The 139,539-nt window shown below is 56.2% G+C and overlaps 2 protein-coding genes across 54 annotated transcripts in view; one reads left to right on the top strand and one right to left on the bottom strand.

The window, feature by feature from the left end:
• The window catches only part of ALPL (alkaline phosphatase, biomineralization associated), a 65,192-nt gene extending 12,784 nt beyond the window's left edge, over positions 1-52,408 (top strand). The window contains exons 1-13 of one of the 4 annotated variants that reach the window (XM_069579118.1): positions 22,607-22,678; positions 23,709-24,121; positions 31,308-31,471; positions 36,784-36,903; positions 37,183-37,298; positions 38,721-38,895; positions 39,873-40,048; positions 43,562-43,705; positions 45,307-45,376; positions 47,411-47,545; positions 49,804-49,995; positions 50,453-50,572; positions 51,412-52,408. In XM_069579118.1, coding sequence (XP_069435219.1) covers positions 31,411-31,471; positions 36,784-36,903; positions 37,183-37,298; positions 38,721-38,895; positions 39,873-40,048; positions 43,562-43,705; positions 45,307-45,376; positions 47,411-47,545; positions 49,804-49,995; positions 50,453-50,572; positions 51,412-51,677 — 1,575 coding nt within the window. In that variant the 5' untranslated portion in view covers positions 22,607-22,678; positions 23,709-24,121; positions 31,308-31,410 and the 3' untranslated portion in view covers positions 51,678-52,408. Of the gene's footprint in view, positions 1-21,973; positions 22,204-22,606; positions 22,679-23,708; positions 24,122-27,466; positions 27,725-31,307; positions 31,472-36,783; positions 36,904-37,182; positions 37,299-38,720; positions 38,896-39,872; positions 40,049-43,561; positions 43,706-45,306; positions 45,377-47,410; positions 47,546-49,803; positions 49,996-50,452; positions 50,573-51,411 lie in introns of those variants that run through there. The other 3 variants (XM_069579116.1, XM_069579117.1, XM_069579115.1) reach the window with 3 other exon arrangements.
• Positions 52,409-67,231: 14,823 nt separating this feature from the next.
• RAP1GAP (RAP1 GTPase activating protein) lies at positions 67,232-137,684 on the bottom strand. 50 transcript variants are annotated; one of them, XR_011254105.1, is made up of 27 exons: positions 119,343-119,425; positions 117,671-117,706; positions 98,766-98,859; positions 91,975-92,010; positions 90,935-90,982; positions 89,814-89,917; positions 89,652-89,690; positions 88,898-89,083; positions 85,377-85,480; positions 85,024-85,102; positions 84,599-84,652; positions 82,829-82,912; positions 82,534-82,634; positions 82,269-82,398; positions 81,084-81,239; positions 80,558-80,629; positions 79,874-79,960; positions 79,313-79,450; positions 77,148-77,279; positions 75,241-75,318; positions 74,197-74,306; positions 72,982-73,095; positions 70,778-70,901; positions 69,407-69,509; positions 68,937-69,071; positions 68,615-68,656; positions 67,232-68,223 (listed from the first exon to the last, which is right to left on the bottom strand). XR_011254105.1 is itself a non-coding variant. In XM_069575052.1 (26 exons), exons 4-25 carry the CDS (start codon positions 90,957-90,959, stop codon positions 68,648-68,650), a joined length of 2,133 nt encoding a protein of 710 aa, XP_069431153.1. In that variant the 5' UTR covers positions 90,960-90,982; positions 91,975-92,010; positions 98,766-98,859; positions 137,646-137,673; the 3' UTR covers positions 67,232-68,223; positions 68,615-68,647. The 50 variants fall into 50 exon arrangements, 29 of the variants coding, with proteins under 29 accessions (XP_069431153.1, XP_069431155.1, XP_069431148.1 ...); XR_011254104.1 differs by having other exon boundaries at positions 119,230-119,407; XR_011254107.1 differs by lacking the exons at positions 89,814-89,917; positions 119,343-119,425 and adding an exon at positions 136,616-136,737.
• Between the last annotated feature and the right edge of the window lie 1,855 nt (positions 137,685-139,539).

Here is a 139,539-nt window from a genome sequence, read left to right as displayed (position 1 = left end):
CGACACCCAAGTCCCTGGGCTGGTCTGCCTGCCCCAGTTTGTGCTTTTGGAGGAAGCAGATCGTTTCCTCTTGAGTGGCTACATGATTTGAATAATCAAGTATTTCCCCACTGGCCCATGGCCAGACAGAGCTCAGTGTGCAAGGCCTCCCGTTCGGGCTCCGGAGCAGGCCTGCCAGCCTCCTGGTCCCACGGCTTGCTCTCCTTCGCGCGGCTGAGATGGACAGGAGACCCTCGTCTCTCTGGCTTTGCTGGGCAGGCCCCAGATGGTTCCTGTGACAGAGGCAGGGCTGGTCTCGCTCTTTGTCACCTCGCTGTCCGGAGTGGCTCCTCTTGGAGGAAGGGGGGACTGTCCTCCTTCAGGAAATTCACACTGGAGTGGCCTTTCTTGTCAGCTGGGTGTGACCTCTTGGCGCCTGTCGGTCTAGAAAGGAGGAAGCAGAGTCAGGAAGCGGGAAGATGGGTGCAGAACATTCGTTCATTCATTCAGTGAACATTTCCTCAGCCCAGCTGCCTGCTCGGCCCAAGACCGGGTGCTGGAATTCACAGATGAGCCTGGTCTAGTATTTCCTTCAAAGATCATCCAGTGTGTGAGGAGATGGTTATGTAAACAGAGTCCCAGTGGCACGGGATGAAGGAAAGTTTAAGAGCTGTGGGACCAGGGGAGTCCACCTAACCAATCCCTGGGCGGGATGACCACCAATTCCGCAGGAGACGGCATCATTCTTTTTTGTTTTTTAGCACCTTCTGTAGGCATGCAGAGTTCTAGGCGGAGATACAGGAGTGGACCACACTCTCCTCCCTCCTGGAGCTCCTTTGTAATGCAAAAGCCAGGCCATAAAGTAAAGCTAGGTTTTATAGACAGCAGTGTGTATAGGTCAACCCCAGCCTCCCAATTTATCCCTCACCCCCCTTACCCTCTGGTAATCATAAATTTGTTCTACTTCTGTGACTTCATTTCTGTTTCATGAAGAAGTTCATCTGTGCCCTTTTTTTAGACTTCACATATACATGAATGATATATGATATTTATCTTTCTTTGACTTCACTCAGTATGACAATCTCTAGGTCCATCCATGTACACACTGCTGCTGCTAAGTCGCTTCAGTTGTGTCCAACTCTGTGCGACCCCATAGACGGCAGCCCACCAGGCTCCCCCGTCCCACACACTACTATATATAAAGTAGATGACTAATAAAAACCTACTATATAGTACAGGAAACTATTCAATATTCTGTAATGACCTATGTGGGAAAAGAATCTAAAAAAGATCTATGCAAGAAAAGAATCTAAAAAGAGTAGATATATGTGTCTGTATAACCGACATGTGTATGTATAATCAGAGTCGGACATGACTTAGCGATTGAGCACACACACACATCGGAGAAGGCAATGGCAGCCCACTCCAGTGCTCTTGCCTGGAAAATCCCATGGACGGAGGAGCCTGGTGGGCTGCAGTCCATGGGGTCACTAAGAGTCGGACACGACTGCGTGACTTCACTTTCACTTTTCACTTTCATGCATTGGAGAAGGTAATGGCACCCCACTCCAGTACTCCTGCCTGGAAAATCCCATGTATGGAGGAGCCTGGTGGGCTGCAGTCCATAGAGTCACTAAGAGTCGGACACCACTGCGCGACTTCACTTTCACTTTTCACTTTCCTGCATTGGAGAAGGAAATGGCAACCCACTCCAGTGTTCTTGCCTGGAGAATCCCAGGGATGGGGGAGCCTGGTGGGCTGCCGTCTATGGAGTCGCACAGAGTCGGACACGACTGAAGCGACTTAGCAGCAGCAGCAGCACACACACAGACATAAGTGATTCACAATGTTGTGTTGCTGTACACCTGAAACTAACACAGCATTGTGAATCACCTATGTGTGTGTGCGCTCAATCGCTAAGTCACATCCGACTCTATGACTGTGCCATGGACTGTAGCCCTCCAGGGTCCTCTGTCCAGGGGATCTCCTAGGTAAGAATACTGGAATGGATTGCCATTTCCTTCTCCAGGGGATCTTCCTGAGCCAGGGATTAAACCCACCTCTCCTGCATTGGCAGGCAGATTCTTTAGCACTTAGCCACCTGGGATTCTGTACTCTAATAAAAATTTAAATGAAATGAAAATTCAAAAATAAATAATAAATAAAAATTAGGTTAATTTCAGCCAATGATGAGCACTGTGAAGAGAAGAAACGGGATTGTGAAATAGGGACTGGGGTGTAGTGAGAGACTGGGTTCAGAGGTGGTGACCTTTGACCTGAAGAAGGAGGCATGAGCCAGGCAAAGACCTGGGTTGGGGGTGATGAGTGATCCAGACAGGGGGAACAGGAGGTGCAAAATCCCTGGGGGGAGACAGCAGAGCACAGAAGGTCAGAGTGGCCAGGGGAGGGGGCCAGGAGATGACCTCAGAAGCTGGGCTTAGACAGAGCTTGCAGACCTCTGACTCTTCTCTGGGAGAACCAGCAGCACCTGCCAGAGTGTGTAGGTGGTGGGTGACCTGTTTGTTGGATGGCCCCTTGAAAACTTTTAAAGCAGGAACCTTTGGTGTTCACCGTACCGGTCCTCTCCAGGCACAGAGCGGGGAGCTGAGGCCCAGAGGGAGAGGGAAGGGGACCCTTCCAGATCTCAGAGGGAGATTATGGACTCTAATCTGGGTCCCCTAGCCTCCCACTGGTTCCTCTCCAACATGCCCATGCAACCCCTCTAAATTAAGGCAAACACTTATTAAACACTTCCTCTTTGCCAAGGAAGTTGTCTATCTTGCCTCCTTTGACAGGAGGAAGGTGAGGCTCAGGGAGGTGACCAGGGTTCCATGTGATTGACCCTGGGCAAGTGACTGAACCTCAGTTTACTCATAAAATGGGAACAGTAATGATCTCCCACTCACAAAACTGTTGAGCAGTCAGTGAGGTGTGACAGGCGTTCAGCTCTTTCTGTTCAGTCTGTGCCTGACTCTTTGCGACCCCATGAACTGCAGCACGCCAGGCCTCCCTGTCCATCACCAACTCCCGGAGTCCACCCAAACCCATGTCCATCGAGTCAGTGATGCCATCCAACCATCTCATCCTCTGTCGTCCCCTTCTCCTCCTGCCTCTTTCCCAGCATCAGGGTCTTTTCAAATGAGTCAGTTCTTCACATCAGGTGGCCAAAGTATTGGAGTTTCAGCTTCAGCATCAGTCCTTCCAATGAACACCCAGGACTGATTTCCTGTAGGATGGACTGGTTGGATCTCCTTACAGTCCAAGGGACTCTCAAGAGTCTTCTCCAACACCACAGTTCAAAAGCATCAATTCTTCAGTGCTCAGCCTTCTTCACAGTCCAACTCTCACATCCATACATGACCACTGGAAAAACCATAGCCTTGACTAGACGGACCTTAGTCGGCAAAGTAATGTCTCTGCTTTTGAATATGCTATCTAGGTTGGTCATAACTTTTCTTCCAAGGAGCAAGTGTCTTTTAATTTCCTGGCTGCTGTCACCATCTGCAGTGATTTTGGAGCCCAGAAAAATAAAATCAGTGACTGTTTCCGTTGTTTCCCCATCTATTTCCCATGAAGTGATGGGACCGGATGTCATGATCTTTGTTTTCTGAATGTTGAGTGGTAAGCCAACGTTTTCACTCTCCTCTTTCGCTTTCATCAAGAGGCTCTTTAGTTCTTTCTGTAGTACTTGTCAAAATGTGAATATTTACCTAGCATTTTTATTTTAAGTTATTTTACGGACTCTGGGATCTTTCAGTGAAGTCCTCATGACCCTTGTTCAAGCACATGTGTCACTGGTTCATAGTGGCTCTCTTGTCTGTTTTTAAAAATTAATTTATTTACTTTTGGCTGTGCTGGGTCTTTGTTGCTGCTCATGGTCTTTATTTGGTTGCAGCGATCAGGGGCTGCTCTTTGTTGAAGTACATGGCCTTCTCATTTCGGTGGCTTCTCTTGTTGCAAAGCGCGGGCTCTAGGGTGTGTGGGCTCAATAGCTGTGATTTGGGGGCTCATTTGGGCTCCCGAGGTGGTTCACTGGTAAAGATCTGCCTGCCAATGAGTGCAGGAGACACAGGAGACTTGGGGATTGACCCCTGGGTGGGGAACATCCCTTGGAGAAGGAAATGGCCACCCACTCCAGTATTCTTGCCTGGAGAATCCCATGGACAGAGGAGCCTGGAGGGCTACAGTCCATGGGGTCACAGAGTCGGACATGAATAAGTGCGTGCATGGGACACACACACACACACACACACACACACACACACACACACACGGGCTCCGTTGCCTAGTGGCATGTGGAATCTTCCCAGACCAGGAATCAAACCCATGCCCCCTGCCTTGGCAGGCAGATTATCAACTACTGAACCACCAGGTATGTCCCCTCTTGTCTATTTTATTATTAAAAATAAATTTAAAATGGCTTTCAGCCATCATCCAATACCTTACATCTTCCTCTGGGCTCCTCCATCCTTCCCCCACCCACCTTTCTTCAAGTGGGATAACCACTATCCTGAGTCTGGGCTTTCTCATTCTTTTGCTTTTTAAAAGTATTATTTTAAAATTTTGATTAATACTTCATTAGTAATTTTATTAGTATTGTCACATTTAGATCATGTATCATATATAAAGTTGCTCATTCTCTTTGACTTTTTTGAGTAGTATTTAAAATCATACATGTGTATGTTATATATATCATATTAAAAATATATATATTTTTTACTTTATGAAAGTGTATGGAGAAGGAAATGGCAACCCACTCCAGTGTTTTTGCCTGGAGAATCCCAGGGACGGGGGAGCCTGGTGGGCTGCCGTCCATGGGGTCGCACAGAGACAGACACGACTGAAGCGTCTTAGCAGCAGCAGCAGCATGCTTTACATAATCTCCTGAGACTTGCTTTCTCACACAATCTTATTGCCAAGGTTGATCCAGTGTTGCATATAGCTATATTTCTTTTTTTTTTAACTATTATGTAACATTCTACTGGGTAACTATTCCACAATTTTTAAAAAGTTTTTATTTTATTGTTGGCTCCACCTCACTGCTTGCAGATTTAGTTCCTTGACTAGGGATTGAACCCAGGGCCTTGGCAGAAAAAAGTGCCAAGTCCTAACCACTGGATTGCCTGGGAATTCCTGCCACAATTTTTTTTAGTCAATTTCTTGTTGATCACATTTGGGTCGTTTTCAGGTTTTGCTAGTGTAGAAGCAGCACCTATGAGTGTTCCTATACCTGCTTTCTTTTTATGTGTTTATTATAGGCGGGGTCTCCATTGCTCCGCACCGTGGACCACGGGCTCTATGTGCAGGCGCTTCAGTCGCTGCAGCCCTTGGGCTCAGCATTTGCGGCTTGAGGGCTCCAGAGCCGGGGCTCTGTAGTTGCTCTCTGATGTGTGGGATCTTCCAGGGCCAGGGGCACTGCAAGGCAGATTCCCTTTTTATATTTTGTAAATCAAACTAATGCATATTTACTTATTTTTCCAACACTTTATGCTATAAATTTTCAAACAAACACAGCAGTTTAGAGAACTCCATAAAGAAAGCCCTGGCCCCTGAGGGCCTTCACTCTGCTGAGCTGGGTTCTGTTCTCCACGGAGCTGTGTGTCTCTCATACTGGTGCTTGTACAAAATGTCGGAAGTCATTGGGCAAACAGGAAAGGGCGTATAAGAGCTTGTAGCTGCTATAGTTACTCACATCTCTGCTTTGAAGCCTTAACTTTTATCTTCCTGCTGTGTTATGTGGTGATATGTGTCACTCTGCAGCAAGGCATATGCTTAACCACTGGACCACCAGGGAAACCCTGCTGTTTCTATTTTTAAATGTAGTCTTCTTATTTCATCTTGAGTCAGTTTTGGTATGTTATAAATATATGGACTTCTTTGGTGGCTTAGACGGTAAAGAATCTGCCTACAATGTGGGAGACCTGTGTTTAATCCCTGGGTTAGGAAGATCCCCTGGAGGAGGGCATGGCAACCCACTCCAGTATTCTTGCCTGGAGGATCCCATAGACAGAGGAGCCTGGCAGGCTACAGTCCATGGGGTTGCATATATTTATATTTTTAGAAATGTATGCATTTAATCTACATTTTTATACTTATTGGCAAAGATTGCTTATAGCATTTTCTTATTATATTTCTCTTTTCCGTAATAACTGTGTATTATCTCTTTCTCCCTCTCTTTATTTTTAAAAAGCAATCTTGCCTCATTTATCATCTTTTTTAAAGGACCAAGTAGTCGCTTTGATCTTCTCAACTTAATCTCTTTTTTTCTGTTTTGTTGATTTTGCTGTTTATAATCTCTTTTCATTTTGTTTGAGTTTCTGTTCTAATTTCCTTAATTGGAAACTTAGTTTGTTAATTTTTAGCCTTTCTTTGCTGCATTGCACAATTTTTGATTTATCATGTTTTATCATCAGTTGGTGCTAAGTAGTGTTTAATTTCTAAACTCCAGCATTTCTCTGATGTATGAGTTATTTAGGAATCTTTTAAAAAATCTCCAAGTATATGGGGGAATTGTTTGTTCTTTTAAAAACTGACTTCTAAGTTAATGGTCAGAGAATGTGTAAAGACCTGCTATTTGAAATGTGAGATTTGTTTTGTGGCCTGGTATGGGATGAATTTTTTGTTTGCATGTTCCTGAAAAGAATGTGTGGGTACTTTGTCTCTCCTACCCTACTTTTTCATTATAACTTATCTTGTTTTTCTTTTAATAGTTTATTACTTTAAAAAATTATCAGCTGTAGCTTTGCCTTCAAAGACAAGATGAGCATTTTCTCCTATCCCTTGGTCTCTATCTTCCCTTTCAGCCCTTAAGCTCTTCAATGACTGGCCTTTGAGCCCCCATGACAGCACGTTAAAGTTGTCTAGATTTTTCAGTTCTGAGGTGTGTGTGTGTGTGCGTGTGTGTGTGTCTGTGCACACGCTAAGTCACTTCAGTCATGTCTGACTCTGTGATCCTATGGACTGTAGCTATATATATATGTATATTTATCTTACTCTTTTCTTTGATCTGGGAATTTTTTTTTAAACACCAAACTTTACTAAGTTATTTGCTCAGCTTTCATATATCTTTATTATCATCTGAGGAATTTGTTTCTATTATTGAAGTATTAATAATTACTTCAAAAAATCTGGGGGGTTGTATAAACATTTAACATTTGAATGGCAATTTAGCTGGATATAAAATTCTCCGTTCAGATTCTTTTCCTTTGGTACTTTAGTCGATTCAATTTGACACTTACTCCTTTAAGTGATCTGTTTTTCTCTGGATTTTGAGAATGTTTTTTTATTCTGATAGTCACTCTAATATTTCTCAGTGTGCATTTTTTCATTATTCATCCTGTTTGGTGTATTTGGGGCCCTTTCAAATTGAGATCTATCATCTTTCTCCAGTTCCAAAGTTATCTTCATTATTTCTTCCAATATCTCCTCCTTTGATTTATTTTCCTCTCCTGGAACGCTTAATATCTAGATGTTGGCAATTATATTTCATTTCTCTTTTTTTGTTGTTGATATATAATTTCATTCAATAAAATGTACAGATCTTAAGCGTTCAGTGTTGTGGGGTTTTTTACCTTTGTATTTTGTAGTGCAGTATAGCATAGCATAATAACTATAAAACTCACAGAATCAGACATGACTAAGTGACTGAACTGAACTGATGGCCAAATAACAATGTTGTGATCATTTCAGGTGAGCAGTAAAGAGACTCAGCCATATGTATGCATGTATCCGTTGTTATAAGTTGCTCAGTTATGTCCAATTCTTTGCAACCCCAAGGACAGCACCATGCCAACATTTCCTGTCCTTCACCATCTCCCAGAGTTTGCTCAAACTCATGTCCACTGAGTCAGTGATGCCATTCAACCATCTCATCCTCTGTCGTCCCCTTCTCCTCCTGCCTTCAATCTTTCCCAGCAACAGGGTCTTTTCCAATGAGTTGGCTCTTCTCCTCTGGTGGCCAAAGTATTGGAGCTTCAGCTTCAGCATCAGTCCTTCTAATTTTAGTACATGTGCTGCCAAAGTGAGCACATGCATCAGTCCTTCTAATGACTGGTCTCCTTTAGGATGAACTGATTGGATCTTCTTGCAAACCAAGGGACTCTCGAGAGTCTTCTCCAGCACCACAGTTGGAAAGATCAACTCTTCGGCACTCAGCTTTCTTAATGGTCCAACTCTCACATCCGTATATGACTACTGGAAAAACCATAGCTTTGACTATATGGACCTTTGTTGGCAAAGTAATGTCTCTGTATTTTAATATACTGTCTATGTTTGTTATTGCTTTTCTTCCAAGGAGCAAGCATCTTTTAATTTCATGGCTGCAATTACCATCTGCAGTGATTTTGGAGCCAAGAAAATAAGGTCTGTTACTGTTTCCATTGTTTCCCCATCTATTTGCCATGAAGTGATGGGACAGGATGCTGAGTTTTAAGCCAGCTTTTTCACTCTCTTTCACCTTCATCAAGAGGCTCTTTAGTTCCTCTCTGCTTTCTGCCATAAGGGTAGTGTCATCTGCATATCTGAGGTTACTGATAATTCTCCCCGAAATTTTGATTTCAGTTTGTGCTTTATCCAGCCTGGCATTTTGCATGGTGTACTCTGCATATAAGTTAAATAAGCAGGGTGACAATATGTAGCCTTGACGAACTCCTTTCCCAGTTTAGAACCAATCCGTTGTTCTGTGTCCGGTTCTAAACGGTTGCTTCTTGACCTGCATGGAGATTTCACAGAAGACAGGTAAGGTGGTCTGGTATTCCCATCTCTTGAAGAATTTTCCACAATTTGTTGTGGTCTACACAGTCAAAGGCTGTAGCATAGTCAGTGAAGCAGAAGTAGATGTTTTTCCAGAATTCTCTAGCTTTTCCTATGATCAATGGATGTTGGCGATTTGATCTCTGGTTCCTCTGCCTTTTTCTAAACCCAGCTTGTACACCTGGAAGTTCTTGGTTCAAATACTGTTGAAGCCCAGCTTGAAGGATTTTGAGCATTACTTTGCTAGCATGTGAAATAAGTGCAATAGTGTGTGGTAGTCTGAACATTCTTTGGCATTGCCCTTCTTTGGGATTGGAATGAAAACTGACCTTTCCCACCCTCCACCCCAGTCAATGTAGCATTTTGACCAATCACATTACCTTATAAACAGAACCCCAAAATAAGATTTTAAAAAATTTTCTATCAAGTTTCCTCATACCCCTTTCTGGTCTATTTTTCCTCCCAAATTGCAATCATTGTTCCCAGTCCTTTTACCATAGATTAGATTGGGCCTCTTCTATAGTTTCACATAAATGAAATCATACAGCAGGTACTCTTCTATGTCTAGCTTCTTTCACTTAGCATAATGCTTTTGATATTTATCTGCGTTTGTTGCCTCAGTAGCTCTCTTTTTTTTTCGCCAAGTGGTTTTCCATTGTATTGATATACCATACCACCATTGTTCATTCATTCTTCAGTTACTGAATATTTGAACTATTTCCAGTTTCAGGATATCATGAATAAAGTTCCTTTGAATACTTTGTAATCTTTGAGTGTAAATACTTAGAAGTGAAATTGCTGGATCGTGTCATAAGTACGTGTTTGCTTGACAAACTTTTTCAAAGGATTATTACACAAGCATGAGTTTCTCTATATTTTCGTCATGTTGACTTGGTTTTAGTCATCCTGGTGGATGTTTTAATTTTTATTTGCCTGATAACGATGTGGAGTACCTAGAGCTCTTGGTCATTTCTGTGTCTTCTTTTTTTTGAAATGGTTAAGTCTCTTGCTCTTTGTGTGGGCTGGGGAGGAAGAGTTAACCATTTTCTTGTGAACTTCCTGTGTGCACGCTCATTCATGTCTGACTCTTGGCCACTCCATGGACTGTGTAGCCCACTAGGTTCCTCTGTCCATGGGATTCTCCAGGCAAGAATACTGGAGTGGGCTGCCATTTCCTCCTGCAGAGAATCTTCCTGATCCAGGGATCGAACCTGCATCTCCTGCATTGGGAAGTGGATTCTTTACCACTGAGCCACCTGGGAAGCATTGTCGGCTTCAGGAGTTCTGTATTTCCTGGATACGAGTCTTTTGTAAGCTATGTGTATTGTGCGTATTCTTTTTCAGAATATGTCTATCTATTCAGTTTCTTAATGCTGTCTGTTTATGTTAAAGGTTAATTTATTTATGTTTGGCCATGATGGGCCTTTGCTGCTGCACCCTGGGGCATTCTTTGTTATGGAGCATAGGCTCTAGGCATGGAGGCTTCACTAGCTATGGCTTGTGGGCTTAGTTGCTCTGTGGCGTGTGGGATCTTCCTGAACCGGGGATGAAACCAGTGTCCCTTACATTGCAAGGTGGATTCTTAATCACCGGACTACCAGGGAAACCCAATGCTATCTTTTGATGAGCAGAAATTTTAAATGTTGGATGAAGTCCAACTTATCAATTTTTTAAATGAAGTTAAGACTCCTTGTCTTACCCAGAGTCACAAAGATATCTGCTTATGTTAGCTTCTAGAAGCTTTATGCTTCTGGCTTTTTATTTATTTTTAATTGAAGGATAATGCTTTATAGGTCTGACTTTTATAATTAGGCTTATGATCCATTTCAAATTTATAGAGTAAGATTGAGGTTGGTGTTTAACTTTTAACCAGTCTTTTACCATTTCTTTCAGATTTTCTATTTCTTCATCCCTCCTGGCTTCTTCCTAGAGATATTCCTCCATCTGACATCCCAGTTCCCTATTTCATTGCTCAGATGCTGTATCTGTTCTATAATCCATTCTACCTATTATATTTGTTATTTCAACTGGTTTTTCATATAGAATACTTCCACCTGGGTCCTTTAACAATTTCTTATTCTCTTTTATTTCACTAATACCGTATTTCTTTCACGTGTTTCTAATGCTTGTTTTAGAATTCTTGTTTAAAATCCATCTGTTGGACCTGGCCAGTTCCAGTGCTATCTCTACTCAGTTTGTTTTTCTTTGGAAGCCGATGTGCTCCCCAGATTCCCTGTGCTTTAACCCGTGATCTCATTCCTCAGGGGAAGGGGACGTTCAGCTAAGCCTGTCTGGTGCTGCATATTGGGGTAAAAATCCAAGCCTGACCCTGGTCTCTGTCAGCATCGGGGTGAGCCCAAGGAGAGGCCAGTCTCAGAGTGGAGACCCCCAGGTGCCAGAATTGCATAGCTCCTCCCCGGGTTTAGCATCACAACTCCCCCGACCCCCACCAAGTAACGAACTCTGCAGGACTGAGCCTCACTGTCTTTTCTTTAACTTTGTTTAATTTGGGCAGTGCTGAGTCTTCATTCGGAGAAGGCGATGGCAGCCCACTCCAGTACGCTTGTCTGTTGCTGTGCCAGGTGTTTTCTAGTTGTGGCAGCCGGGGACCAGCTGTGGCACATGGGGGCTCGGTAGTTGTGGCACATGGGTTTAGTTGCCCCGTGGCATGTGGAATCTTCCCACACCAGGGACCGAACTCACGTCCCTTGCATTGGCAGGCGGATTTTTACCCACTGGATTTCCAGGGAAGTCCTGAGCCTCACTTTCTGAGTGCTAGGAAGAATCAGCCAGGGGAGGGGGCTGTCTGCCTAGGTCAGAATCCTCCAACCTCCAGGTCTGGAAGAGAAGGGCTGGTGGAGTGACTGTGAGTTCGCTCTTGATTTCTGCAGTTCCTCAGTGCCTGCTCCGTGGCCCTGATTTTATTCCCGCAGACACTTGGGCCGTCTGCCTGGTCCCTACCTGTTCCAGTGAGAACGCTGGCTTTCATTTCTGAAGGGCAAGTGGGCATGTTTTGGGGGCGGGGGCCGGGAGAGGGGATGGAGGGGTTGTGTTGGGGAAGTCTTGATGCAAAAAGGCAAGAGCAGAGCTCAAATTCTGTTATCTGTTCTACGGTGTTCTCCACGCCCGCTCCAGGCCCTACCCCTTCTCTTGGCTGCTGCGTCCCCACCCCCTCCCCCTGCACACACCGATTTAACCACCCGCTTCCATCTCCCCAGGAGATTCCGCTTCCCTCCTCAAGCTCCTAGGCTTAGTGACGTTTTGCTCTATTGTTACTCTGGTGTTGATTTGTGGGAAAGGGGCCCAGAGCCATGTGTCTTCCTTCACTGTTTCAAGGGAAAGTACGTGCAGCACCCCAACCACATCGCCAGCCAGAGCACAAAACTTCAAAAGAAAAACAGCAAACTGACTCAGGATAGCACTGGCGTCAGCGACATTGGGACAGAAAGACCCAGGACTTTTAATTACCATTAGAAACATACAAAATAGATAAGGGAAGATATTGGCAACGTAAAACAGTGTCAGAAACTGTATTAGAAAAGCGTTACACAATAGAAGGACCATGTGCAAATATGAATTTTGGTTCGGTATGAAAACTCAGCTTTATTGTCTGTTCCTGCCCAAAACTTTGCATGCAACTAGCAGCTCACTGTTCCCTAAAAGAAGGACTTTTGCCTCCAGGCCGTCACATGTGCTGCTGTTCACTCTCATTAGTCTATCTTCCCTGCACTTCTGCTGGAAAAATTCTGGTACGTCCTCAAGATTCTTTCCCTGAAGACCTCTCGTGGGCAATGTGACACTCACTGATAGCATGGGGTTCTAGAGTTAGGAAACCAGGTGCCCGTCCTGTTCTTCAACTGACTGTGTGACTTTGGGAAAGTCTCACTATCTCTCTGGACCTTTAGGCTCCTGCTGGGAAAAAATGAGCATATTGAGTTAGATTATTTTAGAGCCCCTTTTAGCTCTGACAAGCTGGTACAGTTGTTTCAGGAAGTGGGGGACCCCATTCAGGGTCCGGAAGTGGGCTCTTGTCTAACACTCGGAAATGAATTGTCGGAGGAGACAGACAAGGCAAGAGACTTTGCTGGGAACCCAGGAGGGCTTCTCCGCTGCGTGGCTTGCAGTCTTGGGTTTTATGGGCTTGGAATTCGTTTCCAGGTTATCTCTGGCCAACCATTTTGACTCAGAGTCCTTCCTGATGGTCCTCGCATTGCTCAAGCCGTGATGGATTCCAACAAGGAGGACTCTGGAGGGTTAGTAGGACACGTGACATCTCGTTTTGACCTTTCCCAAATTCTTCCAGTTGGTAGTGGCTTGTTAGTTCCATGTTCCTTACCAGGACCTCCTGTCATAAAGTAACTTATGCAGATGATTACTATGGTGCCTGGCCAGGGTGGGCAGCTTTTGTGTTTCCCCTAACAACTCCCTGCTGAGAGACTTCAGTTCCTACTCAAGGTACTTCTTGGGAACTGGAGCAGTGATCTCTTTCTTCTGTAACTGCTTCCAGCTGAGATGGCTGTAGTCCTGCCTCGTAGCCAGAAGTCTCTCTCCACGTGATCTGCATGTAGGCATTCTGTGCCCAAAGCCGACACTCACCCTCGTGGTAACAATTTAGCCTGAAACTATTTGACCCTGTCGGAGAGGAAGCAGAGATCGAAACAGGAGGCCCAGCAGGATGGTCATCACCAGGCCCCAGAGAAGGAAGGCAGAATTGGGTTGGGGGCTTCAGGGTGTGATTTTCTTCTGATCCGTTGATGGTGAGGTAATAGGGCAGTGCTCCAGGTGTCCAACAGTCAGCCTGAAGTCACCATCCTCCACCTGGGTGGGGGCCCCAGTTCTCAAAGATATTGCTATGCATGTTTGTTGAGTGGACACCAGGCTCTTGCCCAGGACTCCACCACCGCTTGGCTACACTTCCCCTGTTTCTGTACTCCCTCCCTTCCCTTATCAGCAGCTGTTTGAATCTGAGTTCCAGAGAACTCAGGAAAGGTCAGGGAGGCCAAATGAAGCCTATACCCTACAAGGATATAGAGAAATAGAGGACACAGAAGGGATTTGTATTCCAAAGGCCCACAGGGTCCTGCTCAGTTTTAATTCAGGGAACTGGGCCACTATGGCTCGGGCAACTTCCTGTCAAAATGTGGCACGATGCTGCCTCAATTTGAAGAATAGACTCTGAACTGTAAGGTTTTCTGAGTTGCAAGTCCTGGATCTGAGTCTTATATGATTAAAACCTCAATCCCTTGGTCTGCCATGTTGGTGTGACCGACCCAATTAAAGGTAGTTGGAGGAGTGACAACTGGAATTTTAATAGAGTGAATCTCATTTCTTTTCAGGGAGAGTAAGCCTGAAACCCAGTCTGGACCAGGTATTTTGGGGAAAGTCATCTAAGTAGGTTTTAACTTTAAATGTAATATTAACATATAGATGAAAGGTGCTATTGGTCATCATAGATGTCTCTTTTTGTTAGTGTATGATCTAAAGCAATTTCCTTGTCTAAAAATGTAACAGTTACAAGAGGTGACCTTTAAAAAGGAAGGTAGTAGTTACTAGCTGCCAGCAGACATTGTTCTGAGAACATCTCGTGGCATCCAAGTCTGACACAGCTCAGAAAGCAATTTCTTAGCAATACAAGGACTAGCCTTAAATTACATAGTGTCATCTAGTTATTTCTTTGGATGTCTGAATCATAGTTACTCCATCTTTACTTTTAATTGTAATATTCTCCTTAATAGCCAAAGCAGATGTCACCATTAACGATGTTAGTATTTCTCTAGATGTGAGAAAATGCTAGAATTGGAACTCATAAAGTCTTCTCCTGGAAATATCTAACTATTTGAAGGCCTCTTCCAGTTTTTCCCAGAGCACCAAGGGCCTCATTCCTGATCTCTACCCTGAGCTACTTTCAAGAGGGTGTTGAAGGTCAGCAGCTGCAGTAACTTAACCCTTGTAGAGGCAGATGACAAGTGCCAGTTTCCAGTCAGTGGATTCCCTTCTTGGTCATAAATTTGACCATAGTTTAGGGAGGGGGCATTTCATGACCATTTTGTCCCATGGGGCCGGGAATGCTTATTCCCAGGTCTGGCAAAGATTTTGTTGACAGGCCACTCAATGTGCTATTGGACTAGGCCTCATTAACAGTGCCAAAAAGCTCCAGACCACCTGTCTTTACTAGCCTCTTATGATACAGGAAAATATTCCCTCTTGTTGCTTCTCCCCATATCTAGATTAGACACTGTTATAACTATTGATCTCATATGGATCTACATGTCATCATTTTTTCAGAGGCTCAGTCAAACATTTGGTTATGTAGGAAATAGCAATTTTATAAAACAGATAAAATACAAATAACATAGCTAGCAGTGTTAGTAAAGTCATAAGAATTAAGCCAAAACTTTCATTAGGTGTAGCCCAATATATTCCAGGTCATCTAATTTAGTCTATTCTATACCAGTCCTTATCTTTCAAGGAAATTAGGTATTAGCATTGCCCATAAAGAAGATCCCCTGGCGGGAGGCATAGGAACCCACTCTAGTGTTCTTGCCTGGAGGAGCCTCATGGACAGAGGAGCCTGGTGGGCTACAGCCCATAGGGACGCAAAGAATTGGACACACCTGAAACAACTGGGCGTGCATTGTCCAATCCTAGTGGGACTAGACCGATTATCCTTAGTATGATTTAATTGTTCCCAACATGGAGGAAACTTTAAACTTAAATTGCTATAGCCTGGTGTTTTCTACATAAATCCATCCCATAATTATGGGAGATTTTATTGCTTGGCTGAAACTTTGCTTGTTGGTCTGATTGAGCTTGATTCACAGAAGAAAACTCATATTTATGGCCAGAGTCAGAGTAAGCGTTATGAACTGACCAGATGAGGGGATTCTACCTAGTAATATCAATAGTGACCTGAACATGACTGGTGGGGCACGCGTTGGTCAGCCAAAATGGATTCCAACGAGAAGGATTCTGAGAGGTTGGTAGGACACGTGGCGTCTCCTTTGGACCTTTCCCGAATTCTTGTGGCTGGTGGTGACTTGTTAGTTCCGTGTTCCTTACCAGGATGTGTCGTAAAATAACTCACAATAGTGGTTACCGGCCGGGGTGAGCAGCTTCGGTCAGTGATTCCTCTAATACAGTGGTTAAGAATAAAGGTTCTGGACTTAATCTCTGTGTTTCAGTGAGTAGCTAGTTCAGCTCGTGAAAGCTCATTTACTAACCTAGGATAATGGTTAAGAGCTTACGCTTCCGGCTTGGACAAGTGGGGTTCATAATCCCAACTCTGCCGCTTGTCTGCCACGTGACCATAGGCAAGCTGCTTAGTCTCTGTGCTTTTCCCCCAACTTCTGTCTGATAAAGTTGGTCCTAAGGGAGCGTACCTCAGGGTGCAGGAGCCGAATGAAGGCAGCTGTCGCTGTGCTGATGATGGTGGTTCGCACAGACCTTTCTTCATTCCAGTCCATAAAATCTTGATGTTTGCCTGCCAGGCTCTATCTAAATTTTTAAAAATTCTACCCAATATTGCCTAACAGATACTGTCCATTGCATTGCATCTTTAAAACAGCCTTGCAAAATCAGGATGTTTTAAAATAACCTTGGGAAATAAGAATCTGTAACCCTGTCTTACAGATAAGGAAACTGCAGCCTCAGACATAAAATGACTTTCAAAGCCGTACCGCCAGGACTTAACCTTGTATCCAGCTTCTCCAAGGCCAAGGCCTTTCCAGTCTGCCTCATATTCAGAAAGATTAGTCTGGGGTTTGGGAGCTTATTGAACAAATCCAGATGGGAAAGCTTGGTGAGAATGCCCCCTCCCCCTTCCACACATATGCCAGCTGTCTGCCTGCCCTAGGCTTTCCACAAGGTGTCTTTTGTAGGTTTCATGCAAATGCAGGTTTTGTGATGGGCCAGAAGTTAATTGAGGAGACAGAATGAGTGAGGGTTGGACAATTAGCAGCTCAAGTGACCTGAGATAGGGAGCCAGAGGGGCTCTGGGAAGGAGAGCAGTAGTCTTGGAGGACACGGAGTCTGCAGAGAAGAGAACTGAGATTCAACCAGCCCGGAGCTGATGCTGGAGAGCGAGGCCTGCGGAAACAGTTGTAGGTCATCCTAAGAGGCGGTTCCAGACTGTGGCACTGGGGCTGACCCCAGCCCTGTCGTTTACTCTTGCAGGTTTGAACATGTGGCTTTACCTCTCAGAGGCTGCAAGAGGGCTGCTAGTAACCTTTGGTAAGGGAGAAGTATCAGTGCACCAGAATCTCAGCTCCACGGCTGGTTAGATTGCCGTTGCGTGGACTTTAGTCCTGAAGTCTCGGTTTCCTTGTTTGCAGTTCTCAGCTGTGTGGGATTATTGCAAGGCTCCGGTGAGATGATTTTCTGGTGAGACTTTTTCTATCTCCCTATTTAAAACTGCAAAAAAAAAAAAAAAAAAAAAACCAACCCAAACAACAACAAAAACTCCCCTGCAAATACCGCCTCTCCTCCCTGCCTTCTATTTCTCCATCTCATTTACCATTATCTACTGATTTCACTGATTTTCCTGCATTATCCTACTGATTGTACTTGTTTTCTTGTTGTCTGCTCACCCCACCAGCAGCGATGTGCCCCTGGTATATAGTAGGTGCTCAGTAAGCAGTGGTCAAGTAAAGACTGGTTGATAACGTATAGAGAAGGCCCGAGGGTATATAGGGGATGTTGAGGCCGTGTCAGTTGGATCTTAAAGATGCTGGGCAGAGGCAGCAGGCTCTCGCTTGGAGCCTGGATTTTCGGGTGGTGTCTGGACCCGCTCTGGCCACAGCCTGCAGGAAGTGAGCCCTGTAGGAGAGCCCTGCAAAGCCGGATGGGCCTGAGTACTGGGGCTTCTCACGGAGCCAAGACCCTCTGGGCAAACAGGAAGCCCACGATGCTAGGCTTCCCTGCTTTCTTTAGCTTTTTAAACCGCTCTGATTGCCCTGTGCAGGCATGCTCAGTTGCTCAGTCGTGGCCTCCTCTTTGTGGCCCCATGGACTACAGCTTGCCAGTCACTCTGTCCATGGAATTTTCTAGGCAACAATACTGGAGTGGGTTGCCATTGCCTCCTCCAGGGGATCCTCAGCTCAGGGATCAAGCCTGCATCTCCTGTGTCTTTACCACTGGGCCATCTGTGAAGCCCTCTGATTGCCCCTAAGTGGAGCAAACTACCTCCAAGAAAGGCCAGTCCCAACACAGTCCTCACCATCCAAGGCACAGGGATTGGAGTCACACAGACCCAGGGGCATGGCCCTAGAGCATGCCCCTCTGTAGCGGTTGGGAGAGCCACTACACTCCTCTAAGTCTCCATTTCCTTCTCTGTGAAATGGGTGCAGCAGTTTCCCCCTTGTAGGCCAGCCTCCTAGGGCTTTGTGTAAATTATAGTGAAAATGTGTTTGGTGACCTAGCGTCATTAGACCAAAGGGTCTAGAAGCCTGATTGGACCTGTGGCCCTCAGCACAGGACCAGGCACGTAGTAGACACTTGGAACCAGGTGGTCAAAGAGTTGTTAAACTCAACTGACAACAACCTGTTGGAAGCGGAGGGTCTGAGTCATGCATGTAGAAGAGTTTTTAGGCAAATCCTTTCCGTGGACTTTCTACAATTCTACTAGTTAACAGATTCCATGAAGACCTAACTTGTATTGGTTGGCCTCATTTTATCATCCCCTTGAAACTTACTGATCCATCTTTAACTTGTTTGCAAGATTTTTTCCTTTGATAGTGACAACTAGCTGAGTGACATGATGTGGTTGTTTACAATGTAAGTAGCTGAGGAAAATGGGCTACACTGGAGGTCTGAGCTCAGGCTCTATGCTCCAAGTAACAGAAAATCCAAAGTAAGCAATACGGGGAGGTAATTAGCTCATATAACTTGGATGTTCAGAGGTAGGCTTCAGGCATGGCTGTATCCAGGGGCTCAAGCAATGTCATCAAAGATTCAGATTCTCTGCATCTCTCTATTCTACCTTCTGAGAGCTTGCTTTATCATCAGGCTCCACACAGTGCACCTCCCCAATGCCCCACACCCTCATATCACACCACCCAGGTGGGGAGAGTCTTCCAACTTCAGCCATCAGGACCCACCTGCAGCTGCTGGAGGTAGGACTGACTCAGGCCACTTGGCTGAAAAAGGGAGAGTCGCTTCCCGAGGGAACTCAGCAATATCATTAGGAAGGGAGAATGGATTCTGTCTGGGTGGCCAAAAATGACAGCAAATGTCCACCACAGTCCTCAGAAGGGGAAGCAGCAGAAAGCAATAGAAATATCTGATAGCACTTGACAGTTTGCAAAGTTCCTTCCCTCTCAAGAAGCTGTTTCTGGAAGTGGAATGGCATTTATTGTCCCAGCTTTTCAGATGAGAGAACAGCCCTCGAGTGACCAGCCACAACTCTGACTGGTAACTCTGAGCTGTCACCATGCATCTCAGCCCCTTTGTGTAAACTTATAAACCCAAAGGGGCTGACCCGGGAGGGAGGGGGCCAGGGTGACTGAAACCCCTCCCTTAAGTGCCTGTTCCAGATAGGAGAGGTCCTGAGGAGGCTGCAGTCAGGTGGAGGCCCAGGAGGAGCCGGTCTGGGGGCAGAGGCAACAGCCTGACGTGAGGACCGGTCACGGGGCTGGACGCACGCACAATGGGAGCCCTGCTTTGCTCACTGCCAGGGCTCTGCTGCATGTGTGTGTGTGTGTGTGTGTGCGCGTGTGCACACACACACACACACATACACACGTCACATGGCACACTCACGCCGGGCTCCCTGTACTGGGGGTGGCGGAGGCATCGGCATCTGCTGTCCGTGATGGTGCCTCTGATGGAAGTTGTCCTGCATGTGACTGGGCTGGGGCTGCCAGTGCCCTGGATATGGAGCCAGACATGCCTGGCCTGCATCCCAGCTCTCCCATGTGGTTGCAGTGTGACCCTGCACCCCCCGCCCCCTCTCTGAGCCTCAAGTTTTCTCTTCTGACCCGAACTGGTAATTCCCACCTGGCTGGGTTCTTGGAAGGTTGAACAAAAAGCTCCCGGTGTGTAGTAGGTGCTTCAGTCATTGGGCTTCTCCCCTTCCCTCTTCACAGTGGTCCTCCTGTTGACAGCTGTGTGACCCTGGCTGAGTTACTTAACTTCTCTGTGCAGTGGGAGCAGCGATTGCCCATACTGTGTGCTGTGAGGATTAGACGAGGGAAGGCCTGGAAAGCGCTTAGTGCCTGGCACCCTTGTTATCACTTCTCCTACTAGCTAACATTTACTTTGGGTGTTTAATATGGGCCAAGCCCTGGGTCTTTGTCTTACTGTTTGTTGTGAAATTCGTTCTGATGATAGCCCAGTGATACAGGTATGCACTGTGATGGTTGCCGTTGGACCCGTGAGAAAACTGAGGCCCAAAAATGGCAAGTGACGTGCCCAAGGTCACAAAGCCAGCAAGCGATGGGGGCTCTGCTCAGCTGCGCACCCCTTGGTTGGGACCCTCACCTCTGCAGGCCCATATTTTCTGCCCGAGGTGCAGGGTGCATTCCCGCCCTCCCAGAGTCAGCAGGGATATCAAATGCAGGAGTGCAAGGAGCCTCCATCCGCTGGAAGGTTCCCTGGGAATGTGAGGAGCGCTGTTATTGTGGGCCTGGGGCAGTGAGACCTGTCGCTGGGAATATCCATGCCCTTCCTGTTCCGACGGGAGCAAGGCATTCGAGAAACCAGACACACGCCACCGGGGATACTGCTTGTGTTGGCTGCCACCCAGAAGGTTACTAGTTCATGGCCCATTTCTCTGAAGTCCAGAGCCACCTCAGCCCCCCCAGCTTGCAGGGCCTGTGTGGGCCGTCTGTGGAATGGAGGTTTCTTCTCCTCAGGGAAGGCTGCCAGGGCACGTGGCGCAGTGGGGGCAGGCGGGGAGGGCAGCCACGGTGGTCCAGGGTCCTGCAAGAGGGCCAGCCAAAGTGGGGGATGGTGGGGGAGGAGGGGTGTGTCCAGGGCTGGAGACGGGCCTCCAACCGAGGTCCGCCCCTCCCCCCAACCCCGCACACCCTGGGTGGTCCCCTCTGCCAGACAGGCCTCCTGGGATCAAAGACTTGGACTCAGCCACTCTTGGTGTGACCTGGGGCAAGTCATCTCACCTGTCTTTGATGAAGTCGGGGGTAAGAAGCCCTCCCGCAGGGGCTGAGGTGCACATTCAGGAAGAGTGTATCGTGAGTGTGAGTCGTGTGAGTCAAATGGTAGCTGTGTCTATTCCATTAATCCACACACACATCACGTACACATTGCAGGTAGGAAAGATGTGGTTTGTTTCTAGCCTTACTGATTGCTCTAGGAGTTTACACTTGGCCCCGGGAGACAGGAACATCCACATGCAATGTTGAATTCTTGACTTGGTCGCTTTCTGGCTGTGTGATCTTGGATAAGGTGCTTAACCTCTCTGTGCTTATGTTTTGTTATCTGGAAGTGGGGTGTATGGCATCACTGACTCAATGCACATGAGTTTGAGCAAGCTCTGGGAGTTGGTGATGGACAGGGAGGCCTGGTGTGCTGCAGTCCACGGGGTCGCAAAGAGTCAGACACGACTGAGTGACTGAACTGAACCGAAGTTGGGTGTAATCATAGTGCCTACCTAGTAAGCTGTTGTGGAGACTGAATGAATTAATATAGGTAATGCTTAGAACAATGTCTGGCACACAGCAAGAGCTATGAAAAGATATGCTATTTTTATCACAGGTGTAATGACCAAGTATGTAAAATAAGGATTTTTCTAGAATAGGCTCAATTTGAAATGTTCTTTTCAGTTGACAGGGACCACTAACGTTTGGAATTCCAAGACACTGGCATCCATGCTGTGCCTCACAGACTGCCCCGTGCTCCCCATGACAGTGCCGGAAGTCTTAGCTGGTGGCCTGTTCCTTCTGTTGACAGCTGTGTGGCCCTGGGGAGGTTGCACACCCTCTCTGTGCCTTTTGTTTCTTGTCCGCTGTGAGAGTAAGCATGGGACAGCTCGTCTCCTGGCACCAGAGAGGCTCCCGCTGCAAGAGTGCTGAGTAGGATGCAAACACCTCGGATGTAAAACACTTCCCCCTTCCCCACGCCTCTCAGCTCCCGGGCTTGGCCCCAAACAAGGTGGCTTGGGAACATGTCCTTCCCATGGGAGGGGGGAGCCTGTGTGGGAGCATCCCGGACCCTCCTCTGCCCAGGCGCCCGGGCACGGCGTCTCTGAGCCCTGCCCTCTCCCTCCCCCACTTCCCTGCTGCCAGCTCTCCTCTCTCCGGGTGAACCTTGACTGGCTTCAGTCCTTTGCCCGCGGAGCCAGTGTGTGGCACCTAGACTGGGCCAGGCGCCCCAGAGAGCCGCAGAAAAACCTCCAGCTCTAGAACTCAGACCCTTGAGGCTTTTGGTTCCGGCTCTGCTGTGTGGCCTTGGGCGAGCGGCAGACCATCTGAGCTTCAGAGTCCTCATCTGTGAAAGGTCAACAGGAGGCATGTAAATCAGGTGGGGCCTGTCGAGCGCCTGCTCTTGACTCTGCTGACCTCAGGGAGCAAAGCCCTCTGTGTGGTCTGTCCTGGCTGACTTTGTCCTCTGTCACCAACGGACTTCTATATGCCACATTGCTGCCTCCTTGCCTTTGCGTTTTTGGGTTCCCCTGTACGGAGCGCTCGCTCTCTCTATTCGTTTTAACCCCACCATCCATCCAGCCTGGCTCTTCTCCTCCCCACTCCATGGAAGCTTCCCCACTGACCCAAGGTGGTCTGCTTCTTCCTTCTTCAGGAGGAAAAGGAAGTGGCAGGCCACCAGCTGGGTGCTTTGTCTGTGAGAGAGAGACAGACAGACGGATGACTCTAGGAACCGGAACCTCCATATCTTAACTAACTCCTCCCCCGGCTGGAGGTGCCCAGTAGCCAGGCAGGCTTTTCAGTTTCTGGAGTCTTGGAGCGAGAAAGACCTCCTGGACCTCCCAGGCAGGCAGGTCTGTGGTGTGCCCAGGGGGAATGACCTCCGGCTGAGTGGGCAGGGAAGGGTCTGTCCGTTCTCGGTGCCAGCCTCTCGCCGGCCCACTCGCCTCCAGGTCCGTCCCTGCGCTGCCCAGCGGCCGCGGCTGCCGGTGATTCTCACTGCCCGCTTGCCACATCCCGGGCTCTATTTTAAGCTTTCCTGTGTACTAACTCATACAATCCTTACAATGACCCTATGGCTTCTGTTGTCTCCCACTTTGCCGACGAGACTCCTGAGGCTCCAGGGGTGGGCTCACTGGCCCTGAGTGCCCCCAACCCTGGCTTGAGAGGAGGGATCTGAAACTGGAGCCCTGGCTCCAGGGCTCGCTTCCTGCTGCCGAGCCGCCTCCTCCATCATTCAGCATTGACCTGCCACCCTCCCACCCACCTACCCACATTCCTGCCTGGCCGGCCAGCTGTGCGCTGGGCTCTGCCAGCCACAGGGCGGCCGCCATCCACAGAACAAGATCCCTGCTCGCTAGGAGCTCACCCCGTGGTGAGGAGCGACCACCCATGGGCCTCTAAGACTCTGATATATGTGCTCCAGGTCTTGAGCACCCGGCTTCTAGGGCAGGAGCTGTAACTGCCTCCAGGTCCTGGGCGGGGTGCTGGGCAGCCCAGCAGAGCTGAGGTCGAGGGGGTAAGGGTGATGGGAGGACTTCATTGGGTGGACAGCAGGGAACATTCGAGACCTATTCCAGACCAGGGAACGCAGTGTGCAGAGGGGCTGAGGCTGGAGGTGCCTGGATTGGGGCGGGTGGAGGTGGTGGTGGAGAGACAGCTGGCATCTTATTACAGCTCTGAGGGTGCCACGGCTTGGCAGCAGGCAAGACTGACACCAAGCCTCCCCAGGCACTCCCGTGTCTGTTTTCTGCCAAGATGGGGTGCTGTCAGCAGCGGCTAGAGGTCTCACTCTATCCCAGCACCTGGCCTGCCACCCTCCCAGGGAAGTCTGTCCTTGGGTCTGACCTGCAGCCCACTCTGACCACCACACATTCCTTCCAGAGCCCTTCACCCGGAGGCTGCTTCATGGCAACAACCGTAAATAACTTCCGTCCTGAATGAATAAACTCCCAGCCAGCAAGGCTTGCCAGAGATGCTGGGCTTGGCTGCAAGAGCGATTCTGCGTCCCCTCTCTCTGACCCTGCAGCTGAAATGTTCCTAGGCTTATCTTCGGTGGCTCCCTCTCTCCAGGCAGCTGCTGCAGCCCCGTCTGGTGGTGCCAGACCCCCTCCAGCTCCCATCCCATTCCCCACACCGCCCCTGCCCCGCCCCCGGAAGCACCGGGAACATTTAGGCCTTCTCTTCGGCCACAGTTCCTTGAAAAAGCCAAGGCCCAGCTGATAGCCCAGAGGCACTGGCTGGTTCTGACTGATCTCGGTGCATGTCTATGGGGAGGAGGAGCTGGGAGACCCAGGGTAAGTCTTTTATCTTCTTTAGGCCTTAGTCTTCCCATCTGGGCAATGGGATCATCTCTAAGGCAATGTTTCTCAAACTAATCAGCTCGTGGGATGACTTGCCAGGCTCTGCCCTGGGAGATTCTGAGTAGGTTTGAGGTGGGGGTGGGGGCTAAGAATTAATTAGGTGGGGGGGGGGGTGTCATGTCTCTTTAATTTCTTTAAAAATGTGAATGCAGCCACCCCCAGGATGCCTTTTCTTTCCCAGTGTTTCCTTAACTCACATATCGGCAGATCTTTCTCACCTAACAGTTCAGGCAAGGTGGGGGCTATTGCCCCTGGATGAATTTTTACGTGTTTATACACTTTACCCCCCAGAATACTGTAAAGAATACTTCCATCACCCCATAAAGTTCCCTCATACACTTGCCAGGCTATGCACCTCCCTGGGTACCATTTGGAAACAGGACTTTTCCTGCAGTCACCCAGAGTGATTTTTGTGGTCGGGGACACTTGGGAAGATCTGGTCAAAGAACCCTTCCCAGCCCAGACATTGTTGAACTGTGACCTCTAGACTGGGGGCTCCCAAGGACAAATAACTGCCCGCACCAAGCACTGCTAGGGAGCGCACAGTGACACTCCTGAGGCCTCATATTGATTTATTAGGCTGGTGAATAGGGGAGCTATAAAGGGTATCTCGGGCTTTGGAGCTCAGTGGGGGTGGGGAGCGCTCCTGGGTGAGCTGCGGTGGGAAGAGTCTGGAACAGGGGTGACCCCTGGGTAGGGCCCACGTGGAGCCCTGTGAAGGCCTGGCTCTGCACCTCCCATCAGTGTAACCCTGGATCCTCTTCACCACGGCCCCTGGGCCTTTTTCCCTCACCTGGAAAGGGGGATGATTGTATCTAGCTCTCAGTTAATAAGGATTAAAGTAAGATCAAGTATGGGCTTCCCAGGCGGTGCAGGGGTAAAGAATCCTCCTGCCAATGCAGGAGATGTGGGAGGGGCGGGTCCATCCCCTGGGTTGGGAAGATGCGGGAGGTGCGGGTCCATCCCCTGGGTTGGGAAGATGGGAGAGATGCGGGTCCATCCCCTGGGTTGGGAAGATGCGAGAGGGGCGGGTCCATCCCCTGGGTTGGGAAGATGCGGGAGGTGCGGGTCCATCCCCTGGGTTGGGAAGCTAACCTGGACTAGGAGGTGACAACCTATTCCAGTACTGCTGGCTTCCCTCCTGGCTCAGACTGTGAAGAATCTGCCTGCTGTCTGAGAGACCCAGGTTCGATTCCTGGGCTGGAAAGATCCCCTGGAGAAGGGAATGGCAGCCCACTCCAGTACTCTTGCCTGGAGAATCCCATGGACAGGGGAGCCTGGCGGGCCACAGTTCATGGGGTCGCAGAGAGCCGGACACGACTGAGTGCGCACGGGCGGGACGAGGTGCGCCACATTTCAGCACCTGGCCTGCCTCTGGGGTCTCCTAAATGGGAGAGAGACGTTGGGAGGAGAAGGCAGCAGCTCTCTGATGCGGGAGCTGACCAGCATTGGGCAGCTGGGCGGTGATGGAGCTGGGACTTGAACCGGACTTGCTGGCTGGTGACAGCTCAGAACGGCTTTCCTGATAAGCCTCATTTTCCCACATCTACCCTGCCTATATCATTAGGGTGTGGTGAGGATCTGATGCAAAGTGAGAAAGAAAAATATTTAAGGGAGTAATGCGATGGGTTTCCTGTTTTCATAGTGAGCCCAGTGGGCTTTCTGTCGCCAGGAGAAGGGTCTCTCCCTTGGCACCAAGAGGGTAAAAGCATCTCCCCCCACCAACCTTGGGTGCTTTGCTCCGTGGGATCTGAGGTGTCCCAGGAGGCTGGACGTATAATCGGAAAAGGCCTGGTCTCTCAGGCACCCAGGCCCCGTGGGTGTGCAGCGCCTTCACCTCTCTGGACCTCAGCTTCTGAATCTATAAGCTGGGAACTATAATCACCATCCTGACTTGAGAGGTTGTCGGAAGCCAAAGAAAAATGAAGGGCTTCCCTTGTAGCTTAGTTGGTAAAGAATCTGCCTACAATGCAGGAGACCCGGGTTTGATTCCTGGGTTGAGAAGATCCCCTGGAGAAGGAATTGGCAACCCACCCCTATTCTTGCTTGAAGAATCCCATGAACTGTAGCCTGCCAGCCTCCTCTGTCCATGGGATCGCAAGAGTCGGACACAACTTAGCAACCAAACCACCACCACCAAAGAAAAATGAAAAGGGAGTTGGGGACACTTGGGAAGCAGGAAAGGCCCCTCTAGGCAGGTGGCGGTTTAGCGCCCTCCAGCCTGTGTTGCTGCCTCTCTGGTGATGGCTGGGTTTGCACCCCTGGCTGAGGCTTGACTGAAGCCTTCTTGCCGCCCTGCAGGGCTGGTACAATCTCAGACCTGAAGCAGTGCTGGGGTTGGGGTTACAGCTGTGATGGCCAGTAGATCCGGGTTCAAATTCCAACTCCATCATTACACCTCTGAGCATCTGTTTTTCCTTCATCTGGAAGTGCTCAGTAAGAACAGTTGCTCTCATTCTGGACATGGGTTCACCTCTCTGGCTGATTCAGAGCAGACACAGGTTCCTGGCCGTGGAAATGGGTTGGAGCGGCAGCTAGTGCTGGGAAAAAACGATTGTGCAATTTGTCCCTCCCTCGTGGCCTTTTCCCCTTTGGCACCAGTGGGTTTGCCTTCTGGGTCTATGAGTCTGTTTCTGTCTTGTGGGTGGGTTCGTTGGTACCGTTGTTTTGAATTCCACTTGTAGGCAGTGTTGGATGGTGTTTGTCTGTATCTGACTTGCTTTGCTTGGTATGATGGTCCCTGGGTCCATCTGCGTTGCTGTGAATGGCACGGTTTCATTTTTTTATGGCTGAGTAATATTCCTGTGTGTGTGTGTGTGTGTGTGTGTGTACCACATTTTCTTTATCCATTCATCTGTTGATGGACATTTGGGTTGCTACCATGTCTTGGCTATATATTTCTTTTTAAGTTTTTAGGAATTCTCTTTTGGCAAAGCAGAATCATCCAATACATTAGTGTTTAAAAAAAAGAAAAAAAGATCATGACCCCAGGTAGGGGTTCCTTTCCTTCTGTGCTTTTATCCCACAAGGTGCCCAGCACAATGACGGACACATAGTAGGTGCTTTTCCTACCCTAGCTGGTCAAGAATCTCCAGGAAAACAGAAGGTGTCTGTCCTGTTCCCCACTGAGTCCTTAGTACCTTGAATAGAGCCGGGTACCCAGCAGATGCTCAGTAATGTTTGGGCGTGAAGGAGGAAGGGCCAGGCCTCAAGTGGGGGTGGACTAGCCTGCGGGAGGAGAGCCTCAGGGATTGCCCCTCCTCCCGTTTCACCCCTCCCGGGCTAATCCGCAAAGATTAACCCCAAGGAGCAAAGCCAGGTCAGGGCCACTGACCCAGGGCTTTGGAGCAGGTGTCCAGGGCTCGTGTGACTGAGTGTTCCGGGTTGTGGTGGCTGCTCCGTGGGGCCCTCTTGGCTCAAGATGGCCCTGCTGTCCCCCACCCTGGACCTGGTCCTCACAGCGGTCCTCAGCCTCCTCCTCCTGGTGCTGACCTTGGCTTTGGTGTGCTTCTTCACCCGTCTGGCCCGGCCCCTCAGGTAGGGCTCGCCCCAGGCTGACTCCCACCCTGCCAGAGATCCTGCCCTAGATTCGTGTGGCTTCTGTTTGCTCTTGTGGTGGGGAAGGGTAGGCACTGGTCGCTCTCCCTCTCCGTGGTGGGGAAACCGAGGCCCCAGGAGGTTGAGTCCGCTGGAGATTGAATTGTGCTTGGCCATGGACTAGCTGAGAGCCTTTGCTCAGGTTCCTGAACCGTAAAACGGGATCTAACAGCACTTGTTAAGTGGAAACACAGATATACACTGTTGTTAGCACAGGGCTGGATCCGAGTGCCCAAGAAGCGCTAGTGATTTGTATCAGTCCTGTTACTCTGTCGTTTGTCCTGGACCTTCTGAGGCCTGATCCAGGGCTGGCTTTCTGCCCAGCTTCAAGGGGCTCCAGGGCCCTCTGTCCCAGGATGCTGAGTCAGTCCTCAGGGCCAAAGCCCAGCCTCCGCTTCCTCCCCTAACCTACCAAGTAGCTGCTCCTCCTGCAGGGCCGAGCCCAGCCAGGGCTTCTGCACGCTTGTTGTGCATAATCAGGGCACATAGCTGGGAGCCTGGCAGAGATGGTCTGGCTGGGAGGTGGGGGGCGGGGGTGGGGGGGGGCTGGCACACATCCCGAGGCTCCATTCTGAACTGGTAGAGCGCTGGCAGAGGGTGGTGGGCAGCCGGGGTCCCTGCAGCCCCAGACGGAGCCCCACGGAGCCCATCGCCCAGGGCCACCCACCCGGAAGCAGACTTGGAGCCTCTGAGTCCGGGTGGGGGCCGAGAAGAGGAGCCAACAAGGGCGACTGGCCCTGGGGTTTCCTAGGAGACCCTGGTTTCCTAGATTCTTGCCTCCTCTCCTTCCCAGGCTGAGGCAATGGGGAAAAGGCACCTGTTTGTCTTCAGAACAGACCTTTCTCAAAGCCACAGCCCTGGGGCCAAAATTCAGAGCATTCCATCCTGAATCATGGGACTTTGCATCTTAGCGTTTACAGAGCCAGTTCTGTGTGCACGGGGTTGGGAGTCAGCAATGGGGAAGAGGTGGGTCTTCACTCTCACAGAGCATCAGGCCAGCAGAGGAAAGAGGCAAGAAGGGCCAGGCAGGGCCGGCTGAGCCTTGGAGAGCTCCTGGGGCCTCCTTCACTTTCTTTTCTCCTCATTGATGTGTGTGCTGTGGACCTGTGGTGCAGACGGTTGAGTAAGTCCTATTCCTCAATGTATGGGCTTCTATCATGAGCTCAGGTTTTGTTTTATTTCTTCATATTCCCTTCATCCCTGCTCCCCAGTACCAGTCCCAACCGTTCTCCAAATGTCTTCATGCCAGTATGCTTTAAACTTCAGAGTTGGACATGGCTTATCGACTAAACACCAACAACCATCATTAAGAGTCACGATATATACTCCCGGGTCGGCTTCCGTCACTGAACCTCACCTTCACAGGAGGCATCCCTGTTGATGTATATTCTTCTCAATTATTCGTTCTCATTGTTGTGTAGATTTCCTCCTCGTGAACCCATACGACGCATCTATCCGTCTCACCAAAGATGGACAGAGTTTTGAGGCCGTTATGAACAGGGCTGATGTGAATGTTCTTACATACATCTTTTGATGAACACACGTGCATTTTTGTTGAGGCTCAATGGGCCGGAGGGCATATGTATGGTGTCCCCTTGATGGATGCCGTCGGTTTACCACAGCGGTTGTACCAATCTATGCCTACCAGCAGTGAACAGATACTCTGGTAATCCCAATCCCTTGCCAACACTTGGACTTTTCCGCACACAAAAAGGGAGGATTTGGGGGTGATTCCTCCCTACCTCCAGCTCTTAGACCACTGAGTTTCGACTGATGTAAATGGATACTGTACCAAGTACTGGAGTAGAAACAAATAAGGCACGGTCCCCGCTCTTAGAAGCGCTCCGTGTGGTGGGTGACAAGGACCAGGAAGGAATTACTTTCAAAATAGAAGGTACAAGTAACACAGCATTGTAAAGCAACTATACGCCTATAAAAACCAAAAGCAAAACAGAAAAAAGCAGAGAAGCACAGGCTATGATTGTCTTGATATTGTATATCAATTTAACTACTTGTTTTTTCTGATGTTAGAATAGACTCTAGTAATGTTTGGAAACTAAAGTAGACTTCAAGCATTAACAGTCATCTGAAATCCCACCACGCAGAGTTAAGTGCTGTTAGATGGAGGACACTTCCTTTCAGTCCCGGAGCTTCCCTTCCTGCGCTGCCTCCCCCTGCTCTGCCCCAGCACAGGCTATCCGGCTAGATGACATGTCTGAGGCACGCTGGGTGCTCTGTGGGATGGAGAGCTGGTGAGCCCTGTCTGTGGGCGCCGGAATGCCCCAGGCACCTTTTACTGATTCATTTAGTTTGGCCGCACTGAGGGGCATGTGGGATCGAGATCAAACCCATGTCCCCTGTAGTGGGAGCGCAGAGTCCTGACCACCGGACTGCCGGGGAATTGCCCCCATGCGCCTTTTTAGGCTTGAATCAAGAATCAAGATCCCTTTTCCAGGAGTAGGGTGGTTTCTTATGTCGCATGCCACTGTTGTGGTAGAATGTTATGCTGTTTCCCATAACAAATGAAATAATCATTTTTATCTTGGTTTTGGTGAAAATAGTAACATTATTTTCCAGTGCAACTCTTGCCGTTTAAAATTTCTCATCTTCCAGTAACATGTATACGCAACAGGGTTAGTACATTTCTCAACAGAGTTAGTACCCTGCTCAGAAATAGTCATTTACAATCTTACTACCCGTAGAAAACCACAGTGAACATTCCGGTGTGTCTCCTTTCAGTCCTTTTTAAAAAATAACATTTTAAAAAAATTATAAAGGTAACATCTCAACACAGAAGGAAAATTTGGAAAAACAACAGTGAAAAAATAATCAGTCATCTAAAATGTCACTGTCCAAAATTATCGCACTTGTAAGCCAATCTTGTCCTGTATGTCGCTTGTATAGTTTTTATATCTCTTGCCATAAGTGACAAGCTGTAGAAGAGATCATTGCAAATATCGTTGTCCTATAAGAGCAAACGTAGGTGTCCCTATGAGAACAGGTGGACTCTCTGTTTTATCTCTGATGTACTTGGGACATGGGTAATCCAAGGCTGAAGACGGATGTTCCAGAACAGAGCTTCTCACAGAAGGGTCCGTGAGTCAGCAGCTGCAGCAGCATCCGGGAGCTTGTTAGAAATGCAATCGGGGTCTCCGGGCCAGGGTTGGGGGTACTGGAATCTGTTTCAACAAGCCCTCTGGAAAATTCTGATGCATCCTGCAGCTTGAGAAGCACTATGCAGAAAAGCTAAACTCTGATGGCTTCTGGGCTTCAGATGGGCTGAAAGTGAGCCTTCACTTGAGGAATGAGAAGGGATCAGCTGGCAGCACAGAATTCATTTATGCCTCTCTAGAGCTTTTTGTGTGGTTAAGCTTCCTGAGGGAGGGACCACTCCAATTTGGCATCCTAATGCCTAGCCTCCTGTAATAAGTGGGAAATGAATAAGTCAACAAACAAATAAGTGAATGAACAAATGACCTCTGGAGCTGTGACTTTCATGCCTTTCTTTTTTTTTAATTTCTAGGATTGGAACATCAATTAACTGCTGACCACTGGCAGCCCACCTTTCCCACCCACATCCATCACACCTCTGGGCTCCAGAGAGAAAGCAGGTCTTGGAGTACGCCATGATTTCACCATTCTTAGTGCTGGCTATTGGTACCTGTCTTGCCAGCTCCTTAGTGCCAGGTAGGACTGGGGGCAAGGGTGGATGGAGTGGGAGGCCTAGTATTGCTGGGATAGGATGAGGGCAGTGTCTGTGGTCAGGGTCGTAGAGTCACCCGCAGTATTTAAGAGCTGGAAACAAATGTTCAAAGCAGGAAATCCCAGCTACTACATGTGCTTGTGTTGGAAAATCAGCCTTCTTCCTTTTATATTATTCTTTAATTGCTGTTTCTAGTCTCTCTTATCTCTAGGAATCTGAAATAGAACTTTTACTCTATAAAGTCTTCTATAAACCCCTGATAGAACATTTCTTTATATTTTGTAATTCTTGCTTTAAAACTCACCTTCAAGGAGTTTTATTCATTTTTTTTGTTTTTGCAGTTTATGTTTCCTATTGGAAACTCACATGAAAGTGTTTCTACAGTGTGGTATTCTGTTTGATTCTTCAGTCAATCCTGTAAGAGTGTTTATGTTAATTTCTCAGTTTGGGGCTCTTGCACTTAAAATTCAGGCTCAGATTTGGAGTATTTTGTGATTTGATTTATTTTTTACTATACTGGGTCTTCGTTGCTTTGCACGGGAATTCTCTAGTAGTAGAGGGTGGGCTTGGAGTCGTGGCGCACTGGCTGAGTTGCCTCACAGCATGTAGAGTCTTCCCGGACCAGGATTCGAACCTGCGTCCCCTGCACTGCCAGATGGATTCTTCACTGTGGCACCAGGAAAGTCCTTCAGATTTGGAACTGAGTTCACATTTCATGACTGGCTTTCTCTCTCCAACTCTTCCATATCTCCCAGGCAAAACATGTACCTGAAAACAGTCTCAACTGTTTCGTGTCTGCTCGGGGACTCCAAGGGTCCCTCAATATCAGCTTAATTTCTGCCTCCTGGGAATTTCCCTTCTGCTCCCCTTTTCTGCCTTCTGCCTTCCTTTTTCAAGCTGTACACTATGCTCAGTTGTTTTTTCCTTCAGCATTTCAGTGTCTGTGGTAGAAGGGGAGTCCTCCTTGGCTCACTCCATCATGTGACTGGGAGTCCCCCAACTTGCCTTCCCTGAGCCTTGATTTCTCCATCTGCTCGGTGGAGATTCTGATCTCTCCTCCTTAGGGCTGCTGTGGGAATTAAAGGGGACAGCCACAGTGTCAAGCAGGGAGCAGGGGCTCATGGGCAGAATATATTTCAACGGAAGAGGAGGTTGGGGTGCAGAGAAGGGACTGGCCCTCCCAGGTCACACAGCACGTCCACAGCAGGCCTGGGGACTGAACCTGAGCTGCCAGGCTCCCAGGCCGTTGCTCCTGCTGTGATCGCATGATGCCTTTCAGTGTGGCTGCTGGGGGCCCAACATCACTCTGGGACTGAGTTCTTGCTTTCTCAGCACTCACAGCCCTCTTGGGTGAAAGACAAGTAGGTGGATGAAACGTGAGAAGATGAAAAAGTGACAACATGAAAAATCTTCAAATATTCAGCTCTTTAATTTTTCATGTCTGCTTCATTTTAGCCATTCTGATGGGTGTGTAATAGTGTTACATCATGGCCTTTTCCTTTTTAAAAAAAAATTAGGGGACTTCCCTGGCAGGCCAGTGGTTAAAACTTTACCTTCCAATGCAAGGGGTGTGAGTTTGACCCCTGGTCAGGGAGCAAGCTAAGCTTAGCTTAGCTAAGCTTGACCAGCTAAGATGGGCAAAAACTCCAAGGCTGTAAAACAAGTGATAAATTGTAACAAATTCAATAAGGACTTTAAAAATGGTCCACATCAAAAAACCAATCTTTAAAAAAGTAATTAGGTGTAACTTACAGCAAAGTGCACTGGAGAAGGAAATGGCAGCCCACTCCAGTGTTCTTGCCTGGAGAATCCCAGGGACGGGGGAGCCTGGTGGGCTGCCGTCTATGGGGTCGCACAGAGTCGGGCACGACTGAAGTGACTTAGCAGCAGCAGCAGCACAAATCTTAAATATACAGCTTGATGAGTTTTGACATAATTTGGTACCCATGTAACCATCACCCAGATCAACAAAGGACGTTTCCAGTCATGGGACGCCAAGGGCTTTCCTGTGCCACCCCCCCCCCCACCCCGCCCCAAGCAGGGAAGAGGAAATGACTAGGCTTCCTCTTGCTACCTTAGACAAGTTTCGCCTGTTTTGGGGCTTCGTGTAAATGGACTCCTATAGTACGTACTGATAAGAACTCTTCATGTAGCATTTGTTACAGCGCAAGGATTTCCGAGTGTCCTTTAATGGTCTCCGAAAACAATAACCTCCTGATGCTCAGTTGTCCAAAGCCACCGTCGCTTAAACCATCCTCAGACCATGAAGTCAGTCTGACGTCCACCAAACCCTTCTTGGACCCTGGCATAGCGCTGGTGAGAAAGACAAGGGCTGTGCCTTCGCCAGACTCCCAGTGCCCCGGGGAGCAAGCGGAGCAGGGAACTGGCAAACAGGTAGAGGGCTCACCTGGAGAAGAAGCAACGGCAATAGGGAGGCTGAGGGCAGCCTGGCTCCAGGGCGTGTGCCAGGTGCCGGGGGGAGGGCAGGAGAGGCAGAAGTTCATCACCACCCAGATGGCACCCAAATGGCCAAAGAAGCTCCTTGACCAAAGCCTTGGCACTGTGGTCATATGTGGGAGGAAGGCAGGAGGGAGATTGAAACCCGCCCACAGCTAGTAGATGCCTGATCAAAACCAGTAGCCCACGGAGTTGGGGGTTAGCAGATGCAGACTCTTGCATATAAAATGGATAAACAGCAAGGTCCTACTGTGTGGCACAGGGAACTGTATTCAATATCCTGGAATAAACCGTGATGGAGAAGAATATGGAAAGAAAAAAGACATGTCAATAACTGAGGTTCATTCCAGTAGTCATGTATGGATGTGAGAGCTGGACTATAAAGAAAGCTGAACACCGAAGAATTGATGCTTTTGAACTATGGTATCGGAGAAGACTCTTGAGAGTCCCTTGGACTGCAAAGAGATCCAACCAGTTCATCCTAAAGGAGATCAGTCCTGAATATTCATTGGAAGGACTGATGCTGAAGCTGAAGCTCCAATAGTTTGGCCACCTGATATGAAGAGCTGACTCATTTGAAAAGCCCCTGATGCTGGGAAAGATGGAAGGCAGGAGGAGAAGGGGACGACAGAGGATGAGATGGTTGGATGGTATCACCGACTCGATGGGCATGAGTCTGAGTAAGCTCTGGCAACTTGTGATGGACACAGAGGCCTGGCGTGCTGCGGTCCGTGGCGTCACAAAGAGTCGGACACGACTGAGCACCTGAACTGAATGAAATGAGTCATTTTGGTGTGCAGCAGAAAAGAACACAATGTGGTGAATCAGCTATACTTCAATTGAGAAAAAACAACAACTTCTATTTGAAAATCCAAGTTAAAAAACAAAACAAAACCACTGGCCAAGGGCACTTGCCCAGGCTTTACGTCTTTCAGTCCTAGAACTGCCTGTGAGTAGCTCTGTCCTCTAGTTTTCCTGGAACAGAAATTCAAGTGACAGGAACTTGCATAAACGCACTCAGCTGGATGGAAGGACCATGGTCTCTGTGCTCCAGCAGGAGCCTCCAGCTGGGAGGTCTGAAAGAGAGGGTTGGTGCTGGGGGCTGCCGGCGTGAAGGTGGTAGGCTAAAGGATCGGGGTGAGGATGGGGCCGCTGGAGGGGAGTGGGACACGGGCAGCTCCCAGGCTTTAGGTGAGAACGGCTTCCTCCCGTGTCCCTGCCCCACGCAAGAGCACTGCCACACAGCGTGGGTTCCCGGCTCCTCTGCGGCTCAAATCTCACGATGTTCAGTTTCCCCACTCCGTAATGTGGAGGAGGTAATGGTAGCCTCTCCGTCAGGCTGCTGGGGAGGGGGAGGCACTTGGCACGAGCCTGGGCGCCGTGCGTAAGAAGGAAGCGATGTGGGGGCGTCCCTGGTGGTCCAGTGGTTGAGAACCCTGCCAGCGCGGGGTTCATGGGTTCAGTCCCGGGGGTCGTGGGTTCAGGACCATGCAGGAAGATTCCACACGTGGGTTTCTTCCAACGAGAAGCACTCTGCAACTAGAGGAAGCCCACGTGCAGCAACAAAGATCCAGCACAACCATAAAAAAAGGAAAGCTGTGCTCTTCACCCGCGCTACGAGCCTGGGCCTGAGCTGGGCCACAGGCTGAGGCCTGTGTCTTCAGCCGTGAATGTGTAACATGACCTTGGACATGACCCTCCCACCTCTCATGGCCTCGGCCTTCCTTCCGGGCAATGGAGGCCGCTGAAAGAGAATCCCTGAGGAGCGCCCTTCTCGAGGCTTCTGTGCCTGGATGGGCAGATTTGGTGGGGCCCTAGCACAGAGGAGAAACCAACAGGAGGTGGGAGGGCCCTGATCCCAGTGGACAGGGATCTGGGGCCTCTGCTTGGAAGGAAAGGGGAGTGCGGAACTGGCGTGGAGTTGTTGGGAGCGGGGTGTTGATCCTCTCCTGTAGGTCCGTGTGTTGCCTTATCTAATCCTGTCCTCATGAGACCCTGAGGGTGCAAACACCCGCATCTGACGGGGAGGAGACTGAGGACCAGGGAGCTCGGCTTCTCCGCGCAGCAACTGTTCTGCGAGGGCTGTCAGGCACTGGGGTGTTCTTTCCACTGGAAAATTGATGACTCAACCCATGGACGTGGGGGGGGGGGGCGGGTGGGGAGAGACGGAGAGAGAAAAGAAGGCATTCCTGGTTTTCCCAGGAATGAGGGACCCAGAGCATCTTCTTGGCCAGTTTATGCTAAGAAGAGTGAGGCTGTACCTGGCTCCTTTTAGTTTGTTACGGTAAACAGAAAGGCAAGCCTTGCTTTCCAGCCCTGCTAAATAGCTGTTGCTGAGTCAGGCTCCTGCCGAGCCTACTTTAATGAATAAGCCAAGCAGAGTTTATAATTGATAGCTGGGATACATCTGAGAGTTCCTGCCATTGGAAGTAGCTTGTTCTCTTGAATAGGTTAAACATTACCCTCCTGATTGTGCGCGCACTGTTCATTTGCTGCCTGAGAACAATGTCTCTCCACTGGGTAGAAGGAAAGAGTGTGGGCTTTGGAGGGAAGCCCAGCTCTGCCAGTGTCTGCCAGAGCTGTGTGGCCTTGGGCGAGTCGCTTGGCATCTCTGAGCCTTGCTTCCTCCACTCTCGGGTGTGGGGAGAAGACCCAGAGTCCTCAGGCTTGTTTGGCCTGGCAGAGGCTGGCAGACCTCAGGATGGCTGTCTGGGATGGGGCAGCAGCTGCTTGCTGCAGACTGCAGGCAGCCCGCCATCACCAGGAGAAGGTGGGGTCTGTAATGGCTGGGGGAGCTGCCCCGCTCCTGCTGAGTAACTCTGCCTCTCTGTCTCCGCAGAGAAAGAGAAAGATCCCAAGTACTGGCGAGACCAAGCTCAGCAGACCCTGAAAAATGCCCTGAGGCTTCAGACTCTCAACACCAACGTGGCTAAGAATGTCATCATGTTTCTGGGAGATGGTGAGGTCTGGGGGTGGGGGCGGCCGGGGGGCCAGGCAGAGGTGAAGGGGGCTGTGTTGTAGAGGCTCGGGCTCTGGGGGCATGTTGCAGAGGATGGCGGGGGGCAGGCTATGGGCCCTGAAGGTCTAAGGAGGGAAGGAGGAAGGTCAGGCTCTGGTGGCCCCTGCCCAACCTGCCTCAGCCCCAGGCTAGGGGGTTGTTGGGGGCCTGAGAGACCTGATTGAAGAGGCTGGGAGCCCGAAAACCTGAGCTCCCCCAACCCCCTGACCTCCACCACAGGCATGGGCGTCTCCACCGTGACAGCTGCCCGCATCCTCAAAGGTCAGCTCCACCACAACCCTGGAGAGGAGACCAAGCTGGAGATGGACAAGTTTCCCTACGTGGCCCTCTCCAAGGTGAGCTCCAGCCCCAAGCCTCCCACCTTCCAGGAGGAAGTGAAGGGAAGTTGCTGTCGACTCTTTGCAACCCCGTGGACTGTAGCCCACCAGGCTCCTCCATCCATGGGATTCTCCAGGCAAGAGTACTGGAGTGGGTTGCCATTTCCTTCTCCAGGGGCATCTTCCCGATCCAGAAATTGAACAGAGGTCTCCTGCATTGCAGGCAGATGCTTTATCCTCTGAGCCACCAGGGAGTAAAGGGCAGGGGCATGGCTCCTGCTGGACCCCTCAAGCCCACTGACAAGGTGGTCAGCCCTCCCGGGGACTCCGTGGCCCCGCCATGAAGAAAGGACAGCGGTAGCTGCTTCCTAAGGCTTTGAGGATTTCAACTCCCTGGTTTTAAGATCTATTGATGCACAACAAGTGTAGAGAGAAGGGCACACGTGTGCAGGGTGACTTTTCCACCAACTTTCCACATGTCTGCGTGACTAGCATTGGGGTTGAGAAGCTGAACGTGGCGGTAGCCGGGACTCCTGCCCGCCAGTCCCCTCCAGTTCTTGCTTCCTGACTTTTGATGCCATACATTAGCTGTTCCTGCTGTTGTGCTTGATGAGAATGGAATCATGCAGCGAGTACTCTTTGCACGGGGCTCTGTGACGTTCATTTCTCCCAGGGCGGCTCAGATGGAAGCTGGTAGCTCTGTCACGGGGGTTGTCGTTGGCAGTGCTGGGGGTCCTCTAGACGCTGTGGGCAGATAGTTTCAGGGTCCCCATCGGTGGTCTGAATAAAAGGAAAGGAAAGTGACGTCGCTCTTGCAGCCCCATGGACTGTAGCCTACCAGGCTCCTCTGTCCATGGGATTTTCCAGGCAAGAGTACTGGAGTGGGTTGCCATTTCCTTCTCCAGGAGATCTTCCTGACCCTGGGATTGAACCTGGGTCTCCCACATTGTAGGCAGACGCTTTACTGTCTGAGCCCCCAGGGAAGTCTGAATAAGGGGGTCCCCATTTCCTCCTCCTAGATCCTGCCTCCCCCTCACTTTCCCTCCCCTTCCCCAGCCTCCCTCCCTCCTTCAAGAACCTTCTCCCTTCTCCACACTCACCTGCCTCCTCCACCCCTTGCTGGCTCCCAGAGCCCCAGACCCAGGGAGAGCTGACCCAGGTCTCACCCTCTGCCCAGCGAGCCTCCGTGTGCTAGAACGCTGCGTTCCTGCCGATTCCTATTACCCTGGCTGCCAGGGTGTGGCGGGGAGGCAGGAGGCAGGCCACTAGGGGATCTGCTGGCTCTAGGGGTGGGGGGACCTCAGTGGGCAGCAGGGTTCAGCCAAGACTGCAGGAGGCCACTGTCTCCCTCGTGTCCAGGCCCCGTGCTGTGGGTGGGGTCGGGGGCAGCAGGGTGGACCGAGGCCGGGCCGTCTCCTGACCCTCCTTTTCCACCTGCAGACGTACAACACCAACGCCCAGGTCCCCGATAGCGCAGGCACCGCCACCGCCTACTTGTGCGGGGTGAAGGCCAATGAGGGCACCGTGGGGGTGAGCGCAGCGACCCAGCGCTCCCAGTGCAACACCACTCAGGGCAATGAGGTCACCTCCATCCTGCGCTGGGCCAAGGACGCAGGTGAGTAGGGTGAGCCGTGCGTAACAGGGCCCAGCTCTGTGACCTGTCTGGGCCTCAGTCTTTCCAACTGTACAGTGGGGAGAGAGCAGAAAAAGAGGCTCGCCAGGGCCCTCCCGGCTCTGATGTTCCGGGACTCCGCAAACTCTTCAGGGACTCTTCCATGACAGCGAAGTCTCGCGGCTTAGGGGGTTACTCAGTGTGGGTTTGCTCCCAGCTCATTTCCCTGAGTCTATTTGTTTGACTCTAAAATGTGCTTGAAAACATAGCCCCTCGTAGGTTCAGCGTGAGGAAGGTGAGGGGTCTAGCCCAGCTCTGGTCTCATGAGAGTCCAGCAGCTGTCTACCCCCGTTCCTTTCCTCCTTGGAACTGGGAGGCACCAGGATGCCCCCGACACCGGAGTCGTGGTGTGAGCCCGGCTGATGCAGGTGGCAGAGTCACACTCCATCTGAGAGCCCTCCGGAGGGGCCCCTGAGTTCTTGCAGGGCAGCCAGGGGGCTTCCTGCAGGGGTGGGACTTGGGGGGGTCCTTGGTGGAGGGGAGGCTCCCGCCTAGGTGCTCATGCTTCAAGGGCCCTTGGGAGTGGGGAGGGTCACAGAGGCAGAGGGTCTGAGCTGTCTGGCTATTTGGAAGCCACCCACCCTGCCATCCCAGTTAGCTCAGCGCAGAACATGCAGGAGACTTGGGTTTTATTCCTGGGTCAGGAAGATCCCCTGGAGGAGGACGTGGCAACCCGCTCCAGCATTCTTCCCTGGGAAACCCCATGGACAGAGGGGCCTGGCAGGCTACAGTCCATGCGGTCAAAAAGAGTTGAGTGGCTGAGCACACGCATAAGCCTGCCTTTAGTACCGGTGGGGAGCCTGGGGCCCAGGCCGGCAGCGGAACTGGCCCGTCTTCAGCGAGTTGAGGGAAAGAGGAGACAGCTGGCTTGGACAGCACTATGTCCTGATGAGCCCGACCCCTCCTCCCCCACTCCTCAGGGAAATCCGTGGGCATCGTGACCACCACGCGCGTGAACCACGCCACCCCCAGCGCCTCCTACGCCCACTCCGCTGACCGGGACTGGTACTCGGACAACGAGATGCCCCCGGAGGCCCTGAGCCAGGGCTGCAAAGACATCGCCTACCAGCTCATGCACAACGTTAAGGACATTGAGGCAAGCGCGGGGCGGGGGTAGCCGGGGCGGGGCGGGGCGGGGCGGGGCGGGGCGGGGCGGGGCGGGGCGGGGCGGGGGGTGGGCGGGGCGGGGGGTGGGCGGGGCGGGGCTGGGTAGCGGGGGCGGGAGTCGGGGGGGTTAGCCGGGCAGGGCTGGTGAGGCGGGGCCCCGGTGGGCCTGAGGCCTCAGGCCCAGACTGGCCCAGGAGAAGCGGCTTGGCCTGGCTCTGCCCTCACCTGGGAGGGCTCCCAGCCCATTAGGGGATTTGCGGTTGGGGCAGGGAGGCACTGTGGGATTTCACCACGGTGGGACTGAGGGATGAACCCTGAGGTGGCCACCACCACGCCCCAAGAGTCAGGCGCCCAGGGATTATTCTGTCCATTGGGAACTGGCACTGCCCTGGAGCGTGGGGGTGACACGGTACCATCTGAGGGGAGTACCCGCCCCATACGTTCCCGCATGCGTGGACAGGAGTGAGTCCCCTGCACCCAGGCACTGTGCCCAGAGAAAAGGTGATGTGCAAGCCGTGGTTGGAGCACGCTCTTACTTTAAAAGTCGGGGTCACCTCCTTGGCCTGCTGTTCGCTGGCTGTGTGACCTTGGGTCAATTACTTAACCTCTCTGAGCCTTCCCTTCTACAGCCCTTTTGTGAAATGTACCTACGTTATAAGCCCATTGCAAGATCTAGATAAAATAATCCCTGTAAGAGTTTAGCGCCGGGCCTGAAGCCTCATGAGTGTTCAGAAGGTGGTAGCATTTATGCAGGAGTGGCCGTGTGTCCCTGCCCTGAAACACGAGCTGACGTATGGAGCAGGCTTAGTGCATGCCCCAGTATCATCCACCTGACACTCAGATGGGCCCCCAGCCTCTGTTTCTTAAATGAGACCCTCTAGTTGGTTTCCTTTTCAAGGTTTTGTTACCTACCTTGTTGGGGGGCGTGCTAGTGAGGAGGGGAGGGGACCTCAGCCCCTGAGCTTAGAATGGGGGTTCAGGGGGGCTCAGAGAGAGAGCCCCCAGGCCCCTCCCGCTCCGTCTGCTTCTGCCCCCCCAGACTAACTCTCTGGCTCCCCCCCACGCCATCCCCCCCAATTTCTAAGTGCCACCTGCCCCTCTTCCAACCTCTCGTTTCTCTTTTCTGAGCTGTGGATTGAGCTGCCCTTCTCAGGGTGTGTAGTCCTGGTGACCAGCTCCTAGCGAGTGAGCATCTCAGGCAAAGCGCCCTTCTGACTTTGCGGGTACCTGACGGGTCGCTTCCCTCCCCCGAGCCTGTGTTCCCACCTGTGTAGCAAGAGCAGAGCGCGCCCCCCCTTCCCCGCCTCGCCTCCTGGGGCTGCTGGAGGCCGAGATGAGGTCATGGATGTGAGAACATTTGTTGTACAAGTGCAGGGTGTAATTACGGGACTGCTCTTGAGAGAGATTTGGCGGCAACCGCCTGAGAAGGGGACAGGAGCTTAAAGGAAGGCTTTGCTGGCAGAGGATGCAGGGGCGGGGGTTGCACCCTAGCCTGAGTGAGGGGGTGCGGCCGCTGGGAGGCCCACCCCGTCCCCCGTCTCCTCCCTCAGCACCCCCCCCGTCCTTCTCTGCTTCTCCATCGCCACCCCACCACAGAGCCCCCCACCCAGCACCCCCAGGCTGCACACGAAACAAAAATGCTGGTGTCCGCCCTGAAAATAAATATCTTTTACTAAAAAAAAAAAAGAAAGAAAGAAAAAGAAAAATGAAAGACACAAACCTAAACCCCAAAGCCAAACAGCAAGTCTGTTATTTGGGAGTTTAATGAGTGTGTGAAGTCCCTGCCGGGGCTGGAAATGACGAGGCTCCCGGCAAGAAGATTGGGGCCTTCATTTTCCATTCTGAAAATGCCAAGGGGTCAGGTTCTGTGGGAACAGTTTCGGGGGGCAGGGAGCCAGTGACCCGGGGTCCCCTTCTCCTTTCTCTCAGAAGCCTGCCCCGCCCCACAGAGCACCCGGCCGGAGCTGGCCGTGAGAAGCTTGCCTTCACGGAGCCACCCGGAGCTCCACTACTGCTGGCCGTGAGAATGCCTTGCAGGGGAAGCCAGCCCCGGCGAGGGGCGGGGGGCGCAGCTGGGACTGGACTGCTCGCCACTGCGTTTCATCCTGGGCCAGTCCTGGTCATGCGCTGTCCATTCCACTTAATAGAGGGACACATGGAGCCAGAGAGCTTAAGCGCCCGGACCTTGGTCAAGATACAGCAGAGCCAGGATTCCAACTCCAGTCTGACTTCAGAGGCCTTTCTGGTTCCCCGGGACCTAGGATGGCCTTGTATCCACCACCTGCACCCCAGCCTGGACTCCTGGCTCCCTGTCCCCCCGGTGGAGCCTGGGTTCTGAGGAGGGTGCCTGTGAAATGCCAGCCCCGGGGACGCCGGGTCTAAGGTCGGCCTTCACTGGACTCTGCACTCCTGAGGTGTCAGCCAGGGGCAGCGGCCTGGGCTGCCGCCTGCGGTAACAGGAGGACACTGGTATGGTGGTCACCACGGGCGGCGGCTGTTATGCCCTTGGCCCCCGTTTTAAAAATAGTCAGGACTTCAAACATGGACTCCCAAGGAAAACAAACAGCCCCGCGTCCGTCTGCCCGCGTGGGTCAGCGCAGTGGGTAAAATTAGCCTGGCGGTGACTACACAGACGTGGGCGCTGGCCCACTGTTTGCCAGGCTCCCAGCTGGGCTGCCCCAAGACCTCCCTGGCAGAGGCCTCTCGCCTCCCGGGTGGGGACGAGGAGGCAGCTCTCGGTCGGAGTCCCCATCCTCAGCTCCATGGACACAGCAGGAGCTGGAGGGGCCTTGGGTTCACTTCCTGGCTCTGTCCTCTGCAGAGGAGGCTGTGTGGCCTTAGGGGAAAGAAATCATATTTCTGCACCCATTTATTTGGAAAGGAGGTGGCGTGGGTAGCCTTGCAGCCTTGTGTGATGCTGAACAAGATCAGGTATCTTAAGCCCTTCAGGGCTTCCCAGGCAGCTCAGGGGTAAAGAACCCGCCTGCCGACGCAGCAGACTTGGGTTCGATCCCTGGGTCGGGAAGATCCCCTGGAGAAGGAAACGGGCAGCCCACTGCAGTATTCTTGCCTGGAGAATCCCATGGACGGAGGAGCCTGGCGGGCCGCAGTCCCTGGGGTCACACATGTGGGGCAGGACTTAGCGGCTAAACATGGCAGCAGTCTCAAGTCCTCAGTGCCTGACACATACGCTGTAAGATGCTGTTGCTCTCACGCCAGCCTAAGTTGGTATTGGGCTTCTGGAAAGCCAGGTAAGGGAGGTTGGTGCCAGTATTGCACTCTGAAGCCCAAACCACAATCCCAGTAGACTCGTGACTTCATTCCCGGCCCAGCCAGAGGCGCAGAGGCTCGGGGAGAGGGGCGCACACGGAGCCAGGATTCACCACCCCAGAGAAGCGTCCACTCCGCCCGTCCCCTGGGGAGCCCAGTTCTCCAGGCGGGCCTCTGGGAACCTCCAGATGGCATGGCACCCCCGGGGTACTGATGGCTGTGTCCCCTTTAGGTGATCATGGGGGGCGGCCGGAAGTACATGTTCCCCAAGAACAGAACCGATGTGGAGTATGAGCTGGATGAGAAGGCCAGAGGCACGAGGCTGGACGGCCTGAACCTCGTCGACATTTGGAAGAGCTTCAAACCGAAGCACAAGGTAGCCTGTCCAGGGGGCCCGACGACTGGGTGGGGAGGTGTCCTCTGCATCTGTTCATTTCTGTAGAATGGGCTTGTGATTCTTAGCTCAGGCCCAAAGGACCTTACAGGTGTCTGAATGGCACACAGTAGGTGCCCATTGATTCCTTCCTTCAGGCAGTGAGGAAGAGGGTGGGTCAAGCAATGACCTGCGTGGACATGCAGCCCACCTGCACCCCTACTGAGTGCGGGGCCTCTGGCTAGGCCTGAGGTGCAAAGGATGAATCAGATGGCCAAGGAAACGTGGAACACTGTGCTTGGATGGCGAGGTGCCCAGGACCTACGGGAACCCAGAGGGGACAGACCACAAGCGAGGGGCTGAGAAACCCCGAAACGGGGGTGGGAGGAGGAGGCCACGGTGGGGGGAATCTCGCAGGCCGCGGTGGCAGGCAGGGGCCAGAGTCAGGGCACGTGCTGGCTAGAGAAGGGAGGCCAGAGCGTGGGAAGACCTGGGCACTCGCTCCTGGGAGCAGCTCCGGCCCGTGAAATCCATCTGCCGGCCACAGGGCCTGGGGCAGCTGGGGTCTGGAAATGACTGTGGTCGGAGCTGAAGACAGTGGGGAGCAGCCTGGCAGCCGCTTTGATGTCACTCTGGGGTTGGGTTTCGGAGGCTTCCAGGCCTGGCCCCTGGGGAGGCCTTGTGGGATGGGGCCGGGCCAAGACTGAGGTGGGGGTAGGGACGGGGGAATGGTCCCCTGGGGTGGGTGGGGGAACGACCCAGCCGCTTTGAACTCTTCCCGTGCCTTCTGAGTCAGCTCTGGCTAGACCAGAGCCCCTCCCCGGCCCAAGCCTGAGAGACACTGCCATCCCCAGCCGCTGTCTGTCTACCTGCCCCCCGGGCATGAAGTGAGGGACGGCGGGGGAGCCCCACTTTCTTAGCCTTCCTACCTTCCTTCCCAGAGCAGCCCCGGAGGTTTGAAAAACCTCGGATCCCGATGCCATCACCCAGAGAAGGCGAGGATCTCGCCTAAGGGCACACAGCTGATTCCTGGTAGTTCAGGACCCCAGCCCCCCCCCCCCCGCCACCCCCGTCCAGGCCTGAATGGCACCCTCTCCAGGCAAGCTGGCCAGTCCCTTCCCGTGGCCTCTGTGCCCTGGGGAAGCTGTACTTCCTTCACTACCCCCTTAGCGGGGGTCCCCAGGCAGAGCTAGGGCCCTGCTCCCTTCCCGGCTCTGAGAACACGCACAGCCCACACCTCTCAGTGAGTGCTCAAGGCCCCTGGTGACCTGTGCCTTCCTCTTCTTTGCTCCACACTCCTTCCCTGCTTGGAACACTGTTCCCTGACTCCAGGTTGTTCAGGTCTTACTTGTCCTCCAAGTCCCCATTAGGACCACCAGGGAGCCCTCCCTGATCTTGTCTCTAGGTTCACAGTGCCCCTGGTCTCAGAATTCTCATCACCTTGCATTAAAATTACCTGTTTATTTGCCATTTCTTGAAGGCAGGGCTGGTAGGTCCTCAGAGAGGGACTGTTAAATGACTGAAGGACACACATGGTGCCCCAGACTCTGAGCCCAGCTGACTCCCCCAGTCCCAGCCTGCCTGACGCTGGCCCTTCCTTCTAGCACTCTCACTATGTCTGGAACCGCACTGATCTCCTGGCCCTTGACCCCCACACCGTGGACTACCTCTTGGGTAAGTGGAGGGGGTGGAGTGGACATCCAGCTGGGTGCCCTGGGGCCAGGGCTGTGTGAGCCAGCACTGTGGGATGAGGCCCGAGCCACCACCACCCCCCCAATCCTTAGGGACCTTTGTCCCAGGCTCTAGGACCTGGGAGGGTTGATGGAGGGGTTTTGGTTCATAGAACTAGATCTGAAATTTGCTGGCTGTGCAGGGCGAACAGCTCCATTGAGCACAAAGGGAAACAGAGCTCAGAGAAGGGCCCTGCTCTGGCAGGCCGCACAGCCCAGGTGAATCTGAACTGTAGCTGGCGCTGGGACTTAAATCCTTGGCTGTGGAGCCAGGGGACCCAGAGCCAGCCCTGCGGAACTGCCAGGGCAGAAGCCAGCTAGACTGTCTCCGCTGATCTTGACTGAGGGGGGCGGTTTGCCCCCACCTCCTCAGGGACTGGGTAACAGCTGTGGGACCCGAGGCGGCTCCAGGTGAGGTGGGATGAGACCCTGAGTACCACCATGCCGACGTCTGGGTCCCCATTCCCTCCTGGCTATTGGGCCAAGCAGGTGGTGGCAAAGCCCCCTGCAAGCCTTTCTCAGGGAACACGGCCCCTGGGCCCTGGGCGTGTCCTCGGAGATTCTGGGCTTAGAGCAGGGCACCCGGAGGATCGCTCCGACACACCAAGCTCTCTGCCCACCTGGGCCCCACAGCCCACGCTGCCTGTAGAGGATTATGCCTCTACCCGCGGAGCATAAAAATTCCATGTATGGCTGAAGAGCCAGGTTGCTGGGTTCAAATCCAGCTCCTAGCACTCACGAGCTGTGCAACCCTGAGCAAGTGATTTCTCCCCTCTGTGCTTCGGTTTTCTATAAAATGAGAATAACGAATCCTCTGTACAGTGGGTACAGTGATCGGGCCTGCCTCAGCGTTGTCATGAGGATTAAATGAGCTCATGTATAAGTTATCTCTGTGGCTGCATAACAGAGTATCCCAAAGCTTTACAGTTTAAAACGAGAGCAAACATTTACTCCGTCATGGCTTCTTTGGGTCGGGAGTTTGGGAGTGGTTTAGCTAGGTCTCTCAGGAGGTTGCCGTCCCCGGAGGCTTGACTGGGTCTGGGGCTTCCAGGGTGGTTCACTCACATGGCTAATAGTCAGTGTGGGCCGTTGGCAGGAGGCCTCAGTTTCTCACTGCGTGAATCTCTCCACTGAGCTGCTTGAGTGTCCTCACGACATGGTGACTGGCTTTCCCCAGAAGGTAGGAGTTTGCAAGGCAGAAGCCACAGTGTCTTACGCTCAGGCCTGGAAGTCATATGCCGTTGTCTGGACAGTATTCTGTTGGATACACAGGCCAGCCCGAGTCAGTGAGGGAGGGCACGTGAGCGTGAATTCCAGGAGGAAGGGTTATTGGGCGACATCTCGGAGGCTGGTGCCCAGGTGCTTCCAAAGCACACAGGGTGACGTGTGGTCCAGAGTAAGCACTCTGCTCACTGGAGCGCCTGTTGGGCTCCGTGCACGCAGGGAAGGGCAAGGTGTTCTAGAAACACATCCAGGCCTGGAAAACAGCAATCCAGTACACGTGGAATCCTGTGATATGAGCGAGGAAGGGACCTCTCTCCTTGTTTCACGAGGGGAAAGACACCACACTCAGGGAACAGCGGAGACAGTGACCCCAAACCTTCTTCTGTTTCACTACATAAGCACTGAGCCCTTCAAACCTGGCATGGAAACACACACCCAGGCTGTCTTGTTGAAGTCGGGACACAGTCCTCTGCCATGCCCAGGGCCCTCCAAGGCTCGGATGGGCTGATGGAGTGGAATCCCAGGTCTCCCATTAGCAGCTGAACGTAGTGAGTTACGGAACACCTGAGCCTCAGTCTCCTCCTCTGTGAAATGGACAGTGACCCCTCACCATGGCGAGGCTGAGAAGACGAACGGAGGCAGCCCTCCCAAAGCCGCCCAGAACTGCTTCCACCCCCACCTCCCTTTACCCCCAAGTCATGTGTGAGAAGCCTCTGCTCCCTGAGACACCCACACCCTTCTGGCTCCTCCTCAGGTCTCTTTGAGCCCGGGGACATGCAGTATGAACTCAACAGGAACAACATGACTGACCCTTCACTCTCCGAGATGGTAGAGATGGCCATCAGGATCCTGAACAAGAACCCCAAAGGCTTCTTCCTGCTGGTGGAAGGTAGGGGGCCCAGACCTGGCTGCGGGGCTGCTTCCCTGGGAGCATCCAGGCGGGTTCAGGGGTTGGGTGGTTAGCTCTCAGAGAGCACTGTCCCATTTGGGGATGAGCAGGGAGATTCCTTTGGGGAGGATAGGTCATGAACGAGAGAGGTGGAGCGAAGGGGTGATGCTGAAGCTTCCAGCCCAACAAGCTCTTCTTCTTTGAGCGTGGAGATGGCACATCTGGCTTACCAGTCCAGGAAGGCTTCCTGAGAGAGGAGGCAGGTTTCTTCCTTTTGGAAATTCCTCCCCAGAGCCTGTCTCTGGAGGGGTGTGCAGAGCCCCTGTAGTCAGAGGTGCCCTGGGCAGCTGCCTGGCTGGGCCCAAGGACACTGGCCGAGGGCCGACCAGATGCCCATTGGTCTGTGGATGCCCTCGCAGCTGGACAGTGGACCTCTGTTGTGACTAGGCCCACGTGGGGCCAAGGTCAGAAGGAGAAGGCCCAGGGCAGCCCCCGGGTGTGTCCTGGGGGCCCCAGGGTTGGGAGAGCCAGACCCTCGGGAGGCAGCAGTGCTGTCTGCCGACACTGCTGGGGTTTCAGTGCTGCCTTAAGGCCCTGGACTCGCTGTCTGAGTGCTGCCACCCACTGGCTTTTGTGACTGTTACCTGGGCATTGCTGTAACTTCTCCAAGAAGGACTATTAGCATCCATTGCGTCCAGAGACGTAATGTACTTGGAAGGGGGCCCAGCAGAGAATAAATCCTCAATGCTCCTATTCTTATCATTATTATGATTGCCCAATAGCTAAGGCGATCACAATAGAAAGTGAGAGGAAATGATAAAGTCTCTGGAATCTTCCAAAGTTCTAACCACTATTCATGTTCTGCCTGGACACACACACACTCGGGCACACTTGCACACATCCTCCCACCATACACACACACACGCTCGGGCCTTTCCCCCCTCCAGAGGCCAGCGGCCGCCAACCCAGCTTGGCTGCCTTCTTGCCAAACCCTGGGGTTCCCACTCAAGCACGGCGGTCTCGGCCTGGCCCTGAATGGGCCTCTGATGCTGAGGAAGCAGCCAGGAACCAGTGGTGGCGAGCACGAGCTCCCCCGGGAGCGGTCCTCTTTGTGAGCAGGGCCAGGACTGGGCCGGCCAGGCCAGCTGCTCCCAGAGCCACAACAAAGGAGGGACCCACCCTGCCAGCCGGCCAGGCCTGCGTGGTGAGGCCCAGGCCAGCAAGAAGGCAGGGCGGCCAGGCGCCCAGGCTCCGGACCCTCAGAGTTGGGAGTGTCCACCCAGGCTTCATCTTCCTCTTAGAGATGGGAGGTGCTCCCTGCAGTCACAGTCTCAGCTGTGATCTTCAAGCCAGGCTTAACCAAGCCAGGCCTCCTCTGCTCACCTGGGGGAGGCGGCTCACCATGGGGTGCAGGCTTCTCCAGGCCTGTATGGAAGCTTGCTGTGGGCACTGCCCAGGCTCTGAGGGCTTTTCCCCTCTAAGAGTGTGTTTCACACTCGGTAATTTGGAGTGATTCCCTGAGAGCTCAGTTGGTAGAGAATATGCCTGCAATGCAGGAGACCCCAGTTTGATTCCTGGGTTCAGAAGATCCCCTGGAGAAAGGAAAGGCTACCCATGCCAGTATTCTGGCCTGGAGAATTCCATGGACTATACAGTCCATGGGGTCGCAAAGAGTTAAATACGACTGAGCGACTTTCACTTCCACTTTCACTTTTCACTCAGAGGGGATGTATTCAAAGATGGAAAAATAGGGCTTCAGAGTGGGTCATCTGAATTCAAAGCCCAGCAGATCTCACCTTGGACACGTTACTTCCCCACTCTCGGCCTCAGCTGCTCCATCTGTAAACTGGGCTGATTGTACCCATCTCTGCCCACGGTTGTCAGGAATGGGGAACAAGACGTCAGCTTTTTCTGTCTGGCACCTAGTAGGTATTCAGGCATGTTGGGCCCTTTCCCTAACTCTCTGAGATCTTCAGGGACTCTGAGCAGCTAAGGAAACAGCTCAGGGAGCAGCGTTGGGGGTGGATCTGCTTTAAACCTGACTTTGCACTGTCCACACGTGGGCCTGTGGTCCAGCGACTCACCATCTGAGTGGCTGGGAAGGTTGAATAGCTGTATTAAATGCCTGGCATGGTGCCTGGCCCAGGGGAGCTCCCATCAAAGAGGTTAACCCGGCGGTTAACCCAGGGGGATGGGAATTGGGGATTACACCTCCTTCCCTGCCTCCTGACCGGAGGCCTTTGCCTTGGCGTCCCAAGGGGGCAGGATTGACCACGGGCACCACGAGGGCAAAGCCAAGCAGGCACTGCATGAGGCGGTGGAGATGGACCAGGCCATCGGGCAGGCGGGCGCTATGACCTCCGTAGAAGACACACTGACCGTTGTCACCGCTGACCACTCCCACGTCTTTACCTTTGGCGGGTACACCCCCCGTGGCAACTCTATCTTTGGTAGGTAGGCCTCCATTGGGGTGGGCACTGGGCACTCCCAGGGTCTGCCATCCGGGAGCGGGGGTAGGGGAGGAGAGCTGGCAAGCCCAGGGCCTGGCACATGTGGGACTCGGAACTGGGGAGGGAAGGGAAGTTACTGGCAGGTGGGGGAATAGAGGGTGAGGGGCGTGGGGGGAAGTGATGCCTGGGTGCATGGGTGCCCACCGGGATGATTGATAGGTAGAAGAATGAGAGGCAGGATGGATTAATGGACAGGGGAGAGGAGAGGATGGAGGGATGGATGGATGGATGAGGGGTGGATGGACCAACAGATGGGAGGACATGGGCACAATCAAAACTGAGGGATGGTTGGTTGGAAATAAATTGGGCTTGGAAGGTGGCTTCCTTGGGGGGGACCCAGGAACCCTGTACTCCTGGTGCTCCAACATGACCCCTGGACCAGTGTCTCCTTGCGCAGGTCTGGCTCCCATGGTGAGTGACACAGACAAGAAGCCTTTCACCGCCATCCTGTACGGCAACGGGCCCGGCTACAAGGTGGTGGGTGGTGAGCGAGAGAATGTCTCCATGGTGGACTATGGTGAGAACGCAAGGCCCAGGGCTGGGAGGGGACAGGGCACCCCCTCAGGGATGAGCTCAGAAACAGTATAGTCGTCTGGTCAAGGCTGGGAGCGAGGTGTCCCAGAATAGACAGGACTTGAGTCAGAACAATGTCGATTTGAATCCCCTCCTAAAATCTAGCACCTCTGTGACCTTGGGCACATAACTTCACCTTCCTCATTTTCAGTTTCCTTCTGAAGAATGGTCTGCCTCCCAAGGTTGTCTGAAGGGCTAGCTGGATCTGATGAGCCCAGTGTGGTGCCTAGCACATTCAGGTCCCAGGTCCTGGCTGTATAGTATTCCAGTGTGTGTGTGCGCCTTCCCAGTTTGCTTATCTGATTCCATATTGTTGAATATTTGCTCATGATGTCCCCAGCACCCCCCTGGGGGCCTAATGGCACAACCAAGGATCAGAAGCTTTTCCTGGGTTGGCTCTTCCCTTCTAACCCAGACAGCCCAGAGATCTGTGGGTTGAGAGAGCAGATGTCTGTGTCAACAGACCCAGGCTTGAGTCCTGTGGCCTGGTGTAGGAAACGACTTTTCCGCACTGAGCCTCAGCTTCCTCTTCTATAAAATGGGAGCATTTGGGACTTCCCGAGTGGTCCAGTGGTTAAAGACTCCACGCTCCTAATGCAGGTGGCACAGGTTTGATCCCTGCTTGGGGAACTGGGATCCCATTTGCTACACAGAGTGGCTCCCCCCTTGAAAAAAAAATGGGGGAAGAGGGCACTTGAGCCAGCCCGGAAGTGGGCACGGAAAGCTGCTACAGCGTGCCAGGCTCCCTGGCAGGCGCTCAGCAAGCGTTTCTCTGGCCTGCAGCTCACAATAACTACCAGGCGCAGTCCGCGGTGCCCCTGCGCCACGAGACCCACGGCGGCGAGGACGTGGCCGTCTTTGCCAAGGGCCCCATGGCGCACCTGCTGCACGGCGTCCACGAGCAGAACTACATCCCCCACGTGATGGCCTACGCAGCCTGCATCGGTGCCAACCGCGACCACTGTGCCTCAGCCAGCTCGTCCAGCAGCCCCTCCCCCGGGCCCCTGCTGCTCCTGCTGGCCCTGCTGCCCCTGGGCGGCCTGTTCTGAGGGCCCAGGGCCCGGGCACCCACCAGCCCATGACCGATGGCCGGTGCTGCCCACGGCCTGGCAGCCCACACCTCAAAGAGGCGGGAAGCAGAGACCCCCACCGCCTCTGCCGCTGCCGGCAAGGGGACCCAGGAAACCAAAGTCTGCCTGCCACCCGCCTGGCTCCCCTCTGGAATCCTCCACTGCGGCCAGATCAGTTGCTGGCCTCCAGCCTCCCCCGCCACCCGCTGCCCCCTTTTGGCCGACAGGGTAGGCTTCTCTTGGGCAGGCAGAGAGCATAGACTGCAGACTTCTCAAAGCCTCTTATTTTTCTAGCAACTCTATTTCTGCAGACCCAGAGGCCCTGGAGCTTCCATGGAACATTCCGGATCTGACCCTGCCCCAGCCCCTTCCCCTTCCCTCTGGAACCCACCAGGCTCATGGCCAGTTCCCCAAGTCCATCCCTAAATGCAGGGGAGACCAGGTCCTCCTCAGGAGGGAGGTTTGCTCACTCACTCATTCTAAGGTCGCCCTGGGGCTCCCAGGAAGTCGGTTCCGAGGACTGGCCATCCAGCCCCGGGTGACCCAGGCTGGGAAGAGGAGCCTGGCAAAGCGGACGCTTCCCGGCTCTAAACACACATGCCAGCTTCTCTCTGAAGGGACGCTCCTGTTCGAAATAGCCAAAAAATTTTCTCTTTTTGGTGTTGGTTAAAAGGGAACACAAAACATTTAAATAAAACTTTCCAAATATTTCTGAGGACAGGACTGAGTCTTTGTGGTCAGTGAGGAAGAGACTGAAATGAGCTCATTTTTCTGGGGGAGCTGGACTCAGGGCCCGGGAGCACATGCACGTAGGGTTGCACGGGGAGGGGAAGGGTCTCCCACTGACCTGGGGGCTTCACCACGCATTACCCGGGGGACTGTGGACAGAGCCCTTTGTGTCTCTGCCTCTCCGTTTTCTTATCTGGAACATGGGAGGCAGCCCACTGCAGGACTGCCATGAGGATTAAAGAACAGTGCCTCTGGGCCCCGAAGCCCACATCAGGAAGGCTTTCAAGTGCCCCGGGACACCCTTGCCGCGTGGTGCCCTCAAACAGCTGCCCGCCGTGGCCCATCGTACCCGCTTCCTCATCCGTTCATTCAGCAAGTATTGAGCACGCGCCAGGCACCATACCAGGTCCTCAGAGTTTAGTGGTGGCCCTCACAGAGCCTCAGCCTAGTCAGGGATGGAGATCTGTCCACTCCTGATTGTCAAGGCTGGTACAGACTCAGGGTTACACCTGATATTGGGGTAGAGGTCCCCAAGTTTGCTCCTCTTGCCTTACTGGAAGGAAAGCCTCAATCATGATAATAATGATGATTATTTGCTATCTGCCACTCTCTGAGCTTGAGGCTTATGTGGATTCATTTCATTTAATCCTAAGAAGCAGGCCCCCTTCATCCATTCACATTTATAGATGATGAAACCAAGGGTGCAGCAAGTGACATGAGTGCCCAAGGTCTCCCAAGCTGTGGAGCTGGGGTTTGATTCCAAAGTTCCCACACTTAATGACATCCTTTATTTATAATGCATTTCCAGCCTCCTGCCAACCAGGCTCTGAGGCAGCCGGTACTAATGACTCATAACACACACTAGTTAAAAATGAACTCGGCAAGAAATTGTATGTTAGAAGCAAGGCATCCTTCAAGAATGAAAATACAAAAAAAAAAAAAAAAAACGCAGCTGAGAATATTTCTTTAAGTTTCCCAGCAGTCCTGGCAAAAAGGGCACAGCCAAGCTGATGCTGGGATAGTAAACTACGTGCCTACATTCTTGCCAGGACAGACACCTCACCTTTAACTGCGCAGTGCAGCGCTTTCATTTGTTGGTCTCATACCATCTTCATAATTTTTTGCCATGTCTCTATTGTCATTTCCTAAACACTTCTTTAAATTCACATTTGAGCAGTCTGTCTTTAAAAGTTCACCAGTACCACCCAAAGTCAATGTACAAACCACACTGCGGTGTGCAAACCACACTTTGTGTCTTAGGTTGGGTTCTTCAGAGGCACAGCCTGTGACAAGGATTTGAATACAGTTTGTAAAGGGGCTTCCCAAGTGGCTCAGTGGTAAAGAAGCCGCCTGGCAACGCAGGGGATGCGGGTTCAATCCCTGGGTTAGGAAAAAGAACCCAGGAAGCACCAGGCAGAGTGGGGAAGTGAGCCGGGAAAGGAAAGGATGTGTGTTAAGCAGGTCACCATCATGGGCAACCCGGGCTCAGTCCCACTGTGGGCCTCCAGGAAGCAAGGGAGATGCAGCTGAGGGTTATCTCACTGTGGAGTGAGGGGGCTGGGGTGTTTATTCTTCACCTCTCCTTTCTCACCGGCTAAGAGCTGTTCCTGAAAAAATGAACACCCTGGCCCTTCCAACCAGGAGGGGTTGAGAGCAAGCCCCAAAGCCTGAGCCAGGACAGTAAATCCTCAAAGGAAACAAGCAAAGCAACAACATCATTTATTAAACTTTGGGATGGGGTTCAAAAGCCTGGGCTGCCGCCGGTCAGAGATGGAGGGGTTCCCATCACTTTCTCGTTTCCATGAACTCAGGAGAGTTCTTTAACTTCGCTGATGTTCCATTCCTAACATTTGAATGTACTATCCCAGCGCTGAGCTGAACACACTGAGCTCTCAGGATCCCAAGAGGAACTAGGAGCTCCTGCACGAGTCCAGGCTGTGGCTCACGCGTGTGTGCTTCAAGAAGAATCAAGGGTGCTCAGACTGCTCCAGGGCCTCCCGTACCCAGGCTGGGCCCCGCATGCACCGTCAGCTCACTCATCTCCCTTTATTCTAACTGTTGGTGGCTCTGAGTCCTAATCCAGGCCAGGGGTCCAGGCAGAAGTCCCAGCTCCACCCATCTACTATGGAACTAGAGGCTAAGGGTGACGGAAGACACTTCCTCAGCCAGGAGGAACAAATCTAAGCTGACAAATCCTCTTCTAGACATCCAGATAACCATGTCTTCTGTTGACAAGAAATCCGGAATTTAACACAATGAGTTCATTTCTATCTCAAACATCTGGGGGTGCCTCTGGTCAGGTGCCTGGGACCCAGGCTCTTTCCACCATGTGGCTCTGCCCTCCTCTAAATTCCAGAGGTTCTATCTTAACCAGAATATCTATCTAAATTCCATCTGGCCAGCACACTGATGAGGGAAGGGGTGGAGGGGAAGGGGGGCTCACAGCTCACGTTTTAACCACTTCTTCCTGGAAGCAACACTCATCACTCCTACTCACAGTCCATTGGTGAGAACTAGTCACATGATTCTACCTGGATGCAAAGGAAGCTGGGAAATGTAGTCTTTGGTTGAGCAGACGCCTCCCATCAACAACTCTTCCGTTCAGTTCAGTCTCTCAGTCGTGTCCGACTCTGCAACTCCACGGAATGCAGCACACCAGGCCTCTGTGTCCATCACAAACTCCCGGAGTTTACTCAAACTCACATCCATCGAGTCAGTGATGGTGCCATCCAACCATTTCATCCTCTGTCGTCCCCTTCTCCTGCCTTCAATCTTTCCCAGCATCAGGGTCTTTTAAAAAGAGTCAGTTCTTCCCATCAGGTGGCCTAAGTATTGGAGCTTCAGCTTCAGCATCAGTCCTTCCAGTGAATATTCAGGACTGATCTCCTTTAGGATGGACTGATTTGATCTCCTTGCAGTCCAAGGGACTCTCAAGAGGCTTCTCCAACACCACAGTTCAAAAGCATCAATTCTTCAGTGCTCAGCTTTCTTTATATTCCAACTCTCACATCCATGCATGACTACTGGAAAAACCATAGCCTTGACTAGGCGGACCTTTGTTGGCAAAGTAATGTCTCTGCTTTTGAATCTGCTGTCTAGGTTGGTCATAACTTATCTTCCAAAAAGCAAGCGTCTTTTAATTTCATGGCTGCAGTCACCATCTGCAGTGATTTTGGAGCCCCTCAAAATAGTCTGACACTCTTTCCACTGTTTCCCCATCTATTTGCAATGAAGTGATGGGACGAGATGCCACGGTGTTAGTTTTCTGGTTCTCAGCCTGGGCACTCTTGGCACTTGGGGCCGGATGTCTCTCTGTTGTAGGAGGGTTAGCAGCATCCCCGGCCCCTCCTCCTGAGATGTCTATCGCTGCCCCTCCCCCCACCGTTGAGCCCTCTCCTCCACAGTAGGGAAGGGGTGTGGGAAGTCCGGGTTGTCTTGTCTCAGCTTCACGTGTGCTCAGGGCACCTCCCACTCATATGCTCCCCAGATGTCCGTGATTATCCTCATTGTGTTTTAAAACACTGGGAACTTGCGCAAAAGATCTGGAGTTCTGGTTTGTTGAAAAATTGGAAGGTCTGCTCGCTTTGCGCCACATTTATGCAGGGCAGTGGTCAGTCAGAGCTGCCCGTCATGGGTGTACCTCTCCTGCCTGCCACACTCCCCAGCGTCCCTGTCTGTCCTCCTACAGGAAGCCCCTGTGGACTGATGTTCCCTGTCTGGCCATGGTGGAAACTGGGCGTGTGGTCTCTGCCTTATTCTGAGCCACTCCTGGGAGACGACTGTGAACGGGCTTCCTGTCCTCAGGAAGCTCGTGTCTCATGGAAGAGAAGGCCAGAGGGAATCCCAGCGCGATGGGGACGCAAGGAAACGTGGGGGCAGAGCTGTTGTTATTGTTCAGTTGCTTAGTCGTCTCCGAGTCTTTGCGACCCCACGGACTGCAGCACGCCAGGCCTCCCTGTCCATCACCAACTCCCGGAAAATGTCCAGTGAGTCGGTGATGCCATCCAGCCATCCCACCCTCTGCAGCACTCTTCTTCTTTGCCTTCAGTCTTTCCCAGCATCAGGGGCTTTTCCAATGAGTCTTTAACACTGTCTTCTGTTAAAGAGAAATCCAGAATTTAACACAGTGAGTTCATTTCTATCTCAAACATCTGGTGGTGTTTGAGAAAGAAACACCCCCAATAGCCCCAAAGCTGCTGTTTGCATCTGGTGGCCAAAGTATTGGAGCTTCAGTATCAGTCCTTCCAGTGAGTATCCAGGGTTGATTTCCTTTAGGACTGACTGGTTGGATCTCCTTGCTGTCCAAGGGACTCTTGAGAGTCTTCTCCAGGACTTCTCCGTTGAGGGCATAGAGAGGGCACCTCACAAGCTGGGGCATGGGCGGGATGGGTACAGAGACAAGGCAATGAATGAGCTGGGGCTTGACTAGGAGAGGACTCAGGCGGGGCTTGAGGCCACAGAGCAGAGTTAGAGGGGACCCTTCAGGGAGACATGAGTGGGGGAGTCTACGACACCATCTCAAGAAGCTGGGGGGCGACCTTGGAGACCCTGGGGAGCCACGGAAGGTTCTGGAACTGGACGTGCGCATCGCTTTCAAAAGACCATCTTGGCTGCCAGCTTTAAGGACAGCTTGGAGAAGAGCTAGAGGCTGAGAGGCCAGCAAGAAGTCTGCTACAGGAGGCCAGGCAGGGGACGCTCGGGCCATGAAGACAGGCAGGAAGAAACAGGCCCCAAATCTGCCCCTGTGGGTCTCAGTCCTGCTTATGAAGAGGAAAACCGGACCAGCGTGTGAGTGGGCGGATGGTCAGCAGACTGACTGCACTGAGAGGGAAGGCAGGAGGGAGCATGAGGCCTACAATGCACTACACACCCTACTAAGCACCCGAGACGTGCGGTGGAGTTGCTGTCCTCGGAGTGGGGAGCGGTATATTGGACACATCCACATAGCCCACCACCATCCCGTGACACTGTCATCCCCATTTTACAGATGAGAAAGCTGAGGCTTGGCAGGGCACAGTGACCTGTTCCGTGTTTCTTAAGTGACAGCTGCAAGTTGAACCCTTGACCCCCGAGTCCACCTCCCCCAACCCCCTCCGAGGCTCTCATCTCTCCAAGGATAACAACCCAGACCACATGGGCCGCAGAAGCCCTTCAGTGGGGCGGTGAGAGCCCCAAACCAGCGGCGTTTATAATTAGCCCTGGTGGCTCACCCCCAAGACCTCCCACCAAGATCTAGCTCCAGACGATCCGGGGGTGGGGTAGGGGGATTAAGTTCTCAGAAGAGGATTTGGGCTCCTGTGTGGCTTCCCAGGGCCTCCTTGTGATGCCTTGATCACGGTGCCAGGCTCCTTTCCGACTCCTCAGTCATCTGCCCCCAACCTCAGGATGGGGGGCACACACATGACCCACCAGCCTGCCCGGGCCAACCGGCCAGTACCACATCTCCCTCCCTGCCCATGAGAACCAAGGCTTAGAGTCGCTGCGGCGGTGGATACACTGCTGCCAGCAGAGCCCAGACCTTTCCACGGGGCTCCCTGAGTGCCCGGGACCCTTCCGAGTGCCTCACAGGGTGCTTAACCCATTCACCCTCCCAACCCCTCTCAGAGGGCAGGGGCCGCTGCTGTCTCTGGCTTACGGGTGAGGAGACGGACGCAGAGAGAGAGAAATCTGATGGCTTATGTGAAGTCTCACAACTAACAGGATATGGAGGAGGATATAAAGGCAAAATTGGGCTTCCCTGCCGGCTCAGACGGTAAAGCGTCTGTCTGCCTGCAGTGCAGGAGACCTGGGTTCGATCCCCGGGTTGAGAAGATCCCCTGTAGAAGGAAACGGCTACCCACTCCAGGACTCTTGCCTGGAAAACCCCATGGACGGAGGAGCCTGGTAGGCTATAGTCCACAGGGTCACAAAGAGTTAGAAATGACTGAGCGACTTCACTATAAAGGCAAACAGTGCGGCTGCAGGGTGTGAGATTTAACCAAGCACTGGGCAGGGGCAAAAACGAGGATCAGGATTGTAACCCTGCAGAGATTCAAGGGAGTGAGCTGCCGGCATCAGTCAGGAGATCCCGACCCCCTGGGCCTGTGCCTTTGTCCTGGTGGGTAGCGTCCAGTAGCCTTGGGCAGAACCCGGGCCTCCGCCTGCCCGTGCCAGGGCAGGTGGCCCCAGGCTCTCTGAGGTCAGCCTGGGCTTGACCACTGGCTGAAGGGCCTTGTCATCAGACCCCCTGCCACTCAGGTGACCTGGTTGGGGAACAGTGGCAGCTAAGAGGCCGTGTCCTGATGACATGGGACTGGGCTGGGATGAGAAAGAGGGCTCTGGGGCAGAGTGTGGACAGATTTTTGGTTTCATTTTTTCCTGTTTATTTATTTGGCTGCCCCGGGCCTTAACTGCGGCCCGGGGAATCTTTAGCTATGGCACGTGGAATCTAGCTCCCCAACCAGGAATCAAACGCAGGCCCCTTGCATTTGGTAGCGTGGCGTCTTAGCCGCTGGACCACCAGGGAAGTCCCTGGACAGGCTGGAGGTGTGATCATTCCCTCTTCTCCCAGAGTCCTTGCAGAGTCAAGGCCTGAGTAGCTGCTGCCTGTTCTCAAGGCACGAGGGTACTGTGCCCACCCTCGAGGCAAGAGTCATCGCTGGAGGGGTCTTTGGCCCTGAGCCCTCCACTCCTGAGGGACCATCCCCAGACAAACTCAGGGCTGGATTTGACTTCTGCACCAGAGAGGAAGGTAACCAAAAGAGGGTCAGGCACCAGGTTGATGTCACAGAGTAAAATGGGCAGAGGACCCCAGCCAAGGGGCAAACCCCCGGCAAAGGGTCCTTACCATCCCCTGACCCCTGGGCACTGCGGGTGCCAGGGAGAGTGGAGGACTCACAGGGGCCCAGTGCTTGCCTCGCCTGGTGTTTCAGTACCCCCTCCTCCCTGACCATCTCTTCCTGCTCTCTTAGGTAGGGCACTGGCATTGACTCTCTGTTTCAGTTCAGTTCAGTTGCTCAGTCTTGTCCGACTCTGCAACCCCATGGACGGCAGCACGCCAGGCCTCCCTGTCCATCACCAACTCCTGGAGCTCACTCAAACTCACGTCCATTGAGTCGGTGGTGCCATCCAACCATCTCATCCTCTGTTGTTCCCTTCTCCTCCTGCCTTCAATCTTTCCCAGCATCAGGGTCTTTCCAAATGAGTCAGCTCTTAAACGAAGGTCCAGAGAGTGACTGGGGGCCCTGCTATGGCTGGTGGTCAGCGAAGACCAGAGGAGGCTGGGCTGTGACCGAGTCGGTAAGGTGATAGCTTTGCAAGAAGCTGGAGGAAAGATCATTCCAAGTGGGGTAAAGCAAGTGCAAAGATCCAGGGACAGGAATAAGCTTAATATGCTTGAACAACAGATATAACCAAAGTGTCTGGAGCCCAGAGAAGAGGGAGATAGCAGGTGGGTTCAGGTGGGTTAAGGTGGGACGGAACTGTGTCCCATGGGGAAAAACAGGAAGTGCCTGCATCTTCTGTCTCAGGGGAAGGTCAGATGCAATGAGTGACCCGATCCAGCTTATGCTTTGGAAAGATCGCTCCGGCTGCCAGGCAGCGACCAGGAATGCCAGGAGCTGACGCTGGAGGGCAGTCCAGAGGCCTTTCCATTGCTGCGGGTGGAGGTGGTGGTGGCTTGGACCAGCTAAAAATGGTGGTGGCGGGAAGGAGCTGGATCCCAGAAACGTTTGGGAATTGAAGCCAGCTGGGCTTGCTTATGGACCGAACCCTGGGGGGCAGAGGAAACAGCAGAATCAGGGACGCGCCTGGAGTTTAGCGTCTGAGCACCTAGGTGAAATGTCATCTGTGGATATGGTGGGGCAGATTTGGGGAGGAAATAGTTTGTTTGGATCACGTTAGCTTGGAGATGCCTGTTGGACTTTAGACATGCTGGTAGGAAGTCGGAAAAATTCTGGAGTTCAGGCAAGGAGCCCAGGAGCTGGAGACAGGACAAGGACCACTATGGCGCTTAAAGTGATGTGGCAGGGAGAGGGGGGAACGTGCCCATCGTCACGGGGAGCCAGTGGCCATGACTGGAGCTGGGATCTGTCAGACTCCACAGCCCACGGGAGATCTTTCCACTCCATCAGGCAATCACCACTGGAAACAGAGGCACGGGGTATGGGGGGTTGGGCTACAAGATTCAGTGGGGGCAAGAAGAAGCCCCTGGAAATGAATTTGGGACCAACTGAGATCCTTCCAGCCTGGGCTGCCCACCCCACCACCACAGCCTGGTGGAGCTCTTGCTGAGCATGGAGTCCACACCTGTGCCCATTGTACAGATGGAGAAACTGAGGTCCAGAGGAAAACAGGACTGAGTGCTAGGTCTTCTACCTGTCACCACTGGTGTCTCCACCCACCACTAAGAAGGGTTCCTGTCTGAATCAACTCAATGGTTGAGTTGGAACCACCCAAAAATGATAATCCTGAAGGGGGTGGATGTTTCTCTTGAGCCCTCAGGGGGACCCGGGGCCTAGGGCCTTCCGTCCTGGGCTCCCCCCAAGGCTGTGTCTCTACCCTGCCCTATGCAGTCCAGCCACCCTTCAGGATGCCTCCAGTCCCTGGCAGGGCAGCCTCAAGTCTTGTGGGGCATGGCTCCTGCCCCATGGCCAGGATCAAGGGACCCCCTGGCCCCAGCCCAGACCACCCAGCGCCAGGGCCTGGCGGAGCCCAGCAGGGCTGGTGGGCAGTCTTCCCAGGCCGGCCCGTCGCGGTCTGGCTCCGCCCGAGAGGGGCTGCGGCCTGGGAACCACTAGCTGTCTCCTTGGGGAAGCAGCTGGGATCTCCAGAACAAACAGGGAAACCACAGGCCCGCGCCCCACCCGAGGAGGGGAGCTGCCGCTGGCCTCATCTGCAAACGCCAGTGGGAAAGAGCATGCGGACAGGGAAGGCCGGGGGGTGGGGCTTGAAGGCCCTGGGATTGGGGCGGGTTGTGGGGGGTTGCTTGGCTGAGCTGGGGTGGGGCATCTCCTGGGCCTCAGGCAGGGAACCAAGCCTTGGAATCAGACCGATCCAGGTTCCTATCTGGACTCAGCCGGTGAATTCGCTGCTCTGTGCCTCAATTTCCCCTTCTGCAACAACGGCTACGGTCGCCTTGGCTTCCCGGAGCTGTGGTGACGTGACCTGGAGTTGGCTCCGTGCAAAACGCCCAGGCTCAGCGCCTCAGGCACGGTAGGCCTGGAAGGACTTCAGTCCCTGAACCATCTGGTTCACCGGGAGCCAGAACAATCCTGGGGGATTCCTGGGCCTGGCAGGGCAGGCCGGGACAACCTCGCTGATTCAGAGCTGCAGGGAGCGGTGGGGAGGGACCGGGGGGATGGGGGGAGCAGCTGACTCCACTGAAAGCCGCAATTAGAGCTCAATTTACTTAATTTACAGGGACACTGTTAGTTCTTCCCAGGCCTGAAGTGATTACAGGCTCAGAGCTAACCCATTACTGATGGGGTGACACGCACAGGGGCCCGTCTGGGCCAAGGCGGGGTGTCCAGCCCCTCCCCCTCGCTGTATGACTGGGGAAACCGAGGCCCGAGCAGGTGGGACCAGCTCAGGTCACACTGCATGCTGGGGACGGAGGGCCAGGCCTCCTGGTTGGCCAATGGCTGATCCAAGCTCCTTCCCCAACTCTCACTTTGCTCCGAAGGATGGATGTCTTGCCGATCTAGAAGCCAGAGGCACCTTGCGGGATGGGGGCCAAGAGGGCTGAAGCCCCAAGAGGAGGGGCCTGTTGTGATGGCTCAGTGAGGCTCGAGTCCTGGGCCCTGGACTTTGGGGCCACCCACTCCCGGCCCAGCCCACAGGGGCCTCAAAATGCTACTGATAATCACAACTGTAATCATGGCAGCTCCCCCTTCTAAAGCTCTCACCAAAGGCTGGCCTCATCTCACACCTTCACTGAGGCCTAGGAGGGAGCTGCTAGCCTTATCCCCATCGTAGAGATGGGGAAACTGAGGTTCCAGCTGGTCAGTGACTGGCCCAAGCTCACACGGGGAGCCAGCGGCAGGGTCAGCACTGGGACAAGTATGTTCCGCCAGGCTGGGTGAGATGCCACAGTCCTTTCTCCCCGGGGAGTCCTAGTGAACGGTAACAGTGAGGGGGGAATTAGCAAGTGAGAAAATGAACGAATGAGCCAGAACGCCGCTGAAGGGACTCTGCCGTCGGGGAGGTGCAGGAGAGCCACAGGCCTCCTCTTATTTGCCCCCTCCAGGGAGACCCCTGTGCTTAGTGGGCTAAAGGAAAAGGCCCAAATCTTACCTCCCCAGAAACAAGTGTCCTCAAGTTTCTTGGTCCCAGAAATCCCCCGACTTGTTCAAATGCCCCTCTAAGGAGCACTGAGCAGCCAGCCACCTCTTTGGCCTGCCCTCTGCCTTAGTCCCAGCTAGTCCCTGGAGCCAGAGGTCACCCTCCCCCAGTTCCCACGCCTGACCTGTACCCTTGCCCAGGCTGGACTCTGAGTTTGGGTTGGGGTCTGCGGTGAGAGCAGGGTAGGCAAAAAGCTGGCATCATCTCTCCATGCCTTCTCCCCACTTCCTCCTCCTCCTCTGCAGCTCACTTTGGGGGTCCCCTGGGGTGGGGGCAGTACACCCTCCAGAGGGATCCAAGCAGCTTGGGAGGTCAGTGTTGGAGCCTCTGCTGGCCAGGCACCCTCCCACTTCCGTGGGCATGGGCTGAGACAATTCTTCACTCATTTGACAAATATTGATGAAGCCCCTACTATGTGCCACGCCCTGGGTAAGGCTCAGGGGCTCAGGAGAGACCCTCCCTTCTGATGTCTGTGGCTCCCCTGAAGAGGTCCACCCACCAAGCTCCCGAGGACTGCCCCCGCCCCTTCGCCCGGAAGACTGAAAGCTGCCTGCGGCCAGGAGTCGTGCCTCCCATATCAGACCGGGGTTTCCCCAGGGTATAGCTACCGCATCCCCGCCAGGTGGGGGCGCCCTCGGTCTCTAAAACTGCCCTTGCTAAAAAAATTTCCCTCTCACTCTTAAAGCCTCCCAGGAGAGGGCTGCCAGACAAAATATAGGATGCCCAGTCAAACTCGAATTTCAGATAAACAAGGGAGGATTTTTAGTCCGCGTCCCAAACATTTCACGACGTATACTTAGACTAAAAAATCCTCCCTTGTTTGTCTGAAATGCAACCTTACCTGGGCTCCGTGGGTTTCTACTTGCTAAATCTGGCAACCTTTCCCGCGGAGTTCATTCCTTCTGCTCGGGCCGGGCCAGATGGCCCAGGTCATGCCTGGACACAGCCCCTGCCTGCCCGGTGACAGCTCCTGTTGGCTCCCGGGACAGCTGTCCTTCCCTCGGCGGGCCCCACCTGCAGCCCCAACTCCCAAGGGGACACCTGCCCCCTACCTGGCACGCACAGTCCAGCCGACAGGCTGTCAGGAAGGCGGCCGGGGCCTCTTGCATGAGGGACCCAGAGAGAGGGGAACAGTCATCGCTGCAGAGACTCCAGCATCAGAGACAGAGAGGCAGAGACCCAGAGAGGAAGGGGCAGGGCGAGGGAGCAGGAGACCGTGAAGATGGCTCAGACAGAGACTGACAGCGAGCTTCCGGTCCAGGGAGCCCAGTGCAGAGACGCGGAGGTCCGGAGAGCCCCCTGGGGTCCCCTCAGAGTGGCTCAGGGCAGAGGCTGGGCCCCCGAGCCCCAGTGTGGGGCCAGGGCTCTGGGCCCTGGATGGGCCAGCTTGGGGATGCAGCCTGGGGTCTCTGGCGCCGGCTATCAGGGCTGGGGGTCCTCTGGGCCCCTCTGCCCTCTCTCCCCTCACCCTGCCTCCCAGGGGCCAAACACAGGGACATTCACGGCTTCCCAGAAGGGCCTATTGGGCAGCCAGAGTGGCGTTTAAAATTAGCCTCGCTAACCAGATCTGGTTATTTCAGGAGGCTCCGTCCCTGGCTGTCCCCTCGGCAGGGCGGGACCTCCACATTCCAGGGTCCCTGGTTAAGTACCCCCTGTGGCCTGAACAGCAGAGAACGTCCAGGTCGCAGTCCCCTGGCGCTGGGCGGGCCTGGGCCTGCGGCTGGCTCTTTGGCAAAGCTGCCCCAGGGTGAGCCATGGGCGTCCAAGGACACCCCAGCAGCTGGGAGATGGGGGGAGGACCCCTCCTATTGGGCACGGGGTCCAGGCCAGGTCCCTTAGAGGCTATGAGAGCCTCTTCACAGCAACAGGTAGGGCTCTGCCCCCATTTTACAGATGGGGAGACTGACGCCTGGAGAGACAGGTCCCCACTCTGAGGCAGGGGAGATGAGGCTGCTGGGTCAGCCAGGCACCCACGTCCCTCTGCAGGGGCCTCTTGCCTCCTGGGTCTGGGGCAACCTCTGCCAGGCATTTGCAGCACCATAGTCATCTCAAAGCCGAGTTCAGGGCTTCCTGGGGCCTGGCACCCCCCACCCAGGCCCTAATTCCAGCCTCGGGTCCGTGTCCCGGCTCGCCCTGCCTACCTCCGAACCCAGGGCGAGCACAGAGCTGGCGCGGGCACAAGAGAAACAGCACTGGATGCTTTGATCACAGAGGCTGGTTTGGTCCTTGGCCTTCCCCAGCCCCACCCTGGAGCCTGGAAGGGTGGGGTGGGGGCCCTGGCTGAAACCCAGCCCAGAAGCCGGTCCTGTCCACCGACGGGGCCGTGGGCACAACCAGGCAGGCCGAGGGGGCCAAAGTGGGTGCTGCTCGCCCAGCTGGGCCCCAGCTTCTGCGCTAGGTCGGCAGTGGGCCAGAGCCGGGCATGGGCACCCAGTAGAGGGGCCCAACGGGACACACCCAGTTCTTTTCTTAAAGGATCATCAAGCCCAGGGAAGCTCTGGAGGCTGGGGTTCAGGGATGCAATTGATCATCGTACATTCCTGACACCGGGCCCCGGGCCAGCCACCTCATGGCCCATGCAGAGAGCTGGCCCCACGGCCTGTGATGTTGGTTATGGAGATGTCCTCATTCGTGGCTAAGTGCAACCCCCTACACAATGCACACACTATTTTTTTGAGCCCACCACATGCTAGGGCTGCACCAAGAACTTTGTGAGGCATCACTTCATTGAATCCTCCCACCTGGGTACCAAAGGCGGGGCTCTTAGCATTCCCAATGAACAGATGAAGACCCTGAGGTCCGTGCGCCCAAACTTACTGAGCTTATAGGACGTAAATAAACTCAGAGCTAAGCTCTTGATCTTGGGGCTGGACTGTGGCTACTGGCCCTTGGTGGGATGGGAGGAGACAGGTCCCAGGGGCCGGGGTGGGGCAGGCAGGTTAGAGAAGAGGGGTTAGGCAGAGGAGGGGAGTGAGGGTTAGCGGGGGACCTGTTGAGTCTAGGGTGGCCCAGGGCCAAACCCGGGTGGATGGAGCTGGGGAGTGAGTCACCATACCTGGGGGCACCCCAGACATCCGAGGGTCACAGCAGGGCCCCATCAGGAAGTCCCTAGGGTGCCTCCAGCATCATCCCTGAGAGGGCATGGGGGCTGATGGTGGTGAGGGCGTGAGGCCAAGGCATCGTGAGCCCCCCAGGGACCCACCTCTAAGCCCCAAATCTCCCAACCTGCCCTTCTTCCTACACTCCTATCTCAGAGGAGAACCCCCCCACCTCATTTACCAACACTCGGCTGGACCCCTGAGCGCCTCCAGCTCCTCCCTCAGCCCCTTCCTCCAGACACTCATCTCCCAGCACCTTCCAGACCTCCCCACTGTCTCGGGCACGCTCTGTGTCCTCGGCACCTTGGCAAAGTGCTCCTGGACTGACGCTGCCCGGCTGGCCCCCGCCAGCCAGCCCCTGCTCCCGGTGTCCCATCCTGCACGACTTCCGCACCGACCCTGGCATAAAGCCTTAGTCCCTCGCCCGGCGTCCAAGGCCATGAGGCCTCTGGTCTGCTCCCTGCCTGCTCCCTGCCCCCTCCACCATCACCATCGCCTCCCCTTCTCAGCTGCAAGCAGCACTCTCTGGCCTCCCTTTGCACCTGTGGCTTCCTCCCCAAGGACACTATGCTAAACCCTTCCGGGGGTGCTCAGGCACCACGGCATCTTCCCCATTCCCTCTTCAGCCAGGCTGGACCCCGGGGCTCCTCCCACGTCTCCCCCACCCCACCCTCTCCCAGGCCCTCATCCCCCCTTTATCACCCCGTGAGCTCCTTCCGGCAGCCCGACAGGTTCAGCGCCGGCTGCCCGCCCCCGTCAGTGCAGGTAAGCGATCCCGTGGCGCCCCCTGGTGGCCACACAGGAGACACACGTGAACTTCACCCACCGGGCGCCCGACGCTGTCCTGGGTGCCCCAGCTGCACCCGCTCAAGGATTCCTCAGGACGGACCCCTGGGAGAAGTGCTGCCGCTCCCATGTTACAGGAGTGGAGACAGACTGAGTGAAACTTCCTAGTTTCTCAGCACCCCCAGCCAGCAGCAGGAGTCCAGTGGTGGGCATGAGTTTGAGCGGGCTCCGGGAGCTGGTGATGGACAGGGGGGCCTGGCCTGCTGCAGCCCATGGGGTGCAGAGAGGCGGACACGACTGAGCGCCTGAACTGAACTGACTTCAGAGCCATGTTCCCCCTGCTGGGGAGAGGGAACAAGGTGGGAAAAGGGCAAAGCTAGGGGAGGAAAGCCACAGCTGGTGGGCAAAGAGCTCATCACTTGGCCTTGGAGGTGTCTGCAGACCCAGGAGCTCTGATTTGGTGGGGATGGCAGGGTGGGGAGATTGGGGGGGTTGGGATGTGAACAGGCTCTTGGTCTTGACCACAGCACCACTAAGATCTGTCTGGGGTTGATCTGAGGCGGGGGGAGAGGGTCACATGAAGCCAGGTCCAACTCGGGGTACAATAGTGATAAATAGAATTTATTTATTACAACTGTTACCGACACACACACGTGGCCATGGGGGCTTCTGAGACAGGTGTTGGGGCCGGAAGGCTGCCCCTCGGTGTGGTGCCTAAAAAGTGTGGACAGACACACACGACGATGTGGACTCACGGCAGCTGTGCCTGCCTGCCCGCTCCGTGCCGGGTGGGGGTGGTGCAAAGGTGAGCCAGCTGAAGGCCCCTCGGCCTGGAGCGCCAGGGGCCGGAGATGCCGGGAGTTGAGCCGGAGGCTGGAGGGAGAGCCAGGTAGGTCCCCCGACGCCCATAAGGGGGTCACTCATCTGTCATGTAGAGGCGGCAGGCAGGGCCTTGGCAGGTCTAGGAGGTGCCGTGGCCACAGCCAGCCCCCTGTCCCTCAGCCGACCTGGGGCCCCAGGAACCCCAAGAAGCAGGAGAGGGTGACAGGAAGCCCCCGGGATCCTCCACTCTGGGGCAGGTGCGCAGAATCCCACTCTTCAGCGACCTCTGAAATGACCTCGTCCATTTAGAGCAGAGACACTCAGAGAGGGAGTGTGATGGGCCTAGAATCGCAGAGCGGATCCCGAACCACAAGCTAGGACTCAGGACCCCAGCCCAGGGCTCCTCCTACCCACCGCCTCCATGGCAGGCTCTGTGTGCACTGAGATGCCTCAGTTCTCCTTTCCAGCTCACTCCCTCGAATCCAGAGGGGCACCCAGGGGTGATGGATGAGCCAGGCCTGGAGTCCCGTTCCAACTGACCTCTTCCTGCCCCAGCCAGCCTCCCAGCCCAGGGGGTGGGGATGGTGCCAGCAGCTTCCCCGCTCCCAGGGCTGGCCAGCTCCGCCCTGCAGAGACAGCCCGGATGTGGGCCAGGAGGAGGGCTGGGCAGGCGAGGGGCGGCCCCCAGGCTGGTGCTGGCCTCGGGGGGCAGAGGTCCCGTCCGCCCGGATCTGCCGGAGCACCCTCGCCTCGTGCTTCTGCACCCTCGTCTGCAGGGTAAAGGGAGACGGACGTGCCATGAAATGGGGAGCCAGATGTGGAGGGGTCCCGCCCTCGGGACAGCAGGCTCTGGGTCTTTCTACCCAACGGGGAACCCCCAAGACCCCTCCCTCCCAACGATTCCCAAATCCCTTTCAGGCTCTCATCAAATTCTCCCAGCAACTCACGGGCAGAGGTGAGGCAGAATTTATTGGCCCCACTGTACAGATAAGGAAACTGAGGCCCAGGGTCACCTAGCAAACTTAAGTGGCCGAGGATTCAATCCTAGATACGTAACTCTCATCCCGCAGAGGCGATGGAGAAAGAGAAGCCAGCCCAGCCCTGCCTTCCTCTGCCCTTTCCCCCCTCCCGACCAAACAGGAGCTGAGAGCTGGGACTGACCTGCTCGGGGTCACCTTCAGAGTGACAGTGTGGCTAACAGCCCTGCGGTCAGAACAGCGGCAATATAGGCACCAGGACAGGGGACGGTGGGAGACACAGGCGAGCAGAAGTCAGCAGTTGTGCCCAGGCTGGACAAGCCCAACCCCTCCAGGCTTGAGTGGGGGGGCGCGTCTTGGTCCAGCGCCATCCCTGGGGACCCCTGGCCACTTGAGGCCTCTCCCCAACAGCTGATCCCCCTCCCAGGGGCAGGGGTGCCCCCCACAGGGCCAGCGTCCAGGCCATCCGTCCCAGCCCCACCCAAGCCCCTGGCAGCTGCGTGTACCAGCTGGGGCGTGTGCTGTTCAGATGCTTCCAGCTGGATCTTGATCTCGGGACACGCAGGGTCCCCCAACTTGCCGGTGTCGGGCTGGGGTGACCGAGAGGGGCCTGGGGAGGGAGGCAGGAGGGAGCCACCTCACTGGCCGCGGGGAGGCACCAGGGAGACGGGGGGCATGGATGGGCGGTCGGCACCAGTGTCCCCCAACCCCAGCAAGCCCCTCCCTCGGGGACTCCCACCCTTAACTCCCATCTTTACCCCCTTTAAAGCCCCATCAACCTCCAAAGCCCTTCTAGAAGCCACCAACTACCATAATAGGTAGGATAAGGGCCAGCCCACGGAGCCCACGTCAGCGGCAGGCCCATCACACACCTACCACCTGGGGCCTGAAAACGGGTCTTGGCCCTCCGTGCCCAGCCCTGGCCCCCGGCCATCACAGGGGGGGCCGTGCCCATGGGGGCTGGTGCTGCTGGTACCTGGGGAGCTGCCTCCACTCGTGGTGCTGATGCTGTCTTCCAGCCACGTGCTGTAGATGAAGGAGTCCCGCTTGTGGGGTGTCCCTGAGGAGGAAACACTCTCCTGGGGACGGGGGAAGAAAGAAGGAGGGAGGCTAAGTCCTTGCCCACAGCACTGGCTGGCTCCCCCCTCCCCGCCTCACCTCCTCCTCTGCTATGATCCACAACCTCCCGCCCGACCCAGGCCCCTCTGCAAAGAGGGTGAGGGCCCAGCCACATCTGCCCCAGGGGACCCCAGGAGGGCAGAGAAGGAACAGAAGCGGACACAGACACACACATACACACTTCCACTCATCCCTGCGTTCAAACACTGAGGCTCTCGTAAGCCAAGCCCCCGAGAGAACTCGAGTAGGGTCTGGCCCTCCAAGAGCTCCAAGTTAAGAGGAGAGACAGGCTGGGAAGAGACTAGCACAGTTCTAGATCCCAGGCTCCACGGGGTTGGGGCTCGGTGGTCTGCACGCTCAGCATCTGACACGGAGCCTGGCAGGGAACTGAAGGGTTGTCGAAAGAAGTGTGATGGAGCATGCCAAGGACAGAGCCCAGGGTCCGTGAGAGTGTGCTGCTGCTGCTGCTGCTGCTGCTGAGTCGCTTCCGTCGTGTCCGACTCTGGGCAACCCTGTAGACGGCAGCCCGCCAGGCTTCCCCGTCCCTGGGATTCTCCAGGCAAAAACACTGGAGTGGGTTGCCATTTCCTTCTCCAATGCATCAAAGTGAAAAGCGAAAGTGAAGCTTAGTCATGTCCGACTCTTAGCGACCCCATGGACTGCAGCCTACCAGGCTCCTCCATCCATGGGATTGGCCAGGCAAAAGTACTGGAGTGGGGTGCCATTGTCTTCTCTAGTGAGACTGTACAAGAGGCTCCTAACCTACCCTGGGACTGCAAAGTCAGGCTTTCCGGAGGAGATGCTGTGAGGCTGAGCTGAGAAGGAAGAACAGAGCCAGTCGGACAAAGGGGGAAGGAGGGAGCAGGCAGTGTTCCGGACAGTGGAGAGGGCATGTGCAAAGGCCCAGGGGTAGAGCAGCAAGCCTGACTAGTTCAGGGGACCGGCTGGAGGAGGAGGGCAGACTGGCCGAAGGGATAAGAGACAGGGCTGGGGAGGGAGGGGCTGGACCTTCAGTGGCCTCACAGGTGGGGCTGCGTGGGGAACTGGGTAGCCACGGGAGGCTTCAGAGTGAGGGAAGGTCAGTCTGCACTACTCCTCTGGGCTGGGTCTCCTGATCACAACTCAGCCACAGCCGGGCTCACGCTTCACCCCGGAGCATCATCTCCAGGGATAAGACAACACCCCTTTCACGCTGCCGTGGGGCACCTCTCCTTCCTGGGCCTCTCACCAGGCCTGTGTCATCTGCATCCACGCCCTCTGCTTCCTCCACGACGCTGGCGAAGCTGCTGGCGCTGGACGAGGAGCGGGAGAAGTCCTTCAGCACTTCCGCTCTCTGGGCCACTGTCTCCGCTCTGCCACGGAACACGTCCCGTCAGCCAGCATCCGCGCTGGGCACCTCCTGAGCCGACACCCCCGGTCCCTGCCCTCCCCGCCCAGGCAGGCCCAGCCTGCAGCCAGCCAAGCTCCTCCATGGCCCCTTATAGCTCCCGGGGCCCCTGAGCCTCCCCGATGCCACCGTCCTTCCTAACACAGAGATCCTGTTGGGCCCCAGTCCTGCTCCTCCCCACTGTCCCTGATGAAGCCCAGCTCTCTCGGCTGTATGTTCAGTCGGAACTATTTATACACCATCGGTTAATGGTTACACCATTGGCACCATTGGCGAGTGCAGAATGACTCTGTGCCAGGCACTGATCTAAGTGTGTTGACCCCAGCTATTTCATTGCTATCATTGTCAGACCCATGTCACAAATGAGCAGGCACCCAGGCACAGAGAGGGTGGGCACCCAGCCCGAGGTCACCCAGCCCGAGGTGGGAGAGCAGGTGGGACCCAGGCCTTCCACCTCCACAGTCTCCTCCCTTAACTCTCTCCCACTTTCATTCCACGTCCAAGGGGTTTTCTCCCCACGATCACCACTGTATCACATTGATTATTCCAATGTCACCAATGCAGCCGGAGGAGCTCCCGTAACACTGCACAGGAGTTTCTGCCTTCTAGCTTCTGCTCAGAGAGAAACATCTACCCACTTGTTCCTTCCTCCCCCCTTTCTGGAGGAAAATCCACTGCGGGCCAATCTGTGTCTGCTGCCTGGAGTCCCACGCCTTCCCTCACGTCCTAAAAGGTAAATTCACTTTTCAAACACCAGTCCGGGGGAGACACCTCCTCAAAGAGGCCCTCCCTGATTCCTCCTCGCGGGGGCGGGGGTGGGGGCCCCACTCCTGGGCCTATCCTCACGCAGTGACCACGGTCAGCTCCTGAAAGCATCACTCCTCTCAACAAAATCCTCCAAAGCCTCCTTGCTACACTTAGGATAAAAGTTCTCAGGCTTCCCTAGGGGCTCCATGGGAAAAGATCCACCTGCCAATGCAGAGAAGATACAGGTTTGATCCCTGATCCGGGAAGATCCCACGTGCTGTCGCCAAACTAAGCCCGAGCACCACGAGCCGCAACCACTGAGCCCGAGCGCCCTAAACACCGAGCCCGAGGGCCCCGGACACCCAGCCCGAGGGCCCCGGACACCCAGCCCGAGGACCCCGGACACCCAGCCCGAGGGCCCCGGACACCCAGCCCGAGGGCCCCGGACACCCAGCCCGCGCGCCCCGGACACCCAGCCCGCGCGCCCCGGACACCGAGCCTGTGTGCCAGAAGTACTGAAGCCCCGACGGCCCAGGCTCCACGACGACGAGAAGCCTGCGCCCCACAGCTGGAGAGCAGCCCCACTCTTCACAACTACAGAAAAGCCCACGCAGCAGTGAAGACCCAGCACAGCCAAAAATAAATAAAATTTTTTTAAAATTAAAAGTTCTCACATAGCCCTCAAAGCCATGACCCAGCCCCTGCCCAGCTCTTCAGCTTCCTCCCATCCACTGTCAATGACCACGCAGGCCCAGCCTCACTCAGCTCCAGCACCACCACCCTTCTGCCAAGCCTTCAAGCATGCCTCAGGGCCTTTGCACTTGCTGTGCTTCTTATCTGGAACCCTCGTCCCTCTGCCCTGCCACCATCAGTCCGTCCTAACAGGACCAACTCCACTCTCAGCTCTCAATTCCAACCTCACCCCTCAGGAGACGTCTTCCCTGAGCCCCCAGACAACCTCCTTCCCCCACCCAGCCATTCTTCATTGCAACCTCTGCTTTATTTCCCTTCTGTCATCGCTACCTGGAAGTAGCTTACTAGATTCTGTTACTCTGCACTGTCAGCTCTGCAAGGCAGGCTCTGTATGTCCAGCTGACTGCGGTCTTGCAGAGTGTGGCATGCACAAAGCGCTCAGCGGGTGTGTGTCAGAGGAGGACCCAGGAGAGTGCCCAGGCCCCCCTGCTGCCCTGGGGTGGCCGTGTCCACGTTCCTGGGCAGCCCCGGGCCCAGACAGTGGGGGAGAAAGAATGAGCCGGCCACACCCAAGCCCCCCGGCTCAGCATGCCCCGAGCCCCAACCTGTTTTTGGTCGTGGGCATCTCTGGGGAGCTCTGAGTTGATGAGTTCTCCGACTTGGGCTCCTGGGAGACGTGCCCGCTGTCTGGGGTCTTCTGGCCGGCCGGGGGGCTCTCCCTACAGGGCACATGGGGGCAGAGGGGGGATTCAGCACCAGGCCTGGCCTCAAGGGTAGAAGGAGCCCCAGGTGGGGAGAGGAGGTCCCGGGCGCTCCTACCTCATACCCATACCCCGCATCCTCAGGGGCCAGCCCCAGAGCGGTCCCCGTGGCCCCTGGGCTGACCAGGGGGGAGCAGGCACCGCGGGAGTGCCTACACAGAACATCCTTGGGAATTCCCTGGTGGTCCAGGGTTTAGGCCTTGGTACTTTCAGTGCCACAGACTCAGGTTCAATCCCTGATCTCAGAACTAAGATCCCACACGCCACACAGAGAGGCACCCCGCAAAAAAAAGAGAGAGGACATCCACCACGGATGGGGGTATAAGTGTCCCCCGTTACGGATAAGTAGACCGGAGTTCAGAGATGGGAAGAGACCTGCCCAGGACACGCAGCCAGGACGTGGCAAACCCAAGAAGTGAACCCTGGATTCATGGGATTCTGGGTTCTCCTCCCTGTGAAGGGAGGGCCAGCTCACTCCTGAGACCTCAGCCTTCTCCCTGAGCCTGCGCCCGGCTTCGCACGCATGGCACGCATCCCCACAGCCAGCCCCATGCTGCTGGTTGTGTCCTTATCCCTGTTTTTTATTTTTTTTCAGATTAGGACAATGAGGCTCAGAGAGGTTCAGTGACTTTCCCGAGATCACACAGCCGCAGCGTGGTGAAGACCGGATTCACAACCCTCTGCTTCCCTGAGGGCTCCCTGCTTCTCAGGCGGTGGTTGCTGTCCACACCCCGCCCACACTGATGTACTTACAGAGCTCCGCAGACCCCAGCTCTGCCCCTCACCAGCTGCGAGACCCGGGCCAGGCCCTCCCCTGACCACGGCTCCCGGGACCAGCAGAGCCGGGACTGGGTGGTGGCAGCTCGCTGAGATGACGAGCCGGTGCACAGCAGATCCTCGAGGGTGCGGGTGTCACCAGCGGGGACAGAAGGGGAGAAGCTGGGAGCTCCGTTGTCTGCTTCCCTTCACCGCTGAATGGGGGTCAGCGCAGGGGTGCAGGGTGGGGAGAAGGACCCAGAGGAGACGCAGGACACCATCCCGCCCCGCTGCTCCACCCACCTCTTCTCCTGCACCTCCTGGATGTTCTCGATGCCGATAGCGCTGCTGCGGCGAGAGCCAAACGGACCTGATTTCTTCCTCGTGGGGCTCTTGCCAGGGACAATCAGTGACTGTGGGGAGAGGCCCAAGTTCAGTGCTCACCTGCTCCCGGAGCTCCAGGGACCCCCCACCCCACCCCACAGGCCACCCTGGGGCCCTGCTGCCCAGGCCCCGAAGCAGAGGGCTGTCCATCACCCAAGAGAGCCAACCTAGTTTGCAGATAAAGGAAAACACGCCCAGAGATGGCAAAGGGGCCCCCTGAGGTCACATAGCAGCTCTGGACCCAGGATCTTAGGAAAAGGCGGCAGAGGCCTGAGCGGGGGGTTGGACAGCCGCTCTGGGCTGGGGTGGGGAGGGAGGCCAGCTCCTCAGAGCAGCAGCCCCCCGGGCATTACGGGATCTACAGTGGAGGGCAGCGGGGAGAAAGCAGGCGCAGCCACCCAGGCACTGCCCCACTCCAGCCCTGCGGGGGAGGCTCTAGCTCAGCAGGTGAAAGACGCCCGCTTAAGTTCCCACACACACTACTGCGGGTCATCCCAGGTGCCAGAAGCAGGCCCCCATCCCCGCCGGCTTCTCTGGGGCAGGCAGGCAGGATGGGGGTCCCCAGGGAGGGACGGAGGGGCAGGAGCCCCCAGGCCAGTTCATAGTCGGGACCGGGAAGGGGGGCAGAGAAGGGCAAGGCGCTCCATGCAGGCCCGGCGATATTGGGGGACGTGCAGCTGGGTGTGGGGTCTTCAGGTGCCAGATCCCGGCGGGGTCTGGGCCTGAGTCCCAGGGGCCAGGGCAGGGCCAGAGCCCCTGGTGGGGGTGGGGGCCCTGGCTCTGGCAGAGGCACCAGGCCCCAAAGCCGGTTGCTGAGTGTCCCGCCTGGCCCTCGGGCCTGTTCCGGGGGTTGGGGGGTCGGGGGTCGGGGGCAACGTCCCCAATATGGCCTCCGTCCTGAGAGCGAGCAGAGAACAGCGCGTGCAGACAGCCTCCAGAGCCGGCGGCCCCGCGGACGACAACCTCTTCCACGGTTCCTATGCCTATGGCACTGCCTCGGCGTCCGAATCTACTGGCACTTTTCCCGGGAATAAGCAATGACTGGCAAGCGGCAGAGGGCAGGGGCAGAGAAAGACAGAGAGTCAGAGAGACAGGGACGGCAGGACAGGGAGATAGCGAAGTGAGACAAGGAGAGGAGGGACAGACAGACAGACAGACGAGGACAGAGAAGAAGAATTGGCCAGGGGGTTCAGAGAGACAAGGCCAGGGAAGGAAGCAGAGAAGAGGTGACGGAGACACAGAGAAGAGAGGTGAGAGGTGGACAGACAGTCACACGAGAAGGGGCGCAGGGCGAAACACAGACAGAGACGGCCCCGGGGGTGAGACAGACAAGAAGAGACGGAGAGGGGAGGCACAGAGGGAAAGCAGGGGGGAGACGGTGCGAAGCGGAGGAGAGGGCGAAAGGAAGGTGCAAGAGGGGAGGATGCACGGTGCAGGCAAGTGGGGGCGGCGGGAGGAGGGGAGAGGAGAGAAAGGGAAGGAAAAGGAGGCCACGTGAAGAGAGGGGAGAGTTGTGCAAAGACAAAAACAGAAATGGGTCTGGTTACTGCCGTGGCGGGCGCCACTGGCCTGGCCCTGCCCCCGGGGCCCCCTCTGCAGCCACCCGCGGGAGGCTGGGCCGGCTGCGGGGAGGAAGAGAGTGGCCGGGGCATCGGGCTTGGAGGAGGGTGGGCTGCGGCTCCCGTGGCGGTGGGCTTGGTGACGGCTGGGAAACAGAAGACTCGCCTTGCTCCCCTGGCCAGGCCAGACCCCGGGGCCGGGGTGGGGGCGGGGGGGTCCCTCCTGCCACAGGACACAGCCTCACAGCACTGAGCACAGGGCTTGCTTGGCATGCAGCTGACAGTCAATAAATGATGGATGGGAGGATGGATGGATGGATGGATGGAAGGATGGGTGATAGAAGGAAAGACGGACGGGGAGGGGACAGCAAAGCAGCAGGTGCAGAGCTCGGGGTTGCCCACTGGGCAGTGGAAAGCGGACAGGCCCATCGCGGAAGGCCTTTTTCATCCTGTGCCCAGCACACCCTCTGTGTGTTAGTGGCAGAGTCCCACAGAGCCTGGCAGACAGGAAGTAATCACTCAGGAGAGGTTCACACAGAAGCCCAGGTCCTAACACACAGTAGGCAGCCGCAACCACAAAGGCTCTGTGAGCACACAGCGGGCGCTCACACAGCTCACTTCCCCGATACGTAACGGTCATTCACTGATATCCAGGGCTTATCACAGCAGGCCGTTTCCCGATACACAGTAGGTTCTCATACAGCAGCTCAGGGGCTGGGCACACGGCAGACACTTGCAGAGGCAGGTCCACACAGGAGCCCAGGGTCTGACACACAACAGGGGCTCGCAGACACGCAGGGCCGGGCCCCCAGGAGATGCTCACATGGTGCCAGTCCACACAGCAACCGGGACCCCATACACAGCGCGCACGGCAGCCCAGGTCTGGACACACAGTGGTGCCCAGCAGCATCTCAGAGCCAGACACACAGCAGATGCTCACGCAGAGACCCAGGTCCAACACACAGTGCGCGCCCACAGCCTGACACACAGTAGGTGTTCCCAGAAACTCAAGGCTTGGCCAGAGGTGTCCCACAGCAGCCCCACTCCCAGCGTACGACAAGACAGGAGGTGTTCCCTAAGGAGCATGATAGAGGGCTGACACGCTGCAGAAAGCCTGGGCTGAATAAGGGGCCCGGAGGAAGGCGGGGTGGGGGGGGGCGCCAAGGGGCTGGAGAGGGGGCTGCAGGGTCTCAGGGTCACAGCCCAGGCGCCTGACCCCCTTGGACAGCAGAGGTGAGACCTAGCCTAGAGTCTGGGATGGGCCCTGGGACAGGAGGGCTGGGGGCGGGGCGGGCAGGGGAGGGCACTCACTATCCCAGCTGTCTTGGCCAGGTCGGGATTGTTGGGCGTGAAGCTCCCGCTGTGGCTGGTGGACACGGTGTGGGGCTTCTTGTTGCTCAGCCCCATGGCGTCCATGGACTGGCTGCGGCTCCGGATGACCCGCTGCGAAGGTTGGGCAGGGGTTTCGTAAGGCCTCCCTCCCTTGGGGAAACCTGGGAGCCACCCACCGATGCCACCCTAGCTGACCCCGGTAAGTCCCTTCCCGCGAGTCCACACAGGAGTCAGCTCCACCCGTGCAAAGGGCTATGTATGTCCCGGCTCTGCCACTAGCTTGCTGGGTGACCTCAAGCAAACCACTCCACCGCTGAGCCTTGGAGCCTCACAACCTGTCGTGCGGTTGTTGTAAGGACCACAGGAGACGCAGAGTTGTGACCCAAAGCGTGTGCAGAGAATGCCCCAGAAACGCCAGTTTCCCGCTTTTAAGGGTCTCTTAGAGCCTGCTTCCTGCTTTCCTCCCTCCCTCCCCTCCTTGCCGTTTTCAGACAACCTGCCCAGAAAGTTCAAGTCAGGCCGGGGTTCTCTACCTCTGCTCTCACTCAGTCCGCCCCAGGAGGCAGGCACTGCCACCAGGCCCATTCTCCACGTGATGAAACCAGAGGTGGGTCTGGCACCCAGATGCCAAACCCAAGGCCTAGGCTGTGGGCTCTGCTGTCTGAGAAAGGCTGTGACTTAATCCAGTGCCCACCAGATGCGGGTCCCCTGGAGCCCTCCCTCAGAGAAGACAGCCCAGGCCCACGTCCACCCCACCCACTCGCTGTCTGCTCCTCGCAAAGGTAGGGTTCTCCTCAAGCCTCTTTCTCAAAGGCGGTCAGTCCGCCTCGGCCCAGGGCAGCACTTGAGCGGCTTGGGCTAATCCTCTTATGCAAACCCACGTCTCCAGCTCTGTGGCCTGCCCTGGGGTAAAGGTGAGGCCCCGCCAGCCTGGCCGGGCACCTGGAGGATGAGCAGTCCTCCTCCTGTGGGTGAAGGCAAAGGGGTCACTGCCTGGGGACCTGCAGCCGGGGTGGGGGGTGGGGTCCAGGCCATTCGGTGGGGTGGGGTGGGGTGGGGTAGGGAACTTGCTCTTTCCTCTGCCTCTCACTCTGGACGGTAGTCGCTGAGGTAAACGGGCACAGCTTTGCATTTTGTTTCTTAGCTTACATTACACTGATCAAATTGCTTTACAAATAATTCTCAACAGCTGTATGAGGTAAGAAGTCTAAACAACAGATTAGAAAAACAAAACAAAACAAAACTGAGGCTCAGACAATGTTCAAGCAGATAAGTGGAAGGGCTGGAACCTGAACCAGGGTGTCTATGCTTTTACCACTAAGCTGAATATTCATTGGAAGGACGGATGTTGAAGCTGAAACTCCAATACTTTGACCACCTGATGCGAAGAACTGACTCACTGGAAAACACCCTGATGCTGGGAAAGATTGAAGGCAGGAGGAGGAGGGGACGACAGGTTGGATGCCGTGGTTGGATGGCATCACCAACTCGATGGACATGAGTTTGAGTAAACTCTGGGAGTTGGTGATGGACAGGGAGGCCTGGCGTGCTGCAGTCCATGGGGTCACAAAGAGCTGGACACGAACTGAACTGAACTTAACCAGAGAGCCAAAGCGGGTCACACGGGCCTAACGCCATGCAGATCAGCTCCTTGTTCACATTCCTTCCCGGACCTCTGGTTTCCTTCCCTGGGTCAGGACACGGGGGTCCTCTCTTCTCTGCCCTGACCTGGCAGTCACCACCATTGGCACCAGAGCGCTCCAACCTTCTACCCTCCAGGCAGACTCCGCCCCCAAGCTTGGGCCCCGCCTCCAACCTTCAGCTCCTCCTCCAGCCAGAGCGCACCTTACAGCTCCCAGCCGTGGCTCCGCCCCGGGCAGAGGGCGCGCACGGCCACGAGTCTGCAGGCCCACGCTAAAACCTGGGTCCACCCGGAGGCTCACCGTCCTCCGGACTCTACCCCAGGTGTGCGCCCACCTGGCCGGAGCTCGCGCCTATTAGCTCCACCCCGAGCCACACCCCCACGCGACCCCACCTCCCGGGCGAGTCCGCCTCTAGCCACACCCCTACCCGGTCCTGCCCCGCATCGCTGCACCTCATCCCCACCGCATGCCCCCGCGCGCAGGTGGACCCCCGCCCTTCACCTTGAAGGACTCGAAGAAGCCGCCGCCGCCGCCGCCGTTCTCCATCTTGTCCTCGTCGCCGCCCAGGCCCATCATGGACTGGCTGTGGATGTGCAGCTCCTCATAGAGCGTCTCCAGGAGGGCGGCCCGTGTCCGCTCCTGTGGGCCCGGCCGTCAGGAGAGACCCAGGGATCAGCCCTTCTTCCCGCACTCGGAATCCCGGCCGCCTTCTCTGAGTGGGAAGCGGGCCTGGGCCCCGGACGCCTCTACCGGTTTCCCGCGGGCCCCTGCGCAGCTCCAGCAGCGCCCGGGGGTCTCACCAAAGCTCCTCTGAGATCTTGCTTCCCCGCACCCCACCTCCACTGCGCCATGTGTCAGCCTACCTCGGAGCGCCTCCTGGGCATCCCGTGGGAACCCCTGTGTCCTCTCCCTGGATTCTGGCCCTGCTCACCTGTCGATCCATCCTCCCCCCCCAGGCAGCCTTCCCTAAGGCCAAGGTCTGAACATGGCTTTTCCCTTCCCAGGAGGCTCGGCTGAAATTCTAGGGGGTGGTGGCTCCCAGTTCCAAGAGCCCATGCTCACCTCCAGTTTGGCAAACTTCTCTGCCTTGTAGCAAGCATATTCGGCATTGATCAGCTTTGTCAGCAAAAATTCCTGGAACTCAGGCCCCTGGGGGCCCCCAGCGTGGAGAAGAGAAAGGGGGGAGGCCAGGGAGACACAAGAAACCAGGGGCTGAGACCCAGTGAGTCAGGGGCTGGGGCTCTGCTGGGTTCTGTCCTCCTGACTCCCGGAAGGGCACCTCCCTGGACTCAGTGCCCCAGCCCAGGTGCCTGTGAGAGCCCTCCATGCCCTTCAAGGCTGCCCACCCCTCAGGAGAGCTGGGCTGGGGGTCTCCCACTGCCTCGGTCTGGGGGATCTGTTGGGAGACTGGAGCCAAGGCTCCTTCTGAGAGGTGAGAGACATGTGCCCCTCCCAAACATGGTAGAAGACTGAAATTGTCAAAAATACAGCAGAGTGGAGGGAAGGCCACAGAGTCCTCTATGCGGAATGTAAAGCAATGATACAGTCTGCTCTGTGACTTGGTGAAACAGTCACAGTTCTTATCAAGATGGGCAGAAAAGCTGGGCCCCAGCCAATCGGTTAGGGGAGCCTGCCTGTCCTGGCACCCAGGGGGCTCCACGACCTGGTACAGCGCACTGTGCACCCCAAGGCCCCCACCCATGTAGTCCTGCTCTGCCCACAGCGGGGCTGGGGGCTGCCCCTCACCTTCCGAAACACAGCGGGGTCCGGGAGGGGTGGCCCGAAGAAGGGGACGTCATCTCTTGCAGTGACGGACACCTGGAAGGGAGGGCGGGTGTCATGCGGGGTCCCCACATCAGCCAGAGACCCCTGATTCGCCTCCCTAGCCCGATGCTTGGCACAGGGCTGCCCCTTGGCAGGGGACATTCGTTGACTACAGATGGGGTGGGCGGACCCCACGTTTTCAGTGGCTCCATCCTTGGTCCTGAATTTGAGTGGTGAGGAGGGGTGGAGGGTCTCCAGGCTCATGAGGGCCAAGAGCAGGAGGAGACTAAAGGGCGGAGGAGCATAAGCAGGCTCTTTTAGGGGAGAGACTCAGGCAGCAGAGAGGACGGGATGGGAATCCTCCGCCATCATCCGGCCAACAGTGGGGCTCAGAGCCCTCCGGACAGCACCCCTATTTAAACCTGGGAAAACCAAGGCTCGGAGAGGCCTTGCAGCGAGTGAGGACGGGGCTAGGAGGGTGCCCTCAGGAGGCTCCGAGACCACCCACCTTGTAGAGGGGGCCATCGGGGCCCCCACCCTCGGCCTGCACCACCACGTAGGCGTGCAGGAAGTTGGACGCAATCATGTCCGGCACAAACGGCGTGTTCTCGTCCTGGAAGACCACAGCCACGATGTCGTTGCCAATGTGTCGCTTCCGCTGCAACTGAACACAGGGCCGCAGCCTTTCAGCGCCTGCTAGGGGGCGCGGGGAGGGTGCCCACTGGGGTGGAGGGGGGCTGGGGGTAGGCAGAGGGGCACATCTAGGGAGTTGCTTCCCCCCAGAAAAATGTGGTGAGAAACTGGTCTTGACGTTGTTTTTGTTTTCTTGGAATTCTGTGGCAGAGGAGAACACCGAGGCTGAGAGAGCAGGGGCCTGTAAGGTCTTCCAGTGACCTAGAGGACTTGGATCCAGGCCCCCGGTCCCCAGACCCTACCTCTCGGTCCTCCTCCTGTCGAAACACCCCACACATGGCCCCTCCTGAACAAGTTAAGTTCCGTTTGGTATATATGAGTTGCTACATTGAACAGGGAATCTTATTCAAAGAAAATGAAAAGACATTAAGGGTAAGGAAGAAACATTTCCATTTTTCTCCCATGACGCCCTCATCCGCCTGGGGTGGAGGCGTGGGGGTCACAGGGAGAAGGCAGGCAGCCCCCAGGAAGCTTAGGACAGGGTGTCAGATCTCCGAGTTCAGCTCGGGGAGCATGCCTTGTGCTAGCTCAGCACCAGGCCTCTGCAGAAGGTGGGAGCCATTCTCCCCAGGAACACTCCGCCTCCTGCTCCCACCTCCTCTGCAGCCTAAAAGTCACTTGATCTTGAACGCTTTGCCTGACTCCCACCTCTGCCAAGTTTAAGTGCCCCTACGTGACCTGACAAAACCCTTCACTCCCGGTAAAAATCTTCACACTTACTGAGCTCCTGCTCCATCGCTACCAGGTCCTGTTCTAGCCACCCTGTGTGCATCCTCTCACTTGGGCTCACCTGTGAGGTAGGTGCCATTATTATCCCCATTTCACAGATGTGGAAACTGAGGCTTCCATGGCATCACAGCCACTTTTCACCCTGCCCCAACAAGAGGAGGCCACAAGTCGGGGGACTGGATCATCTCCCTCTCTCTCTCCCAGGGCCCACTGAGTCTGGTGTGGTGGACGCTGAAGGGGCAGGTAGATGGGGGGACAGGTGGGAGGCTACCTGCTGGGTGTCCCCTTCTGTGTAGGGCAGCTTGGTGGATACGTGGAACATGATCTCCTTGTTGCGGAAGTTGCAGTATACAGACTCGGTCCCCGTCTGTCCGTGGGTCACGTCCAGGCCTCCTCGGAACCTGCCCCAGGACACCCCCAGGCCGCAGCTCAGTCTCCAGCCCCAGCCAAGCCTCAGTGGGGCCAGGATGGGGTCTCCATCCCTGCCCAAAGGCCTGGGTCGGATTCTTGTCTGCCTATCCCAACCCGGGGCTCACCCCTTAAAGTCCTGCAGTTTGACCTTCTGGCCCAGAAACTCGAGGAACTCCACGAAGGCGGGGCTCTCCTCATTGGTGCTGAAGAGTTCTTCCTCAGAGGTCTGGCAGGGAGAGCAGGCACACAGAGGGCAGAGGTCATCGAGCTGGGGTGCCATCCCCCACTCACACCCAGGAAGGCTGGAAGGGGGACCTCTGGCAGCCCCGGGGTTCCTGAGCTTGAGTCCCCAGGTAAGGGCTCTCCGTGGCTAAGGTCTGAGGCCCCAGGTACATGGGCAGATGGGAGGAGGAGACACACCTGCCCGAGCTTCTGATAAATGACTCCGAACTTGAAGTTATTGCTGATAACATGCTCGTCGAAGGTGACAATGAGGCGGGAGGCCTGCAGGGAAAGGGTGATGGGTGAAGCACACTGCTTTTATTTTTCTTTCTTTTTTTACTTTGTATTTTATATGGGCGTATAGCCGATTAATAATGCTGTGATGGTTTCAGGTACACAGCAAAGCACCTCAGCCATACGTACGTACCCATGTATCCTTGCTCCCCCAAACTCCCCTCCCATCCAGGCTGCCACATAACACTGAGCAGAGTTCCCTATGCCATACAGTAGGTCCTTGTCAGTTATCCAGGTTAGATATAGCAGTGTGTACATGTCCTTCCCAGACTCCCTAACTATCCCTTCCCTCCATCCTTCCCCAGTGGGAACCAAAAGTTCACTCTCTTAAAGCCTGACACACCGCTTTTTCAAGTTGCTGTTTATGGCTCTATGTGCCAAGCACTGTGCCAGGCACTCCACATGCATCATCTCATCTTCTCCTTGGAAAGGGTCCGTGAGGGACTCCCGCTGCCCTCACTGCACAGATGAAGACGCCAAGGTTCTGAGAGCTGAAGGAACTGACTTGCTAAGGTCAACAACTGCCAGATGGCAGAGCTGGGGCTTGAACTCAGGTCTGTTGGATTCCAAAGCCTAAGCTCACTGCTCCTGAGTTTTGCCCACGAGCTCCCACCCCAACTCTGCTCTATCACGGGCCTGATGTCTGGCTCTTCTGTGAAGTCATCTCATCATCCTAGAACAGACCGAGTCCCGCCACTGTGCTCTGGAGCCTTGAGCAAGTTCCCCTCCTCATCTTGTCCTCTTCTGTATCTTGGAGGTGGAACCTGATCACTGAGACCCCCTCCTTCAGGGGACCTTTCCTGGACCACTCACTTCTCAGGGACCTCACCTTGCTGGGGAATTCAGTTAGAGCCACAGGCTATACCTGTCTTTCAGGGTCCAGCTCTTTTGAGAAGCCCTCTGGCTTACTGCGGAGAAGGCAATGGCACCCCACTCCAGTCCTCTAGCCTGGAAAATCCCATGGATGGAGGAGCCTGGTAGGCTGCAGTCCATGGGGGTCGCTAAGAGTTGGACACAACTGAGCAACTTCACTTTCACTTTTCACTTTCATGCATTGGAGAAGGAAATGGCAACCCACTCCAGTGTTCTTGCCTGGAGAATCCCAGGGACGGGGGACCCTGGTAGGCTGCCGTCTATGGGGTCGCACAGAGTTGGACACGACTGACGCGACTTAGCAGCAGCAGCAGCAGCTGGCTTACTGAAGATTGAAGCCCCTCTCCTTCATCCCACACTATCATAGTGACTTCAGCACCCAGCAACAGAGCTGCAAGCGCAACTGCCATCTGCTGGGTGGTACCTAAGGAGGCACCTGTGTTACTCTCTCCCCAGGTCCCCTCTGGAGTCAGAAAACAAAGCCAGTGGAGCCTTGGCTCGGGAGCACAGATGACCCTTAGACGGGTCCCCAAATGGCACTTAGAGTTTCCAGAGGTAAGAAAGACTTGCCTCCAAGGCAGACAGCACTGGGTTCAAACGTGGACTTCCTTATCTGCTGGGCATCCCTGGGTAAGGCACCAAACCTTTCTGAGCCTCTAGTTCCTCTTCTACAAACTGCGGACTTTGCAGGATTATTATGAGGATTAGATGAGGGAACTTAGGAAAAGTACCCTGCACGGCACAGGTGCCCAATACGTGCTTGATCCCTGAGTGACCCACCCTCCCCAGGTCCAGCCATACCTTGGGGTAGAGCACAGGATAGAATCGATCCACGTTCACGTCTTCACACACCAGCTGCAGGAGGAGATAAGGGAAGGCCTGAGGGTGGGCCCTCTGGGCCTCCTGGGCCAAAGTCGGGTGGCAGGGACAGGGGGACACCAGCGTGCAGTCAAGGCTGGAGCAGGCCTGGGGACTCGCTGTCACTCAGAATAAGGTAGGCAGAACTGGGGCCCCTGTCTCCAAAAGGTGCCTTAAAGAGTGCCCCAAACACACAGGCGTGCGGGCATCAGGGGAACTCAGAAGGGGCAGGACCCCAGAGACAGGCTGCAGCACCCAGGCCAGGATCTGGGGCTAAAGCCGAGGGTATGCAGGAGCCAGGCCGCAGCCCAGCTCTGGGCCCACAGGGGCTGCCTGCAGGGCTCCGCCCGACGGGGCAGATGCCTCACCTTTGCCATCTGGACCACGTTGGGGAACTCAGTGAGGCAGGAGATGGGGATGACGTCGTGGTATGTCCGGCACTTGGTCCTGGGAGAAGAAAACCCATGCTGAGAGGCGAGGAAGGGGGAAAGGGAGATGGGAGCCCGGCCTCAGCCAGTAAGACCAGGAGGGGCAGACCTCGGGGAGGTCCAGAGGGGAGGAGGGGCCAGGCCTGGCTTAGGCGCTGACTTGCTGTGCAGACTCAGGAAAATCGCCTGCCCTCTCTGGGCCTCCATTAGAAGAGCGGGTAAACTGAGACGGGCTCGCGGACCCCGAGTCCACGGCCCTCCCTGCTGTCGCAGGCCCCCTCCCACGCCCTCACCTGAGCAGCAGCCGCAGGTGTTCCTGGTCCCCGATGACATCGTACTTGAGTGAGAAGACAAGGTGGCCCAGGGCGGCGTCCAGCGAGTAGTAGTTAAAGTGCTCCTGCGGGGAGGGGGGCCCAGGGAGCGAGCCAGGCTGAGCCTGAGGCTTCCAGAAACCCGCCCAGAAGGCCAGTTCACCCCTGGGCAGTGTCGCTCCCCAAGCAGCGGGTGTCCGGGCTGACAGCACACCCTGCCTCAGACAGCGCGCGTGTGTCAATCGCTCAGTCGTGCCCGACTCTTTGCAAACCCCGAGGACTGGAGCCCGCCAGACTCCTCTGTCCATGAGATTCTCCAGGCAAGAATACTGGAGCGGGTTGTCATTCCCTTCTGCACGGGATCTTCCCAACCCAGGGATCCAACCTGGGTCTCCTGCATTGCAGGCAGATGCTTTACTGTCTGAGCCACCAGGGAAGCTCTCAAAGAGACATGCATTTAAATCCCAGCTTTGCCGCTGGCCAGCTGGGCAACCTGAGAAGGCCACCTTACCTTCCTGTGCCTCCGTTTCCTAGTCTTTAAAGTGGCAGTGAGGCCAACTACCTTGTGGGAAGGCGGCAGGGACTGAGAGAGGCAGTGCCTGAAGCAGAGAAGGGGTTCCTGAATGTCTGTAGTAACCTCAGCTCTCTGAGTCCTCAGCAAGGTCAGGATATCTGTATATGCATGGCATCTCCCAGCCCCTACCCTTCTCCAAGCTGGGCACACGGCATCTGTGTGTGCGTGTGTGTGTGTGTGCGCATGCATGCTCAGTCATGCCTGACTCTGTGAGCCCCTGGACTGTAGGCCACCAGTCTCCTCTGTCCATGGGATTTTCCAGGCAAGAATACTAGAGTGGGTTGCCATTTCTTACCCCATGGGATCTTCCCGACCCAGGGATCGAACCTTTCGTCTCCTGCACTGGCAGGCGGGTTCTGCACCATCTGGGAAGCCCACATAGTCAACCCGTAGCTCTGTGGCCCCCGAAGCCAGGACCCGTGAGAATCAGAAAATCAGGAACTGAAACATCATGAACACACTGGGCGGCTGACCTGGCTGGCTCCTAACCTCCAGCCGCCATAACTGGGAAGCCACGGGGTTGGGAAGAAATACTCCCCAGGGCCCAGGGGAAACTGCGGCAGGCCTGGCACCCCTGGAGAGCAGGGCAGGGCTGGCACCTCCAGGTGGGGAGGCCCCAAAGCCAAGGACGGGAGCGCCAGATTTTACCCCACGTGACCCTGGGCTCTCCTGCCAGCTCGGCTCCCTAGCCACTCCCACGCCAGGAGTCATCATCGAGGAAGGAAGTCCTATTTAGCAAGAACACTGGAGAGGGTTGCCATTTCCTTCTCCAGTGCATGAAAGTGAAAAGTGAAAGGGAATTCGCTCAGTCGTGCCCGATTCTTCGTGACCCCATGGACTGCAGCCCACCAGGCTCCTCCGCCCATGGGATTTAAACATAAACAGCTGCACTCAAAGGACAGGAGAAAAAATGTAGGGGCGAGGGGACGGGCCTACACATCCGCAGCTCAGGGGCGCCTGCGGGGACCTGGGACAGAGGCCTCCCAGCCCTGCTTGGGCACAGGGTAATGGAAACCCCCAGTGCTTGGCACCATCTGCAGAAAAGGAGAGGCAGGCACTTGGTAAGGAGGGCTGCACCAAGGCCAAAGTCACCCTAACCTCTGCCAGGCCAGGGCCCACCGCTTCCCCAGTCACCCTGGCTGGAGAGGCGAACGGCCCTGCCCCTCTCCACGGGCCCCCGGCCCCTCCTCTCTGTGTTGCTACCTGGACCCTGGTCATTATACCTCCCCCAGGAACCCCCAACCTGTACCCCTTCCAATCCTCTGGTGCTCACGGCTTCGTCCCGTCACTCACTGCTGTCACTCATCACTCCGTCAGCAAACTCCTCTGAGCGCCAACTGTATGCTCAGTCCACACAGTCCCCCAGGTCCCACCAACTAAGAGCCTCCAGACAGTGGGCTCCTGGGATGCAGGCCCCCTTCCACTCACGGGTGCAACCCCCTGCCGGGCTCCGGGTCTGTCCTCAGGCAATAGCTCCTGAAGCCGAGCCTGCTGGTTTGGTTCCCGTCACCCTGTAGCATCCACACCCACCAGCATCAGGCCAACGCCCTGGGCCCAGACTCAGTACACGCAACTCCTCAACCCCTCAAAGAGTTGTGCGTCCTTCCCACATGTGCACAAACACACACACCACACACAAATGCACACACATACACGCATGGGAGTGAGTGCCAGGAACGTGACCATGTGGTGCGTGCTAAGTTGCTTCAGTCGTGTCTGACTCTTTGCGATGCTATAGACTGTAGCCCGCCAGGCTCCTCTGTCCATGGGATTCTCCAGGCAAGAACACCGGAGTGGGGAGCCAAGGCCTCCTCAGGGGACCTTCCCAAACCAGGGACTGAACCCGCGTCTCTTATGTCTCCTGCACAGGCAGGCAGGTTCTTCACCACAGCGCCACCTGGGAAGCCAGACTCTTCCCACAGCAGGTCTCAATGGAAGGTCAGCCAGAGCTAGGTCCAGCTCCAAGCTCAGTGACCTGAACCGATCCACTCTACCTCTGAGCCTCTTTTTCCTCTTCTGGAAAAATCAGGACAGTCCTGCTGTCACAGAGTTAATTATGAAGGGGTAATTAGAGCTAACATTTTACTGAGCATCTACTAGGGGCCACGCATGGGTCTCAATGCTTCACAGGTACTTCTATCATCCTCATTTTTATAGATGAGAAAACAGGCCCAGGAAGGTTAGACAACCTGCCCAAGGTCATGCCACGAAGCAACAGAGGAGTCAAGAAGCGCCCCCAGGTCACGAGACCCCAGAGCCGGTGCAACACCCCGCTCCCTCACTTGCAACTGATGGCACCTGGAATGGGGTCCCAGCGTGTGACCTCCTGCCCAGCTCCCGCTGCCTTGTCCAGCAGCTTCCGCCTAGGAGCTGGGTGATGCCAGCGCACACTGTACGGGGCAGGGTCCCAGATCTGGGGCGGGTGGTGGTGCAGGGGTTGCCCCCGTCCGGGTCACCCCACGGCACTACCATCGCCCCACCTCAAGCTGCCTGAGCGCATGGCCTGGGTCTGCTGTATTGCTGGCACCCAGAACCGGACTAGGCGCCCAGCTGGCGCTCATCACTCGCTCACCCAGACAGATCACTCGCTTGGCACCAGAGGCCTTTCTACGCGCCTCACAAATAGCATCGCGTTGAAGGTGTGAGGTGGGAATCACCACCCTCTCCGTTTGTACAGGTGAAGAAACCAAGGCACAGAGAGGGGAAAGCCACTTGCCAGGGGTCCCACGTAGCTAGAGGCAGACTCTGCTAACCACCGCGCATCACACTGCCTTGGTGCCATCCGTGTTTGCTGACTGAACGAGCGAATCCACGACGCATGCCCCCTGGACTGCTGGGACGGCTGGCCAGCCGAGCCTCCACCCCCAGGGCTGGGCGGTGACCCCCTCCCCACCCAGCCCAGCACCCCCAGACCCGCGGGCCACCCCACCTTGCCGAGAAAGTGCTTCCGGTAGAGGCGGGCGGTGTGGTTGCACTCCAGCTTCACCTTGGTCGTGGGCGACTGCAGCGGCTCCGTCTCTGGGATGCTGGTGATTTCGTGATTGGTGCCTTCAATCCAGTAGCCCCCAAACTGGGGCAGCAGGATCAGGGGGAAGGGCCCTTCTCGGCCCAGGACCTGAAGGAGCACTCAGCTGAGGGTCATTCACCCTGCACCTCGGTGGGGGCCCTTGGGACACCCCCCCCCAACTCGGACCCAGAGCCACTTCTGCCATGGCTGAGGGTACCAGGGGACAGCCCGGAGCCTCTGAGGGCCCCAGGGCTCACACCCAGGGCCTCCTCCTACCTATTTGGTTGGCCAGAGAGTTTGTTCGGGTTTTTACAGACGATGGGATAGGAAAAAACCAAAGGAACTTTTTGGCCAAACCAATACTAGCTCGAACCCTTCTCCTCCCCCTGCAGGCCTAGACCCAGACACACACAGCCTCGGAGGATGGGGGTGTGGGGGCAGGTAGAGCTGGAGGTGGGGCGTGACGCTGGCCGAGAGGCTGGCGTGTGGGCTCAGATGCCTAAGGGTTCGAGTGGGCTCGGAAGTCTTGGGCCTGTAAACGGAGGCTCCGGCACCCACAGCAAGGCCTGCAGCCAGGCTGGTGACAGGGAGGAGGACCCAGGTGTCCGGACTCCCTGCGTGAGCGCCTCCCGGGCTCAGGGTGGAGACTGGCCCCGTAGGGTCTCTGGCTGCTTACCTCGTGGACGCTTGGGTACGGAATGTAGTCCTCCTCCGTCTGCAAAACAGGGCAGGGCCGAGGTCGCCCCTTTCCTCCAGCCTCCCCAGGACGCCCTTGATTCCGCCAGCATCACATACCCCCACCCCCAGGCTGGAGGAGTGGGTGGGGCTATATCCTCACCTCCCCATCCCACGGTGGGGGGCTGGGGGGTGACCCCACGAGGCCAGGGCTGGGGCAGGCTGAGCTCACTGAGTGCTGGCCGCCTCTTCCGGGCCTCCCTCTGCCTGGGGAAAAGAGGCGCATAGCCTCCCTGGGAGACACACCTCTGGACCGGTGGCCCTCGGTGCATGGGAATGGCTTGAGGGGCCGGTTACACGGACTGCTGTGCCCCACCCCCAGAGCTTCCCAGGCTGTGGGTCTGGGTGGAGCCCAAGAAGTTACATGCCAACCTGCCCTCCGGGTGACGCTGACACGGCTGGTCTGAGGACCACACTTTGAGCAGCCTGGGTCTGGACGAAGTGTGGGCCTTGTAGCCATGAAAGCCCTCATCCCTGCAGCCCCGGGCCCACTCCTACAGGACCAACCGGTCTTCTTGGAGGGCAGGGGTCCCCAGTCACCCACCACAGAGCTCGATACCTATCAGGAGGGGCCCTGCAGCCCCCATGCCAAGAAAATTCTGAGTCTAAAGAAACTCCATACGTGTCTTTCAGTCCTGAGTTTCCTGGCAGTCTCCTCCGAAGGCTGGGGGGCCACCAGGCCACCCCCTCCCCATCTCTTGCCCCCACCCCCCCTCAGCCTTCCCAGGCAGGGGCTACAAGGCTTGGGAGGAGCACACGCCTCCTGGGTCTTGGGCCTCCTGGGTCCTGGGCGTAGCTGGCTTCAAGGGAAACCTCTCACAGCAGGCTGTGAGGGATGGGGCTTCAATTCTGGGAAGGGGGAAGCCTGGAGAGGCATGGAGAGTTTACAGCGGAGTAGAGCATGTGAGGAGGAGCAGAATCAGGGCCCCAGGCCTATAGCAAGCAAGGGGTTCTCCGCATCTCGGCCTCCCAGAGTGCAGGGACTAGGTGTGCCCGGCTTCCCCCTTGGCCTTAGCATCGGGCCGGCAGTGAGACCACTCCAGGAAAGGATGCTGGGTCCTCCTGGGCTGGCTGCTCCACTGGGCCATCACTTCTCCCACCCCTAGAAAGGGGGCCTGCCTCCCCCATCCCCATCCCCTTCCATCCCCAAGCCCTTGGGAGTGCACTGCTCGGGGAAGCCGACAGCCCCCAGGAGGGTGGAGTGGGACCAGCGTCCAGACCTACTTTGAGGGGCGGTGGGAAGGAGCATCGCTGTTCATCCATCCTGCTTCCCTGCAAAGAGAAGGCAGCGCGTCCCATCGCGACAGGGCAGGGCCCAGTGCAGGGCCGCTCCCCACTGCGGGCAGCAGCCCCTCCAGGTAGATGCTGATGTTTGGGGGTGGGGTGGGGGGGGCTCCCAGGGCAGCGTGCTGGGTACCCAGGCCTCCGGCCTCTCGGAAGGGCGGGCCCTCCTAGAAGGCCCTGGGGCTGAGGGAGGCGGGCAGCAGCTGGGGGCGCTGGCCGCTGCTGGGAGTGGGGGCAGGGCTGATGCAGGAGCTGGGGAGGGAGGGAGGCATCTACACAGATGCGCCGCTGAGAGGGAGAAAAAGAGGAAGGAGGGGGAGAGGGAGGGAGAGAAGGAGGGGGAGAGGTGGGAACGGAAAGACAGAAAACTCAGAGAGGCAGAGAAACAGAAAGATGGCGGGGGACAGGGTCTGAAGGGTGAACCAAAGCTCAGGCAAGCTCCCGAGCTTTGTTCAAGTGCCTGCCCACACCTCCCAACACCTACCCGAGCCAAACAGCAGGCAAGGGGCCTGGAAGACCAGAGCGGAGGAACGGAGGGTCAGGCAGAGGGGGTGGGGGCTGCCCTCCCCACTGCAGCCCAGCCTCTGGTTGCCCTGTGCCCTCTTCCCGCTCCACATGGGGGTCCTACAGAGCCTGTGATGCTCTTGGGAGATGGGGGATGGTCTGTGTAGGCAGGGGTGGGTTGAGGTGCTGAGCCCGGCTGCCTCCACAGGAATGGGAGCTGGGGAGACCCAAGTGGGCCCTAGGCCCTGGGGGTCAGCCAGGGAGCCGGGCGTTATCAGTGCCCGTTCTCTCTTCTGACCCTGACAGGGAGCTCTGGACGCCGCACCATCACCATCCCCTCCCGGCACGGTCTGCAAGAGCTCCCGGGCCAGTCCTCAGAGAGGTGTCGGGCTGAAGATACAGCAAGGGCCGCCCCCCCCAGGCCCAGCCCAGCTCCCTCGGTGGCTCCCCAGAACAGGCTTCAGAGCCCGCCTCACCTGCATCTTTTCAATCATCTCAAATAGATCTGTGTTCTGCAACAGAGATGGGGAGAGCAGGTCAGTGCTGGGGTGGCCCCGCAGACACCGCAAGTCCCCAAGGCGTCTCCACCCACCCCAGCCCTCCTGGTCCTCCAGCTCTGACCAATCCCTGTGGACCTGTCCGAGCAGCAAGAGGGACCAAAAGGGACACTGTTTAGGCTGGGGTTCTGCGCCATGGACTGGCAGAGTCTGACCAGCTGCCCAGGGTTGTCCACCCAGAGTCCAGGACCCTTCCCAGGCAGCCCACCCCAACTGATACTCTGCCCCAAAGGAGGGCCTCAGATGAGAGGGCCATGACCTTCAGGGAGAGACACACCTCCTCCCTGTCACCGCAAGAGTGGAAGTGCCACAATCAGCCCACGAGCCTCTCAGAGGAGCCCCAGGTCACAGCTCCAGAGATGAACACAGCTGGGATCCTTGGGAGGGTCGGTGGTGCCACCCACCTCTGGAAGGAGGACCCCACCCTCCCCACCAAGCAGTGTGGACTTGGGGGCTGTCGGGGGGCCGAGAGAGGACGCTGAGATGTCCCACTGGCCTGATACCTGCGTGTTTGTGCACACACCGTCCCCTACCTGCGTGTTCGTGCACACACACCCCCTCCTCCCCCTCACATGGCCACTGGGCTCTCCCGAGGCCAGCCTGGGCACACACGGGGTTAATCCAGCCATCTGCCAGCTGTGCTTGGCAGCTTCGGCCTCTCCAGCGCCAACTCCCTACGAGCCTTCCTGGAAGGCGGCATCCTTGCTGGCTGGCGGGGCTGGGGGCTGGGCCTGGGAAGCCCCTGGAGTCTCTAGGAGGGCGCCCCTCCCCCAGCACCTTCAAGGCCTCAATTCAGTCGGCTCCCGGCTCCCGCTGTCCAGTGGGGGCACCTCTGGAGTTCACACACATGTGCCATGGGGTTGTGCACCAGGAAGCACATACGCCCTCTCTCTTTCTCTCTCTCTCTGGATCAAACACACACAGGCCTGCACACCAATATTTAAACACGGTCTCACTGTACCAAAGAAAGCAAACACACAGAAAGCCACACACACAAACCCACCAGGTCTGTGTACACCACTTCTTAGACTCAGAGCTACACACGAACATACACAAACACATATCAGTGTCCTACGTTACACAACAGCACGCTCCCTCACACACACACGGCTCCATGTCCCCCAGAAGCCACACACACAGAGGCAAGCCCACCCCTGTGTTTCACTCTGCTTGCTTTTAATCGCTCAGTCCTGTCCAACTCTTTGCAGACCCCACGGACTATAGCCCTCCAGGCTCCTCTGTCCATGGGATTTCTCAGGCAAGAATACTGAAGCGGGTTGGGTTGCCATTTCCTTCTCCAGGGGATCGTCCCAACCCAGGGATCGAACTCGAGTGACTCCTGCAGTGGCAGGTGGGTTCCTTACCACTGAGCCCCCTGGGAAGCCCCACCCATATGAAAATCTGTGCAAGTAATTGCACACAAAGCTACACAGACACCACACGACCGCTCTCAAGACTCTGTTGAGCGACACAATACCAGACACAGGCAGGTATGTTCATGGAAGCGGAGCCACAGAGCCTCACCCCCACCCACATGCTCACCCTCCCTATCAGAGTCACACACCCCGTGTAACAGGCATGCCAGGCTTGATCCCACAGCATTCAGAGAAAAGGAAAAAAGCATGCAATAACTAGGGGAGTGCTTAATTCCCAAGGATGAGGGGCTTGGGTCTGAACCCGCCCCCCCGCAACCACACACAGACAGAGCTCTGTGAAAGATCACAAGACACGGACACCCCACGTGCACCCCACTGTGAGGCCTGCCCACCCTGGAAAATGCACGATAGGTGTCCCTAGGAGATGGGTGACCTGTGGCCCTCGAGGCCACCCCCGACACTGGGACCTTGGAAGAGACAATTCCACAGACAGTGACGGCAGAGACCACAGACACACAGTCCAGGCAGGCAAACACGCCTGTCAACCAACACCTTGTACAACAAGCAGCATCTTTTGTACCTTGTACAACAACAGCGGTTGTGTGCCCAAATGAGCCACACAGCCTCAACCCAGCACAGACCCAGCGCCGGCCACCCCGGGGCACCAGTGTCCTCCAGGACACCCCACCTGGGGTGACCTCACATGGCCAGGAGCAGGCGCCAGGAGTCTCAGCCACCTAACACTGGCACATGGCACACTGTCACCCAGAGCACGCACAGCAACAAGTGACCCCGCAGACACAGCCTCACTCATGCACCAGACGCCCTGACACAGGGAAGGCTGGGAGCCACGTGGCCCAGGGCTCCAAGTAGAGCTACATGGTGACATTCAGACCCCTCGTTAAGGGGAGCGGGGATGGACGAAGTGGTCCCAAGGCTAGCGCTTGCCCGCCCGCGCACACACCCACACCCACACCCACACACACACACGGAGTGCCCCTCTAGCCCAGAGCCACAGCACCACCACGGACACTCTGTTGCTTAGGCAACTGCAGAAAGAGCCCAGGGCCTGGGACCCCAGGGCAGGGGTGTGCCCTGTGGCCGCGGTGGCCGGGTGTCAGCCCAGAAGCGAACACACCCTCCATGACGGAGCCTCGCACACCCGCCCTGCCCGGGACAGAGCCCGCCGGGCTCCGAAGAAGTTGGGCCGAACCGTCTCTGGCGGACACCCCTCGGCCTTCGCCCCAGTCCTCACCTGCCAGCCGGCCCCTGCAGGCAACGATCCTCTCCGGGGACGGCCGAGGGGCGCCAGGGGCAGCGGCTGCGCCATCCCGAGCCCGGCCCGGCCCCGGCCCCCCGACCCCGGCGTCGCTTCCACTGGCCCGGCCGGCTCCGGCCCGCGCGAGCCGCGCCTGGGTCCCTGCAACGCCGAGCTCCGCGCTCGCGGCTCGGGGATCCGGCGGCGCGCTGCCTGCGCTGGGCTCGCCGGGCGGCCGGGCCCTGAGGGGGCGGGGCGCCAGGTACGGGCGGTGCGGGGAAGGGGCGGGGCTTCGGGCATCCGGGGCGGGGACACGGGAGGCCCCGCCCCACAGGGCCCGGGACACTGCGCCTGCGCGCTCTTGCCGGCGTCCGAGCGGACACCAGAGCACCGGGTCTGTCCTGTGCGTCCCTACCTGGCCTCTTCTAACGTCCTTCTAACTCCTCTTAACCCAGTCCATCCTAAAGGAAATCAGTCCTGAATATTCACTGGAAGGACTGATGCTGAAGCTGAAACTCCAATACTTTGGCCACCTGATGCAAAGAACTGACTCACTAGAAAAGACCCTGATGCTGGGAAAGATTGAAGGCGGGAGGAGAAAGGGACAACAGAGGATGAGATGATTGGATGGCATCACCGACTCCATGGACACGAGTTTGAGTAAACTCTGGGAGTTGGAGATGGACAGGGAGGCCTGGCGTGCTGCAGTCCATGGGGTCTCAAAGAGTCAGCCACGACTGAGTGACTGAACTGAACTGAACTGAGCCTCCTCTGGGGACTGTGCCTCAGGGCCTCAGAGATGGGCTTCTTGGGCTGGGCTTTGAAATCGGGAAGGAAGTGGTGGGGATGGGAGGCTTAGCTTGGAGGCAGAGGGGTTTTCTTGAGCGTCTGCTTAATGTTGAACCATCTGCAGTCTGATCATCTCCCTACAACTCAAGAGGTAGGAGTGTCATCCCCATTTTACAGAAGAGAAAACTGATTCCAAGAGATAACAAATGCTCAAGACCACACAGCTAGGAAAAGGCAGAACTAGGAATCCACCTCCATCCCCACCAATGCCTGACAGGCCACTGGTACCCTGGTTTCCCCAGGCCCCAGGCCCACACCTGTCCCTTACAGCCCCTGACCCTGGGAGAGGGCAGGAACAGGGGCCGCCAAGGCCCCACGCGTGGAGAGGACTTCAGGATATGTGGGTTCTGGCTCTGACCTTGCTACAACCTGCTGAGTAGACTTGAGTCAGCCCTTGCCGCCTCTGTGGGCCTCAGCTTCCCCATCTGCGAAATACAAGGCCTCCGCAGGCCCTTCCAGCTGACCCTGCACTGTGTCTGCCACTGTGAGTGGGGGCAGGGCTGCAGTACCCCCTCCCCAGACAGATGCTGGGAAAGCAGTAATTGCTTCCTGAGTTGTGGCCAAGTCAACACCAGCTGCTTCAGACCCTACAGGGCAGGGCTGCCCACCAGCTCAGTACCCAACCTCTCTTCAGCTTCCTGAAGGATTTGTTGGCAGCTACCCACCACCACTCTCCATCTCAGGGCCAAGGGCTCCTGGAAGGAAGGCACTGCACCTTCCTTTCCCCTAGACCTGGCCATGGGTCAGGCTGGAGCCCAGGAAGCCGGCGGGAACCCTGGAGATGTGTGTTCCAGACACGGCGTAGCTTTGTTTTTAATAATTAACAGCAGCAAATATTGATCTATGCAGGCACTTTCAGGCCTGAGCGCTTCCGGGCACCCATCAAAATGCAGCCAGAGAAACATTCATTCCCACACGGGGAGGAGGCAAGAGCTGCTTGCATCAGTGGAGACGTGTGTGTGCCAGGAGTGGAGAGTGTGCACATGTGTGCCTGCAACTGTGTGTGTGCGACTCTGAGAGCAGATGTGATTGTGTGTTTGTGGACATCCTAGGTGTGTCTGTGCACATGTATCTGTATATCCATGCATGTGTACACGTGCAAGTCTGAATGCATCTGCAGACATGTGGATGTTCCCATGTATGTAGGTGTGGGTAGGCTGTATGTGTAAACAGGTACAGGTTTCTAAATCCTAGAGTAGAAAAACCCCTACAAGGGAACAGGGTAGGAGTGCCTTGGGTAGCTCTGTGTCTCTACCAATGTGGCTTCCCAGTGAGAGAGACGTCCCTTCTGGGTGTTCCTCCTGCCCTGGGAACATAATGAGGCCAATCATCCCTCAACTTCCTGATTGCAACTTTCCAAGATTACTTTCACAGTCATCACCCTTTGGCAAACGGGCCCGGTGGGTAGAGAAGAAACTGTCCCCTCTATTTTACAGACAAGAACCTGAGGCCCAGGGAGGGGCAGGGCTTTGCCCATTGACACACAGAGGTCACCTGCTCCTCAGACTGGCTCCGCCATCAACATTATTAATGTGAGCAGAGCCGGGAGAGGGGGATGGAGAACGTTCCACAGACCTGGGACCCCTCACCCCTCCCTGGTTTGCTGGGGACCCAGAGGGATCACTCGGTCTCTCTGGGCCTCGGTTTCCTTTCCAGTCAAAGGAGAACAATCCATCGACTGTGTCTTGATCCTGGGGTGGGTGTGGGCTGTGGGATGGGGCAGTCTGGAGCCCACAGCCATCTGAGCCTGTGTTGGCACAAATGGAGGCTTCCAGCCGAACTGGGCAAGAGGCCAGGAAGCCTGGGGGAGACAGCCCAGAGCTAACCTGAGCAGGCAGGACTCGGGGAGATGGGCTCTGCTGCTGCTGCTGCTGCTGCTGCTGCAGATGGGAACACTGAGGTGCAGGGAGGGGAAGTGAACCCAGGCCTCCTGCCAGATGCTTAGGGGGACGAGGACTGGGAACCTCACTTCTGAACCCAGCTGCCATGGAGTTGCTCCCTTCCAAGTCCCAGGATCCACATGGCCCAGTCTGGGGCTGTTGCCCAGGCACAGACAGCAGGAGAGGATCTCAAGGACCCCCTGGTATAGTCCCTAGGACCCACACTTTGAACCCCGTTGGAGGTGGTCCCTGAAAAGTACACTATTCCTTGGCCATATACCTCTCCTGACCTAGGAGGGGTACATGGCTCTTGTTCCAGGTCAGAGTTCTGGGCGAGAAGTTTGGTGTATCCTGTGTCTGCTATTTATTGGCTGTGTGACCTTGGGAAAACCACTTTACCTCTCTGGGCACCTGGATCCTTATCTCGAGAATGCCTGCCACCCATGGTTTGCTGAAAGGACTGAGAAGCATGGTACCTGTGGACACGCTTTAGGGTCTGAACAGTGTGCTACACAAGTGAGAGCTTATTACCCTCGGTATTAGAAATTCCACCAGACCATGAGTTCTGGTCCTGGACCCATCACATCCTACCTGTGTGTCTTTGAGCAAGTAACTTAACCTCTCTTAGCTTCGATTTTCTCATCTGCAAAATGGGACTAAGAAGAGTACTAATGTTAAGTCCACAGTATGAGACCCTGCATGCAAAAGATTAAGAGCCCACCTAGCCCGTAGTAAACCTCAATAAATGCTTGTGGTTATCACTGGTATTGGAGCCCCTGCAGAAGCTGTTTAGTTATCTATCTCCTAACCAGACCATGGCTCCTTGAGAGCAGGGTCTGTGTCAGACCGATTTCTGGCACCTCAGCGCCCAGCAGAAAGTTGACATGGGTCATGTGCTGGGCAAACATTTGATTTCGACAATAACAAGAACAGCCTCGTTTACAGGGCTCTCACTCTGTGCCAGATATTATGCAGTGTTTTACCATTGCTTTTTCACACTTTACCCCACTTCACAGGGCTCCTCTGAGAAGCAGCCCTGTGAAGCGGGATATTCTCATTACACCTGATTTACAGCTGAGGAAATGGATGGTGATGTTGATGATGAAGATAAGGAAGAAGAGCTGTTTGGCCAGTTTCTTCCCAGCTGTTTTGCCCCCAACCTTGCTACAGACCCTGAACCTCTGAGACTGGGTCAGGTCCATCAGGGGTGTCCCCTTGGGGGGCTAAACCCCAAGCCCCATCTGCCAAACATTTTGCCTCTGCACAGCGGTCACTCTTAGCTGTCTCCTGGCCCTGGGAGGTGGGGGGGTCCTCCGGACCAGGGGCCACGGGGAGGCGAGCACTTACCTTAGGGTGGAATGAGGCAGTCTGAGAGGGAACCAAGTCCACTCTTGGCAGGTCTAGTGCCTGGGGGAAGCGCTGGTTCTGCCCATCACTCCTCCTGGAAGAGAAAAAGAGTCTGAGGTCAGGGAGGGCCCCAAGTTGGGAGATCTGTGAACTTTGGGAGGAAGACTCATTCTCAGAATTGGGGGATGTTTAGGGGAACAGATTTCAAAAAGGAGGGGAACCTGGATTCCCCAGGAGGCAGGAGGCGAGCAGGGCTTCCAACTTTTCCCAGAGATCAGAGATATGGACAAAGTGTCCCTGTAAACTCTCCATTAGGCCTCCCTAACCCATACTCCAAAATCACTGCAGATGGTGATTGCAGCCATGAAATTAAAAAGACGCTTACTCCTTGGAAGGAAAGTTATGACCAACCTAGACAGCATATTGGAAAGCAGAGATATTACTTTGCCAACAAAGGTCCGTCTAGTCAAGGCTATGGTTTTTCCAGTAGTCATGTATGGATGTGAGAGTTGGACTGTGAAGAAAGCTGAGTGCTGAAGAATTGATGCTTTTGAACTGTGCTGTTGGAGAAGACTCCTGAGAGTCCCTTGGACTGCAAGGAGATCCAACCAGTCCATTCTGAAGGAGATCAGTCCTGGGTGTTCATTGGAAGGACTGATGCTGAAGCTGAAACTCCAATACTTTGGCCACCTCATGCAAAGAGTTGACTCACTGGAAAAGACCCTGATGCTGGGAGGGATTGGGGGCAGGAGGAGAAGGGGACGACAGAGGATGAGATGGCTGGATGGCATCACCAACTCGATGGACATGAGTTTGGGTCGACTCCGGGAGATGGTGATGGACAGGGAGGCCTAGGGTGCTGCAATTCATGGGGTTGCAGAGTCAGACACAACTGAGCGACTGAACTGAACTGAACTGAATCCATACTCCAGCCAAGAGGTTGTCCACAGCCCACTCTAAAGATGGGCAGACTGAGGCAGGGGTTGGAGGTTGCTGTATAGGGCTGAGCCCTGACCTCTGGACTAAGCAAGGTACATCCGTTCCTGAGCCTTTAAAGAGACAGTAGCCTTCAGGCTGAAAGGCCACCTGGGCCATTGCTATTATTAATGACAATAACAACAACAGACACTCACTGGGCCAACGACATGCCAGGCCCCCTGCCAAGACCCTCTTTCAGGCCCGAGGGCACAAGAAGTCATCACACTGGTATTCCCAGTGTACAGGTGAGGCTCCAGAGGTATGCGGAGGTTGCACAGCTGGTCAGTGGCCGAACCAGCACCTGTGTGATGCTTGACTGACTCCAAGCCCAGACTCTCGGCCCACACCCACACCCTCCTGAGGAGAGGAGGCAAGTCTGGCGAGGGTGAAGTCAGTTCCTGTTACCCTAGAAAGACTGCCGAGGAGGCAGCTTCTGGGGTCAAGGGGAGGAAGTGCCCAGTGGCTCCCGGGACCCAGGTGGCCCAGGCCGGGCAAGCAGGCCCGGCTTCCACCCACCGCCGAGGGCCACCCTGACGTGGCTGCTGCCCCACCCCAGTCCCTCAATCAAGGCTGGTTCCTGGGAGGGTGAGTCATTCAGCCCACGGCCCGCTTGAGTCAAGGCTGAGACCGCCACACCCCAAGAGGGGAAGGGACTGTGGAAGCCTGACCCAGGAAGGAGACCCCGAGAAAGCTTGAGCCCCCTCCCGGCTCACCTGGGCCCAGCTACTCAGGGAGGAAGGCTCAGAGGGACTGTCCACGGCCCTGGTGGGCTAGCGTCTTCCCAGGGGACCCTGCACTGGGCGGTCTCGATGCACAGGGACAGACGTGCCGGCAGCGGCGTTTGAGGCCCGTGACATCGTTGTAGGGGAGGTATGCCCAGGCACTTACCTGCTGCGTGACCTTAAACCAATGACGTACTCCTCTCAGCCTTGGTTTCCAGAAAAAAACAAATGGCATCCTAGAGCCTGGGCAGCTAGAAGGTGTTCACTCAATCAATCCTTTCTTTGATTCATTCACTCGCGGTAAACTCTGCCTTCCCACATCAGGGTTTCATTAAGCATTTGTTAAACGGATGAGTGGGTGAATGAGTGAATGTTGGCAGTAGGAAGGCATTAAAGGTTTGTGAGAAAGAATGGCCTCCGCACGGGTTTCTGTAGATCACAAGGCCCAGTGACGTGGGGAGAGACTGGGAAGCGAGGGTGGGTGGAGAGAGGCCCACAGAAATGGTCCAGACACATTCCACTGAGGCTGCCACGGGGACCCTGCAGACGGATCGAGTGCCTGGAACTGAGTCAGGCACATTACATCCTCACTACTCTGCAGGGAGGTCGGCATTATTTATCCCTCCCTTTTATGTGTATATATATATATATATATATATATATATATTTTTTTTTTTTTTTGGCTGTGTTGGGTCTGAGTGGCAGCACACAGGATCTTTGATCTTCCTCGCAGCATGCGGGATCTTTAGTGTGTCATGCCAACTCTTAGTTGCAGCGTGTGGGATCTAGCTCCCTGACCAGGGATGGAGCCCCCCTCTGCATTGGGAGCGTGAAGCCTTAGCCACTAAACCACCAGGGGTTTGTAAATCAAAAGGGGCTTGTAAAAAAAAAAAAAAAACACTGACACCTTTTTTACAGATGGAAAAACTAAAACTCAGAGAGATGAAGCCACATCGCCGAGCGAGCAGGTAATAGAGACAGAATTTAAAACCCATGCCCTAGACCGATCAGGGCCAGTGCCAGCAGGACGGAGAGCAGAACCTGGAAGTCCGAGAGCCGAAGCCAGGGGATGCCGGCTCCCCTTGACTGTGAGGACCACTGTGCTGGGAGCTCTGGCTGCTGTGTGCCCATGACCGAGCGATTCCGACGCTCGGCTTCTGTCTGATGCTTCCCACACCCTAAGGCTCCGGCTGTAGCCACTGCAGGTCAGCCTGGCAGCAGCTCCCTAACACGCTCCTCTTCCAGCACTGGCCTCAATTTCCCCATGTCCCGCTGCCTCTCTCACACAGGACCGCTCACACTGGTACAGTCCTTGGTAGGTTTCTAAGGGCAGGCGGGCTCTGGCTCCTGCCGAGCCCCTCAGCTCTCCGCTTCCTGGCGGGCCTGAGTCTCCCCATCACGGGCAACTCCTCCACCTACAAGGTCACTGCCGGGGGCCTAAGATGCCGGGGCCGGGAAGGCCTCCGGGATGAGGACAGAGCAGGAGGTCTGAGGCTCTCGGCCATGCCTGCCCCCACCCAGCCCAGCCCTGCAGGGATTCAAAGACCACAAAAACAAAAGCCACAGCCTTCCTGTGCTTTCTGTGATTTTTCTTAATCCTCACAGCTGCCCAAAGAGGCAGGTGCTCAAAAACCACCTGCTTTATTATTTTTAATATTTATTTTAAATAAATAATTTAATCAATCAATCAATTAATTAATATTTATTCAAATAATAATTTAAATAAATAAATATTTAAAATAACCCCAGGTCTCAGTTGTAGCACATGGGACCTTTAGTTTCGGCCCGTGGGATCTAGTCCCCTGACCCAGAGATGGAACCCCGGCCCCCTGCACTGGGAGCGTGGTCATAACCACTGGACCACCAGAAAAGCCCTCCAAACCACCTGCTTCTTTGCACCACAAGGAAACTGAGGTTCAGAAAGGGATACTAATTCACCCAAGGTCACACAGTTAATGGCGTGGAACAGGCATCTGAACCCAGGCTTGCCACTCCGGAACCAGGGACCCGGACTCTGGAGCATGGGCGGCCAGCCCTGCGGGCCCAGCAGGTCGGGTCGGTGAAGTAACAGTAACAACAGCGACGGCAGCCAGTGCTGATACAGGACCAACCGTGTGCAGACCCGGCGGCAACGGCTTCACTCGTATCCCCTCATTTACTCCTCATCTTTCAGAGGAGGCAACCAAGACACAGAGGTTAAGCAGCAGGTCCAAGGTCAGGCTGACAGTAAGTGAAATACAGAGGATCCGAACCCCTGAACTTGGATCGAGACGCTGCCCTCATGCTTCACTGTACTATCCACTCCCGTGCTCTTGCCTGGAGAATTCCAGGGACAGAGGAGCCCGGTGGGCTGCAGTCCATGGGGTTGCAAAGACTCAGACACGACTGAGCGACTAGCACACTCGCTCACAGTAAACAGCCGTTGCTCAGTCAATACCTTTGGAGAAATGAATAAACCCAGCCCTTGCCTCCCCTCTGCCGGCCTGATGCCTCCTCCTCCTCCTCTCGTCCTTCCCCACCTCTCACACACTCCTTCCCCCCTTCGCAGCCCACCCTTCCTTCTCCTCTGCCTGTGATCTCTGCACTCCTCCTCCTATTTGGTCATGCTCTTCCCTCTCAGGAACCTGAATCTCTCTGTCCCTCCCCTTTCCCTCCCGTCTCACCCTTGTCTCCTCCTGGTCTCCATCATTTTGTTCACATGCAGCCCCTGGTCTCTGCCCCTCCTTACTTCTCTGGAAACCTTCCAGACCCTTCTCTGGAAACCTGCCTGGCTCAGTTTATTTTTTATTTATTCTTTAATTTTTTGACCATGCCCCCTGGCATGTGGGGTCTTAGTTCCCCAGCCTGGGACTGAACCTGAGCCCCCTTGCAGTGGGATCGCAGCATCTCAACCACTGAATCACCAGGGAAGTCCCCCTGGCTTGGCTTAAAAATGCTTTACCTTCTTCCCACACACGCAGCAGCTGGGAGGTGCCCGGGGCTGGCGGGGGACACTGGGAACTCTCGCCACTTCTCCCTCCCCCGGCCTGGACCGCAGTCACAGCTGCACAGCGCTCTACAGTTGGCACAGGCGCAGTCTCAATCGCCACGGCAGCTCTGAGGTTGGATTATTATCAGCCTTCTTCCAGATAAGAAAACTGAGGCTCGGAGAGGTTAAGGGACAAGCCCAAGGTCATACCAGGGAAAGGGCGGTGCCAAGGTTTCCCTCTAGTTCAGGGCTCTTCTACGGCACCCACCCCTGCTGCTCTCAAGGCAGGCTGACCCCAGCGTCACCCAGCCCCCAGCGGCCTCCCCATAGCAGCCCCTGGTTCCGGCCGCCACCAAGCATCTTCCCGAGGTCCCGCTCCAATCCTGCCCTGTCTGGCCTGGACACCTGCCTGCAGGTACAGGACATTCCTGGACACAGTAATAGGCGGCAGCCAGGAAGGAGGTGACTTGCCCAAGGTCACACAGAGAGCCAGAGCCAGCCTGGAGTCCGGCCCAGGTACATTCTGGGGTCACCTTCAGGCCCTACAGGTGTGTGGCCTGCAGCCAGCTGGCTCCGGCTCCCCTCCCCCTTGGAGTGCCCGTCTCCCCCTGCAAAAGGGTGCGGCGGGCTCCCAGGCGGGATAGGCCAGGCCGGAAGCCTGCTGACAGCTCCCGGGTTTCTTGGCAACTGTCGCTGCACCACCTCCCCCTCCCTTATCTCCGCATCGAGGTAACAATAATAATTGCCGTGTCGTGAGTGCAGCTCTCTGTACTTTTCAAAAGCCCTCTTTATCTGCTCATGCCTGGGAGTCTCAGCGGAACTGGAGCAGGAGATAAGGCAGTCACTAGGATCCTCCACTCCCAGAAGGGTAAACTGAGGCTCAGAGAGGTTAAACAACCGTCTGGAAGTCACCCAGCAAGGCAGGAGCAGCTGGGGAGCTAGAGCCAGGCTGCCCCCAGTCCAGGGCCCCAGATTTTGGGGGGAATCCACACACTGCAAAAACTCAGGTCAGACCCAGAGTGACTGGGGAGACGGGGAAGGCAGAGGACAGGGGACCAGATGCTGCCCTGGTCGCTTCCCACCTGTTAACCAGCTGGAGAGCTGGGTCGGGGGCAGCGGGTCCTGTCTTTTTCTTTGATCTATAAAATGAGAGAGCATGTAGCCACCCCCTAAACCACGGATTAGAGAAAGCCCAGCAGAAGTGGTGGTATTATTATTATTATTATTATTATTAGACACTGTTCCAGACAGCCCCGCCCTTCCGAGTATCAGAGAGGGGCTGGGGCATCCAGTGAAGAGGACTTGGCCCTTTGGCCATCCAGCAAGAACTGCCCCAAATGGAGCTCCCCACACCCCCCACGGTGGGCCTGGCCCCTGCAGACTCGCCCAGCCTCATCCTCACACACCCCCCCTTTCTGCCCTCACCTGGCTGGGCTGCAGGCAGCTTTTAAAGACAAGCCACACTGCTTCCCACTGCCGAGCCTCTGCACAGGCTTTGCCCTTTGCCGGGAGCTCCTTTTTCCTTCTTTTCCTCCCGATAAACTATCCATGCTTTAAAATTCAGCTGATGATACAGGTGAACCTGTTTGTAGGTTCAGGGCAGGAGTAGAAACACAGATGCAGAGAACGGACACCGGTGGACACACGTGTCCCACCTGGCGGGGGGGCATGTACGTACCACCACGTGTAACATGCCTGGCTAGTGGGGAGCTGTGGGAGGAAACAGGGAGCTCAACCGGTGCTGCGATGACCTGGGGGTGGGGGTGTGGTTTGCGAAGGGCGGGAGGGAGGTTCAAGAGGGATATATACACATGCCTCATTGAGGCTGTTGTACAGCAGAAACACGACATCGCAAAGCAACTATACGCCAATACAAGATAATAATAATAAATGGAAAAAAATAATTCAAGGGGAAATTTGGTGATCAGAACAGGTGACACACGACCACCCAGACAGGAGGCCTGTGACGGGGAGCCAAGCAGGGGCTGGACAGCACGCACAGAAGCTGGGAAACTGGACTCGGGGGGCGGAAGAGGGGCTCAGCCAGCCAAGAACATACGGCCGAGATGGATCTGTTGGGGTGGGCCTAAGGAGCCCAGGACAGCCCACTGCTGGTGACCAGAGGTCAGGGTTCCCTGGGTATCCCTGGTACCCATGAGACCAGCTGCTTCTACCAGCCTGGCGACACATGTGGGGAAAGGCGCAGACCTCACTGTGAGGAGAGCTGTAGAGGGCTCCTCCTGAAGACCCTCAGACCTCTGAGACAAGGCCCTCGGGAGGGGGCCTGCCCCTCCACAGGCGGCCTGTTCCCCCAGTCACAGAATCAGGTCTGAGGGACTCTAATCTCCCGAAACCAGAGATTAGAGGCCACCCTGGAACTGCTCCCGCCCCCGGGGGCCACAGAGGCCCATTGTCTGCAGAGCTCAACCATCCGGCACTGCTTGCCCCTGGCCCTGCCAAAGGTGCAGGGAAGGTGGCCAGGGGCAGCCATGGGCGAGTTTCTGAGAGGCTGGCCCACTCCTCCGGAAGCCCCTGAGGGGACAGAGTGGGGACACAGATGTGGCTGCTCCTGGATCACCTTTCCCCAGGCACCTCTGACCTCAGCCGGGACTCAGGAGGGCGCGTCGAGGGCAAGGGGAATGGTGCGGGGTGGGGAGCCCAGCGCTTTGATGCCCGGTAATCCTGACAACAAACCCGGATCGAGGCTGGTATCGTCACACCGTGTCACAGGCAAGGAAGTACAGGCTCGGGAGGCTGACAGATGGGCTGGGGTCTCACAGCCACCAGGGGCGGGAGGAGAGGACCTGAGGCTCCAGGCAGGGCCCTGGGGGAGCAGGAAGGAGGCACACGGGGCCCCCACCCCGGCTCCGAGCTGGCTGACCGCCAAGACACCCGGATCCCGGAGCTGCGCCAGGCGGTGGCCTCCTGAGCAAACAACAGGTTGGCAGCCCCGAGAGGTCACGGGATGGGCCCCACGCGGGGGCACAGCACCCGGGAGCCAGGCCTCCCATCCGCCAGCTGCCCGCCAGCGCCTCCCCGGCCCAGGTGGCCCGAGGCCCGCAGCGGCCCAAAGCCTGACCCTCCGCCTGCCCAGGACTGGTTCCTCCCTCGAGCCACGGGGCCTCCTCCTGCTCCAGAGTAACATCTGCTCCTCCTGCCCGGCGCTTTACAGTTTACAGACTTCCTTTGCTCCCGATCCTCTCGACAGCCTCACAAGGACCTGGAGGCAGGGAAAACTACCTCAATTCTACGCGGAAGCGGGGCAGAGGCGATGACTTGCCCGAGGTGTCACCCCTGAAGCCCCACCCAGCTGCCCGCCTCCTTGCCCACATGGGCACGGGACAGCTGAGTGGGGTCCCCCCTCAGTTCCCAGGGGAAGGGTGCAGGGCCCTTCCCAGCGCCCGCACCTGCCTCCCTCTGTGTCCTTGCCCAGCCTCTGCTGCCCAGGGGGGTTGCCCACATCTCCAGGAGTCCCTTCGCCCGCTAGCTCCGTCACCCCTCACCCCCTCATGTGCTCTACATTCCGGTGATTAGTCAGTCCCTTGGGACTCCCATCCTGACACCCGCTCTGGGCCAGACAATGGTGCCGGGCCTCCCCCACCTCAAAGCGAAGCCTGGAGACACTGCCCAGAGCTCTTCTCTGCCCTGTGGCCTCCCTGCTCAGACACTGCACCCTGCAGAGGGGAGGCCCTGTAAACCCAACCCTCTCCCTCCTAGCCAATGGGTTTTGCCGCCTCATGGGCTCCAGGCCGCTGGTGGGTGGAAGCTGAGTATACAGTAGGTGTCAATATATTATAAATAAGCTCCTGGCAGAGAGCATCACCTCAGAGGTGTGGGCTCTGGAGCCAGACTGCCTGGGTTTGTATCCTAGCTCTGGCACTTAACAGCTTGTTTCGGGGGGCTTCCCTGGTGGTCCAGGAGCCAGAACTCCATGCTCCCAAGGCAGGGGGGCCCGGTTTGATCCCTGATTGGGGAACTGGATCTCACATGTTGCAACAAAGACCTGGTGCAGCCAAATAAATAAAACAGCAACAGCTGTGGGACTTGGGCAAGTTATTGAACCTCTCTGAGCCTCAGTTTCCTCATCTATAATATGGGGATAACAGCAGTGTCTGCCTTCAGGCATTGACATGAGGGCTACCCGAGTTCATACATGTAAAGTGCGTAGGCATTCACCACAAGCACCTTCTGACCTTCCCCTCTCTCTTCCTTTTTTCCCTTCCTCTGTGGGCTGCTGCGGACTGAGACAGGGCTTCCAGGTGAAAGTCCGGAGATGGGAGACTAGGGTCCAACGCGAGAGCTAGTGCAGTGGATAGAGAGCCACGTAAGGTAGTGAGCGCCTATCGAGCAAAGGCAGGCAGGGGTGAAGGGGAAGATTCCAAAGTACGGGAACCAGAGGAGTAAGGCGGGCACAGGGCTTCACTAGAGGACCTGCCGGGGGCCTGCCACGTGTGGAATTGAGTCCTCTTGATTCTCCAGCCTGTGGTCAAGGGCAGAGGCAGTGGATACATTCTTTCAAGGGAATGGACTTCCCTGGGTCTCCTGGGGCACATGGATTGCCTGCCTCTCCCATTAAAGATGAAAATGTGCACACTCTGGCCCAGTCACTCCACTTCTAGGCATTTATCCTCCAGAAACGCTTACCAAAAAATAGACACAAAATGACGCGGACAGAGACCATTCACTGCCGCAGGGTTTGCCGTGGCTGAAATCTGGAAGCTGGTTAAACACACACGGCACGCGCAAGCCACGGAAGACCATGCAGCGATGGCAAAGGAGGTCTCGCGTCCTGACGGAAAAGGGGGTTTGAGGCCTGTTGTCAAGTGAAAAGCGCAAGTAGCACCACAGAAATCTCCCTTGAAAAATGTTCAGTTGCAGGTAAAAGCTCACATTGGTTATCTCTGGGAAACAGGACGACAGGGGCTTTCTGTCATCTACAGGATACATTTCTCTGCACTGTTTGAATTTTTACAGTGAGCACGTATTATTTTTGCCATCAGAAAAAAAAAAAAAAACAGATTAAAAACACTGAGCCTCACGTGTCAGCCCACTGAGAATCTGACTCTTTTTCCGCAGTCAGCCTGAGAAGGAGATATTCCTCACTCCAGGGAGAGGCTAACCCCGAGGGACGTTAAATACCACGATGGCCAAGGTCACCCCTGGCAGGAGTGACAGAGCTGGGCTGTAGCCCTCGTTCTCTGACTCTGAAGCTCACGCTCTTCCCCCCACACCAGGCAGGGAGGAGGGAAGGCAGGAGCGAAGCTGCCCAGGATGTTCCCTGGGACTGAGCTGTCAGGTCAGGGGAATGTGGCCAGCCAGGGTCAGCCTGTGTGGGGACCAGGCTGTCTGCCTCATTTGCAGATGCAAATAAATGCAGGCTCTGCTGCTGGAGTCAGGTCCCTGCCCTGAGCTGCCCCAGGCTAGCAGGCTGGCAGGCACCCCACCCCACCCCTGGAACCACTCCCCAAGGCCTCAGCATCACCAGGCCAGTGGGCACGAACTGGGGCTCTAAATAACTTTCCAAGTCAATCAAGATGTTTCTGGAAGAATCAGGGGTCGACGGTCCCTTGCTGCCTTCTTGGCGAGCTGCTAGAGAGGAGATGCCTAGAGAGAAGGCAGGTGCATGCTCCTGAGTCTACATAGACAGTGGATAGACCTACAAGTCAGACGGACTTGAGTTCAAGTCCTGACTAGGTCACTCTAGCTGTGTGGCCTGGGGCAAGTTGCTTTGCCTCTCTGAGCCTCAGCTGTAAAACGGTGTTGATAAATACCCTATGAAGGGCTGGCTGCCGGGAGAATTCAGTGAGATAGTGCCTGTGAAAGTACTCCCTAAACTAGAAGCCGCCTTTCACGTGCCAGGATGATGGGTTACGACCCTGCGTGTGGTGGGGGAGGGGGCCATGTGCACGTCTGTGAACATGTGGAGCGTGCAAAGTGCCCTGCCCCGCCCCGTCAGCAAGCAGGTGGGCTGCACGGCTGCCACTTTTGCTGGGAGCTGGCACAGGCCTCCCTGCAGCGCTGCCTGGTGGTGTGACAGGGTGTGTGCGGTGAGGACGTGGGTGGGAGGCCTGGCAGGAATGTGAAACGTGGGCGGGAGAGAAAGCGCTCGTGTCTGGGGCGTGCGTGGGCTACAGGCGTGCGTTTGTACAGATCACGCCATCCACCTGCCGAAAGGCACCTCGTGGCTTTCCGCCATGTGCAGGGTGGAGATTCGATTGTCTCACGTGGCCCACGAGGCCCTGAGCATCTGTCCCCCCTCCCGGCCTCTGCACACACTCTGCGTGCGTGCTAAGCCATTTCAGTCGTGTCCAACTCTTTGCAACCCCATGGACTGTAGCCCACCAGCCTCCCCTGTCCTTGGGATTCTCCAGGCAAGAATACTGGAGTGGGTTGCCTTACCCTCCTCCAGGGGAATCTTCCTGACCCAGCGATGGAGCCCACGTCTCTTATGTCCCCTGCACTGGCAGGTGGGTTCTTTACCACTAGGGCCACCTGGGAAGCCCCCCTGCACACACCATATACCCTCCACCTGTTCCACCCTGCCTGGCTCCTCCCCACCCTACACCTGCAGGCTACGCTCTCATCCAGTCTTTCTGGAGCCCCCTTCCCAAGCTGGGTCGGCCTGCCCCCACCCTGACCAGCTTTCTCAGAAGCCTGTCCCCTGCTGTCCAGATCTGCCAGTCTGGTTTGCACTTGCCACAGTGTGATTATCAGATACTCCCAGCCTCTCCCACCAGAGACCGAGCCCGGACCGGATCTGTCTGGGGGCCGGGCGCGCCGTCGATGCCGGACGCTGGTCTGCCACGTGAATGAATGTGTACATGACTGTGTGCTCGCAATGAAGCTGCAGCGACTGAAGTCAAGTCGAGGCGTGTGCACAGGGAATATGCGTGTGGGGGTGGGCGTGTGCACAGGGAATATGCGTGTGGGGGTGGGCGTGTGCACAGGGAATATGCGTGGGGGTGGGGTGGGGGGGGTAGCGTCTCAGAGAACCTCTGGCCCACAGGAGGCCAGATCTGAGACTTCTGGCCGGGGCACTCCGACTGGTGCTCAGGCCCATGTGGGCTGCAGTGAGAGAGAAGGCCTGCCCAAGTTCCTCTGCAAACTCCTCCTGAAACAGTCCAGTCCAGGGTCTCTGGACCCGACCCTCAACACTTCTGGGTGGTGGCCAAGCTGGCCTCCTGCCTGTGCCCTTCTGCCCACACCCTTCACCTCCCCCGAGGCCCGATCCCAGCCTCTCCTTGCATGGCTGCCCACAGTGCCCAAGGTGCCCCCTCCCCGCCTGCCTTGTGAGCAGTTCTTGATCTGAGAGGAGACGGGCCTCCCACCCCCGCTGCCGGCTCAGCCACCTTACCCCCGGCTGCCAGGAAATGATCTGGAATGTTCCAGATCTGGGGAGAGGAAGGAATCTTATTCCTGCCTCAGGGCCTGGACACATACTCTGCCCTCTGCCTGGACTGCCCTTCCCAGTCAACCCCTTCCCATTCAGGCCTTGCGAGGCCCTCCCTGATATCCTGAGCAGAGGCGGGTGCCTCCCCGCCCTGCCCCTCACTGCCCCCTGCCCAATTATTTGTCTAGCAGCGCGTCTCCCGCCCCGGAAGGCGACCTTTGTGAGGCCAGACACTGGGTCTATCAGGTTCGCTGCTGTAGCCCTGGTTCTGAGATGTTGCGTGACACATGCTTGGGACTTGATAAGTATCTGCTCAATGAACAAGTGGCTAGTGGGCACCTTGAAAGGTGAGGTGAATACTGTTCCTGTTTACAGGTGTGGAAATAGAGGTTCCGCGAGGTTAAGCCTCTAGCCCAAGGTCACACAGCAGACTGGGTCCAGATTAGGAACTATCTGACTCCACTAGAACCCCAGCACATGAGAGGGCTTTGTAGCTGACCTTCCCATTGTACAGACAGGAAAGAGAGCCTCAGAGAGCGAGAGAACTGATTCTTCAGGTCACCATTGCTTCCCCTGGTCTGACAGAGCTGCACTCTTAGGCTGGGCTGGGCTCTAAAGCACCTCCTCCCCCTTCTCCCTCACCCCGAGACCGGGACACGAACAACCCCTCTGCACACAGGAAGAAACCATGGCTCAGCCAGGGAGGCACTGCCCAAGGTCACCCCAGCCAGGACTCGGTGCAGACCTGGCTGGCTGCAAAGCCAGCATTCTCAGGGTCAGTGTCAAGGTCAGAGCCCAGGGCTGAGCGTGTGCTCATGTGTGGGCAGGTCTCGCTTCCCGGCAGGCGGTGAACTTCCAAAGAGCAGAGTCCACACCCTGAGTGATTCTGCCCCCACGGCCAGGGCCAGCTAGCTTGTGGGGGCAACACGGCAGTGACCATGATTGCTGGCATCACTCTGGTTCTTGACCTTGGCACGCTGTATCTCACTCAACCCCCACGATGATCCTCAGGGCAGGTGCTTTTACTGTCTTTATTTTACGAGACCTGGAGAAGTTATCCTCTGCTGTCCACATCCCGGGACTCACAGCAGAGCACAGGTGGCTTCTGCCATGGGGAGGGCAGTGGATGATGGGCGGCCCCCTGCTGGCTTGGGGGTTGAGACCCTCTGGGGCGCCCAGAGGAAGTCCCAACAGGGCTGGCAGGGACACGACCCTGTGGCGGCCTTGCCCACCTTCTGCCATCAGCTCCAGTTCAGTCCTGTACCCAGCACATGCCACCAAACACTTTTCTCCTTCATGTTGTTGACCTGCCTCTTATTGGAACATCCTCTTGGCAGTGGCCCTCCCTCCCCTACCACGCACACGACACACTGCCTCTCGACCCACTTCTGGGTCGCCTCCTCCAGGAAGCCTTCCCCGATTCCCAGGTGTGGGGGAGGAGGGCGTCTCTGAGCTATCGAAAGTCCCCACATCTGCCCCGTCAACACGTATGACTCCTCCCCTACCTTCAGAGCTGTTTCCTTATTCTCTGCCCTGCCCTTGAACTCCACGAGGACCGTGGCCTTGTCTGTCACTTCCATCACCTCAGGGTCCAGAACAGGGCTGGGTTGGCCCTTAGAGAGTATCCCCACATTAAATATTTGTTGAATTAATTTGCTAAATGAATGACTGACTGTCTTGGGAGAGACCGTGAGCAGAGGAAAGCCTTTGTGAGATTTGGGGATATCGAAAAGGTCTCCTCCTTAATCACTTCTCAAATGAGCCACCTCCGCAGTGCCGAAAATTCGAGCATTAAAAATTTTAATGAGTCTCTCTTTGGTTTAACGAGTCTTTTCTCTCAAAATGCAAATGCTCACAGAGAGGAAAAACATCCACTGAGCCCACACAATGAACTTACTTCATTCTAAGTCCTCCATTGGGGCAAGCAGCCTGGTTCTTACTGTCATGGACAATCTGGGGTTCAGAGAAGCAGAGTAGTTTGGGCAAGGCCACGCAGCAAGGAAGAAAAGCTGAAGTTGGTATCTCAACTCGGATCTGCCTGAGAACAGAAGCCCTATCCTTCCATGCACCTCCCGAACAAAAGGACTGAGCCTGAGCATCGCTGGGATATAGCGGCAAGCAGGGCCAGCCAGACTGGGAACCTTGGCTGGGGGATCCCTGCCCAGAGCCGTGGTGGCAGCTGTGGGCACAGGAAGCAGCGACTAGCCCCCGCTCTGTGCTCTGTGAGCTGCCCACCAGGTACATAATATATGAGGAGGCCCAGCAGGCTGGGCCCACCTGGCATTTCAGAGTCACTAATGAGGCCAGTCTCGTGCTTCCTGCAGCAGCGCACAGGCCCCCGGGAGCCTCTGGCTCAGAGATTATAGCAAGGAACCCCCTGAGGACGGGGGCCGCCCAGTCAAGCCCCCACTCCACAGCCGCCAGGACAGCTACGGCTAAATGTATGGGCTCAGACTGACTGGGCTGCCAGTCCGGGCTCACCACTCACTGACTGTGCCCCGGGGCCAGCCAGGTCCCCTCCTGGAGCCTCAGTTTCCTCATCTGTAAAATGGGACACGCACAGTAGCAGTTTCTACAGTGTAAAGCCGGTGTGAGGACAGAATGAAATAATTCAAACGAAGTTCTCAGCCCAGGGCCTGGGACCCAGAAAATGCTTCGTGTATGGGAGCAGATGGTACCGTGACTGCCATGGGATCTCAGGAACCAGATGGGCCTTCCTGGGGGCACGAGGCCGGGCGGTGACCCCTGTTTTGGAAGTCCTCGGGATCATCTGACTCTCCGTCTCCCCTCCTCACCCCATAACAAGGGTTTCTCTCATTTTTGTGGCTTCCATGTTTCTGGCCAACGTGCTTCCTTGGCAGGAGGAAAAGCTGGACTCCATCCAGCCTTTGCCAGCTGTGTGACTTTGGGCCAGTCTTCAACATCCTCAGTCTTAGCTTTGACCTTCAAAATGGGACACTGAGGCCAACTTTCAGGACTATCACCATGACTTCATGAGACCACCAGAGCAAAATGCCCAGCGCACACAGGCACTTCGCCAGGTCCTGCCTCCTCCTCCAGGGTCCAGCTTGAAGGTTAAAGCTGACTCCCCTCTTCCCAGGGTATTTCTGGAACCATCCTTCCCTGTTCAGCCCTGCTTAGCCATCTCCCCTCCCCCACCATCTGAAAGTGCAAAGTGAAAAAGTGCAAGTCGCTCAGTTGTGTCCGACTCTTTGCAACCCACAGACTATACAGTCCATGGAATTCTCCAGGCCAGAATACTGGAGTGGGTAGCCTTTCCCTTCTCCAGGGGAATCTTTCCAACCCAAGGATAGAACCCAGGTCTCCTGCATTGCAGGCGGATTCTTTACCAGCTGAGCCACCAGGGAAGCCCAAGAATACTGCAGTGGGAAGCCTGTCCCTTCTCCAGTGGATCTTCCCAACCCAGGAATCGAACTGGAGTCTCCTGCATTGCAGGGATATTCTTTACCAACTGAGCTATCAGAGAAGCCTCCATATTTAATGTCCACTACAGCTGCAGAGCCAGATTAATCCACCACTCTGGCTGGATGTCAGAGCCACTACACTGCCTCCTAATCTTCCCACTGGGCGTCATTCCTCCAACATTTGCACACTCGTGTGTTCCTCCACTGCAGATTGCTAATGAGGGGCAGAGGGTAGGGGAATCCAGCCATGATCACACCTGGCCTCTACCAGGCTTCACTGCTCACTTGATCCACGCTCCTAACTCTTAACCTTAAAAAAAAAAAAAAAAGGCAGTGAAAACCTCGCCTCCTCCAGGAAGCCCTCCTAGCCTACTTGGCAAGTTTTCACCTGTTCCACTCTCTGGACACATTCAGTTCAATCATTCATTAAGTGTTTACTGTGTTCAGGTAGCTGGGCAGGACTGTGGAGGACAGAGATATGAGAATAGTACAGTCCAGCTTTTAGGGGATTCACGTTGAAAACTGGGCCTAAGTCAAAAGTTACTCAAGCAACGTCTGTTTTCAAGGACCTCAGAGCCTGCCTTGTGGCACAGTGTTATATGCGGTCACCTCACTGAAAGATCCAAGTCAGCGAATACTGTTGAGCAGCAAGTGGGCTCAGAGAGGGGAAGCGACCTGCTCAAGGTCTCACCACTAGTATGTGGCGGAGGCAGAGTCAAACCCGTGTCTGTCAGACTCCACAGGCTGTGCTTTTCCCACTGCCCCAGGGGGGAGCACCAGCATCTGCTCTATAAGCACGTAGGCAGCAGAAAGGCATTCAAGGAGAGAGAGGGGGTGTGCGGATCAGGAAGGAAACACCCAACAAACAGTGATACAGGTGAGCTGCGGACTTCTCTGGTGGTCCAGCGGCTAAAACTCTGCACTCCCAATGCAGGGGGTGAAGGTTCGACCACTGGATGCCACTGGATGCCACAGCTAGGAGTCCGCATGCTGCAGCTAAAAGTGAGGTCGCTCAGTCGTGTCTGACTCTGTGACCCCATGGGCTGTAGCCCACCAGGCTCCTCCGTCCCTGGAATTTTCCAGGCAAGAGTACTGGAGTGGGTTGTCATTTCCTTCTCCAGGGGATCTTCCTGACCCAGGGATCGAACTCGGGTCTCCTGCATTGCAGGCAGACGCTTTACCATCTGAGCCACCAGGCAGGCACCCAAATAAATATATATTTTAAAGGAGGCCTTGTGGAAATGCGAGAGGAAGGCAGGTCAAGAAGAGGGTACAATGTGACCAAAAGCCCGGAGGTGGTGCTCACGGGGGCCATATTCTCATTAATAAGAAACACAAGGCATAAGAGAAATGGGTCCCAGGCTGGAAGCTGAGGTGGAGACAGGCCTTGAATGCCAGGAAATCACAATTAATAGTCAAAATGACTGCCCGTTTACAGAGCACAAACTCTATGCCCAGGCACAGGCTGGAGGTGAAGCAGCTGGCTTGGTGATGGGGGACGGGAGGGCCTGGGGGCTAGCACCATGGACAGCGGCTCCAGCAAGGCCAGGGTCGGGCAAGGCATCGTGGATGATGGGTAAGTCCTGGTCCTCCCAGAATCCTACTTTGTAAATGTGTCAACCGAGGCCCAAAGAGGGGAAGGGACTTGCCCAGGGTCACACAGCGGTTAGTTACTCTCACTCCTAGACCTTCATCTCTGACTCTTCATTCAGGCCTCCCTGGAATGAGCTTTCTGAGTCACTCCTCTGTCTCCAAATCTTCCAAGTACATCTATCAGATCTGCCCTTTGGCCTGGAGGTCCTAGGGGCAGAGCGAGTGATAATCTGGGTTCCGCACAGAGCCTGGAAGATGGAGATTCAAATCCCAGCTGCCACCGACTAGCTGCGTGAACTCAGGGAAGTCGCTTGTCCCCTCTGCACATTGCTCTCATCTGTAGTTAAGGCCGATAGTCCCGACTCAGAGATACAGTAAAGATCGTGTGAGAGGATGCCAGTCAAGCACAGAACAGGACCTGGTGTACAGCAGGTGCTTGACAAATGGCAGTTGTTGGGACACTATTACTAAACTCCTTGAAGGAACAGGCATTTTCCTCACCTCCACCTGTCTCTCTCCCCACCTTGTCCCTGCTCTGGGCTTGGCATATGGCCTTGCACATGGTGAAGGCTCCAACTGACTTTGCACATAGGAGAAGCCCAGCAGCAGGAGAGAAAATCCAGAGAGGGAAAGTAACTGACTCTAGGTGGCACAGAGAATGTCAAAAGAAAATGAAAGGGCAGGCCCTGAAGCTTAGCCTGGGCACCCCCTGTGCCTCCCACCCAGGTGTGGCTCCCTAGGGGGGCTCTGGCAGCAGGTAAGGTGATGGTGCCTGATGGGAGAGATCCAGCAGCTGGGGGGCACTGCAGGGCCAGGGGACCCCTGGAAGCCCTCAGCAGGGGCAGAAAGCAGGAGCCAGAGCAGCTGGGGGCTCTCCTGCCGGAGCTGAAGCGGCGTCCTGGGGGGCCAGGAGGCACCCACCTGCAGGGGCACTGGGCGGGGGGCTGTGAATCCCGAGGTGTGGCTGCACCCCCACCTCTGCTCACAGTGTAGGGGAAGCTGCAGACGCGCCCTCCTCCAGAGAGAGGCAGCCTCAGACACAGGAAATGGGTTGGAGGAGGGGGTCCTGAAGGCTCTGTATGGAGTGGGAGAGGGGAGAGCGTTTGAGGGTCAGTGGGAAGGTTAAAGGCACTCCCAGCCCAGCCAGGAGCCACCATGAGACGGGAGGCATAGAGAAAAGGAAGGAAACCCTTTCACTGAGGGCCTACGCTATACCAGGCCCTGCTTTGACCTTTTTTTTTTTTTTTTGGTACAACTTTACACTCTATTAAATAGGCATGTTAATCCCCATATCACAGATGAGAACACTGAGGTTCAGAGAGATGAGTGACTTGCTGACAGCTGCACAGGCAGCGGCAGGTTGAGATTTAACCTGATTTGTCTTACTTCAAGGCTGAGCTCTAGAAAGAACTGTGGGGGAAAATACATGGGGCAGAGCTGCTGAGAGGGTCTGCCCATTGAAGGCTGGCAGAGGATGAGGGGAGGGTTGTTGGGGCCTGGTCTGGTGTCAGAGGGGTTGGTGATGGCTTGGGAGGGCTTCCCAGGTGTCTCAGGGGTAAATCCAGGTTAAGTGGCTCAGGGAAATCCAGTTGCCAATGCAGGAGACGGAGGTTCAATCCCTGGGTCGGGAAGACCTCTTGGAGAAGGAAATGGCAACACAATCCAGTATCATTGTCTGGGAAATCCCATGGACAGAGAAGCCTGGCGGGCTCCAGTCCCTGGGGTCGCAAAGAGTCGGACATGATTTAGTGATTAACAACAACAAATGGCTTGGGAGTGTCCGTAAATCTCAGCCAAGCAGCCCAGTACTGAGGGCCCTCAGTACTCACCACGCACTCCGGCGAGGGGCGAAGGACTTGTCCACCCTGAAACACAACAAGAGCGGCGGCAGGTAAGGGGCAGCGCCGTCTTACCAGGCCTTGCCCAGCACATCTGGCCAACCCCTACCCCAACTCCTACCCACATGGTCCCAGGACCTCACAGGGGCCTGGCGGAGGCATTGATGCTCTGAGACCGCCCGCCATAGGTTGTAGGGGCCTTAATGTCATATTAGGGACGTGGGGTGTGGGGTGAGGAGGAAGGGAGGCAGAGCCAGGGGGAGACAAGCCCCCAGGGTTCAGGGGCCACCCTCAGCCTTTGTCTCCCCTCAGTCCCTCCAGACCCAGCATCAGGGAGAGTATAGAGGCAGTGCCCCTCCCTGGGGCCCCCCACCACCCTCCAAGGGCACCTGGGGTAGAGGACAGCTCAACCTTCCCACCTCGATGGGACAACAAACAAGCCCTGCTCCCTGGCCAGAGGCCAAAGGAGAAGGGGAAAGGGGCCCCAGATAGGACCTGCCATCTCAGGAGACATGAACTGGGGATGCAGGGCTGGGGTCTCCCGGGGACCACCTCATGCAGGTGGGGCCCGGGAGGCCAGGGAAGCCAGGACTTGCCTAAAGTCATACAACAGAGTGCAGCCCCGCGCCCTGCTGCCACCCGGCATCAGCGGAGAGCCTCCTGCACCAGGAGGCTCCAGGCCAATCGCTGGGGGCTGGCCTGATGGCCCAGAGAGCCCCCCTGCCCAGTAGGCAGCTCTCGGGTCTCCCACCGCACCTGGCCCCTCTGCAGGGTCCCCGGGGGGGATGGGCGCCTAGAGAGGGGACACCATCCCTACAGCTCAAAGAACCCACAGTCTGCAGCGTCACACGTGTGAGCAGCCCCGAGGGCTCTGCACACGGAAGGTGGGTCCCCGGTGTCCCTCTGACCACCAGGAGGGAGGCCTTGCTGAAGGTTATGCAACTTCCTGGCCAGCCAGGAGAGGAGCCGGTCTGTCTCCCCAGTCTTCCTTCCAAGGTCCCAAACCTCCGCCTAAGACACAGATCCTCCTGGCCCACCTGCGCACTCCTCTGGGGTGGGCACCTGGGGTCGGGAAGGACAGTGAACCCAAGATGGACCAGGCACCACTTCGACTCTCCAGCCCCCCACCCCCACCCACAGATCTCCAGCCAGCAGTCCCAGAGGAGAGGGTTCCTGAAAGCCAGGCAGGCTGAGATGGGGCAGCCAGAGGGGTGCCCCGGGGTTCGGGGCGGCTACGGCTTATATGTTCCCTCCTCCCAAAGCCTCACTGCAGGGGCTGGGTAGCCTCAGGAGCCAAGTCGGGGGCCCCCCGCAGGGCTTCCCCTGGACCTGCCTTTTCCCACCCCCCACTACCTATATGCACACGCCTGGCGTGAACACACACAGGCCCAGCCTGTCAGTCCACACACACAGTCAGACACCTACCACTGCCACGCGTTAGACACAAACACAGAAATGCCCACGGCCACTTGCGTCCGCGCACGTGCACAGGGGTATCCAATCGGAGCGCGCAGGCGCGCGCGCGCACTCACACACACACACAGACTTACCAACGCCGCAAGTTACGGCCCTGACATCAGACCGCTCACCCCACACATCCACACAGGTTCACAGCTCCGGGGGCCCCCAGACCCGAAGCGGCCGCCGGCGGGCGCGCACCTACCCCCCGTAGGCCCCGAAGGTGAAGCTGCGCTTCCGGCCGCTCATGGTGCCGCCCGCGCCGAGCCCGAGCTGCTGCCCGAGCCCGGGTCACCTTGGCAACCCCCGGTGCCCCACCCCCGGCCACAAGCCCCGGGATTGTCCGCGCCCCCGCGGGCTGCAGGCCAGCTGTCCGGGGCAGCCGCGCACAGAAAGGGCCGCTTGTTCGCGCCGCCCTCGGGCCGGGTGGGGGGACGGCGCGGGGGATTCGCTGGACTTTCCGAGCGGGGACCTCGGGGCGGGGAGGCGGGAGGGCCGGGCGGGGCCTCGGCGCTGGCGGAGGGGCGGCGAGCGGGGAGGACAAGGCCCGTCCCCGCCCCCATCCCCAGACCCCGGGCGACCCGGGTTGCGCACCCTCTTCTGCAGGCAACACTCTACGGCACCGCCCCCTCCCACCAGGAGCGGAGCTGTCCCCTCTCCGGTCATCAGGAGGTGGGGGGGTGGGGAGCCCAGAGCGAGCTGGGTCCAGAATTTAGGAATCCAGAGTCAAAATGGTTTGCACTCGACCTCGAATTTCTCACCTATTTAAAATAAGACTCATTGGAAAAGTCCCTGATGCTGGGAAAGATCGAGGGCAGAAAAAGAGGGCGTCAGAGGATGAGATCCAACCAGTTCATCCTAAAGGAGATCAGTCCTGAATATTCATTGGAAGGACTGATGCTGACGCTGAAATTCCAATACTTTGGCCACCTGATGTGAAGAGCTGACTCATTGGAAAAGCCCTTGATGCTGGGAAAGATTGAAGGCTGGAGGAGAAGGGGGTGACAGAGGATGAGATGGTTGGATGGCATCACTGACTCAATGGACATGAGTTTGAGCAAGCTCCAGGAGTTGGTGATGGACAGGGACGCCTGGCGTGCTGCAGTCCATGGGGTGGCAAAGAGTCAGATACGACTGAGCGACTGAACTGAACTGAGAGGATGAGATGGCTGGATGGCATCACCGATGCAACTAACACGAACTTGGGCAAACTCCGGGAGATGGTAAGGGACAGGGAGGCCTGGCATGCTGCAGTCCATGGAGTTGCAAAGAGTCGGACGCAACAGGGCGACTGACCCACAGTAACAACAGAACAGGACTGATCCCCTGGGGCCCTCGTGATGACGGAAGGAGTCCATGGATGTGGAGCTGTAGGGCCAGGCCTGCCACAGTAAATGCTCAGTAAATGCCAGCTGGGAGACTCCTGCCCTGTGGGCCAGTCTGCTCTCAAATGAGTGGAGGGGGGGAACAGAGCCCCAGTGGCCCACTCTCATTCCCCGCTCCCGGGATCACCCCTGAGCCCAGGTGAAGAGGAGCAGAGCAGGAAGTGCAAGGACCCACCCTCTTCTCGAAAATGCATCCAGCCTGGGTTCCCTCCCTCGGCAGCCTTCAGAGACAAACTGGGCCCTGAGACCTTGAACCGGTTGTGCATTCAGTCAGCAGACACGCCACGCAGCTCCCCCAGAGCCCACGATCCCGGCTGCATCCCACAGGAAGCTGTCTCTCCCGCTCCAAGAAAAGATGCATCAGGAGGCAGGGGGCCTGCCCCTGCCCCAGGACTCACTCACCCCTCCCAGAACACCCAGTCTGCCTCCCACCCCCCACCCCGCACCCAGGGAGGCCCCGAGAACCTTGACACTTTCCATGGGGCTTTCTGTTCAAAGAGCCTGCAATGGGGGGAGATGAGAGAAAGGACACCCAAGGGCACAACCGTAGGGTGGTGGGATTCTTAAGAGGCCTTTCACGAACCGTTCCTCCTGGGCCCTGAGCCCTGGCTCAGTGAGCTCCATTTTCCACTGGGAAATGGTGGCTCTGGGGAGAAGATTCCATGGCTTGCCTCGCTCCGGCAGGGCTGTGAGCGTAGCCATCTCCTCCTTTCAGACATGAAGAAACGGAGACCTTGGCTCAGAGCAAACGCCCCTCTCTTGTAGAACTCCCCCTGCCCTAGCCCTCCTCTCTGCGCCCCCTGGACCCCCTCTCCTCTCCACACCGGTGGGCGGGAGAACCCTCCAGAGCCCCCTGAGAGTTTGGAGACTGGGACGGGCCCGTGTGATTTTCCCTATCCAGGAACCACCCCCTTGGTTGGGTTCTCAGAGGAGGGTCCCCTTGGCAGGGCACTCTGGAGCTGGGGCCGGGCCCCTCCTGCTCTGGGCAGGGCTGCAGGTTCCCGGGCAGAGTGGGAAGCCCACTCCTCCTGGGGCAGCCTGGTCGGGCTCCAGAGGGGCAACCCTAGGCGCACTGAGATTGCCCCGAAGAGGGAGGAAGTCTCTCCTTCCTCAGTGGTGGGAGTGGCAGGGCACCCCCAGAGCTGCAGTGGGTGGAGGAGGAAGCACTGGGCACTGGGCCTGGGTCACAGGAGCACACACAACCTCAGGGCCAGGACCCGGGACTCCAGCCCCATCCCAGGTGCGGCGCCTGCCTGGACACAGCCCTCACGCTCGCCAGTCTCTTTTCAGTGGGAAGGCATCCTCAGGCCCTTCAGTGGGAAGGGCCCTGCACGTCCACTTGGCAGGGTAACCAGGAGGCCTGCGATGCGCCAAGCTTCCCAGCCAGGCTGGGCCCCCGGGAGGCCCTGCTGGTGCTGGGACAGTGGGCCCTTGAGAGGGGCCGTGGGGGCTGCAGCGTTCCTACCGAAGACAAAGAGCCCAGTGTGGGCCCGGACTCTTGGGCGCTGACCAGCTGCAGCTGGCTCACTGGCAAGAGCTGGGGTGGGGTGGGGTGGGGTAGGTGTCACGGTCCCTCGGCCGACAACGCACAGGCCACCCCCAGGCCAGCCCCAGTCCCTCTGGCCACAGCAGAACCTAATGCCTCTTCTGAACCTGCAGAAGCACCTCCTAGAATGGACCCACTACATGAGCACAGGTGACTCTCAAGACGGATGGCCAAGGACAAGGGACAGGAAAATAAGGGCTTATATCCTCATTTTTACGACCCTCCTCAGAGTTCAAATCCCAGCTCTCCGCCTCGTCAGCTGTGTGACCTTCGGCAAGTCACCTGATCTTTCTGTGCCTCAGTTTCTTCATCTGCAAAATAAGGCTGATGATGAACATAAGAGTACCTACTTCAAAGGGTTTTGCCAAGGATTAACTGAGTTAATACTTTAAAAGCATTGAGAATAGTATTTGAGTCAAATGCATTTGTTAAATAAAACTCTCCAGCATCATCTTTATTAGGCGGGACTACATGAAATCACTGTTTTCTTTTTTGAGTTAGCAAAGATGCTTATTAAAAAGCAGAGACATTACTTTGGTCCATCTAGTCAACAAAGGTCCATCTAGTCAAAGCTATGGCTTTTCCAGTAGTCATGTATGGATGTGACTGTTGGACTATAAAGAAAGCTGAGTACCGAAGACTTGTTGCTTTTTAACTGTGGTGTTGGAGAAGACTCTCGAGAGTCCCTTGGACTGCAAGGAGATCCAACCAGTCCATCCTAAAGGAAATCAGGCCTGAATATTCATTGGAAGGATGGATGCTGAAGCTGAAACTCCAATAATTTGGCCACCTGATGCAAAGAACTGACTCATCTGAAAAGACCCTGATGCTGGGAAAGATTGAAGGCAGGAGGAGAAGGAGAGGACAGAGGATGAGATGGTTGGATGGTATCACTGACTCCACGGACATGAGTTTAACTCCGGGAGTTGGTGATGGACAGGGAGGCCTGGCGTGCTGCAGTCCATGGGGTCGCAAAGAGTCAGACACAACTAAGCGACTGAACTGAACTGAAAGATATATTGGTAAGAGTTCCAAAACAAGCTAATGGCCATCCAGAGAGAACCAGATAAGTAAATTCAGGTCCCCTGGCACCATGCGGTATATGCAGCTGTTGGAAAGAAGGTGGGTGGGCGGATCTGTGTGGGCATGTGGAGCAACGTCTAAGACAGACACACTGGCACGAGGCAGTAAGGGCAGGGGGTGCCCCGCCTGGCTCTGGCATTGCCTCCCTGTATCGTGTCTAACACTCGCCTGTGACAGGGTGCTCAGTCCTCTGGAGGTAGCACAGAGCTGGGGTTCGCAGACTGGCTCGGGGAAGCCACTGTCATCTTTGGGGGAGGGAGGGGGATGGAGCGCCTTCCTCCTTTTCCTCCAGCCTCTCTCCTAGAAACCAGAGCCAGGCTGCCCTCCAGGGACCAGGCCCTCCTTCTCAGAAGAAGCCTCCTCTTCTGGGCCACCCTGATTTTGCACCCGAGTTGTTCAAACAGGTGCCAGACAGTGTGAAGGAGGAGGAAAGCAGACAGGGGTGGCGGGACACAGAGCTCCCTCTCCAAGTTCAACCCGGGCTGAACCCTGAAAGTCCCACCCCCTGCCTCCAGTGCTGCCTTCCCAACACTCCACAGGGACACCTGAGGGCCCGGGGAGGGGCAGCCTCCTGGGAAGAGAAGAGCCTGGGTTCCAGATGGGGCTCATGGGGCCGATTCTCGCCAGCTAGGCTTAGCGTTAGTTGCACATCCGATCCTATGCGACCCTGTGGGCCATAGCCCGCTGGGCTCCTCTGTCTCTGGGATTCTCCAGGCAAGAATACTGGAGTGGGCTGCCATGCCCTCCCCCAGGGCATCTTCCTATCCCAGGGATCGAACTGCAGTCTCCTGCATTGCAGATAGATTCCTTACCATCTAAGCCCCTGGGGAAACCCAGTGGATCCCCAGTGACCTTCCATGCTTTCCCTGCCCCCTGTCATTCCCATTCAGGTTATCTGCCGGGGGCAGGTGGCGGGGGCGGTATCCTGAGCAGGGGGCAGGGCAGTGCTGGGCTTCCTGCCTGGCCAGGCAGCCTCCCATGTTAACCAGTTTTCCTCTCTCGGTCTCCGTTGACTCATCACTCTCACTTTGCTGGACTAGAGACATAATCACGGAAAAACACATTTGCCTTGAGAGAATTTCATAGGTTCAAAGCATCCTTCGCTCATGGCCCTTCTAGCCAAGCTGCACCCACCCAAACCTAAGATGCTGCTAACCCTGAGCTCCTGGAAAGGGAGTCTCCTGGAGGGTCCCTAGGCCCTGGGAACGGATGGTGGGAGGAGTGGGTGTGCCTTGGCTCACACCCTGTCCCCAGGCAGCTGTCTGGTGAGGTCACTGAACCAACAAACCGTCCTGATTCTGAGCCTCCTGTCCCATTGAGTGAGTTCCTGAGACCTCCGGCTACTCAAACACACACTCTGTGTCTGATGCTGTTCAGGAACTAGGGGCAGAGGATGAACAAGACAGAGTCTGTGTGGACTGCTGTGTACCCCTGCACAGAAACCTCACCAGGTCACACATGCTGCCTGCCCTTGTACCGGGCACAGAGACGCCTAACTCGTGCCTGTAGAGATCACATCAAGGGCTAAGGCATGCAGAACATCAGCCCCCACAGTCCAAACCCCCCCCACACACACGTGCAAAGGTCAAGTCAAGTTCACACCCGGAGGTCCCAAATCGGTGAGTGCTCACCTGCTGACTAGGGCTGGGTTTGTACACACACATGAATACACACCAATGACAACAGATTCATGCAGAGAAATCACTAAGGCCCACACACTCAGATCACACAAAATATACACAGGCATACATGCATGCACACACACACACACACACACACACACACACACACACCCAGTGCTCAGCCAACTACTGGGAAGAACTAAAGGTAGAGATCAAGTGATGTGAACTCCTGCCTCCCTAAGAGAGGGGAAGCCAAGACCCCCTCTCACACATTACAGGCTGGGATCCAGCCAGCCTGTCTGTCCTGCCCCCTGCTAAGAGCATGGCCCTCCCCGCCCATGTTCAGAAGCGGTAAGTTGAACTGGAAGAGAGACAGCTTATGTTCAGAGCTCCCCTCAGGGCAGCTCCTTACTCCTTGGAAGAAAAGTTATGACCAACCTAGATAGCATATTCAAAAGCAGAGACATTACTCTGCCAACAAAGGTCCGTCTAGTCAAGGCTATGGTTTTTCCAGTGGTCATGTATGGATGTGAGAGTTGGACTGTGAAGAAAGCTGAGCACTGAAGAATTGATGCTTTTGAACTGTGGTGTTGGACAAGACTCTTGAGAGTTCCTTGGACTGCAAGGAGATCCAGCCAGTCCATCCTAAAAGAGATCAGTCCTGGGTGTTCTTTGGAAGGATTGATGCTAAAGCTGAAACTCCAGTACTTTGGCCACCTCATGCAAAGAGTTGACTCATTGGAAAAGACCTTGATGCTGGGGGGGATTGGGGGCAGGAGCAGAAGGGGACGACAGAGGATGAGATGGTTGGATGGCATCACCGACTCGATGGACATGAGTTTTAGTGAACTCTGGGAGTTGGTGATGGACAGGGAGGCCTGGCGTGCTGCGATTCACAGGGTTGCAAAGAGTCGGACACGGCTGAGCGACTCTACTGACCTGAACCGAATACATACTGAGCCTCCCAGAGATATAACAACTGGAGCCATTCTGAACTAAAAGTCAGGCACCACAATAAGATTTTCTGCCCTTAAATCTCAAATTTTTAAAAAATATACAAGCAGAAGCAAGCATTCGGTTAATTCATTAGGTCCCCTGGTGTGATCACGCCAGAGTCTTTATCTATGGAAGTGAGGGCTTTTACTTCTCTGAGGGCAGTTTGGTCTTTGGTTTTTTTAAACTGTGTGTGTGGGTAGGCTTATTATCTGGGAATACCATTCCAGAAAAATAAAGCACGCATCCGCCGCGGTCCCGGGCGCCCCCCACTGGCCAGCACGGAAACGGGCAGGCTCCAGGACCAGGGACAGCGCCCCGGGCATCTCTTCCAGAGAGGGCGGGGACCCGAGGGGGCCTGGAGGATGCGCCCTGCACCCCGCTCCGCGCGCCGCTCACCCGCGACCTCCTCTGCTCCCCCGTGAGCGGAGGCGGCCCGCGAACCCGCTTTCCCCCCTAATCTCCAGCTCGAACTGCCAGCGCCTTTTCCCTGCCCACAATAACACACCTGCGGGCCACAATGGTGGCACCTGTGCCGCCGCCCACCGTGTTCCCGCCGCCCCCTCGCCCCCCGGAGCCGACCCCTGGGTGTGCAGCTCATGGAGACGCACCTACGCGCCCTGGGACCTCTGTGATCACAAGAGCCCCCGCTGAGGCTGGTTATGCAAGAGTTTTATGTCAGCCATGGCTGATGGGGAAACTGAGGCCGGCCCAAAGAGCAGATCCAGCTCTCTCCTGCCACCCCAATCTCTCTCCCCCACCCCCCTCTCTCCGGGGAGACTTCAGCCCCCATCACACAGAGCATCCCAACTCAGTAAGAGCCGCTGCTAGTCCCTGAGGCCATGTGCCGGGCACTCTGATTAGTTCAGTCCGCATGACCACCCTGTAAATTATCCCCAGTTCACAGACCAGGAAACAGAAATTTTGAGAGGCTACAAGGCTTGCCTGCCCAAGGGCCAGGGAAATAGAAGTAGCTGTGAAGATCCCCTAAGGTTGGGACTTTGCTGGTGGTCCAGCAGCTAAGACTGCAAGCTCCCAGTACAGGGGGCCCAGGTTTGATCTCTGGTCAGGGAGATAGATCCCACACCCACATGCCTTTCTTTGGGACCCCAAGGACTGTAGCCCACCAGGCTCCTTTGTCCATGGGATTCTCCAGGCAAGAGTACTGGAGTGGGTTGCTATTTCCTTCTCCAGGGGATCTTCCCGACCCAGGGATCAAACCCGGGTATTCTGCATTGCAGGCAGACACTTTACCAGCTGAGCTATCAGGGAAGCCCCAATTAAGACCCAAGTCAAATAGGAAAAAAAAGACCTCTCCCCCCCCACTCCCCCCATCCCCAAGGTGACTCAGCTCTGAGTCAGTCTCAGGGACATTTCAGCCAAGAAGAAAGCCCTCAGACAGCACACGCTGCCTGGCCCTGACACCCTGGACGCCTGAAAGCCTCTTCTGCCTCAGCGGGGCAGGTGGGGGTGGTTGCATGGGGTCCCACGTCCCTCAAAGAAACAAAACCCAGTCTCTCCATCTTCACAAGCATTAGCCCCACAAAGCACTTCCCAAGGCACACTCAACATGTATTTGGCTGAAGCTTGCCTTCTAGGAACCAGGCTTCTAAATGCACAGCCACACAGCCTGGGCACAGAGCCTGGATCCAGAGCAGGGCAATGTGAGCCAGGGATAAGGACACAGGCCTGAGAGCCGGACAGAGTGGAGCCCAGCCCAGGCCTGAGTAAGCCTCAGTTCTCACATCTGGACAGTGGGCGAGCACCAGCTCCTGACTCACAGGTGATGGTGACCATCATACAAGGTGGGGCACAGAGGCAGAGGAGTCGCCATGGTGCCTTGTGCCCATGAAGAGTTAGCATGGTGGTGGTTGGCCTTGCTGTTGCCCACAGAGTCTTCTGAGGTGTATGAAATCCAGAAGCCCCTTGCTGAGTCTCACCTCCAATTCTTAAGAGGGAAAAATCAGGCTACAGCATACAGCATGGGCAAAATGATGGGCAGAGAAAGAGGTTACCAACATGTGGTCTGTGGCTGGCATGGGGACAGATGGAGAGGGAGGGTGGCCATCCTTGGTTTAGAAGGGTCTGGAGACCCTCCTACTTTACTGCCTAACCTCTGACCCTCAACCCCCAGCCTCTGAGCCCAGATCGGCTCTCTGGTCTCCTTGGCATAGAAGGCGCTCCATCAATGTTCAGGGAATGAATGGGGTCCTAGGCTGGCAATGAACAACAGGAAGGACAAAATAAATTTCATTCCTGTCGGACTATACACAGGTACTGACATCAGTGTGGGCTGGGAGTCAGGTGGACCTGACTGAATTATTTCCTCTGGCACTTCCTAGTTTGTGACTTTGGGCCATTTTCATAACCTCTCAAAGGCTCTGCGTCTTCATCTATAAAAGGGGACGGTGATGAGAAGAATGGGGGGTTTGCAAAGAGTCAGACACGACTCAGCGACTGATCAACAACAATGAGAATGATAGCGTCATTCACGGCAATTTATGGCAAAAAACCACTACAATATTGTAAAGTAATTAGCCTCCAATTAAAACAAATTAATTAAAATTTTTCTTTAAAAATATGAAAAGTACAGTCTGTTGAATGAACGCTTGGGAGACCATACTCTTTAAATAAATAAAAAAAGAATGATAGTGTCAATACTTACCCCAGGGGGTTGTTCTGAGAGTTCAGTGTAAAGTGCCCAACCCTGGCACACAGTAGGCACCCAGTAAGTGCAGGCTGTCCTGTTCTTGGGACTTGCATCAGCACAGCCACATGGGGGACCGTCAGGAGGACCCGGGTCCAGCTCTGCCACTGCCCCAGCGGGACCGTGGGCAGCTCCCCACCCCTCCAGCCCCCAGCTCCCTTCTCCACGAAAGGAGGGCTCTCTAAGCTGCCTGCTCCGTCTGATTAAGGGGGGCAGCCTGGAGAGGCCCCTAGAAAACAGCTCTGCCCTCAACGTATACTCTCTGCCCGGACAGAGGGTGTGTGTCCCCCTGAACAGGGAGGAGGGCGGGCAGCCACACCTGATACCTGCCTCGTGCCCACGCTGACCTCACAGAAGCAGACCCCCCTCAGCAAATGCACCCCCTACACACTGTCCCCAATGCAGGATGCAGTCGTGGGGCCATACCACGTGGGCTGTGGGTCTCAGGGGACATGGGACGGTGCAGTGGGCTCAGGGGAAGCCAGATCTGGGGGTGGAGTCCATCTCCGCCTCTCCCTGAACCCCAGTTTCCTTGGCCACACGGTGAGAAAGCTAACAAAGGCCACAAGTGCCGCGCCAGCCCCGAGGGCTCCGGCGCACGCACGTGGGAGGCAGCCCAGATGTGAAAGCCCTTTGTGAATTGCCGCCATCGGCTGCAATCATCATAATTATTATCTGTAGAATGAGGGGGCTGGACCAGCGGATTCCACGGGCTCCTCTCCAGCTCTGATGCTGAGGATTTCTCAGTTTCTGAGCTGGGAGTTGATGCAGACTAGTGCGGGGTAGGGGGCAGGGGCGCGGTGTGCAGGGGAATCCAGGGTCTGTGGGATTGGACATCCTTGGGAACCTCTGCAAACAAATCTCCCCAGTTGTCCTCTTTTCCCAACCTAGCCTGGGATGCTGAGCCCCACAGACAGAAGGGAAAGGGCAGGGCATGGGAGGGAGCCGGGAGGTTCAGGGCTAGGTCCCGAAGGTGGGGCAGCCCCAGGGTTTGAGCCCTACCCCACCCCCTGGCTAGAACTAGGTCTCAGGCCCCCTCCCCATCAAATTCTGCATGCAGTACACCAAAGTGGCTAAAAACTGAATCTAACAGCCGTTAATTCAAGTCTCAGCTCCAGCCACATGCCAGCTGGGTGACCTTAGACAGGCTGTTTAACCTCTCGGAGCTTCAGTGGGCCTAATGAGAGTGGCTCTGAGGAATGAATGAGACAGACCCATGGAAAGCGCTCAGCACAGGGCCCAGCAGACTGTAAGCACCCAGTGAAGCCTCCCCCCGCCATCCGTCATCACTCACCCCCAATTCTGCTTCTCCCCTGCCAGGAACGCTCCCGGAATCCCTCAGCCAGCCAGCTCCCTCCCTGGCTAACATAGGGCAGACCCCAACAGTGCAGCTGGGGACAGGGGTGGGAGGCAAGGGTGCCAGGTTCCTCTGCCCCTCAGAGAACCACGAGGACCACACCTCTCCAGCCAGGGAGGTCTGGGGCCCTGGCCGCAGCTGACACAGGTGAGTGCTTTGTCCCCCGGGGCTCTGCGGTCCTGTTTCGGGGGTGTTTGAAGCCCTGGGAAAGGGGCCGTAAGGGCACCCCTATGCACCTGGAAAAGCTCCCACATCTTAGGTGGAGGCAGGGGATAGACTGGGCCAGGCTGGAGCCACTGTCCCAGAGCTTCAGCCCTCCCCCATCTGTAGCCCGCTACCTGGGCTATCATGAGGCTGCTGGAGTGGGTGGCCTCTCTCTGGACCCCAAGGTGGGGATGCTGCAGCAGTGTGAGAGGTGGGCCTGCCATCAGCCTTGGCCTCGACCTTCAGCCCCTCCCAAACAGAGGAGCTGCAGCTGCCCCAACAGTTCTGCCACAAGCAGAGAGAAGTCCCCAAGGTCACCCTCCACCCACTCCCCAAAGTCCCAGCTCAGAGGAGCGGGGTCTTGGGAAGGGCTCGCCTCTGAGCAGGGATGGGGCAGCTCTCCCTTGCAGACCACCTGCCTCACCTGCCCACTGCCCCAACAGCCTGGCTGCGGCAGGCATGTGGCCACGGGAAGGTCATGGCCTCCCTGGCCACGCAGGAGTCTGTTCTCACCCACTGTCCCCCGCAGGTCCCAGCACCCCCAGATTCTCAGGGGAGCCTGGGGAACGCGTACTGGCAAGAAAGAGCGCAATTCCCTTAGCGACACGGCACACCTGAGGCTCACAGAGCGCGGGCACCAGCTCCGCCTCAGTAGCTGCTGCTGCTGAGTCGCTTCAGTCGTGTCTGACTCTGTGCGACCCCATGGACAGCAGCCCACCAGGCTCCTCCCTCCACGGGATTCTCCAGGCAAGAATACTGGGTTGCTATTTCCTTCTCCGCCTCACTCGAGCCACGGTACAAAGGCAGAAACTGCACCCACCCATTGAAGAGATGGAAAGGAAGGCTCACAGAGGCCGGCACTGCCCAGGGTCACACCGCTCGTGGGATGAGCTCAGAGGGGGACACAGGCCTCCTGATTTCTGGCACAGACAACGGCCCCTGGTTGACTGACTGGTTGGTGCCTTGGTCCTCTCTCGTGTTGCTGGGACGGAAGAGGCTGGAGCTCTCTCCTTTGCATACAGGAGGGAAAGGGGACCCAGAGAAACAGGCAGTGGAGACGTACTCACCCAGCAGGGGCAGGGCAGAGAACCGGGCTGGACTAGCTCCTACCCAAGGCCTGCCCACAGAAGGGTCAGTCAGGCCTGCCGGTGGTTTTCCCACTGGCTTGCAGAGAAAATTCCTCAGCTTGGTATTCAAGGCCCTTGAGAACCTGACTCCAACTCACCCCTACACACACCTTGCAGTGAAGCCAAACCGGTGTCCTGACTGGCACTTTTCATGCTGTGGCGGTTAGTAACTCCACTCACAGCCACTATGGCCACTTATCGACCACCTACTAGGTGCCAGGCACTGGCTCCCCAAGGGGGAGACCTATTCATCTCACATGACAAGGCTAAGGCCAACTGCCTTGGAAATGTGAGATTATGGCAACAATCCCCACTGCCCACCCCCGTCCCCCCCAGATGTTAAATAAAAGGCTTATTTTTTCTTGCAATAAAGTACTTGAAGTTTCTTTTTGGAAACCTTTTTCTCCGTATGTTCTAGGGTTTGTTTTTCCTTCTGTGCACTCATATATCCTGAGCGCAGCTCCCAGCCATCGTATCTGATCTGCAGAAACAACACTCCCAGGTAGGCAGGCAGAGCAGGCCTTATCACTCCTGTCCTATGAAGACGGAAACGAGGCACCAGGAGAGTCAGTGACTTATGCAGAGTCACACAGCAGAGACTGGACATGAACTCCCGGCAATTCCCAGCGTATTTCCTCTGAGTCCCCAACGAATGTCCACCACAAGCTGGGCACTGCCCTGGGTGTTGGCCTACATTAATCGTAACCCTTGAAACAACCCCATCAGATACATGAAATGGGTGATCCCCACTTTATAAAGAAACAGAGTCTCATGTACACACTGCTATATGGATAATGTTTAAGTGGATAACCAACAGGGACCTCCTGTATGGCCCACGGTATATGGAAAGTATGGGAGGGGAGTCTGGGGAGAGTGTTTAAATGTGTGTATGTATGCGTGCTAAGTCGCTTCTCTTAGAGTGTCCGACTCTCTGCAGCCCTGGGGACCATAACCCACCAGGCTCCCCGGTCCAAGGGACTCTTCAGGCAAGGCTACTGGAGTGGGTGGTCCTTTCCTTCTGCAGGGTATGTATATGGCTGAGTCCCTTAGCTGTTTACCTGAAACTATCGCAATACTGTTAATTGGCTATGCTCTAATATAAAATCAAAAGTCAAATTAATAGAAAAGAAGACGGCTTCCCTGGTGGCTCAGTGGTAAAGAACTACCTGCCTGCCTGCCAATGCAGGAGACACGGGTTCAACCCCTGGCCCGGGAAGATCCCACGTGCTGCGGAGCCACTAAGCCCATGAGCCACGCTGCTGAGCCTGCACTCTAGAGCCTACAAACCCCAACGACCGAAGCCCACACGCCTGGAGCCTGTGGTCCGTGGCAAGAGAAGCCCTCACAGGGAGCAGCCCACCCACTGCAACCAGAGAGAGCAGCCCCTGCTCGCTGCAACTCGAGAAAAGCCGGGGCAGCAATGGAGACCCAGCCCAGCCAAAAATAAATGAATATTGAAAAAGGAAAAAGGAAACAGGCTCAAAGAGATGGAGTAAAGGGCCCTCAGTTGGGTGGTTAGCTGGTGGCAAAGTCAGATTTTTAACGCAGGTCTTCTTCCCAAAGGGGACCCCAGGGCGGGTGGCCCCAGGCTGGCAGGGTATTTACTAGAGGAGCAGGTGGGTCATTTCACCTCCTCGAGCCTCACCTCCTCGAGCCTCACCTCCTCGAGCCTCACCTCCTCGTCTGAGCTGTGTCCGCAGAAGCTCCACCCTGGGCTGTGTCAGGGACCGAAGGATGCCACACCCAGCTCACGTCTGTTACCGACCCCGGGACACACTACACACTCAGCACACTCAATACAAGCTTCGCTTCGTGAGTGTGCAAAGGAGGGCCCAGCCCTTGTGCCAGCCAGCACACAGCAAGGGCATCACAGGCTGGACTCCTCTCTGCCCGTGGGGAAGGCTGGTGCCCCGGCAGACCCCCTCTGTTTTGGGGTGTCTCACCGACACCCCTCCGCCTCCTCTCCCTTCCTCTCTGAGTCACTGCCTGTACGAGCCTGCAGCCCTAAAAATAGAGCACACAGAAAAACATGCACAGATGGAGACCACAGCAGCAACCCCTGCCCTCGGGTCCCCCTGCTGACCCCAGGGTGGCTGCCCCGGGAGCTCCTTGGACTGCCAGCTCCACCTGACGCAGAGGGGACCCAGAGTGTTCCACCCACCGGAGGTCCTTAGCCAGGGGTCCCCGCCTGCCCCCAACTCTACCCAGCAAAGTCAAACTTTCTTTCCTGATTGGCACAGGGCTGCATCCCGCCTGATGTAGAGTGGTCCCAGAGTTTTCCATCTGCCGGAAGTCCTTGGCCAGGGGTCCTCGTCTGCCCTCAACTCTACCCAGCAGAGCCAAACTTTCCTCACTGGCACAGGGCTGCCACCTCACACCTCATACTCCCTCGCCCAGTGGAGCTGCCTCTTGGAACTGGAGATGGGCCCAGAGAGGGGAAGTGACTTCCCAGAGTCACACGGCCAGCCAGAGGCAGGACCAGGCCTGGACTCAGAGCCAGCTCCTGGCCAGCCCCGGGGTGAGCACCCAAGTGAGCAGGGCAAAGCCCTGAGTCCCTTGATGTCCTCTGCCTACATCAGCCTGCCCTGCAGACATCCGAGCCCTAGAAGCACCTCTCAGCAGCTGCCACCCTGGGATGCCAGGCTCGCAGAGGCTCAGCCAGGGCGCCAGGACCCAGGCAGGCAGAGGTGAGTAGAGGGCAAGCCGGAGGACTCCCCTCCCTTCACCCCAGCTGGCCCCCAGCCTTGCGGGGAAGGCAAAGAAGAAAGGAAAGAAGAAAGGTCTCCTGGAAAACTGGCAAAGGACAGAGGACCCCAGGGCTGCCTGGCGCCTGGGCTGCGGGCTGTCCTGCCTCGGGAGGGGCCCTGGGGAATGGCACGTCCAGGGGCAGCTCAGGGAGAGGCCCCTCTGGCCCCGGAGGATGTGGGTTTGAGGGGAAGGGGGGCAGGAGAGGAAGGCCCACAGAGGGGGCATGCCAGCTGGTTTCTCGATTCTCAGGGTCGGCCGACCCGGCTTCACGTGACCCAGAAAAGAGGGAAGAAGACGGGCTGAGGCCAGACTGGGGCGGCTGCCTGCCAGGGTGGTACCCAGTTCAAGTTCCCCGCACCAAACGCTGATGGCGTGCACGCGTGTGCACCCCCACGGGGGCCGGGGTGTGGTGTTTTCCCGGGCCTATCTGCCAGGTTCTCTCCTAAGGGTGTGCTCCTTCCTGTGCGTGCACCCTGGAGGAGATAACGGGGTCGTCATCTGCCTGACGACGAGGCCTCCGGAGGAGGCTCTCCTGGCCGACAACACCTCCTCTGCACGCCTGCATGGCCTGGCTCTCGTCTGCGGTGCGGGTTGGACTGAGAGACGGGGATCTCGGCCCGCATGTGCGGGGCCTGCCCGCCTGGGTCTGGCTCTCCGGTATTCGTGGGATCGGAGCATGTTGGCACCTGTGTCTGGCTGTGTGAAGCCGGGTGGCTGCCCAGGGGTGTCTGACGGCCAGGACAAAGGCCTCCACAGACAGACAGGTGGTGTGGGACACAAACCTGCCCCGGGGGGTCTGCACAGGGCCTCCAGATCTGCAACAGGACAGCGGGCAGGGGTGGGGCCGGGGGGAGAGTGAGGTGGAGCCGGATCTCGGGGTTCCTGTACCCCAGGCTTGTACTGACCCCGCTGGGGGGCGGTGGCAAGGTCCAAACAGCAGAGACAGCCCAGCCAAGACCAGAGGCCAAAAGAAAGATCGTGTCTCACAGCGGGTAGAGGGTGGATAGAGGGAGGTCTCTAGAGACCCCTGCCAGGCAGGCACCCAGCACAGGAGAAGGCTGGAAGCTAGGAAGGTCCCAGGAAGGGGACGCTCACCATCACGGCTGCAGCCAGGGGCGGCGGAGAGCTCTGGGAAGCGGGTAAGTTCTGGGCCCTGAAGAAAGGTGAGGTCCTCCTGGATCTGACCCACCTTCGCCTCCTCCATCCAGATGCACCTCCCCCCTCCCCCAGGCAGCACGGGAGAGGGGATCACCACCCCATCCCGCCACCCTGCCTCGACCCGGCCACTGTGGCGCTCTGCCTGGACCAGGAGTCAGAGAGCTGATGCTATGCCAGCCAGAGACAGCTCTGTGACCTTGAGCGGTTCAGTTAGCCTCTCTGAGCCTCAGTTTCCTCATCTGTGCAATGGAGACCCCAGTTCCCCACCTTAATAATATTGCTGTGGGTGGGGAAGACACTCTGCCACTTGAGAATTAACTGTGACCCTGAAATCCTTTCTGAGGCCGTTAAGACTCCCCCTCTACTTCCCCCAGAACCTCCAACTGCCAGGGGTGGGGGGCCTCCGACTGAGGTCCCAGATGCAGGAATCGGGAATGTCTCCAGGCTTGCTGGGCATGACCACCGACTTCCCCGTCAGCTGCTGCCCTCCCCCTGTTCAGGGGACCCTGTGGCGGGTTTATGTCTCAGTAGCTTGAGAAACTCAGGGCCACCCACCTTCTCTGGCTTCTTCTTCCCCGCCCCCTGGGCAAGGAGGGCCCACAGCCCCGCCGCAGGGTGGGCTAGGAGCCTGGGGAGGAAATGCTGCCCCTTCCTTCACTTCCCTGACCCGTTCAGACCCGGCTCCTCCCAGGGCTCCCTCCTCGACTTTGGAGGAGGAGGAGGATACAGGATGGGTCAGACGCCAGCGTGTGAAGGGTGGCGTGTCCTTGTCGGTCCCACCCCCTGGCTCGCGGAAGGACCCCCGACAAAAACTCGGGGTCACGCACAGGTCGGGGTCTCGCTAGCCGAGAGGGCGGGCGCGCACCCCCTGAGCTGGTGTCTGGATGGGCGCGTGCGTGTGTGAACACAGATCTTCCCCAAGCCCTGGCGCCCCACGGTTGGCACCAAAGCGTCTGCGGGGCTTCCCACCCTGTGGATTCCCACCCTGTGGATTCCCACCGAGTCCTCAGATCCTGCGGAGCCAGGGGAGGCGACGAGGGGGCGCCCGACTGCGTGACGCGGGTGCCCTGCTCCGCGGCGGCTTGAGGCCGGGGTTGGGTTCGGGGGTGGGAAGCAAGGACATCACTGCCCCCTCAGTTTGGGGTCGTCCCACTTCCCTCCTCTGAGGACCGGAGCGCTTCCTCCTGGGGCTGTCGGGGCTGGGCGGGCCCCTCCTTAGGGATTGAGAGAACGCACCTACTTCTCCGCGCCCCCTCCCCAGGGTGAGCGGAACACGGACGCCCTACCTACGCAGGGGGGTGGGACCCGAGCCCCCCAACTAGCCGCGGCCTGGACGCATCCCGGGAGGAAGGGGGCAGAGCCGGTTCACCCCAGGCCTGCCTCTCCGTCCCCTGCCTGCGCCCCCTCCCCGCTGGCCGCTCCCCCCCGTCCCCCGGGTCCTCGCCGGCGGCCCCCATCCCCCTGCCCAGCCCGCCCGCGCCAGGAGCCCGGGCCACGTCCATCCCTTCCCCTTTCCAGGGCCGCGTCCGCCGAGCGCGGCGCACTCACCCGCGGGCCTGGGCCGGGGGCGTCCTGGGCTCGGCGCTCCGGTCCCCGCGGCTGCAGCTGCAGCTCTGCTCGGACGCGGCTCCGCGATCGCCGCCGCCGCCGCCGCCGCCGCAGCAGCAGTTCGGGGCGGGGGTGGGGGGGGCGCGTCACGTGACCGCGGAGCCTCCTTCCCGGCGCGCTCCCCCCTCACTGCGGACGGAGCCGGGGCCGCGGGCGCGGCGGGGGCCCCCACCCGGCCTCCCTCCCACCCGCTCCGACAACAGGTCCCGGAGGCCGGCGCTCTGCGCCCCACTTTACCGGTCGGGAAACTGAGAACCCGAGAAGGGGAGGACTAGGTTCCGCGGCTCGACTGGCAGGGCCGGGCGGGGACCCCGCTGTCCAGACGATAGTCCCTGTTCCCCCCCGCGCCCCCCGCCCAGGGAAGAGGGGGCAACTTCTCGGGCAGGTGGGGTCGACGCGGAGCCCACGCCTTAGGCCCGCGTCTGCACGGGCAGGGTGGAAGAAGGCGCCCCGGGTTTAGCCGGGTGAGGAAGCCGTGCCCGCGCGCGCATCCTCCGCACCCAGGCGCCTGGCCTGCGTCCTGCCCGCGGCCGCGCACTGGTCCCCCCATCTTCCATCCAGCCGGCTAGCCCCACCCCGCCCCCCGACAGCCTCCCTGGCCCCGGCAACTTGCTTCCCACTCAGCCTCACCGGGAAACGGGGGGATGGCGGCCCTCAGGGCACGCTCGAAAGGATAAGCGGACGGAAGGCAGGTGGCCTCAGGGCTGGAGTGCAAACCCGGGCAGGAAGGGGCCCCGAGATGACCTCAACCTGACCCCCGGGGCGCAGAGAGGGGAAGAGCCGGGCCCAAGATCACAAGCGCGGGAGAAGCAGCAGCAGCGGCGCCGGGGCCCACAACGCGCTGGACTCGCTTCCAAGGGACAACCCTTCTAGGCGGACTGAGGACTGGGGCCCTGTGTCTACAGGCTGGAGCCATGGGGGCCAATGGGTGGGGGCGTGCTTGGCAGGCCCGGGGCACGCAGAACCTTACCTTCAGCGGGGATCGTTGAGACCTCTGGACCTCAATGCTGCTCTAGTAAGTGGAGAAACCGAGGTTGCGGAAGGGGTGGAGCCAAACCTGCAAGGCCTCTGCCCTCCAAGATCAGCGGGTGCGCGAGGCCTATCTCACAGAGAAGATTTAGGGAGGGTTCAAGTATTGCATTCATTTTGTTATTGTTAACATTTTTATTTATTTTTGGCTCTGCTGGGTCCTGCTGCCCCGGCTTCTCCCTAGTTGCGGTGCACGGGCTTCTCTTGTGGAAACAAGCTCTGGGGGGCGGGCTTCAGTAGCTGCGAGGCTGGCTCCCAGGCTGTGGAGCACAGGCTCAGTTGCTGTAGCTCAGGGGCTTAGCTGCTCCGAGGCACGTGGGATCTTCCTGGGTCAAGGATCGAACCTGTGTCTCCCGGATTCGCAGATGGACTCGGTACCACTGAACCATAAGGGAAGCCTCCAGGTCTTGTATTCACTTACTCAATGTATTTATTGAGCACCTGCTGTGTGCTTAACAAATGACTTCCACCTACATTTTCCCAGCTATGGGGATTCGTTTCATTAAAGACAAGACACAGGGCCTTCAGCCACACTTCCATCCGCTGCTGGACAATCTGACATGTGCAGGCCTGAGTGTTGAGGACCAACAGTGCTGGGACCCGTTTCCCCGCCAAGACTCTCACCTCAGCCAAGAGAGATCAGAATTAAGGGGGAACTGCAGGCCATGCCTCACCCTCATCCCCATCGCCCCACACCCCCAGAAAACTGAAAAGGCAGAGGGGAGGTAGGGATGGGTCCATGTTCTTTCCAGTCCTTTGGGGCCTCATCTGCAGGCTCACCCCAGCCATGGGTGGGAAAGAGTTCCCAGATCAGGATGCCTTGAACTTCTAAGAGCACAGGCATGGCCTGATCCAGCTTCACCGGGTGAATTTCTAATAAAGTGTCGCAGCACTGCTGGTGCTGTAGGGCCACAGATGTTGTATTTCTTTCAATATTTAGTTTTGGCTGTGCTGGGTCTTCATTGCTGCGCGTGGGCCTGCCCTAGTTGAGCGTGGGCTTCTCACTGTGGTGGCGTCTCTAGATGGGGCGCACGGGCTTCAGCACATGTGGACTCTGTAGTTGTGGTACCCAGATTTAGTTGCCCCGTGGCCTGAGGGATCTTCCCGGACCAGGGATCCAACCTGTGCCACCCGCACCGGCAGGCGGATTCTTAACTACTGGACCACCAGGGAGGTCCCCAGAGACATCATTTTGAATAGTGCTGGCAGAAGAAGGCTGTCGAGGAAGAAAGAAAACTGCAGCGGCTCTGAGAGCAGCGCCTCCTCACACTGTGCCCACCCCAACCCCTGGGGGCCATCTGACTTCCTGTCGAAGCTGCAGGCCTGAGCCTGGATCCTTCTCAGGATGCTCCAGGATGCTTTATAGTTTGGTTCAAAGCTCTAATAAGGGGGAAGGAGTGGAATGAGACTGGTCAAGGCGCTTCTGGGGATAGTGCAGGAGGGATTCTGTAGTGCAGCAATTGCCTCAGATGGGCGTGTTGTGCAGGACATTGGTCCCGGGAGATGCTGGGTGAAATCAAACTGAGTCAGATTTGGGAAATAATGGTTGAGAGCCTAAAGCCCTTCCCGGCCAGCATGCACTGGGCTGACCTGCCTAGAGCAAAGCTGGGCTTCTTGGGGAGAGCACACAAACTCCAGGGTTCTTCGAAGCAACACCCCTCTTCCCATCCTTTTTGTACATGGTGCTGGGATTGTACCCTTGAATTCCATTCCCATTAAGATTCTGGTGCCTGTTCAGCTTCTCCAGCTGCTCTCCAAAAGAGCCCTCTTCCCCTCCGTATGGTGAGACACAGACCATGGGCTCCCAGCTGGAAAGGGCTGCTCAGGGAACCGCT

This window comes from Ovis canadensis, chromosome 2 (assembly GCF_042477335.2).
Source record: "Ovis canadensis isolate MfBH-ARS-UI-01 breed Bighorn chromosome 2, ARS-UI_OviCan_v2, whole genome shotgun sequence".
In the NCBI taxonomy this organism is placed as follows: Eukaryota; Metazoa; Chordata; class Mammalia; order Artiodactyla; family Bovidae; genus Ovis; species Ovis canadensis.
The sequence above is the reverse complement of the archived record's forward strand: the minus strand, read 5'-3'. Positions and strand labels throughout refer to the sequence as shown.

What these genes read in the sequence shown, in the direction of transcription:
- RAP1GAP (XM_069575047.1), bottom strand. Translation starts at nt 119,386, where the DNA reads ATGAGCGGCCGGAAGCGCAGCTTCACCTTCGGGGCCTACGGGGG. An exon ending in CACCTGCGGCTGCTGCTCAG is followed by an intron (nt 85,103 to 85,376) that starts GTGAGGGCGTGG and finishes TTCTTCTCCCAG; the next exon opens with GACCAAGTGCCGGACATACC. An exon ending in CCGATGGCCCCCTCTACAAG is followed by an intron (nt 80,630 to 81,083) that starts GTGGGTGGTCTC and finishes CCTCCCTTCCAG; the next exon opens with GTGTCCGTCACTGCAAGAGA.